The sequence below is a fragment of the Phacochoerus africanus genome, chromosome 6 (assembly GCF_016906955.1).
Source record: "Phacochoerus africanus isolate WHEZ1 chromosome 6, ROS_Pafr_v1, whole genome shotgun sequence".
Taxonomy (NCBI): Eukaryota; Metazoa; Chordata; class Mammalia; order Artiodactyla; family Suidae; genus Phacochoerus; species Phacochoerus africanus.
The window spans coordinates 94,943,199-95,046,052 of NC_062549.1; the positions used below are offsets into that span (position 1 = coordinate 94,943,199).

General features: G+C 57.1%; 6 protein-coding genes across 20 annotated transcripts; 1 reads left to right on the forward strand and 5 right to left on the reverse strand.

Moving 5' to 3' along the window:
• Positions 1 to 12,546: 12,546 nt before the first annotated feature.
• EFNA3 (ephrin A3) lies at positions 12,547 to 21,296 on the reverse strand. Of its 2 annotated transcripts, XM_047784410.1 has the most exons (5): positions 21,046 to 21,296; positions 14,693 to 15,006; positions 14,170 to 14,235; positions 13,903 to 13,980; positions 12,547 to 13,687 (listed from the first exon to the last, which is right to left on the reverse strand). In XM_047784410.1, exons 1-5 carry the CDS (start codon positions 21,171 to 21,173, stop codon positions 13,557 to 13,559), a joined length of 717 nt encoding a protein of 238 aa, XP_047640366.1. In that variant the 5' UTR covers positions 21,174 to 21,296; the 3' UTR covers positions 12,547 to 13,556. The 2 variants fall into 2 exon arrangements, with proteins under 2 accessions (XP_047640366.1, XP_047640367.1); XM_047784411.1 differs by lacking the exon at positions 13,903 to 13,980 and having other exon boundaries at positions 21,046 to 21,221.
• An 11,107-nt stretch (positions 21,297 to 32,403) lies between these two features.
• On the reverse strand, positions 32,404 to 37,202 carry EFNA4 (ephrin A4). 4 transcript variants are annotated; one of them, XM_047784413.1, is made up of 4 exons: positions 36,999 to 37,202; positions 34,247 to 34,542; positions 33,772 to 33,837; positions 32,404 to 32,692 (listed from the first exon to the last, which is right to left on the reverse strand). In XM_047784413.1, exons 1-4 carry the CDS (start codon positions 37,109 to 37,111, stop codon positions 32,496 to 32,498), a joined length of 672 nt encoding a protein of 223 aa, XP_047640369.1. In that variant the 5' UTR covers positions 37,112 to 37,202; the 3' UTR covers positions 32,404 to 32,495. The 4 variants fall into 4 exon arrangements, with proteins under 4 accessions (XP_047640369.1, XP_047640368.1, XP_047640370.1 ...); XM_047784412.1 differs by having other exon boundaries at positions 33,772 to 33,840; XM_047784414.1 differs by having other exon boundaries at positions 32,404 to 33,108; positions 33,772 to 33,840.
• A 1,052-nt stretch (positions 37,203 to 38,254) lies between these two features.
• Positions 38,255 to 49,691, reverse strand: ADAM15 (ADAM metallopeptidase domain 15). 7 transcript variants are annotated; one of them, XM_047784387.1, is made up of 23 exons: positions 49,518 to 49,683; positions 48,188 to 48,294; positions 47,473 to 47,549; positions 46,718 to 46,796; positions 46,483 to 46,559; positions 46,211 to 46,403; positions 45,068 to 45,133; positions 44,917 to 44,985; positions 44,670 to 44,839; positions 44,420 to 44,504; positions 43,525 to 43,673; positions 43,269 to 43,443; positions 42,904 to 42,996; positions 42,469 to 42,773; positions 42,180 to 42,381; positions 41,837 to 41,914; positions 41,038 to 41,110; positions 40,676 to 40,814; positions 40,264 to 40,333; positions 39,526 to 39,597; positions 39,060 to 39,131; positions 38,674 to 38,798; positions 38,255 to 38,580 (listed from the first exon to the last, which is right to left on the reverse strand). In XM_047784387.1, exons 1-23 carry the CDS (start codon positions 49,594 to 49,596, stop codon positions 38,538 to 38,540), a joined length of 2,598 nt encoding a protein of 865 aa, XP_047640343.1. In that variant the 5' UTR covers positions 49,597 to 49,683; the 3' UTR covers positions 38,255 to 38,537. The 7 variants fall into 7 exon arrangements, 6 of the variants coding, with proteins under 6 accessions (XP_047640343.1, XP_047640342.1, XP_047640345.1 ...); XM_047784386.1 differs by having other exon boundaries at positions 39,526 to 39,600; XM_047784389.1 differs by lacking the exon at positions 39,060 to 39,131.
• Positions 49,692 to 52,409: 2,718 nt separating this feature from the next.
• Positions 52,410 to 69,581, reverse strand: DCST1 (DC-STAMP domain containing 1). Its single transcript, XM_047783027.1, has 16 exons — positions 69,521 to 69,581; positions 69,083 to 69,208; positions 68,940 to 69,014; positions 62,877 to 63,005; positions 61,901 to 62,040; positions 60,906 to 61,125; positions 60,652 to 60,795; positions 59,145 to 59,266; positions 58,604 to 58,761; positions 55,818 to 55,917; positions 55,596 to 55,691; positions 55,331 to 55,457; positions 54,573 to 54,689; positions 53,724 to 53,866; positions 53,450 to 53,567; positions 52,410 to 52,492 (listed from the first exon to the last, which is right to left on the reverse strand). Exons 1-16 carry the CDS (start codon positions 69,579 to 69,581, stop codon positions 52,410 to 52,412), a joined length of 1,959 nt encoding a protein of 652 aa, XP_047638983.1.
• Positions 69,582 to 69,808: 227 nt separating this feature from the next.
• Positions 69,809 to 81,548, forward strand: DCST2 (DC-STAMP domain containing 2). Its single transcript, XM_047782894.1, has 15 exons — positions 69,809 to 70,166; positions 70,368 to 70,538; positions 70,811 to 70,912; positions 71,166 to 71,363; positions 71,690 to 71,755; positions 72,974 to 73,187; positions 73,346 to 73,503; positions 74,241 to 74,405; positions 75,224 to 75,391; positions 75,522 to 75,622; positions 77,001 to 77,131; positions 77,471 to 77,598; positions 77,941 to 78,034; positions 78,140 to 78,280; positions 81,503 to 81,548. The coding sequence occupies exons 1-15, from the start codon at positions 69,899 to 69,901 to the stop codon at positions 81,546 to 81,548; spliced, it is 2,151 nt and encodes a 716-aa protein (XP_047638850.1). The 5' UTR covers positions 69,809 to 69,898.
• Positions 81,549 to 82,987: 1,439 nt separating this feature from the next.
• On the reverse strand, positions 82,988 to 98,007 carry ZBTB7B (zinc finger and BTB domain containing 7B). Of its 5 annotated transcripts, none has more exons than XM_047784426.1 (4): positions 97,965 to 98,007; positions 97,690 to 97,790; positions 84,440 to 85,611; positions 82,988 to 84,066 (listed from the first exon to the last, which is right to left on the reverse strand). In XM_047784426.1, the coding sequence occupies exons 3-4, from the start codon at positions 85,603 to 85,605 to the stop codon at positions 83,601 to 83,603; spliced, it is 1,632 nt and encodes a 543-aa protein (XP_047640382.1). In that variant the 5' UTR covers positions 85,606 to 85,611; positions 97,690 to 97,790; positions 97,965 to 98,007; the 3' UTR covers positions 82,988 to 83,600. The 5 variants fall into 5 exon arrangements, with proteins under 5 accessions (XP_047640382.1, XP_047640381.1, XP_047640384.1 ...); XM_047784425.1 differs by having other exon boundaries at positions 97,948 to 97,999; XM_047784428.1 differs by lacking the exon at positions 97,690 to 97,790 and having other exon boundaries at positions 97,948 to 97,972.
• Positions 98,008 to 102,854: the final 4,847 nt, after the last annotated feature.

A 102,854-nucleotide genomic window follows, 5' to 3' on the forward strand; every position in this document is an offset into this window, starting at 1 on the left:
AATAAAGAAATGGGAGTTCCCTTCGTGGCGTAGTGGAAATGAATCTGACTAGAATCCATGAGGTGCGGGTTTGATCCCTGGCCTCGCTCAGTGGGTCGGGGATCCGGCATTGCCTTGAGCTGTGGTGTAGGTCGAAGATGGGGCTCAAATCCCACAGTTGCTGTGGCTGTGGTGTAGGCTCACAGCTGTAGCTCCGATTCGACCCCTAGCCTGGGAGCCTCTATATGCCACAGGTGCGACCCCCCAAAAAAAAGGATGGACTGGGTGAAAGAATGGTATTCAGACATTGTCAACAGGCAGAACAGGACAGCAGTCCCTGGGGGAGAGGAAGCAAATGAATGAAGCGCTCAGATTTCCCAAGATTCCTGCCTGAAGAGCATTTCCAGGCTGTGGTGTCGAGAGGGGCCCCCGGGCTGAGACTGGTGATCTCCCAGAGTCGAGGAGAGGGAGCTGGGTGTCTGGGGAGGCTCACGTGGGCAGTTCACAGGGCAGGGTACTGAAGAGGAGAGGACTGCACAGAGAGAGAATTCTGGAGATCGGCAGAGCGTTGCCTTCAAGTCTTCAAATGTGCTGAGCAGTGTGTGCTTGCAGGGGAAGAACAAGGAAAGGAAAAAAAAAAAAAAAGAGGCACCCCTCAGAGGTTAGACAATGGCAGGAATCCTTGGTGTTGCTGTTACTGAACCAAACTTGGGTGCGCTTGGCCGCGCAAGGCAAAGCCAATCCATGGACACGGAGCTGGAGGGCGCAGCACTTTCTGCGGGGAACAAGTGCGGCGTTGAGGCAGCTTGTGCTTAAAAGCCCTGAACTCCCAGATGGCTTTCAGAGGAAGATTTTTAAAGGCAGGGTGAGGGAGGGGGGTTGTAGGGGATCTCATCAGCTCATAGACATTTTTCTAATTGGCTGGGGACGAGGTAAACGGGAGTCAACATCAGTCTTCTGGTTCCAACAGGTTTAGGGTCTATATGCTTGTGGGTAGCACACGAGTAACGCTCCACCTGGTGGGTGTTTCAGCAAAACAGCTCAAAGGCTGTGGCTCAGCGTGTTGTCTACAGCCCTGGAGGAGGAATGGAAGGTCCTTGACGTTGTTTAATGGTTCAACTATTATTATTTTCTCTTGCTTGACTGCTTTCTTTTGTTTCTAGGTTTCCTCGTTTCTCTGATTAAATGTATCCTTTGGAACTCGGGGAAGGCCTAGGAGGCTAATGCTTTTCTACCAACAAGAGGCAGGTGGAGGACAGGGGGTGGGGAGGGTCTGGCCTGGGAAGGCCCCACATGGTCCTGCTCAGTTGTATTCCCACCAGTCAGAATGCAAAGAGCACCTGATAGTTATCCGTCGGTGCCTGTTATTCAGCTACTGTCTCTCAGCTCTAAGTTGATTCTTCATTGCCTGCTCTGTGAAAATGGAGGTGAGCCCTTTAAATAGTTTTTTGTGATTTCAAAATTATTTTTTTCTCCCAGCGTCATTGAGATATAATCGATACGGTATAAGTTTAAGGTGTACGGCGTAATGACTTGACTTATATACATTATAAAATGATTTCCATAATAAGTTTCGTGAACATCCACCATCGCATATCAATACAAACTAAATGAAAAAGGAAAGAATGTTTTTTCCTTATGAGAACTCTTAGGATTGACTCTCTTAACAACTTTCTTTCTTTCTTTTTTTTTTTTTTGGCTTTTTGCCATTTTTTGGGCCGCTCCCCCGGCATATGGAGGTTCCCAGGCTAGGGGTCGAATCAGAGCTGTGGCCGCTGGTCTACACCACAGCCCCAGCAACGTGGGATCCGAGCCACTTCTGCGACCTACACCACAGCTCATGGCAACGCCAGATCCTTAATCCACTGAGCAAGGCCAGGGATTGAACCCTCAACCTCATGGTTCCTAGTCGGATTCATTAACCACTGAGCCACGACGGGAACTCCCAACAATTTTCATCACTTATGATGGAGCATGATAATGTGAGAAAAAAGAATGTATACATGTATGTGTAACTGGGTCACCATGTTAGAAAATTGACAGAACACTGGGTCACAGTAGAAAATGGACAGAACACTGTAAACCAGCTATAGTGGAAAAAAAATACAAATCATTATAAAAAACAAAACAAAATCTACTTAGAGAAAAAAACAACAACAAAAAACACTTTCACACAAAGTGTTAATTAGATTCATCATGTTGTGCATAACATTCCCTAGTACTTCTGTCTCTTATAACTGGAAGTTTGTACGTTTTTTGTTTTGGTTTGTTTTTTTTTTTGCTTTTTAGGACCGCACCCATGGCATATGGAAGTTCCCAGGCTGGGGGCTGAATCAGAGCTACAGCTCCCAGCCTAAGCCACAGCCACAGCAATGCAGGATCCAAGCCACATCTGTGACCCACACCACAGCTCACAGCAATGCTGGATCCCCAACTCCCTGAGTGAGGCCAGGGATCGAACCCTCATCCTCATGGATGCTCGTTGGATTTGTTTCTGCTGCGCCACAACGGGAATTCCAGGAAGTTCGGAACGTTTGACAACCTTTTTCCAATCTCCATCCCCTCAGCCCTCTCTTTGGTAACCACAAATCTGACCTCTTTTTTCTACTAGTTTTTTATCTATTTATTTATTTATTTATTTATTTATTTTTGGTCTTTTTGCTATTTCTTTGGGCCGCTCCCACGGCATATGGAGGTTCCCATATTCGACCCTAGGGGTCGAATCGGAGCTGCAGCCACCGGCCTACGCCAGAGCCACAGCAACGCAGGATCCGAGCCGCGTCTGCAACCTACACCACAGCTCACGGCAACGCCGGATCGTTAACCCACTGAGCAGGGGCAGGGACCGAACCCGCAACCTCATGGTTCCTAGTCGGATTCGTTAACCACTGCGCCACAACGGGAACTCCTAGTTTGTTTTTGAAGTGTATTGACCTATAACATTATGTTAGCTCCTGGTGCACAACGTAACAGTTGGATCTTTTTAGTACAAAATGATCACCATTAAATATTTTTCCTTTGCCAGAGGGCATGATGTTAGGCTTTGTCAATGGAGGATGCTGGGGAGACATTGCAGGAGGAAGGCGTTTTCCTTCTGGATCCTGACATGCTCTCTCCATGGGTTACTGCCGCACCTGCAGCTTCGCTCTCTCTTTTTTTTTTTACCTGCAGCTTCTCAGAGGCAGCTGGAGGGCTTGTCTTTGGAGGCTCTATTTCAGCCCTAGATGTAGGGACTGCTCCTGTTATCTTCTGTTCCTATATGCCTTTAGAGTTCTGTTCATTTCTTACTAGCCAATCTCTTGTTATGGCTAATCATTTTTGTTGTTGTTGTTGCTGTTAAAGTCTTTTGTGTCTTTATTTTTTATTTTTTTGCTTTTTAGGGCTGAACCCATGGTATTTGGAGGTTCCCAGGCTAGGGGCCGAATCAGAGCTGTAGCTGCTGGCCTACACCACAGCCACAGCCACGCAGGATCCGAGCTACATCTGCAACCTACACAACAGCTCATGGCAACGCTAGATCCTTAACCTACTGAGCAAGGCCAGGGATTGAACCTGCAACCTCATGGTTCCTAGTCGGATTCATTAACCACTGTGCCACGACGGGAACTCCTAATAATCCTTTATATAGTACCTTCCCTGTTCAAATTACCATGTGCTTCCTGTCTTCTGACTGGGTACTGGCTGACACACGGGCATCAAGTAGAGTCCTCAGAAGAGTATACCTTAGTGGCCATAAAATTAGCCCTAAATGAAAGGCTGTTTTGGTCTTAAATGGCACTTAAAAACAAATCTTGGGGAGTTCCCATGGTGGCTCAGCGGTAACGAACCTGGCTAGTATCCATGAGGATGCGGGTGCAATCCCTGGCCTTGCTGTTTCGCTGTGGTGTAGGCCGCCAGCTGCAGCTCTGATTCAGCCCCTAGCCTGGGAATGTCCATATGTGCAGGTGCAGCCCTAAAAAGTCACACACACACACAAAAAAAGAAGAAAGCAGGCAAGCAGATCATAATCTGCTTTAATCACAGCAGAACATCAGGGATGAAGAGAAAATCTTTTTTTTTTGCCACACCTAAGGCATATGAAAGTTCCTGGGCCAAATCAAATCTAAGCCACAGCTGCTACCTATGCCACAGCTGTGGCCACACTGGCTCCTTAACCCACTGCACCAGGCCAGGGATCTAACCTGTGCCTCTGCATCGAGCCGAGCCACTGCAGTTGGATCCTTAATCCACTGCACTACAGCGAGAATTCCCAAAGAGAAAATCTTAAGAGCAACCAGGACAAAAAAGCATTAAATAAAGAAGAAAAAAAGAAGCAGACTTCTCGTCAGAAACAATATACGCCTGCAGACAGTGGTGTGATGTCTTTAATGTGCTAAGATAAAAGCTGTCAACCTAGAATTCAGTGGAGATGTCTTTCTAAACTGAAGATGAAATAGAGATGCTTTCAGACATTCAAAAGCTAAAGGAGGAGTTCCCTGGTGGCTTAGCAGGTTAAGGACCTGATGTTGTCACTGTTGTGGTGAGGTTCGATCCCTGGCCTGGGAACTTCCACATGCTGAGGGCATGGCCAAAAAAAAAAAAAAAAAAGCTGAAAGAAATCATGACCAGCATACCTGCATTATAGGAAAAAAATTGAGGTATTCCTGCTGTGGTAACAAACTGGACTAGTATCTGTGAGGATGCAGGTTTGTTCCCTGGCCTTTTTCAGTGGGTTAAGGATCCAGTGGTGCCATGAGCTGTGGTGTAGGTCAGAGTCATGGCTCGGATCCTGAATTGCTGTGGCTGCAGCTCCCATTGGACCCCTACCTGGGGAACTTACATATGCCAGAGATGCAGCCATATAAATGGAAAGAAAACATTGAAAGTTCTTCAAGCAGAAGAAAAATGATACCAGATGGAAATCTTCATCTACACAAAGCAACGAAGAGCATGAGCAATGGTAAATATGTGGGTAAATATAAAAGACTTTTCTTATTTTAAATTTCTCTTTAAATGAGTGTGTGGGATTTATGGGCTATGCAGGAATAAAACACAGGACAACAATAGCACAAAGGCTGGGAGGTGGGAAATAGACAAAGGAAGGTGCTTACATTGCAAGTAAAGTAGAATACTACTACTTGAAGAAGATAGTTTGTGATCAATTAAAGATACATTCTGTAATCCTAGAAGAACCAAAAAAAAAAAAAAATTTTAAAGTGTAGCTTATGGAGTTCCCGTAGTGGCTCAATGTGACTAGCATCTATGAGGACGCAGGTTCAATCCCTGGCCTCGCTCAATGGGTTAAGGATCCCAAATTGCTGTGGCTGTGGTGTAGGTTGTAGGTACGGCTCAGATTCTGTGTTGCTGTGGCTGTGGTGAAGCCTGGCAGCAACAGCTCTGATTCGACCCTTATCCTGAGAACCTCCATATGCCTCAGGTGTAGCCCTAAAACAAATAAATAAAGTGTAGCTTAATAAGATAATAAAGAAGATAGGAGTTCCTGTTGTGGCTCAGTGGTTAACGAACCCGACAAATATCCATAAGGACACAGGTTCGATCCCTCGCTTCGCTCAGTGGGTTAAGGATCTGGTGTTGCTGTAGATGTGGCGTAGGCTGGCGGCTACAGCTGCGATTAGACCCCTAGCCTGGGAACCTCCATATGCTGAGGGTGGACCCTAAAAAAGACAACAGCAACAACAACAACAACAACAACAACAACAATAATAACGATAAAGTAGAGTCAGGGTCACAGGCATCCCCAGGGGCCTGTCACCTGGCTGCCTGCACTTCGAACTGAGCCCTTGAGTTGGGTCCCCCAGGACAGAGTGGGTGGGAGGGAGTCCCACAGAGCCTCCAGGTGTTTGGGACACAATAAATACTGTCAGAAAAGAGCTTCCTCTCCTGCCACCTTCTGGCAGTCAATCCAGCCTATTTTTAACTCAGGTCTCTGCTTAAGAACTTTTAGCTAAAAGAACCTGCAGCTTCTGAGCTCCCGGGGCGGCCACAGTCTCCCTGGCTTCCCGCTGTCCCAGCCCCAGGAGGCTCGCGGGCTGCTCAGATGCTCCCACCTGCTTAGCCATCCAGGAGAAGAGGTTGGCTCCCTGCGGGGGTGACTGTGGGCACCCGAGATAGGCGGCCCCTCAGCCCGGGCGCAGATGCGCGAGAGGACCTCTAGGGGGCGCCAGGTTCAAGGGACCGTGGGAACGGCGCCCGCAGGCTTATCCCAGGAGGGAATGGGACTGCAAACTCGTGCAAGGAGGATGTGTGTGCATAAAGGCGCACTGTGTGGAAAGGGTGTGCGCTGCTGCGCGTGTGAATGTGTTTGTGACTGCTTATGCCACGAAACATAAACAACAGCCTCTGCCCTTTTGATCAGCCGCCCCCTCTGCCGGCCGTCTTTCCTCCTAGTCCGCCAGCCAACTCCCACACGCTAGCTGGCAATCGGCCACCCACACCTCAAGCCTCTCATTTCTCCAGAAGCCTTTCCTGCCCACAGGCCCAACCAAATGGCTCTTTCACTCTGGGCTGTATATGCAGGGCTTAGCGCGGGGCCTGGGGTGTACTTAGCCCTCAAGCAGCGCGTGAGGAAGCTCCCAAGGCCCCTGTGAATCCTTTCTAGGGGTCCATTTTTCCCACTATTAAACCAGGTTCTGTCAAGCCTGGAAGAGCACCCAAATGATAGGCCTCACGACACAGAGGGGTGCCAGGGTCACCCTCCCGGCCCAGGGCTGGGCCTAAGAGAGGGGTCAGTGCCCAGAGTGGGTAGTGCTGGTGCCCAGGAAAGTGGTGGTGAGGAGTTCCGGTCGTGGCTCGGTGGTTAATGAATCCAACTAGGAACCATGAGGTTGCGGGCTCGATCCCTGGCCTGGCTCAGTGGGTTAAGGATCCAGCGTTGCGGTGAGCTGTGGTGTAGGTTGCAGACATGGCTTGGATCCCGAGTTGCTGTGTCTCTGGCGTAGGCTGTCGGCTACAGCTCTGATTAGACCCCAGCCTGGAAACCTCCATATGCTGAGGGAGCGGCCCTAGGAAAGACAAAAAGACAAAAACAAAACAAAACAAACAAACAAAAAAAGTGGGTGTGGGACCATGGCCTCACACAGAGCAGGACTGGCTCTGGTGGTCTCTCCCTGGGTACTGCCCCATTCCAGCTCAGAGTCTGAGTGTGTATGTGTGAGAGAGAGAGAGAGAAAGAGAGAGAGAGAGAGAGAGAGGGAGAGCTTGTCTGAGGTGCAGAGAGGGAGGTCCCTTTCATTTGTCGTCTCCTCCTTGACCAGTGTATGGCGGGGGTGGGAGGTTTGCTGGGGGGGTGGGGTGGGAAGAATTGCAGTGGGCATCTGTGTCTAACGCCAGTGTGGACTTCCCTCTGTACGTGTGAATGTGGGTGAAGAGCCCCTACCTTGCCCTGTGTTTGCAGTGTGTCAAGGCACATCCCTGGAGCCCTGGGTCGTCTTAGTGTCCCTTGTGGCTGTTGATGTGATCTGCAGGTTCCAGAGAGTGCGCACGTGGCCCTGCTCTTCTCACCCCGCCCTCTCTCTCTCCCTCTCCCTCCCCTAGACTTTCCCGGACTCCAGACTTTGTCCTTTCGTTTGGCTGCTGCCCCTCCCTGCATAAAACCCTGTTTTGTTTTGTTTTGTTTTTTCTTTTTAGGGCCGCACCCGCAGCATATGGAAGTTCCCAGGCTAGGGGTCCAATTGGAGCTATAGCCACTGGCCTACGCCACAGCCACAGCCATGTGGGACTCAAGCCGAGTTTGTGACCTACACCACAGCTCACAGCAATGCCAGATCCTTAACCCAGTGAGCGAAGCCAGGCATCGAACCCGTGTCCTCATGGATCCTAGACGGCTTCCTTAACTGCCGAGCCACAAAGGGAACTCCACGAAACCCTGTTTAGTTGGGACGGTCAGCGTGGTCTGTGTTGGCTGCCAACCTTCAAGTGGGTCACCCTGTGTGACCCTGGATGTGAGTGTGACTCGGGTGCCTGTGACCCCCCTCCACCTGGGTGGGGGCTTGGGTCGGTTGAGTGTGTTAGACAGTGTGACCTTCCAGTGTGTGTGCCTCCCGCCTGTGAAGGTGGGAGGGTGGCTTTGAACGGTGTTGCACACACACGCCTGAATGTGTGTGGAAGCAGCAAGAAGGAGCATGTGTCCAGGGCCTGCCCAAGGGGTGGGGGTGGGGCGGGGCGGGGCCACTGGGGGGCTCGCTCTGCTCCCTCCTCCCAGGGAGGCCCCTTCCACTTCAGCTGTGTAAACAAAGGCCCTGCCTTCCTCTCTAAGGCCCCTTCAGCGTTGTCGTCCCCCCATCCCCCCTCTCGGAGCAGGGAGGTTGCCTGTGTGGGGTCGCAAGGTTGTGAGATTATATGAGCTGGTGTGAAATGAAGTGTGCAGGATTGTGTGTGAGCGTGAACCTGAGACCGGAGCATCCCTTGGCCAACACCAGGCTCCCAGGGGCAGGGTGGCGGACCCCAGGCCACTTGAGTTGAACTGGTCCCCAGGCCAGTTCTTCTACCCTTTTATAGCCATTCTTGGCGACACAGCCCTGTAATTACCCCGGGGCCAGATGCTGCCGTGAAAGCCAAGAGTGTGACGCCGGGACCCTCTAGAGGAGGGGCTGTATCTCCTGCCAGCACCCCCACCCCCATTCTAGCCAGAGGCCAGAGCTCCCTGGGCCTTCAGACCTCAGGCCATCATCACAGGTTCTGCCTGAAAACTGCTCTTCCCGCTCTGAGCCCAGAGTGCCCTGGGCTGGCCTGGCCCCAGCACATCTGGGCTTTTCCCTGTGTCAGCACCACCCTTGCCCGTCTCCTGTCCAGGGGCTGAGCTACCCAGCCTGTGTGTCCCCACCACTTCCTTCCTGTGTCCCACATGCTAGCCCTCCCTCCACCTAGTTCATAGCCTTCGTCCACACCCCCCCCATCCGAGTCCATGTCTGCTTGTCCTAGCTCATGCCCTTCCACTCCAAACCCTGTCCCCTCCCAGCCAATGTCACCACCACATCCAGCCCATGACCCATGTCCCCAAGCTCTGCCCATGCCCCCAGATTTGCCAAGTAGGCAGAAGAAGGAGGGCAAGGGAGAGAGTAGCTCCAAGCCGGACAGATGAGTCCTGGGCCCAAGTCCACTCCCAACCCCATAGCATCTGGAACTGAAGGGAGGAAGAGAAAGGGGTCCAAGAAATTCTGAAATGGAGAATGTTTCCACTCTGCCCCAAGCTCAAGAACAGGCCCAGCCACCCCCTCATCAAAAAAAAAAAAAAAAAAAAAAAGGGATTTCCCGTCGTGGCGCAGTGGTTAACGAATCCGACTAGGAACCATGAGGTTGCGGGTTCGGTCCCTGCCCTTGCTCAGTGGGTTAACGATCCGGCGAGCTGTGGTGTAGGTTGCAGACACGGCTCGGATGCTGCGTTGCTGTGGCTCTGGTGTAGGCCAGTGGCTACAGCTCCGATTCGACCCCTAGCCTAGGAACCTCCATATGCCGAGAGAGCGGCCCAAGAAAAATGGCAAAAAGACAAAAAAAAAAAAAAAAGGAGTTCCTGTCGTGGCTCAGCAGAAATGAAACGAATCTGACTATAATCCATGAGGACGCAGGTTCAATCCCTGGCCTCGCTCAGTGGGTTAAAGATCCGGAGGTGTCATGAGCTGTGGCATAGGTCACAGATGCTGCTCAGATTTGGCGTGGCTGTGGTTATGGCCTAGGCCAGAGGCAACAGCTCTGCTTTTACCCCTAGCCTGGAAACCTCCATAGGCCATGGGTATGGCCCTAAAGAGACAAAACAACAACAATGACAACAACAAAAACCCAAACAGATGTAGAGAAAGTGGCCAGCCCTGAACCTCACTCCTCCCGCCAAAATCTGTGCTGAGTTGTTTGTTGTGGCTTCTTTTTTTCACCCTGGGGAGGGCGGGGAGGGACCATGTGAGAGTCTGTCTGGCTGTGTCCTGGAGTGTCCCTGGGAGGACCCCCTGGGAATGCCAGCATGTGTTGATAGGACCCCTGCAGAGGCCCTTGCGGAAGCAGCCAGAGCGAGACAAGGAGGAGGAAGCTGATGGTGCTCAGGGTGGGCCAGCTGGCAGTTGGCTTTGCCAGTCTGGAGCCGGCCCAGCTCGCAGCCTTGAACTTCCCTGGCCTTAGGGCCCTGTCCTTTGGGGTGGGCGCAGCACACTAACTAGCAGGATGTCAGGCCCTGGGGCACCATCTGGCCGCCATCAGCAGATTCTAGGGGCACCCCAGGTACTGAGGTGTGGCAGCAGGAAGGAGGTGGCTTAGCCTGGCTTTCCCTCATCTTGCTATTATCCAATTGCCCTCTGCCCCCCTTCCCCCAATATCTTGGTCAGCCCCATGTCCAAAGCCACTCGGCATTGTTCTGTGCTCCCCTACCCCCGCGGTCTAGCCTATCCATCAGCAGGTATTGAGTCTGGACCTTCGTGTGCTCCTTCCGTCTCTCCCTGCCACCCCCGCCCTCATTCGCACCTCCAGCCCTTGCCCTCAGGCCACCACTGGCATCATCTTACCTCTCTCTTGGCCAGGACATCCTGAGCTGTGCAGACCTGTGCCACAAGGCAGAGGCCCCATGCCAGGCAGGGTCAGGGTCATGGTATCTGTGCATCTAAGGGCTGAGCCCTCATCCCCTCCCTCTTACAAAAGCTCTGGGAACTAAAGCCTTGCCTGAGCCGGATCCCAGCGTGACCCCAGAGCTTCCTGAAGCCGGAAATGAAAGAGATCTTGGATGAAGGGTGCTTCCTCCTGAACTCCTACCTGTGGGGGGTTAAGACGTTTCAAAGACCAGACTTCAATTCCTAGGAAGATACAGATCTTTCCTTCTAGGGGCATCTCAGGAAACTAGGGAAAAAAATGGGGGCTCAACTGAATTCCAGGCCTGGACAGCTAAGTGACTATGGGCAACTCACTTGCTCTCTGAGCCTCAATTTGCCCATCTGTAAAATGGGGTTCACATTGGTTGCCCCCTCCCCCATCCATTTTTTTCTTTTCAGGGCCACACTGTGGCATATGGAGGTTCCCAAGCTAGGGACCAAATCAGAGGTGTCGCTGCCGGCCTACACCACACCCACAGCATCGAGGGATTTGAGCCACGTCTGTGACCTATACCACAGCTCCTTAACCCACTCAGCAAGGCCAGGGATTAAACCCGTGTCCTCGTGGATGCTAGTCAGTTTCGAATTTGCTGAGCCACAGCGGGAACTCCCCTCCCCCCACCCCTCCCACCTCACCCCTATCCAGATCGAAGGTCCTTTGATGTCTTTCTCCAAAAACTCTTGAGTGACTTCGGTGGAGGGGGTGACAGGAGGCAATCAGGCTTTGTGGGAAAGGGTTCCAGGTGGTAGTGCAGGTTTCCATGACAGAGTCATGACAGTCAGACCCACTTTGAATGCCAGCCTCCCCAGACACACAGGCTCTCAGACCCTCAAGTTTTGCCTTCGGTGGTCTTGGGAGAGTAAGGCGTTCAAGGGCACGATGCTCACAGTGCCTAGCATACACGGGTGCTCAGTAAATGAGAACTGGCTTGGTTAGTTCCTGCCCCCCAATACCTGGCCCTTTTGCAGTCTTTCTGTTCCTGGATTTTTTTTTTTTTTTCCGCTTTTTAGGGCCACACCTGTGGCATATGGAAGTTCCCAGGCTAGGGGTCAAATCAGAGCTGCTGCTGCCAGCCTACACCACAGCCACAGCAACATGGGATCTGAGCCACGTCTCTGACCTATGCCACAGCTCAAGGCAACGCCAGATCCTTAACCCACTGAGCAAGGCCAGGGGTTGAACCCGCATCCTCGTGGATACTAGTTGGGTTCATTACTGCTGAGCGGCAACAGGAACTCCCATATATTTTAAATGAAAAAAATAAAATTACAAAGAATTATAAAGGAAACCAATTATATTGAAACACAGGTATCAAAACATTTACATTTTTTGCCATAGTAATATATATGCTTCTTTATTAACACATTAAAAACAAGAGCTAACAACTACAGTTATTTCAAAGTAGTGATGAGAGTAAATGATATTTTGAGATAGCTCCAAAAACTGTAACGCAGTCTGAATACAGATGAGTTCGGTTCGTTACAAAGTCACAGGCACTCTTAAAACTACTGTGGCTCGTTGCCCAAGTACATAAGAGAATGTTAAATTTCAGTTACAGGTGAGCGAAAATAAAAGGCATAATTTTTTTCCTATCTAGGTTGACAACCCCCCTGAAATCCATAGACCCCAGTCAAAAATCCTCCGATTACAGAAGGAAATGGAAAGAAAGGGAGAAAACCGTCATTGATTGAGCCTTATGCTCCCTCTGCCTTTTAATCTCTACACCAACCCCGCGAGAGATGTCTTCTAACCCAAATTTTCGGATGAGATACTTGAGGCTCAGAGAAGTTGAGTGAGCGAGTTACAAAGTCACCCAGACCCTGCTGCTCCCTCCACACAGAGCTGCCTTCTTAGGGGAGCTGAAGCACAGGACTAGGTGTTCATTTGACCCTTTGGCCCCAGAATCCCCTCCCCTCCCCGCACCCTCTGACCTGCAGGGTTTATTTAACCAGTGTACAGAAGGCTGATGATGGCCCCCTGGAAATCACACACACTCAGTTATTTTTATCTCCAGTTTATTTTTTTTTTAGACTAAGAGCAGAGTATGAAAGTCACAGCCAAAGCACTTGAAAAAGGCCCAGGAGGATGGGTGGGGACCACAGAGGATGGGCAGGGCAAGGGCCTGGGAACTGGGTCCCGGCTCAGGGCTAGAGGGGAAGGGGCGTTGTTGTCTCACGGTCTCCAAAAGTGTCTGTGCGTTGCATAGGTTCTGTCTTCACAGAAGACAAAAGAGGGGCCAGGGGGTCCCCCAGGTGGGGGGGGGCCTAGCCTGGTGGGGAAGGGGTCTAAAGCTGGAAGGGGAAGTCGAGGAAGGTCAGGGGGTTGAGGAGGGGGAGGGACTCTGTCCGTCTGTACATTATATATAGAGTTATAGAGTCTGTACATGCCTGCCTGGCACCCCAATGCCCACCCCTTGTCACCCTTGTCCACTACCGGCCCCCCCAGGGGTGTCTACTTGTAAACTTGGATTCAATCCAAACCGCAATCCTGGGAGTGGGAGTGGGGGGAGGAGGACGTGCTTATTGCTGTAAACAGGGGAAGGGGGCAGTGGGTGATGCCACCCCCTTGCCCATCTAGTCCCCTCCCCGTGTTCTGCCCCTGGAGGAGAGTGATGGGGGTGTCTTGCACACTTCAATTTGCTCTCTCTGGGGCACAATGACCTCTCTGGGGGGACAAAGGTGGAGGGCACCAGGGGTCAGAAAAAGGTACCAGGGGGCAGTGTCCTGAGCACTGCCCTTTATGGCCCCCTAGTTTGGTACCAAACATTACCAGAGCCACAAAACCACCAGGGACCCGTGGCTGTCCCTGCACCTGGTCTACTATAGTGCCCTGCGTTTGGGGGGGAGGGGGCAGAAGAGGCGGGCACAGATGTAAGGTGCAGACCCCAGTTCCAGCCATCGGAGGAGGGGGTCTAAGCCCCACGGCTAGGCTTCCCTTGGAGGGGCCAAAGGCTCCCATGCTCAGTCCCAGCCCGGCCCCATCTCTCCCCGCCAAGGGAGGGAGCAGAGCTAGGAGGCCAAGAGTGTCATAAGGAAGAAGGCGATGCCCACCGCCAGGGGCAGGTGTTCCCGCTTGGGGCTGGTCCCGCTGATGCTCTTCTCAAGCTTGGGCACCTGGGGGTTCTCTCCCTCAAAGTCTTCTGTGGATAGATAAATAGACAGACTGGTGAGAGACGGGCTGCGTGCTGGGGCGGGGGCACGAGGCAGCGGCAGCAGCAGTGGAGCGGGGAACGTGACCACCCACAGGGGTCAGAGGGATCTGTGCCCCGCGGGGAAAGACATGCAAGGTGAGCAGGCACCGGGGAGGGGGCTGCGGTTCCAGCAGTGGCCACCAGAGGGCGCTGCGCAGACTCACCCAGCACGTTGATCTTCACATTGGGGCCCATGGTGAACTGGGGGAGAGTGGGGACCGGCTTCTCCCCGGAGTGCGATGCTGCGGGGTGGGGTGCGGGTGGGGAGAGAGGAGGGGAGAGTCAGGGCCAGAATCCCCTCCCCCTGCTACAGCTGGGGAGCGAGTCCCCCTCGCCTGTGCCCTCCATGTCCCCCCACCCCAGGAAGCCAGGGGAGCCCCAAAGCAGGGGAGCTGAGGATGGGTTCGTAGCTGGCAGCTGATGATACTCACTGGAGGCGCAGCAGACGAACACCTTCATCCTCAGACACTTCCAGTGCAGGTTATGGGTGGGCGTGGCTGGGGAGGAGACTGGGCCTGAGTCGCTTTCTCCGGATTTACACCCGTGCCTTCCTCGCTCAGAAACTCCTCCCACTCTTTCCAAACTCCCTCTTGAGCAGTGGCCTTCAGCATCTCCTTTACCCTTTGGGCATTGGGCTTGGTGGCTCCACTGTCAGCCCTAGAAGCCCTTTGGGTCCCACTCCTCAAGAAACGATGACCCCTGAGGTGCCGCCCCCGGAATATCCCTCACGGAAACAGTGACTGCGTTCCAAACATCGGACTGTCACCCCGTTTCTTAGCCTCACGACTCTGAGCTCGAACCCCGAGGTCCCTAGCCCTCACGCCTCATCCCGGGCATCACTCACTCCCTGCGACCAAGACCTAGTGCCTGCAGCGTGGGCCCGCCCTCCGGCCCTCGGCCGTCGATCAGACACTCTTAGACCCCGCCCCGGCCCGCCGCCCGGCGGTCACTCACAGATGTAGTAGTACTCGTGGCCGGCGTGGAACTCGTAGCCCAGCGAGAAGGCGCTGTAGCGCTGGAACTTCTCCGAGAACTTGATGGGGCTATGAGGGGCATGCGGTCGGTTGCACTCCCAGCGCTTGAAGCCTTGGCTGGCGTTGCAGGTGCGGTAGCCCGCCCGGCTCACCATATACAGCACGTACTGCTCCGCCCCGCCTCCAGGCCCTGGCCCCGCCCCGGGGCCCACCCCTGAGCTGTTGTAGTGAGGGCAGTAAATATCCAGATAATCGTTCACATTCACCTGCACCGTGTAGCCCTCTCGCCGCAGGCTGTGGGGAAAGGAAGCGGGTCAGAGAGAAGAAGCCCAAAGCCAACCGGCTTTCCACCTCACCGCTCCGCAGACCTTCCCTGGGGTCCTCCGAGCCTCCCGGCTTTTCTTCCGAGCGGCCTCTTGTCTCAGTCCCTATCTCCATCCCCGGGGCCCTAGTGCCGCCAGTCCCCGCACTATCTTTCCAGGCCCGCTCCTTGTTCTGCTCTTCTCCCAGTGGCCACTAGAGGGGAGCAAAGGCGCATGGAAGCCCAGCCGGCCTCCAAAGGAAAAGAGGCAGGGGGGGAGATGGGTGGAGGGAAGAAGGGAACGTATGCTTTGGTTACCACAGAAACGGCGCAGGCCCCTGCGACTCCCAGACCCAGGCCCGGATTTCCTCCGTCCATCCCCCATAATTCACTAGTGGGGAGGAGGGATAGAAGGAATGGAAGGGAAGTGTGAAAGTGAGAGGAATCCCTTGGAGGGATGCACACCCTCCATCGCCTCTCCCAGCATGCTTTCCCGCTCCTGACAGTCCACCCCCAAGGCCAGTCCGACAGGACCTGCCCTCACACATGCATGCATCGAGGCTTCATGCATATACATGCATAAGTTCTATGGCACATGCACAAATATGTCCACCGCCCACTCACAGGCGGCATAGGCAGAAAAGCTAGGTGGTATGTGTGCTGGACCCACATGCCAGCATTGATTGACCCCAGCAGCCTCAAGCCCTCTCCCTGCTCTCCCCATACATACACACACACACACACACACACACACACACACACACACACACACACTGGCACTTGCTCTCTATGGTATGTCTGGCCTCTGTATCCTGAGTCCCACTGACCTCCACCCTGAGGCCACAGACAATTAGGTCCCCAATAACGTGACACCACAGATTAGGGAGCTAAGGAACTCCACACCAAAGCTCCATGTGGTGTCATGCCAACCAGTCAAAACTTCTGTCTCTATACACCTCCCTCCTCAACCTGGGCATCAGTGTCCCTTAATGATGATGGGCAGAGTTGTGGGCATCGTGCCCAGACAAGATGGCTGTGCCTCTTCCTCGCCTGATCCTTCTCTGGGCAAAGAAACAGATGCTGGGTCCCCTGTAATCCCCACCTGCCTTGCTAGTTTCCATCAAAGTGCTGGGCTTAATGCTCTCCATGGTGTACTGAGTGGTGTGGGATGGGAGGAACATGTGAACGAAGAAAGAAATTCAGAGAAGTAGGCAGGAGTTTCCCCTCATTTCCTTAGTGTAGGAGTGCACACATCTTGGCAGTGAGAGGGAGAGGTGGACACTGGAAGGCGTGGGGTACTTGGCAAAATGTTAAACCATTGGGGTCTCTCATTCCTGGGAACTCCCTGAGGGGAGAGACTGGCTCCCCATGTCGTGAGGCACCTCCCAGTTCACCCAACAGTAATTAGATCTATTAGGGAAGCGAGCCTAGAGGCCTCTGCATGGGTGGGGCCTTGAGGGTCCTTCCCCACCTTAGCCTACTCCCTTGGCCTTGCTTGTGCCCCCCTCCTCCCCAAATACTCTCTTCCAAGCTTAGCAGTAAGGCAGAGAGGTAAGAGATGGTGTTTGAGCACCTCAGTAAGAATGGGCACAGCCTCTTGAGTCATCAGGAATGCCACCAGCCCCACTCAGTTCCCATGGGAGTGATGGGTCACTCTGACTCCTCCCTGGCCCTGGCACTCAGGTGGGCAGGAGTCCTGGCCTGGGGCACTGGGAGCAGGAAAACGGGTTAGACCAGGCCTGGCTCCCAGCCGCCACCCCAGCTTTGCCTCTCTCTCTCCCTGAGCCCCAAGTCTACTGCTCCTCCTCCACAGGCTTTGAGGAGGGGACTCCCCGTGGTAAGGTGCCAGGCTTGGAGCAGCCACACAGCCACACTGGGGCCTCTGTCCTTGAGCTTCATCCAGGTTTCCAGCCCTACGGTGAAGGACATCTCCCTAGGGCACTGCCCAGTTCCCCCACAACACACCCTGCTCCAGCAGGGAGGAAGCCAAAGCCAGAGCCATTCCTGCAGGCATCCCCGTTTCCTCAACGCGGAGGGGACTAGCTTCACAGAAAGATTGCTGGGTGACCACAGTGAGGAGGAGCCACCTCTTACCTATCCCTGGCTAGGTGGTGGGAACAGCCCCTGAAATGCCTCCCCAAGCCGCGCATGTAGGAGAAACAACTGCTTGTGGAACTGACTGTGCCCAGTTGGTATCTGGTGGACAGGGGGCAGAAGGGTCGGGTGCCAGGAATCACCAGCCACAATTCCTGGGAGACCCGAGGTGTCTGCTTGGCTTGGGCACTTTAATTGAATCTGTCATCCTCCCAGCCTTGGCAGTGAAGAGGGAGGTGCCTCTAGGCCCGGGCTTAGCTCCCCTGCTAACCCCGCCTTCCCGGCCGCACCTCCCTAACCTAGAGCCGCACCTCCAGCTCCCGCCCTGCCGGAAGGGGAGGGCCGGCTGGGATCTGGGGACGGGGTCGTGCCTGCCCTTCAAAGAGTTCTCTATTCTTCCTGCATCCCTTCACTAGCCTCCCACCTCTCCCGCAGAAAGGCGAGTGTCAACACACCCACCTGGAGGGGATGCCCCCTCACCCCTTTATTTCGTCTTTCCTGGCTCTCGACGCCCCCGTTGCGCATTCGGACCCCTCTCTTTCACTCCTTCAGTGCCCCACCTGTTCCAGCCTGGTGGGGTAGGCGGCAGGGGGAGCGGGGAAGGAGCAAACCTCTCCCCTCGGGGCCATTAGGGCCAGGTAAACAGGGAGCCTAACAAGACCAGGGAGTAGGGAAAGGATCCCATGAGCTCCTGAACTTGTTAAATCCCTGCCCCCACCCCTAGACACCAGGATGCAGAGCTAAGGAAGTGGAGGAAGGATCAAGATATTGGACCCGAGTTCTCCTCGCTTCTAGCGCGCCCCCGAGGCCGCGCGCCGCTCGCTCCAGCAGGCGAGGCCGGACCACGTGTGCGCGGCGTGGGGTCCGCGCACCCAGGCTGGGGTGGGTGCGTGGCGGGAGCGCTCTTGGGGCGGCGCGTGCACGTCGACACCCCCGCACCCCTCCGGTGCCCTGGGCCTCTGCGCGCTGCTAGACTGAGTCTTGCCAGCCTGGGACTGGGCCTCGGGCTTCTGTGGCCGGCGTCGGGTGGGAGAAAATCAGCGCGCCCCACATCCCCGCCCCTCCTCCCTGCGACAGCGGCGGCGGCGAAGGTTTATTGATCTGCAGCGGCGGAGAAGCGCGAGAGACCCGCCGAAAGCGAGACACAGAAATGGAGTGAGAGGAAGACGCACATCGAGTGGGGAGATGAACGGAGACCGGATTCACTGAGAGGGGAAACGGAGTGAGACACAACGACAGAGAGGGATGCAGAAAGAGAGAGAGAGAGAGGGAGAGAGATGAGCCTGAGAAGAGAAAGAGACTTGGAGAAAGGGAGCGATAGAGGCGAGACTGATAGACGCAAAGGAGAACGCCGGGGACAGGGAAGGGGTTCAGGGAGACTCGTTGACACAGAGAAAAGAGAGAGAGAAAAGACCGTAGTAGACCCTCAATAAATATTTGTTGAATGAATGTGTGAATGAAAGAGAGATAAGCAACGGAAACATTTCAGAGATAAAGAGACAGGTAGGGAGACAGCTAGAGAAAGATGTTCCTGAGGCTTCTTGAGATAGGGGTGAATACCAACACCCTTGCTCACTTCTGCAAAGAAATGAAGCACAGGCCTGGGCGCATATATTTGGCCATCGGCCGGTCCGGCCCCTATTCAATTCCAGACTTAGGGGACCCTGCGACCTCATACTCTCATGCTTTCCTCCCGTATAGTTCCTCCATCTCTAGTTTCTGGGCCAGGTTGGGAACACAGCTCGCCTATTCCGGAGGACCAAACGGAGGGGCTGAGTTGGGGATAGGGGGCGAGAGCACAGCCGCTGTGCAGGGCACTGCCCCCAGGTCTGTCAAAGAGGCCACTGCACGTGTCCCACCAGCACCCTCCCACGTGACCCTAAAAGGCGGGGTCTCAAGACCCTCTCCACGTGACCCCCAAGGGGCAGAGACCCTCGGCACGTGATGGGGGGGTGGGAGCCAGGAGCCCAGCTCACGTGACGGGGGGGAGGGGGCACGGGAGCCTGTGGCTCGGCCCGGCCCCGCCCCCAGCTCCCTGGCCCTCTCCACTCCCGGCTCCGGAGCACGTCGCTCTCACGATTTATGGGGCCGCGGCTGCCGCAGTGAGGGAGCCGGGGAGCCCGGGCGCAGCGGCAACAAAGGCGGAGGAAGCGAGGCGGGGGCGGCGGCGGCCTCCGGGCCGGGTGCGCACCCCCTCCCATCTCTGCCGGTCCAGACCTGCGGGAGAGCGGGGAAGACAGAAAGGAGGCTCTCGGAACCCGGGCTCCCCCACCCCCTCCCAGGGCTTTCACCTGCGCCCAGGTGTATGCGGGGGAGGGGAACCTGATCAACATTCCCCCTTCCCCCCCACCCCTGCCATTCCTGCATCCCCCAGGCTCCGGCTTCTCCTAGGAATGTGGGGGTGCCCTGACGTTGGGGAACCCGGGGCCCCTCACCTGTGTGCTCTCCACTCCCTGCCAGACTCTAGCGGGGCGGGGGGCGGACGTGTGAGTCTGGGGGAGGGGGACGAGCTAGATAGAGCAGAGGAATCAGCCCCCAGCGCCCCCCAGAGTTCTCCGAGTCCCGCTCCGGGGGGGGAGGGGCCGTATCCCCACCCCCGAGGTTTCCATGGGAAGCGAGGGGGGCGTCGTTGGCTCATCCCCACCCCCAGTCTGACACTCCGGGCGCGAGGAGGGAGAGAGGGGGAGGCGCAGAGCCCCAAACAACAAAGAGCAGAGCGGGCGAGCGGCGGCCCCTCCCCCGGGAGGTTGGGGGTCGCGGCCGCCCGGCCCTCCCGGTCCCCTCCCGTGAGGCCTCACTGTTTGCTCCCGAGTCGCCCCTCGGAGTGAGGAGCCAGAGGCAGTGGCGCTGCTGCTGCCTGGGCAGATGTGACAGTGACCCCCATGTCCCCAGGGATCCCCCCCGAACACACAGACACTCGGAGGCGGCCAGGGTGATACACACGGCGCCTCGGCGGGGAGGAGAAGACAAGGGCAGCAAGGACTGAGCAGAATGAGGACCTGACCCCGCAGCCAGCACCCAGCCGCCGCGCCACACACCCCGGGAAACCACACGGCCGCCCTGACACCCGCCCAGACCGCGGCGGCGCCGACAGCCACCCCAGCCCAGACACGGCCGGCCACGCGGACAGCGACCGCAGCCCCCTCCCCGACCCGTCGCCCGCTCCCACCCCTAGACGATCGCCGACGCAGACACACAAATCACACACTCAGACATACACGCACACTGACAGCCGCGCACGCCCGCTCACACTTGGAGCCACACGCCGTCCCCAGCTCGGGCGTGTATGTGCGTGTGTGACACGCCAACATCTCTTTGCCTCCCTTCCTTTTGCCGGTACCCCACGTTCCTATCCTAACCAAACAGCACCTCCAGAGCCCCCCAACTTGGCGACCCAGCTCCAGCTCACCCCAGCCAGGCTTATCCATACAATAAGGGTAACCCATTCACCTTCGTTCCGAAGTGGTGCTTCGTCGGACTCCTTGCCTCAGCTCTGGACCCCACTTTTAAAAGCAAGAGTCCTAGAACCCCTCGAAACCCTCACGGCTGAAAACAGGTCATCTCTGGGGCCCCCAAGTGCGGCGGCCTATCCCCAGCACACTGGTTCTCCCAAACACCAGCCCAGCTGAAGGGGGTTAAGATGGGGGGACTCTCGGGTGGGGGTAAGCTATTCGGGTGTGGAGAGAAGCCAAGGTGGGGCGGGGTGTCCCTGAGCAGCCTCCTCCGCACGGCCCAAGCCCTGGTTACCATACCTTAACAGCCTCTTTCAGACACCCCCCGAGTTTCATAGGCGCCCACAGAGTGTGTCCCCCTCTCCTTCGCCTCCTAGCCCGCAGCTGTAGTCCCCCAGGACTCCCACCCCAGCTTCCCCCAGGACTTCCTGGGCCTCCCCTTCTCACTGACGCGGGACGCACGGGCTCCCTGGGCCCCCGACTCACTGCTGGTTGGAGCTGTTCCAGTACACCGCATGCCGGTTCCCCAGCGCCCCCCCGGGCCCCTGGGCCAGCAGCGGCAGCAGCGGCACGGGCACGAGCAGCAGCAGCAGCAGCAGCGGAGCCGCCGCCATCCCCGGAGCCGCCGCCGCCGCCGCCCCCCGACTGAGCCCCGCGCTCCCGGCTTCTTGCTTCCCAGCTCCCTGCAGCCGCCGCCGCCGCCGCCGCCGCCGCCGCCGGCCCCCGAGCCTTAGGCCACGCCCCCAACCCTTCCCTCCGCCTTCCCGGGCGCGCCCCCGAAGCCCCGCCCCTGGCGCGCTCCCGCCAGGCCCCGCCCCGCTCGGGCCCGGAGCGCGCGCGTGGGAGGTGAGGCTAGTGCTGCCCCCTCAGGAACGACTGGAGCGCCTCGGCTCTCTTTCTTAGGTGTAATTTGCTTCTGCTGGTCCTGGGTCTTTTGCTCCCCATTCTGGAGTTCCCAGGCGAAGGATTAGGGAGGCCAAAACAGGGATCTCCATCTCTCCTCGGGAACATTCATTTCTGGGATGGGGTGAAGGAAAATTGAAAAGAAGCGGGGGGTCTATCACCCCTTAACAAGAACTAGAACCCCCTCTTTTCTGAACAACGGGTCCTCTACTCTCTCCATGCCCCTCTTCCCAGGTGCATGAGGAGTCAGGTGGGTTCTAGAGGGTGGCAGAGAAGCCCCCTGCTGCCACCAAGGACCAGACAGCTGTTGACCTGAAGCCCCAGCTTCTTTTTCTCCGAGGTAGTGTAGAGGAGCCCAGCCCTCTAGAATGTCGATACTGGGGGCTGGAAGGGCCCTTGGCAGTCTAGGGCCCAAGGCAGAGGAGGGACCAAGGAGAGAGTCAGCCAGAGTGAAACAGGCTTTCATGGGACACCTACAAAGGATTCTTCACCCATACTCAACCAGGGCCCCCTCCCAGCGCAGCCAACAGTGTCCCCAGGCGTTCTCACTCCTCTCACAGACGCTGACCAGAGAGCAGAGGGCAGAGCGCCCTGTGTTCCAGCTCTCACCATAGTCATTGTCCTCACAGTGACGTCCAAGCACAGACATTACACACACACATTCAGGAGAAAAGGCACAGACACCAGAGGCAGAGAATGTAGAAACACAGGCATTTTGGAGTCCCCTGGAGGTGCAGCGGGGTAAGGATCTGGCGTCATCACTAAAGTGGCACAGGTTCGATCCCCGGCCATGAGGGTGCAGCCGAAAAACAAAAGCTAAAAGAAAAAGAAGAAAGAAAGAAAGAAGAGAAAGAAAGGAAGAAAAAAGAAGCACACAGGCGTTTGACACAGACATACAGACACACAGATAACCCGGTGCTGTCAGATGACTGGAGATCTGTAGAAACACAAGGATGAGGCACACAGAGACATAGGCGCACACACCCAGACACATGCACACACAGTGACTCACACACAAGCCCATGCACACCCTCTTACACACACGGGACTGTGTGCTCCCCCTTCTTTTCCTATGAAGTAGAAATTGAGGGAAAGGGTCTAGAATTCAGACCCGGGAGGCGTCCACACTTCATCCCCCTTTTTGGAGAGGCTCAGACCAAGAGCTACCAGGCAGACCGGATCTTGGACCAGACTCTCAGAACCCAATCCAACCACCGGTGCCCAGGGTGACAGGCATGATGCTCCCTTGTTCACACTGCAGGAGAGAGGACACACGGGCACCCTTTGTCTGCTCGTTGTTGGCAGGACAGCGGTCCTGACCAACAGTTGGTCTCAGGTGCTGGGTTTGGGGGAGGGGCAGTGCCGTCCAGAATAGGCCCCGTGCCTAGCTGCTGCCAGGCAAGAGCAGGCTCTGCCCTCCCTGGGCTTCTCTCCACCCCAGGAGATCTCCGTTCCCTTCTCAGGAGCCAGAAAATAAATTAGGCCCCTTGGGGTGGGAATGGGGGACATTGCAAACAGCTCTCCCTCCCCTCAGACTCTCCCAGGGAGATTTGTTTCGCCCAAATGATGCTGACCTGCCTACTCCAGATGCTGCAGATCCCAGCCTCCTCCCCGCCTACCCACATCTCTGCTCTGTAAAGGGAGGCTTCTCTCTGTAGGGCCCATCGCTGGCAGAGAGGCTGTCCATATTCACAGGAAGTGGGAGCCTACTGGTTTGATCTAGGACTTTAAATCCCATTTTAGAAACCCTGTTTATAGAATCTGGGTCCCACTTAAGGATTTGGGCCCTTTTCTGTAGGGCCCTGATACTCCTCTTTTTTTTTTTTTTTTTTTCCGCTGTTTAGGGCCACACTTGCAGCATATGGAGGTTCCCAGGCTAGCGGTCCAATCGGAGCTGTAGCTGCCAGCATCCACCACAGCCATGCAGGATCTGAGCTGCGTCTGTGACCTACACCACAGCTCACAGCAATGTTGGATCCTTAACCCCCTGAGCGAGGCCAGGGATCAAACCCGCACCTTTATGGTTCCTGGTTCCTAGTCGGATTCTTTTCCGCTGTGCCACGACGGGAACTCCGATATTCCTCTTTTGAATCTAGCCCTCCCATTTGCTCCCCATAGTAATAGCTGAGCCCTTCTGTCTAGAATCTGGAGCCCTCTCTCCAGGACTTAAGCAGCTCTCTGGGGTCTAAGCCTCTGGTTTTCAAGTTCCGAGGCAGCTCTCTGTAGGGCCGAGGCTTCTGTCCATGGGCTCGGGTGTTCTATCTGGGCCTCTATCCAAATCAGCTGCTGGCTGATTTGGGCTTTTGTGGGAATTAGAAAAACCAGCCCTCTCTGCAGACCCAGTCCCTAGGGTGCATCTCTTGGCAAGTGATGCCTTTGCAAAAAAAAAACAAAGGTGCTGCTTCCTTCAGTGAGAGGTGGCCCTTGGGTGTCCCCGTCTAGTGAGGGAGCTGGGGCTGATAGCCTGTCCTACTCTCTGGGTGGCTCCTTTGTGCCATGTACAAATAGCAACATGCCAACCAGATGTGGTAATTCTGATTAAAGGACATGTATTTCCAGCTATGTGCTTAGGCCTGTCAACAGGCCTCTATTCATGAGGTCTGGGCTTCTCTAGGGATTGGGTCTCTGTGTGTAAGATCTGGGCCACTGTCCACATGTTGGGACCTGATCTGAACTCTAGGCCTTTTTCTGTGGCATCTGGGTTGTGAAAGGACCTCCATCAATGAGGTCTAGGCCTCTGTTTATAACTGTAACTCACATCTTTCCACCATAAGATGTATATTTTGCATTTGTAATATAGTACACACGCATGCACGCACGAATGCACACACATTCAAATAACTGAGTTCCCATCGTGGCTCTGTGGTTAACGAACAGTGAGGATGTGGGTTCAATCCCTGGCTTCGCTCAGTGGGCTAAGGAGCTGGCGTTGCTGTGGCTGTGGTGCAGGCAGACAGCTGCAGCTCCAGTTGGACCCCTAGCCTAGGAACCTCCATATGCTGTGGGTGTGGCCCTAAAAAGACAAAAAAAAAAGTAACTGAAATAATGTTTCATTAAGCAATACTTACCCTTATTATAGAGGATGCACACTGGTATTTTTCCTCTGTTTCATTATTATTATTATTATTTTTATGGCCATGCCCATGGCATCTGGAAGTTCCCAGGCTAGGAGTCGAATTGGAGCTGCAGCTGCCGGCCTATGCCACAGCCACAGCCACAGCCACGCCAGATCCAAGCCGTGTCTGCAACCCACACCACAGCTCACCAACAATGCTGGAAATTTAACCCACTGAGGGAGGCCAGGGTTAGAATCTGCATCCCCATGGATACTAGTCAGGTTTGTTACCGCTGAGCCACAATAGGAACTCCTCCTCTGTTCTATTCTTTTCTTTTCTTTTGTTTAATTTTATTTTATGGTTTTAATTTTTTCCATTAGAGTTGGTTTACTTGTTGTCGATTCCTGCTCTACAGCAAAGTGACCCAGTCATACATATAGAAATACATTCTTTTTCTCACTTTATTCTCCATTATGTTTCATCACAAGTATAGTTCCCTGTGCTATAGGGAGTTCTGGTCTTAAATTTTGTTTTTCTTTTTACAGCTGTACCGGTGACATATGGAAATTCCCAGGCTAGGGGTTGAACTGGGAGCTGCGGATGCCGGCCTACACCACAGCCATGGCAACACTGGATCTGAGCTGCATCTGTGACCTACACCACAGCTTGTAGCAATACTATTCACTCAATTCACTGAGCAAGGCCATGGATCAAACCCGCATCCTCACGGAAAGTATGTCAGGTTCTTAACCCTCTGAGCCACCACAGGAACTCCTATTCTTAAACATAAAATTTTTAAGACCCAGAAAGTTGATTCCCTGCTTTCATTATCCCTAGTGGGTCACGGTCTTTCGTTTGAAACTAAGAGCTCTCACCAGCACCTCTCTATAGGGTGAGGGACTCTGTGGAGGCTGGAGTTCTCTCCAGGGGCGGCTCTTTTCTCTCTCTAGGGGCCCTTAGAGAGAGGATCAGCCCCTTTCTCCTCTCCTGCAGGCTCTGCCTACATGTCCCTCTGACCCTCAGGCTTGCCAGTACACTGCTGGCTGCCGTGTTCTCTCCAGGGGTACTGAGCGCAGGCCCCTGGGGTTCTCTGAACAAGTGCTTCGCTCCACCTCCTCCTTCCCCTGGGGTCCAGGAAGCAGGGAGCAGAACAGATCAGGGGCTGAGGGAGTACTCAGTCTATGTGGCCCAAAGCAGCTCCCGGGACATCCTGGTGGCAACCACAGAGCCAAGCTGCGTTCAATAAATCATGGAGGCTAGGGCCTGGGGGAGGGGGAGGCCAGGAGGGAAGAGGGGCCAGGGATAAATAATTCATTAAACAAATAAACAAGGAGCCTGTGAGAGGGAGGATCCGGCACACGTGTGAGCGGGAGAGGCAGCTGCCAGCACCAGACATGAAATATTCACAGGTTCCGCACCTTGCCCAGGGCCCGTGTGTGTGTCCCAGCAGAGGCACAGGAAACCAGGGTGCCAACAAGGAGGGCAGTGCACATGTCGTCTGACTGCCAAGTGTGATGTGTGTGTCAGCACGGCGGCATGGTGCTCTAATGTCCCTCGGTTAACGTGGAAGCATACACGTGACTGACAACAGTGCACTGATGTGGGGTCCAGGACACAGGATATTGGGATGCAGGGCTTGGTGGGTGGGCTTGGGGTGTAATAACGTCTGATTCTAGTCATGCCCTGATCCCTTGAATGAGTCTAGAAAGCTGAGAAGCCTGAAGTGAAGAGGCGCCCCTGTGGGGTGTTACACCAGAGATGTGTATGTCCGCATTCTCTGAATATGCGTCAAGAAAAGCTAAGAGGGGGAGTTCCTACTGTGGCTCACTGGTAGTGAACCTGACTAGTGTCCATGAGAACTTGGGTTTGATCCCTGGCCCTGCTCAGTGGGTTAAAAATCCAGTGTTGCCCTGAGCTGCGGTGTAGGTGGCAGACTCGGCTCCAGTCTGGCACTGCTGAGCCGTGGCAATCCCCTAGCCTGGGAACCTCCAGATGCTGTGGGTGCAACCCTAAGAAGCCAAAAAAAAAAAAAAATTAAAAAAGGAAAAGAAAAAAAAGAAAAACTAAGAGGGAGGCAGTAAGGCTTAGCAGGTAATAGGATGGGCTTGGATTCAAATTCCATTCCTACCATTCACTGGCTGTGCTAGTCACTTCACTTCTCTGAGAAGGCGTCCCCTCCCTCACAGAGCTGGTTGTTATGAGGATTAAGATCCATATCTGGGAAGCACTTAGCACAGAATTTAGGATCCGCAAGGTGCCTGATTGATGGAGACCTCATCCTCATTATTTCCTGAGGTCTGCCCACCTAGACTAGCTCTTTTCCATTTATTTCCCCCTCCATCTCCCAGCTTCTCTAATAGCTATCATCGTGGGAGAGGGGATCTTGGGCTTGGGAGTAGGGACAGGATAGGGAAAGATTAGATGGAGGGAGGGGGAGGGGAAGTTCCAGCCCCAAAGAAGTTCAATCCTTGGCAGTGTGAAAGGAGGGATCCTTGACCTTCTCCTCAGACCCCAGAACCATCCCTGAAATCCACACTCTCTTCTCTTTCTTGCCATTGGCTTTTTTTTTTTTTTTTTTTTTAGGGCTGCACCCGCAGCAAATGGAGGTTCGCAGGCTAGGGGTTGAATCGGAGCTACAGCTGCCGGACTACACCACAGCCACAGCAACGCCAGATGCCAGATCCCAGCCGTGTCTGCAACCTACACCACAGCTCATGGAAATGCCAGATCCTTAACCCACTGAGTGAGGCCAGGGATTGAACCCACAATCTTTTTTTTTTTTTTTTTGTCTTTTTGCCATTTCTTGAGCCACTCCCGTGGCATATGGAGGTCCCCAGGCTAGGGGTCTAATAGGAGCTGTAGCTGGCAGCCTACACCAGAGCGACAGCAACGCGGGATCCGAGCCGCATCTGTGACCTACACCACAGCTCACAGCAACGCCGGATCATTAACCTGTTGAGCAAGGGCAGGGATCGAACCCGCAACCTCATGGTTCCTAGTCGGATTCGTTAACCACTGCGCCACGACAGGAACTCCCCAAACCCACAATCTTATGGTTCCCTGTTGGATTCATTTCCACTGTGCCATGACAGGAACTCCTCTTTCTTGCCATTGGAATTTAGCCTTCCACCAAGTGGCTGCAAGGGGACAGAAGCAGTTGGGGTAGGAGTCTCTGAGCAGCACATGAGCTCCTTGCCCACCCCTCTCCACGCCAGTCTTCACTGCCAGAGCCCTAGCCCCTCACCTTTGCCAATTGGTTGAATGCTTCCCTGGCAAAAACGGTTATGTCTGGGCAAAGCCCAGAAAAGTGGCACCCTAGAGTGGGTGGGGAGAACCCGGGCTGGAGAGAGCTGCAGGAAGCCAGGGTGGAGTACCCGGGGCCTCCCAGTAAGGCCCCAGCATTCCCTGGCCCGCTTGTGTCCCCTGGAAGGGATCTGCTCCCAGTGGGAGAGAGCCAGCAGACAGGTCTGAGCTGGCCTGCTCCTCCACACACAGAAGCAGAACAGGCTGGGGGAGGGGGACTGAGATCTTGGTGGGGAGTGTTGGCTGTAACCCCCACGTCTCCTGTGAGGAGCTGGGGCAGAGGGGACTACGGCCTGGGAACACCCTACCGAAGCCCAGGGGCCTGGCTCTTGCCTTCCTTAGCTGGCCTGCTGCGACTTTGTGTGTCAAGGGTCTGGGCCCCCAGGTGTGGAGATGGTGCCTGCCCACCTCTTCCCAAAGAGCCAACATCAGTTCTCCGCTTCCCCTCCCCTGGGCTGGGCAGGTTCAGGCTAATCTGCACCAGAGCTTCACAGCAAACATTGATCTGTAATAAAACCACAATGTGTGCTCGGGAAAAGGGATTCCAGACACAGAAAAATCCAGACACACATATACACTCACACACATACGCGCAGATGCAAAACGTGCAGCTCTGGGAGGGCAGACAACAGAAGTCCTGAAAGCACAGCTAAACATGGACCCATACACTGGGTCACATGCACAAGCAGTATTGGTTTTACATGCCCCCTCTGCGCCAAAGAAGTCAACTTTGTCCTTCAAAACCCAAGGCTTTTCCGACAGGCCGTTTTCCCTGTGTTCCCACAGTGCTTTTGGCATAGCTCTTTAACTTTTACGTTTGGCATTTACACTTGGCACTGTAATTATTCATTGGCCAGTTTGTCTTCTCGAGTAATCTGAAGATTCCTTAAGGGAAGGGAGCCTGTCTCAGGCAAGCGCATGTCCTCAGCATCTAGTATGCAGCCTGGTGTTTAGTTGGTAGGAGTAGTTGAGGTGCTTAGTAAATAATTGTTGAGGGAGTACCCGTCATGGCGCAACGGGAAACGAATCCAACTAGTATCCATAAGGATGGGGGTTCGATCCCTGGCCCTGCTCAGTGGGTTGGGGATCTGTCATTGCGTGAGCTGTGGTGTAGGTCAAAGACGTGGCTTGGATCTGACATTACTGTGGCCGTGGCATAGGCCAGCAGCTACAGCTCCGATTTGACCCCCTAGCCTGGGAACTTTCATAGGCCAAGGGTGCACCCACAAAAAAAAAAAAAAAAATTGTTGAACTGATGACCAGAAGAACAAATGCATTCTGACAGTGAGACACCCATGCCTAGAATCTCTCAGAAACACAAGATGCATAACCAATGCATGCTGCTCCTGCCTCTGGCCCCGCCTTATTGTCCCCTGGTTCCCTGACCTTACTGCCTCTCAGCTTCTTCAAAGGCCCTCCTTTCTCCCTCTTTGCTCAGTGTGAGATCATGAATTTGAGTACCACCTGAGGGCTGGCAGGCAAGGTAAGGGTTAATGACACCTCATTAGTGCTTAATTGGAGGAAGGAAGCTGCCCTGGCACCAGACAGGTGGGCAGGCCTGCTCCTAGCTGGAAGTAAGCATCCCTAGTTCCAGCACCCTGCGGGGCATGTGGGTGATTTGGCCCTGGAGACCCTCAACCCAGCCTGAGGCACCTCCCCCCAACACTGGCTTTGCCAATTTAGTCTCTAGGCAGTAAAGACCGGCCCTCCCCATCTGTCACTAAACATCCAGAGGGGGAGGCAGACTTCTTATCCTGTCTCCTTGAGCTAGGCTCAGCCCCCTCCCATCCCAGGAGGCTGGGAGAGGAGGTGGACAACTGAGAGGCAGACTAGAGAGCCACTAAGGGATAGATTTGGGATACAGACAAGAGACGGAGCTGGGGATGTGGAGATGTCTGCCCAATTTGACCTTAAATGAAGAGAATGCAAATGAGATGCAGACGATATGCAAATGAACGGGAGGATCTCAGAATTAACATTCTGGGTGGTGTCAGCTCCACATCCAGGACCCCAATGCTGTTGCTAATACTTCCCTTCTAACCTTCCTGGGTTAAGTGGCACTGGCCATGACTTTGAATGGGAAAAAGGATCCGAAGAAAAAAAAAGCTAGAACTTGATTGGGTTAGGACAGCAAGACCTGGGAAGCAGAACTCCATTCCGCTTCCCCGCCCCCATCCCAAGCACCACTCGGGCTGCCATTGTAACCCAAGCAAAGACGACGCTCTAGGTTACGCTCGGACGCACCGTCGGTTGCTATGGGGACCTCCCTTCCCGTCCAGGCCTGAACCAATGGGCATCACCACTGATGACCTCATGCCCCAGGCCAGGGGGTTCTATTGGTTATTTGAAAGCTAGAGTCTCTTCAACAACTGCGTCACCACCCGGGATCCCCCGACGACCCCAGCTGGCGCGGCCCACTGAAAGAGGAACATGCTGGGAGCTTACAATTTGCTAATGAATGAATAAGGAAAGGAAGGAGGGAATTAATGAAAGGGGAGAAGAAAAAAGGGAGGGGTCACATAAAAAGAGCAAAACTTCAGGTTTTAGCTTCTAGGGAAAGAATTTGCATCCCCAGAAAGTGTGGAACAGGATCCCAGTCGGAGACCCGGGCTATCAGGTTCTCAGAGAAGCGAGACAGAGTGATGCAAAGATGAGGGGTTTTCGCTTCGTTTGGGAGAGACGAGGGCAGGCCCAGCAAATTGAGGACCCCACCCTCGGCCATCTAGCGCCGCTGACTTTAGAGGAGATCGGTGACGCCCCAAAACCTGCAGGTCTGCCCAGCCTCCTGGAACCGCGCCCCGGAACACGCCTCGAGGACTTCTCATGGGTAGGGCCCAGTTCCGGAAGATCGCCCGGTGCCTTTGGCTCGTCTAGGCCCCGTGAGCGGACTTGGCTCTCGCTTTCCTTGGGGACGCGCCCCGGGACTGAATACGTTGTCCGCATAGGGCCCAGGCTGTGAGCAAAGGGAGGGTAGGGAGCGGCTGGCTTGTCTTGAGGCCTGCGGCCCTGCCGGCCTGAGTGTGCTACCCACACCCGTCCGCCCGCCCAAGAGCGTGACTACCCAGGTGTCCACCCTCACACCTGCAGGGAGCTAGGCGGCTGGCGAGGGCAGGTGTCACTGTCAAGTGTGCGCGTTTGCCTGATAGTGAGGGCGTGTGAGTGCGGGGAAAGCCGACTGGGCCCCGCTTCTCTCGCACATGCGTTCTTATCAGCGGCGGATCCGCGCGCCGGCCACAGCTTCGGGAGCGAGCGTGCCCGGCTTGGTCCGCGAAGAGCGGGTGTCTGGGGCGGCTGGGAGCAGGGTGAGGCCCCTGACCGCCACAGTCTTCAGTTCAGGGCCGGGGCTCTAACCAGTCGTTCCCGGACTGCGCCGCCTCTGGTTTTACTGGAGAGGGACGGGGGTAGCAGGATAGTCGGTTTCCACGGTGACATTAGACACCCTCCTGGATGACAGTAGAGACGGAACTCGAACTTGGAACCAGAAGACCGAGCCCCTAGCTCATACACTGCTCTCTCCACACCCCTGCCCCTCGGCCGCGCTAAAGATCGGGTTTTGGGGTGGGGGCCCTGACACGGATACGCAGGCAGGGGCACCTACAGATGTGGCATTTTATGAAAGCGGCCCTGTCGGCTCCTCCCGCGGTGCTGTCCTCCACCCCAAGCCTCAGTCAGGGTAAAGGCACTAACCCGGAGGGACAGGGATCCGACCCAGGTGTGCAAAGACGTGGGGCAGGATTCACTGTCTCCAGGATTTCGGTCTGGTCTGTCAGTCTCCGGACTACCCCCGCCTCCCCGCGCGCGCATGTTCACACGCCGCCTCTTGCCGCCGCAGCCCCGCCGAGCTAATCAGCACAACATCCACCTATCGATCGCTGGCTGGGTGCCAGGCGGGCCGGCACTGTGCCAGTGGAGGCTGTGGGGCACCAGGGCGGGTAGAGCATAGCTGCGGGGGGAAGGGGCAACCCTTCCCTGGCTCCCTCCAGGACACCGTTCAGAAAGAGGGCCCCGCTTGGGTTTAGGGGGCATCGCAGCCTTGCCTCCCAGAGGTGGCAAGAGACCGTGTGGGGCCGAGAGCAAAGGGGGCCCTCCCTCCTCAGCCCCACCCCCTCCTCCTAATAAAAGCCAAGAACAAAGAGGCCGCTGGGGAAGGAGGCTTTGATCTGACCCCACCTTCCCAGTTCTAGGCCAGGCACACCCAGACTGCCCTTGGGGGGGTGGGGGAAAGGAAGCCCAGCTCTTAGGGACCCAGGCATTCTGAAAGCCAGGTGCTGTCTTTCTACTAGCCTGTGCTTTTGCCCCAATGCCCTGCTTGGTGCTACCACAGCTTGGGCAGTGCCCAAGTAGGTGGGCTGTCAGGAACACCTGCCCCCTTCTCAGCGCAGGAAGGCAGCTAGGGAGGAGGGGGAGGGTGTCAAGCTCCACAGCTGCTGCTGGCACCCACCCCACACTGCCCAGAGGGGTGCCCATGCAGGTCTGGCATGGATGGCCTGGGCACAGCTGGCAAGGAGGTCAGGCCAAGCCAAGCTGAGAGCAGAGGCCACAGGGAGTCCCCATGTCAGGGAAGGAGCCAGAGGGCAGTAGGTTGAGGAAAGCAACAAAAAGATGGGTGGTTTATTGAAGGTTTGGTTCAGAAAGATACTTAGAAAAATATAATACAGTGCCATGAATTCAACCTCATGGTAAGTCCGTCTTCACAGAAGACAAGTGAGTGACCCCCCACCTGGGGAGGAAAAGGTGCTGCCCCTGGGAAGAGGACCACTGGGCACAGATGGCAGGCTGGTCTTCTTCCTTGCCCTGGTCCAGCAATCCACATGTTTCCAGGTCTTCGGCCTTGGTCCCGAGCAGGCTCCATCCCACCAAATCCCAGGCTTCTGGGGGGATGGGATGAGAACATCAAAGCAGTTGACAGAGACCTTATGTTTGTCTCGCCTCTGCTCCAGGGAGCCCAGGGCTGTCTGCTGCTCCCCTGCAGCTCCTCTTTGGCCTAAGATGGGGAGGCCAACACCTGGAAGAAGGTCACCTCAGACCCTCTGACCTCTTCCATTTTGTCTGTCCTGCTTGGCACTCCCAGCTCAGGTAGGTGGCAGGGGCTCTCCTCCAGGGAGTCTTGGGAGGGTTCTGGGTCCTGGGGGTGGCAGGGTCCGCTTGGCTCAGAGAACTCTTAGGAGACGCAGAATTGGGAGCAGCAGCAGGAGCAAGAGACAAAGGGGGCTGGGAGTGGCCCCCCCTTGCCACCCTGACGTGCCACTCTCTCCAGGGCTCCCAACAGGATGGGCCGACTCAGGCTCTGTGAGGGGGAAGGGGCAGCAGAGATGGGTCCTCCTGGTTCAGCAGCCTCCTTCTCACTCTCTCCATCAGCTGTTCACTCCCCTCTCCTCTTTGGGGTCTCCTGAACTAGCCAATCTTTTCCCATCCTCTACCAACCCCATCTTCTCTAAGCCCCAACTTCCAAGTCTACCCCAAGTTGCCATTAGTGACCACCAGTTCAGTTAAGCCTTGGAGGGCCTTGCCCCTGGAGATGCCATTCCCTTGGCCCTACATACGGGGGTGCAGTGGAAGCTCCCACAGGCTAAATGGGGGAGAAGAGACCCCTCTTTTTTTTTTTTTTTTTTTTAGAGCCGCACCTGAGGCATATGGAAGTTTCCAGGCTAGGGATCGAATCAGCTGCAGCCACTGGCCTAGGCCACGGCCACAGCAATGCAGGATCCAAGCCACATCTGTGACCCGCACCACAGCTCACGACAACGCCAGACTCATAACCCAATGAGTGAGGCCAGGGATTTAACCCACATCCTCGTGGATACTAGTCAGGTTCTTAACCCACCGAGCCACAATGGGAACTCCCAAGAGGCCCCTCTCTGATGCTCCCAGATTCTTCCCATGCTTCCCCTCATTCCCGAGGGCCCCCTCACTAGCCAGAAGGGTTGCTCCCGTGCCCCAACCCACTCACTGTCCTCCTTGCAGCAGACAGACACCTGGAGCCTCAAGCACTGGCCAGGACTCTCCGGAGTTGGCACTGCTGGGTGGTGGAATTGGGAGGAAGAAGTTAGCACAGGCTAGTTGGCATGCCTCGGCCTCTGTTTCAAACCGTCCCAGCTTCTCGTCTCTCCAGTTCCCTGGAAAGCTTTTCCTTATTTTGGGGCCACATCTAGGTGCCAGGTCCCCTCTGTGACCCTGCTCATGTCCCCTTTCCTAGCTCTTCTTCTTTTCCCCTCCTCTCTATGGGCTCACTCGAGATGTCCCCCCCGACTTGGTCCTGGCCTCAGGCCCCCTGCCCGACCCCTCCCCACCAGGCCGGCCTTCATTCCCAGCCCTCTCCTTCCCCTGCTCCCCAGGCTCTCTGCCTTAACTGGGGGCAAAGGCAGGCAGCCCCATCCTTCTCCCCACCTGCCCCAGGGGGCGCTAGTGTGCCCATCCTCACTCACAGATGTAGTAGTAGGTCTCTCCAGGCAAGAACTCGAAGCCCAGGGAGAAGGGTGTGAAGCGCTGAATCTTCTCTGAGAATCGCACAGGGCCAAAGGGAGCAAAGGGGCGGGAGCACTCCCAGCGCTTGAAGGCACCTGGCCCCTCCGCCTGGCAGGCCTCATAGCCCGACCAGTCCACCATGTATAAGGCAAAGGTCTCCGGGCCCTCAGGGGGCCCTGGGCTCTCATAGTGTGGGCAGAAGATGTCTAGGTAATCCTTGAGGCCCAGCTCCACCACGGCGTCTCCTCGAAGCAGCCTGCAGGCAGAAGGCAGGTGAGGGCAGAGCGGCTCACGGCGCAGCGCATCTGGGCATGAGGATCAGAGGTACCCCCTTCCTAATGGTCCCCGCCGGCCAGTCCCCCACCCCATGGAGACAGCTTCAGAAGGCCTGAGTTCCCCAGACTGACAGCTCCTGAGAGACAGAGAGTGTGCGAGGAATGGATGAGGTAACTGATTCACAGATTCAGAGGGGTTCAGGGTCAGCGGTGCCTAGAACTACGTGGCTCAAATGTGAGAAGGCCACCCACCAAACCCTAGTTTTCACGTTGGAGCTGCCACCCATCTCTCTAGCCCTAGTGCCCAACATGGCCTGGCATAGCACCTGTGCTTGATAAATGCTAAGTGGATGGTTGCTAAGTGGATGGGGCCGAGACAAGGGGGACAGATCTGGGCCCATCATGCAGTCACAGACCAGAGAGGGTGACCGGAACAGTATCCTCAGTAACAGATGCAGAGAGAGGAAGGCTGCCTTTTAAGACCTCAGTTCAGGGGTTCCCGTCATCGTGGCACAGTTGTTAATGAATCCGACTGGGAACCATGTGGTTGCAGGTTCGATCCCTGGCCTTGCTCAGTGGGTTTAGGGATCCAGTGCTGCCTTGAGCTGTGGTGTAGGCCACAGACACGGCTCGGATCCCGCGTTGCTGTGGTTGTGGTGTAGGCCAGTGGCTACAGCTCCGATTCGACCCTTAGCCTGCGAACCTCCATGTGCCACGGGAGCGGCCCTAGAAAAGGCAAAAAGACAAAAAAAAAGACAAAAAAAAAGACCACAGTTCAATGCTAAAAAGAACGCCATAGTTAAAAAAGAAAGAGAGAGAGGGGAAGAAAGAAAAAGAAAGGCAAGGAAGGAAGAAAGGAAAAGAATGAGATCGGATGGTGGGAACCTCCTTTTTTTTTGCCAGGACAAGGAAGTGCCAGACATGGAGGGGAACTCCATCCACATATCCCCCAATCTTTGGCCTCCTCAGGACAAAAGATTTCCTCAGGACAAAGATTTCACCTCTTGGGAGACGCCCAGGGGGAGCCAGTACAGGTGCGAAGGTCTGGGGCAGGCTGCCCTGCCCCCCAGGATCAAATACTGTGCGAACCACTTTCCCTCCCTCCCCACCAGACACAGCCCAGCACGCCTTACCAAAGGCCCCAGCCCTCTCTCAATGGGTGGTCTTGGGACCACCTGCATCAGGAGTTCTGATTAGAAATGCAGATTCCTGGGCTCAGCTCAGACCTCCTAGAACACTAGCTGGGCCTTTGTATGTTTTGTTCCAAGGGATCCCCAGTGCCTGGAAAAGTGTCTAGCACAAGGACAGCACTCCATACATATTTGTGGATTGAATGAATGAGCCAGAAACCTCAGAGTTAAGGGCTAGGAACCTGAGTTTTTACTAAGTCCTCGAAGTGATTCAGAGGCAGTGGTCTGGAACAGAGAGAGGAATTCAGATTCGGAGGACAACAACAGATTTTATCACATGGTATTGGTGTTGTCCTGACCTGTCCTGAAGCTTGCTCACCCAGGGGTCCTTTGGGCTCCCAGAGGACAGAGCCTAGATCTTCTCTCTAATCCCCAGCACCCTAGCACGGGTCCTGGAACACAATACACTTTTAATAAATGTTAGTGAGCGAACAAACGGAGTCACAGATTGTCTCAAGTAGAAAATCAGAAAGGAAAACAGATGGAGGCATCAGAGCAGCAGGGAGAATTGGGGAGGAGGATTTAACAGGAAAAAATATCGAGGTTCAAAGGCAGACAGCTCAGGAAAGAGAAAGAAATAATAGTTTATATCTGTACAGCCTGCACCTCTTTCACACACATGATCTCAGTTGGTCCGCCTGATTTCCCAGGGTACTAGGCGTTATTAGCCCATTTTACAGATGAGATAACCGAGGTTAGGGAGGTCAAACGGCTTGCCCAAAGGTGATTCAGCTAGAAGGGCAGGGCCGAGACTGCACAGAAATAGAAGGACTAATAATGACCGAGATGAAAGCAGCACTGCCAGATGAAATCAGGAGAAAGAGCTAGCGCCAAGGGGGAGGCCAAGCGACCAGAAGAGTAACGCGCTTTCACAAAAGTAAAGCCCCCTCCCTCCCTCTCAAGTCAGCCCGCCCGGAGTGGAGTGGGAAGGAGGCTGGGGATCAGCGGGAGAGAAGTGAGGGGGGCGGGGCTCGGAGTGCCGGCCGAGGCCCCCAAGCTCCCGGTTCCGAGACCCTACCGACTGCTCTCTGGGCCGGGGTCCTCCGCTCGCCCCCCAAAGCGTGCAGGCGGGAGTGGGGGGCCCCGGGCACGCCTCGCCCCTCCCTCCTCCCCCGCCGGCTCAAACAAAGGAGCCCTAGCGCGCGGCCAAGCTCAAGCGGCGCCGCGCACAGAGCGAGTGTCGGGCGCGCGCTCGCGCCGGGCGCGCGCAGGCCCCGCTCGCCCTTCGCCGGGTTCGGCCCGGCTACCTGGGGTTACTGGAGTTCCAATAGACCTCGTGGCGGAGACCAGAGCTCCCTCTCAGAGGGGAGCTGAGGAGCGCGGCCCAGAGGACAGTCCGCAGCAGGGGCTGCAGCCGCATCGCCCCCGGGGTCTGGTTTAGTCTGGCCCGGCCTGTCCCGGCCCGCTTCGCAGTCGCGGCGAGAAAGGTACAAAGTGCAGAGGAGGGGGGTGTGGGGGGGCTTTGCGGGTAGGGGGGTGGGGTGCCGACACACAGGCCCGCCCTCCAGATAACTTTCCACCAATGGGGGCGCGTCTCCGCCTCTTCATTCAAAGCCAACTCTGATTAACCTTCTGTGCGCCGTGGTGCGCCGCCCGCTTACCAAACTCTCGCTAAGGCTGGACTGCATTTCGAGAGGGCGGCGTGGAGGGGCTTAGTTCACTGTCTAGGAGTTGTTTTAGGGAGGTCGTGTCTTTCATGTCTGTATTACTACTGAATAGAAAACCCTATTAAATCTTTGGAATATTTAAATATGTGCCCATGCTTTTTGCTCAAAAAGAGGCAAGTGAGACACGGGCAAGGATCCACCAAGCTTGTCCAGCCATCTTAGGCACCATTGCTCGTTTTTCTTTGCATACGTAGGGACAGCGCGAGGGGAAGGGACAAATCGCTTCCTGGGACATTCCCTCCACCCCCACAGAGCCTCAGGTGGCGAGCTTGATGCTCGTCTCGGAGTCGGCGCCTGTCCATTCCCGCTCCACACCTTCGTTCTCGGTGAAGGAAGTCCCCAGTCTCAAAGACGAAATAATGAGGTGGTTGCGGCCGGTACAAAGCACCTTTGTTCCCGAACCTTCAGGTGGGGGCGGGGGAGAGGGGAGGCAGGTGTGCGGCCTTGGGATCGTGGGAGCCGCCGCCCCGCCCCGCCCCAGCTCCGGGGCTCTGAGAGCACCAGCCAATTCCATTTTTCCCAGCCACTGGTCAGAGGGTGGGGACGGCGGATCCAACAGCTTGGCTGGTTTGTCGATGGCCGCCGCCAGAGGCCGCGCAGGGTTGGGGGCAAGGACGTAGCGACTGGGGGTGGCAGAGAGCGTACAACGCCCTTTGTGCTACTGAACTGTGCAGAGAGTCATCCCAGGCTGGGCATAAACGAGCCGCGAGCGGCCCGGGGACACTTGCGAACCCAGCCTGGGACTCTTGCCGGCCGGACTTCGTCTGGGGCGGCAGCGTCTCCTGGCGGCCAGACCTGGAATCGCGGCATGGGAGACCTTCCTTAAGCAGACAAACTTCAAGGCGCGCTCCTTACGTTTATTGCGGCTGAGCAGAGACAGGCTACGTGCACCTCCCTCAGCCCCGTCCAGCGCCCAGCCCCTCCCCAACCACCAGCTGCCACTGCATGGGTGGGTCCCCAGGGTGCTGCTCGACAGTGCAAGTAGGTGCCTGGTCTTAGGATGCCTGCTCCGTAGCGTCCAGGCTCCAGCTACTTCAGTCGTCGAGGGGGAGTTCGGCGGTCGGGTCCGCCTGTTGAAGTCCTAAGTCCAGGTTGGAGGCAGCAGAACCTCAGAAGAGGTCAGAGGTAGAGGGAGGACATTGCTGGGGGTGGCGGCGCAGGCCTGGGATGCGGGAAGCCGAGAAAAATGTCAGAGGTCCCCTTTCCCCAGACGACTCACCCCGCCGGCCCATCCTTACCTCCCCTCCTTCCTTACCTGGAGGGTACCACCGGGGGCGGGATTCCAGCTTCAGGGCCGGGCAGGTCACCTGAAGGGCGCCAGCCCTGGGGGTCAGCAGGCAGTGGCTTTCTCGGGGGTGGGGGCTTGGTAGGCCCCTGAGGCTGAGAGAGAGAAGGCAGGAGGCCAGCTTGGGAGGGGGTATGCTGCCCACCTCCAATGCATTGGTGCTGGGGAACCCCAGCTTGAGGGGTGACACTAGAAGTCACCTTTATCTCCAAACAAACCTGTCACCATTAAAGATGCCCCTGGGATCTGTGCCCTTAGGCACAGGGGGCATCTTGCCACGGGCACCACTGCCAAGGCTACCAGCACCACAGCCCTGGGTGAGGGAAGAGGCTGTGCCCTTCTCTCCCCCCAGTTACCTTCGGGCACCTCACCACCGGGTCAGCGGGCAGAGGGCGGGTGGGGGGATTGGGTCGGTCAGCCAGCGCAGCCTGAACAGAGAAAGGGGCAGTAGCTATGAGAGCACAGCCAGGGGCAGTGGGTATGCAGTGGGTCTCCCGAAGGGTTCAGGTCCACATGCAGATTCAGCCAGGGGCAGGACAGAATGAGAACATGCGCACAGGGCTTGAGTTCATGCCAGCAGATGTCTCAGGGGAGAAAAGTGTGGGTCACTGTGGTGTCCCTGGTCAGCTGCAGTCCCGCCACTGACCACCAGATGGTGGTAGAAACCAAGGCAGGAGGCTCACCCTTTGCTGCTTCTGGGGCTCAGAGTGTCTGTAGGCTGAGGGGCACCCTGGTCCCCTAATGAAGAGCGCCACTGGCAGGGAACAGGGATGAGAACGGCAGTTGGGCACCAAGCCTCCCACCTGCCCTGCCCAGATTTACCTGGAGTCTCTTGGGTACGGGGTCAGGAGGCAGCGGCCTGGAGGGAGGGGCCGGGAAGCCAAGAGCACTAGCCTGCTAAGAGAGCAGGAGAAGCAGACAGGCGGGGGGGGGGGGGGGGGGGGGGGGGGAGGTGGGTTGGGGGAGGGGGGAGGGGGAACAGAGAGACAGATGCAGGCAGAGAGGTGTTAGCACCCAGGGAGGGGCAGCCAGGACCCTAGGGGTAGTGGGGGCTGTGCATGCAGTTATTCAGTTGCATGCAGAGGGGGTGACACGTGGTGGCATGGACATGCAGACTACCTCCGCACACAGTCTTGTCATCAGATCCAGAGGGCTCAGAGCAGCGGCCCTCAACCAGCCCTTCTACACATGGTGACCAGGGCCTCATCAGGTCCTGTCACACTGCAGGTCACTCCGAGTACCACACCCTCATGCCCTCTGCTGCTGGGAGCACAGGTAGACCCACCTTTCAAAGCCACCGGCTTGGCCAGCTCAGAGAGCTCAACACTCCCTCTTCTAGGTGACTGCCCCTCCCCAGTCCAGGCTGGACTCTGCTTCTCAGCCTGCAGCCAGGGGAGGGGAGGGGAGGACTGGCCCTGACTCCTCTGATTGACTCTGGGGCAAGGCACGTCTTTCTCTGAGCCTTGAGCCTTCAATCCCTGACACCCCCTGTCCCTGCCCCAGGGCCCAAGCTGGATGCCCGGCCAGGGCGGGGCCCTCTCTCCTCTGGCACAGGCTTACCTTGGCACCTGGCATCAGAGGGGCCCTCTGTGGGGGTCCTGGGCGTTCCGGGGGACCCGACTGGGCTGCCCTGAGCATGGAGAAAGGCAAGGAGGGAGAGGGCTCAGACTCGGACCCTGTTCTCCACCCATATGCAGCCCTTGCGTGGGCTTAACTCTTTGTGGCCCCTTGGAGTGTGGTTTAGGCCAGATCAAAAGTGGGGAGGGGAAATTGATCAGCCTGAAGGAGCCCCCCCTCCCCTGGCCCCATCCTCAGGTCAGGTGAAGAGTTCCCTGGCGCATGTAGGAAAGGGAGGTGTGTGGGGTGTCAGGTGTGGTCTGAGGGGCTTGGGTTCAGAACCAGGCGTCGGAGACGTCCCAGGGTGGGGAGGGCTCAGAGCTGTTGAGAAAGTTGGTAGCAGGGAGGCTGGTACCTGTATTGGCAGCTGGGTCCCTTGAGCTGGCAGAGTCGCTGGCGCAGGCGGGCACGGTGCCAGTAGCTGACACCAAGCAGCACCAGGACTAGCAACAACAGCAGGCTGAGGGACAGTCCTGTGGTCAGGGAGCTGGTGGCTGTGGGGCGGAGCAAGGGCAGGTTTGAAGGTGGGCAGGGCTAAGAACTCTAGACCCAGGAAGAGGCGGTGTTGGGAGTAGGGTGGGCAGGGAGTGAGGTCAAGTGATCAGAGAAGGTGAAACGTCAGGGGTTACAGAGTCAGGGAACCAGTAGTGAAGGGGTCAGAAAAAGGGGGTGGTGAAGGATGCTCCCCATTTGCCCCCGCCCTGCACCCCCTGCTACCTCTGATGTGGGTGATGCAGTCCGGGGGTGCCCAGCCCTCCTCACAGTGGCACTGTCTGTTGCTGTCACAGACCTAGGAGGGACAGTTTGAACAGTGAGAGGCTTTGCACTTCGGGCCGTGTTTCCAGGTCCCCAGCTTTTCAAGATCTCAGGTATCCATGACTGGAAGGTGTGCTCAGGATGATGGGGTGGAGGGTGCCCGTGCTCTGGACAGAGGGACTCTCCATCTGTGCCAGAGGAAATTAGGTCACACTTGCCCTGTGAGCGCCTTCTATCTGCTGCTCCCTGTGCTAGAAACTTTCATACTCGTCTCAGGGGCCCCAGGAAGTGGGTGCTATTATGCTCACTAGTGAGATGAAGAAACAGAGCTCGGAGAGGTTAATAACCTGCCCCAGGTCACACAGTTAAGAAGTGGTAGGTGTTCCCGTTGTGGCTCAGTGGTTAATGAACCCAGCTAGTATCCCTGAGGACGAGAGTTTGATCCCTGGCCTCGCTCAGTGGGTTAAGGATCCGGCGTTGCCGTGAGCTGCGGTGTAGGTCACAGACGCGGCTCGGATCCCGCGTTGCTGTGGCTGTGGTGTAGGCCAGCGGCTACAGCTCCGATTAGTCCTGTAGCCTGGGAACCTCCATATGCCGCAGGTGCGGCCCTAAGAAAACAAAAGATTAAAAAAAAAGAAAGAAAGAGAAAAAGAAGTAGTAGAGCAAGGATTAGAACCCATGCGTGTCTATTCCAAAGCCCACCATTCCTTTCCTTCCCAGAGGCTCCCTCCTGCCCTTCCCATCCCCTGTACCCGCTCACCCCATGCCCATGGCATTTGCTTCGACATTCCTGGGCTCCTAGGATTTCCACGGGCTGGCATCGGTGGTCGAGGCACACCTGCCCCGTGGAGAGAGAAGGGCAAAGGTCACGTTCTCACTGGCCTTACTGTCACTGGGAGGCCAACACGGCCAGGGCCCACCCCACTTTTACAGTTGGGGAAACCAAGGCTCACAGGCTGGCAGAGCTTGGCTCCATCTGAAGTGAGGACCTGAACTCCCCTCAGTCTGTGCCATTTGCGCTGGCAGCTAGTGAGGCCCGGGCCATAAGCAGAGCCCCGTCCAGATACCCCTTCCCCCTGGTCCCGCCCCCTCAGGCTGCTCACCAGGCCAGGGCCACAGGCTGTACCAGGCAAACTCAGGAGGGGCTGGGCCACGTCGTTGCCCAGGTCCAGGTGTACCCGGCTGCAGTTCAACTTGAGCTGGGTCCCATTGGCTTCCAGCACCTCCCAGTGCAGATCCCAGGCTGAGCCCAGCAGAGGCTGGGCCCTCCCCACCTGGCACTGAAGCTGCCCGCACATGGCATCTCTGGGGTTAGGGAAGAGGCGCAGGGTCAGTGGGGGTGGAGCCAAGGCTCCCACCAGCCCAGGGGAGAGTCCAGCTTCCCTCACTTACTTAGTGGCACAGGACACGTAGCTGCCACCAGGACTTCGCCCGCAGTTCCCGAAGGCGTTCCCACGTGTATTGGCAGTAAGGACGCAAGGCGGCGGGGCAGGCTGGGCCCCAGGCCCCCAGAGAGCCTGGCACTGCTGGGCATACGAGGCGCAACGCCCGTGCACGCACACAGCCTCTCCACCAGCGCATGGCTCGCCGTCCCCCAGGCTGATGTCAGGGGGGCACTGGGAGCTGTCTCCTGGGCAGAACTCAGGCAAGTCACAGTCACCTCTGGGAGGGCGGCACTGCCAGCCAGCTGGGCGCAGCTGTGGAGGGTGGCCAAGCATCAGGGTGGGTGCTGGACAAACCAGGCCCTGGGGGTCAGAATGACCTTTCCCATCCTGGCCCCTGGCAGGTGGGCTCTGGGTGGGAGGGGCCAGTCCAGTCTGTGCCCACCTGGCAATTTTGACAACAGAGTCCGTCAGACGCGCACTGTGCCCCTGGCCTCAGCTGGCAGGTGAAGTAATCGCAGCAGGGATCAGTGCAGTCCTGCGGGCAAGGGCATGGGGTGGCGGGGGTGGGGTGGGGGGTGGGGGAGCCTCAGAGCAGGCTGGGCCTGAGCGCCCAACCCAGTCCCTCCTCCCAGAGCCTGAACCCAGAAGGATGCACACAGCAAGGAAACACTGGAGCCGGATGGAATAGGTGATCTGTCTCCCCAAGACAGGGAGGTGGGGAGAGGGGCTCAGGGAGATGGGAGAGGGCCAGGAGCTGGGGTGAGGGCGCAGAGGGAGTGAGGCGAGGCTCTGGAGGAGGGGGCTCACATCAGGGAAGCCACAGTCACACTGCTCTCCGGGCTCCACCAACATATTTCCGCAGACACTGGCCATAGAGGGCAGACCGGACAGCCGTTCAAAGAGGCAGCTGCCCATCCCGCCCAGGAGGGCTTTCTCCAGGGCCTGTCGACTGCAGTTGCTGAAGTTCAGGCCTGGCAGGAAGCTGGGGATGGCGGCAAGGAGGGTTGGGGCTGCGGATGGCCGCCCACCCCTGCCCGCTCCCCTCCCTCCTCCAGCTACTCACTCTGTGGAGGCCTCCATGATGCAGCTCTTGGCTGGGGCTGGACCTGGACAGGGGCAGCTGTTCCCAGGTGAGTCATGGCCCAGGCCCAGGCTGTGGCCCAACTCGTGGGCTATGGAGGAAGCGACTCCCAGGATGCTTGTGGAGTGGTCCTGTCATTGGGGAGGGGATACCCCAGGTCCAGCACCAGCCTGACGGCTCCTGTTCTCTCCTCATCTGATCTCTTGGGCATTCAGCAGGCACCGCCTCCCTCTTTAAGTGCTTCTAAAGTAGAAGGAGAGCCCAGGCCTGGGTGGCAGGAAACCTGGGTGCTGGCTCAGCTCTTTTCCCCCTCTCTCACTATGTGGCCCTGGCAGAGCACCTCTGCTCTGCCTTCTTCTTCTTTTTTTTTTTTTTTTGCTTTTTCTTAGGGCTGCACCAGCAGCATATGGAGGTTCCCAGGCTAGGGGTCAAATCGGAGCTACAGCTGCCGGCCTATACCACAGCCACAATAACATGGGACACCAGCCATGTCTGCGACCTACATCACAGCTCATGGCAATGCCAGATCCTTAACCCACGGAGTGAGGCCAGGGATTGAACCTGCAACCTCATGGTTCCTAGTCAGATTCGTTTCTGCTGCACCACGATGGGAACTCCAGAGCACCTCTGTTTTTTGGGGGCTCAGCTGCTCCCTCCTCCCCCAAGAAGTGGGAAGGGCTCCCAGGTAATAAAGACTGTGTACACTAACGAGCCAGACACAGGTCAGGGGACCCCAGGCAGCAGAGTCCACATCATGTACCCCCCCTTCCATACACTCGGCTTTGGGGTTAGTAATGTAGGGGGTTCAGTGACTAAATGGTACCCCTGTTGGGAGGAACTGCCTTGGGGATGAGGAGGAGACACGGAAATAGCTCACCATGTTCACGCCTCCTGAGAAGTCAGGAGAACAGATGGAGTTCTGAATGGCCATGCCCACCATGGGCCCAGAGAATGACGTAGCACTGTGGGATGGAGAGGTCAAAGGTTAGGGCCAAAAGCCAAGGTGGCCAGAGCTTCAAGGCCTCAGGTAGGGGAGTCGGGGTGTGAAATTGGCCAGGCTGGGGCAGAGCCAGGCCCTGCTCGCTGAGCCTGGGGAGACGAGGGGGGCGGGGGGGTGTGTGTCTTACGTCACCAGCTGGGCACTGTCGTGGGGCAACCGAGGCAGCAAGTCTGTCTGGCGCCAGTGGAGGAAGCTGTCTAGTGTGAGACCTGGGTCCTGACTTATCTCTATCAGGTCGTGCTGGGTCCAGGCCTCCAGGCCCACTAGGGCCACCCGGACATTCAGAGGCCGGAAGAACTGCAAGAGAACTGGGGCTCAGGAGAGGGGTTCCTGTGCTCAGGGGCCATAAGGATGCTGCGGGGCCCAACACTCACTGTGTCCAAGAGGAGGGCCACTTCCAAGGTGCGGTTCAGCAGGTGCTGGAAGTCCCGGTACCTCCGGACCTGGGGGTCAAGAGAGGTGACCATGAAAGGCGGTCGGGCAGGCAGAGATCAGGGGAGGACATGCAGGGGCCAGCAGGCTCACCTCGGAGTGATCAGCCACGATCACCAGCTCAACAACCTTGGTCTCTGTCACCACGTCCCGCCTCCACTGCGGACAAGAGGAAGGAGCGTCAGGCACAGCCACCACTCACCACCGGCGGCCACGCAGGGCTAACCAGGCTGTGTCCACGCCCACTCTGTGTGGTCACACAGTGAAGAGCCTGTTTTACAGAGAACCAAGGAGAGCCTGAGAGGCCAGGGATGTGCCCAAAATGGACTAAGAATAGGCTATGAAGCTGAGGGTAGAGCCCTGCTATTCTTGTTTCAAATTCAGTGCTTTTTCCAAATTAAAAAAAAAAAAAAAAAAAAAGCCAACACCATCAGATATTTAACTATGCCAGGCAGCGTTCTAAGCACCGTCAAATACTTAACATACACCAGACAGAGTTCTAAGAATTTACATATATGTGATCTTCACAGTAAGCTTATAAGGTAAGTAATTTTGCTCTCCACACTGAATAAATTAGGGAATTGGGTTCTTACTGCTTTATGATAGGTCACTATGTATTGGCTACATCCAAGTGAGAGATACATATGGATGAGGAGTTTTTTGTTTGTTTGTTTGTTTGTTTTTTGTCTTTTTGCCATTTCTTGGGCTGTTCCCGCAGCATATGGAGGTTCCCAGGCTAGGGGTCAAATCAGAGCTGTAGCTGCAGGCCTATGCCACAGCCACAGCAATGCGGGATCTGAGCTTTTTCTTTGACCTACAGCACAGCTCACGGCAATGCCGGATCCTTAACCCACTGAGCAAGGCCAGGGATCGAACCCGCAACCTCATCATTCCTAGTTGGATTCGTTAACCACTGAACCACGACGGGAACTCCTGGATGAGGAGTTTGAGTCAAGTACTTGCATCCAAATCCTGGATATACCATTTATTAGTTGAGGGGCCTTAGGCAAGTCACTTAACTGCTCTGAGCTACTTTTATCACAAAAAATAGAGCTATAGACAGTACCTACCTCCCAGGGTTGCTGGGAAGCCAAAGAAGAGTGTTCACAAAGAACCTGGTACTGGGAAATCGCTCCATTAGCAGGAGCTCTTGTTACCGTGAACAAACAGCTCTGAGGGCCCGGGGACCAGCCCTGGGGACACCAGAAGCCCAACCCCCCTGCTCTTCATCCTCACCCTGCGAATGTGATGCTGTCCCATGGGGTGCTCTGGTGGTGCCTGAATGGGCACAGGGGCAGGCCAGCTCAGGGCACAAGTGTGGCCTGGCAGGAGGAGGTCTTGGATCCGGGAGATCACAGGAGGACCCTGAAGATCCCCGGGCCTCTGCTCCAGGGCGTAGCTTCTCTCTGGGGACAGAATCACCAAGCCCCTATGGAAAGACACAGGTCAGAACACTTTCTAGCGCCATGCCTTGTGTCCCCTCATTCTGTCCATCTTGGCTCTTGTACCTGAGCCCGGAGCAGGTGCAGACAGAGACCCAGGAATCGGTGTGGCCTTGCACTCTTCCCTGGTAGCAGCAATTCTCCTACAACAGAGGCACAAATGCCAGCTTGAAGGCCAGGCCAGGGCATGAGCCCAGGAGACTAGCCCGTTGGTGCGGACACACGATGTCCTCCCGCCCTCCGGTCGTCCCCTCCCTTCCTCCCTGGCACTAGAAACGAGGTATAAGATAGCCAGACTCACCAGAGTGTGTCCCTCACTGACCACCCGGGTGCCATCAGGCTGGTACCACACCAGGGTCGGGCGGCCTGAGACAAGTTCCCTGCAGAATGAAGAAAAAGGAAGGCAGTGTCAGCTGTCTCCCAAGGTGGTGCAGTGACAGCCTGAGGCCTGGAGGTGGTAGATGGGTGGCTGGGGGGCAGGTAATCTCCTCCACCCTCCTGCTTCCCCTGGAGGCAGCAGAGTAGGGTGGCTGGGCCTCAAACTCTGCTCGGCTACCTGGGTTCCATTCTAGTTTTCACCACACACTAGCTGTGGGACCTTGGGCAAGTTATTTAACCTCTCTGTGCCTTGACTTCATATACGAGGCCCATAATAACACATAATAGTGGGAGATCCTGTCATGGCTCAGCGGAAACAAATCTGACTAGCATCCATTAGGACGCAGGTTTGATCCCTGGCCTGGCACAGTGGGTTAAGGATCCAGCGTTGTCGTGAGCTATGGTGTAGGTTCACAGACATGGCTTGGATCTGGCATGGCTGTGGCTGTGGCGTAGGCCGGCGGCTACAGCTCCAATTAGACCCCTAGCCTGGGGACCTCCATATGCCGCAGGTGCGGCTCTAAAAAGACAAAAAAGAAAAAAAAAATACACAATAGTATCTACCTTATGGGGTTGTTAGGAGGATTAAATGAGTTCAAGCTCTTAGCACGTGGCACGTGGCGATGCTCTATAGGTTGTTAACCATGTCGTTGTTAATGTTACCACTGTCAGTATTACCTAGTCTGTAGCAGCTCCAGGATATGACTCTCACCATCCAATTCCAACTTGATCCGCAAAGCCTCAGGCAGACCGGTCTGTGGGCACCAGAGGGTATGTCACCTCCCTGGCCCTGCCCCAAACTCCTATCTTCTCTAACCAGAAAACCTCAGGCCCTTAGGAGAGCACCAACGATTAGATCATTGGTGGGGGGATCCCAAGGGAGGGACCAGGAAGCCCTGCCTGGCCTGGGGCATTGTTCTGGGGGGTCGTGCGGGGAGGTCAAGGAAGGTATCCTAGCCCCCCCTTCTCGGCTTCCTGCCCAGAGAGGAAGCACGGTGGAGCACCCGGTGTGGGCCCCAGCCCTTCCTCTGACTCAGCTTTAGAATTGGGAAGGGAGGGTATTTGGTGAGGCCCTGACCCTCTCCAAGGCCCCCCACTGAGAAAACTGACAACAGGGGACCCAGAGAGCAAGTCTGGCCTCAGAATTTCTCCGTGGAGATGGATGGGTTGGGCGGGGCCGAGGCAGACAGATGTGTGCATAGAGGGGAGAGGGAGCTAAGTGAAGCCAGGTGCCGGCTGTGCGGAGGGAGAGGCAGCCAGACTTGGGATGGCCATGCTGCAGTGAGGTCCACTTGGTTGCTGCTCCACCAGGCTTTGCCTCGAGACACCTGTTTATTCAGGATGGTGCCCGGTGGGGGTGTGTTTCTTTATTTGGGGGGCGAGGGAGGCTCACCGGAAGCACCTCTGCTAGGCTGAGGGTGAGGTTGTCCTGAAGGATCTGGGGCTCCAAAGGCCCATTCAGGGCCTCCTCTGGCCTCATCTGCTCCTCCTCAGTGCCACCTGCAGAGACCCCGGGACACCCTGAGAGAGTGCTGAGAGAATCAGCACCAGGACTGGGGGGGTGGGGTGCTGATATCCTCTGAACCACCTGGCTCCCAGCATAGCCAGGCCCTTCTCTGCTTGAAGGACTCCTGCATTGCATGCTGGCACTTAAAGGAGACTACTAAACGGGGCAGGGGGTGGGGTGGGGCGTGCCTCTCTCCAATTTTTCCCTTCCATCCCACCAACCCATCCACAAGTCCCTAGAAAGAAGTTCAGTTTGTCCAGCCTGTGGCCCCTCCCTGTCCCCCCTCAGGCCAATCCCAGGTTCTCACAGGGACCCTCCCCCAGTTCCCATTCCCTTCCAAAGACCACCCCCCCCAGCCCCAGGAACGCCCCCACTCAGGACTGGGCGAAGCCTTGTGGCCCGGTGCCCACTCACCCTCCCTTTCCTCACATCAGAGATGCCGGCAACGCCCATTTCTGGGTGAGCAGTGCAAACACCCCCCTCCCTAAACACCCCTCATGCCCAACGAGGCACACCCGCTCCCCACAGCCTCCGCTTCCTCCCGGAGTCCGCCCCCTGCCCTCCACAATGGTCCTCTCTCCTCCGGACACTCCACCCGCGCCTGCCCTCTCGGCCCCCGGCCCAAGACAGCAGCGGGAAGTGAAAGTTCCAAGGAGGAGTTGGTGTCCCAGTCTCTTTCCTGGCCAATTCTCCCCACTCCCGACTCCTCCCGGACCCCCTCCCGCCCAGCAAGGCTTCTGGTGGCATCAGCACCAGGGTGAGCGGTGTCTGGCCGCTCAGGCCTGGGATGAGGGACCAGGAAGAATTCTCTTCGCCAAACCCTAGGAGTCGTGCCTACTCGGCGCCCTGGCACCGGGTGGAACGGGCAGCTAGGCCCCAGAGGAGCGAAGACGTCAGTCCTGGGGAGCAGCGACCCTCTACTGCGATCCCGAGGAGGCGCTGGTCCAGGCCCCCGGTGCCTGATGCCGGAGCCTAAAAGTGTCCGTAGGGACGGAGCAGGGGAAAACCGGGCAGCGAGCGCCGGCATCCCCCCTCCTTCCTTCTCCATTCCATCTCCGAGTCGCCGAGCCCTCGGCCCAGGACAGCAGACCAGGGCGGGCTGCGCCCCGGTTGGGGTCTCCCAGGGTCTCCAGCCGACCCCAGGACCCCAGTGCCTCCCGACTTACCCCTGCATCCTCCCAGTCCGCCCCCGGCCCGCTCCTGGCTGAACACTCACCTATATCTGGGAGCGGCCGGGAGGGCAGAGGGCTGCCCGCGCCCAGAAGCCCCAGAGCCCAGAGCAGCGCCAGCCGCATGGCAGCGGGGCCCGGGGCTGGGCGAGGGCAGCAGGTGCTGGGCCGCTCGCCGAGGAGCAGCGGCGGCCGGGTCTGCTTCGCGCACCTCCCGGCGCAGAGCGGTCACCAGGCTCCGCCCGGCCCCCTCCCACCGGGCCCAGGGCCAGGCTCCGCCCCCGGGAAGGCCCCGCCTCCGCCGAGCGCCCAGTCCCAAAGAGGCGGGGACTCGGCCAACGACTTCGACTCCCTGCGCTGCCCTAGCTGGTTTGTCCCGCCACTTTCTGGCTACTGTGCAGGGTGGGAGCGGAGGCCTGGTTCGACCGGCTTGGGAGTCGCGCCTACACCTGGCCCTGGGTCTGGACCCGTTCCTGCCAGCCGCGTGTCCTGAAGCCCGGGTCTGCCCGGATCAGGCGGATCAATTCTCTTGATTGCCCGTCATGCAGAGCGGGGCTCGCCCTCCCTTACCGGACCCCTGCGAAGCGCGGGCAACAGGAGTGTACTAAGCATTTATTAAACAGGAAGGAGCATGTGGGAGAGCGAGCAGGAACCCCCTTCACTCTGCATAGGTAGCGTCATCGTTGCTGTCGCTGTAGGCGGAGGAGGAGAGCTCCTCGCGGGGTGTGCAGACCGGGCACCGCTGCCGCATATCGTTCCAGCAGGATCGGCAGTACACCGCCTCACAGTCAGGCGTAGGGCACACGTAGGACTCGGGCGTCTCGGATGCCTGGCACACCACGCATCGCCGGCGGAGCCAGGGGCGCAAGAGAGGGCAGCGGCGGTGCAGGATGTCCGCCAGGCGGCGGCGCTGTTGGCAGACAAGGCAGGTTTAGAGCTCTTTGAGGAGCAGGGAGAGAAGGAGTTATTGGACAGCACTTCTTGTCTGAAGGACTGACTATGCCTACATGTTGGGGGAAGCCAGCTTGGGCACAGAAGACCCTGGAAGACAAGGTTGCTAAGAAGTGGATCCTAGAGAGCATCCTTCACTCCTTGAGCCTCCCTCCGTGATGAAGTGGGAGGATGCAGCCTTGGGAGGAACCAACCAGTAACAGCAACAATCATCATCATTTACACTTTCCCATAATTTGTCTTTTTCTTTTTTTTCTTTTTCGGGCCGCACCCGCAGCATACAGAGGTTCCCAGGCTAGGGGTCGAATTGAAGCTACAGCTGCCGACCTACACCACAGCTACAGCCACGCAGGATCTGAGCCTTGTCTGCGACCCACACCACAGCTCACGGCAACACTGTATCCTTAATCCACTGGGCGAGGCCAAGGATCAAACCGCAACCTCATGGTTACTAGTCAGATTTGTTTCCACTGTGCCTCATGGGGAACTCCTCCCCAAATGTGTCTTAATTTGATTCTTACCTTGGGGCTGAGAAGTGAGTAGGGCAGGTAAGACCATTACTACTGTGTTCCCCCACCTTATATGTAAGAAAGATGAATCTCATAAATGTTAGGTGATTTTTCCAAAGGCAGACAGCCAGGAAATAACCAAACCTGGTTGGACCTAGGTACCTTGATTCCAAATCATAAGCCTGGCTCATTATGCTCCCTCCCCCTCACCCCACCTTCTCTCCACACAATTGCCAGGAATTCTCAGGCTACTTTATCATGTCACTCTTTGCTCAAGAGACTCCAGGGGTCCCACTTCCTGCCAGAAAAATGCAGAACTCTTCGGCTTGGCCTTCTTTTTTTTTTTTTTTTTTGTCTTTTTTCCATTTCTTGGGCCGCTCCCGAAGCATATGGAGGTTCCCAGGCTAGGGGTCCAGTCGGAGCTGTAGCCGCCGGCCTATGCCAGAGCCACAGCAATGCAGCAACCGAACTACATCTGCGACCTACACCACAGGTCACAGCAATGCTGGATCCTTAACCCACTGAGCAAGGCCAGGGATCGAACCTGCAACCTCATGGTTCCTAGTCGGATACATTAACCACTGAGCCACGACGGGAACTCCAGTATGTTCATTTTGAGTGGGTTTCTTAAGAGGCCACATCAAGATGGTAGAATAGGAGGACATGACACTCACCCGCTCGCATGGTATGCTAATTTTTTTAATCAGACATTCATTCAGCCCCTATTGTGCATCGTGGGAGTTGGGGATTCTAGGCACTGAAGGAAAAAGTCAAGCAAACACAGTCTCTCACTTTTCGGAGCTTTCTTAGGGCTGATTGAATAAGAATGGCTGCCACACTTTTTTAAGTAATGTGGGTCCTGTACCAAGAAACTGTAAGTAAATTGACTCAATTCAAACAATAACCATGGAAGGCAGATATTGTTATTATCATCATCTCTTTTTCAGGCAAGAAAACTGATGCTTGGAGAGGTGGTCACTTGCCTAGGATCACACAATGAATTATGTGCCTGCATCATGACAGTGAAACTCATTTAATCCTTACTACAGGAGTTCCTGTTGTGGCTCAGTGGTTAACGAATCCAACTAGGAACCATGAGGTTGTGGGCTTGATCCCTGGTCTTGCTCAGTGGGTTAAGGATCCGGCGTTGCTGTGAGCTGTGGTGTAGATTGCGGACGCGGCTCGGATCTGGCGTGGCTGTGGTGTAGGCTGGCAGTTACAGCTCTGATTAGACCACTAGCCTGGGAATCTCCGTATCCTGTGGAAGCGGCCCTAGAAATGGTACAAAAGCAAAAAAAAAAAAAAAAAAAAAATCCTTACTACAACTAGATGGGGGAGTTAACTCCATTTTACAGAAGGTAAAAACCAATGAAGGCTCAGCATTTAAGTAAGTCATAGTAAGAAGGGGAGGAGCCAAGATTCAAACCCAGGCCCTCTGGTACCAGAGCCCCACATCTGACCACCATTCTATTACTGATTCTAGCGAGCAGGCCACACAGATCTGTCCAACCTCCCATTCTTCAGAGGGAAAAACTGCAGTTCAGGGAAGACCATGGCCAAGGCTACACAGCTTAATGAGGGAGTGTGGATTAGAACCTGATTCTTCTGACTGTGTGCTCTGTTATACCACATACCTTTTCATGAGGCCTCACTGATCCCAGCCCACTGCCTACCCACCCTCCCTCCCAGGATCTGCACCGCATCCCTCTCAGAAGAACCTGTGGCCTTGCCCTAGGCCCCTTCTTTCTTCCCCCGCCCCCACCCCAATGGCTGCACCTGCAGCATATAGAAATTCTGGGCTGGGGTTGAAACGGAGCTGCAGCTGCTGGCCTACACCACAGCCACAGCAACACTGGATCTGAGCCAGCTATAGCTTGCAGCAACACCAGATCCTTTTAATGCACTGAGTGAAGCCAGGGATAAAACCCACATCCTCCCGGACACTATGTCAGATCCTTTTGGAGGGGTGGGGCACACCCACGGCATATGGAAGTTTCCAGGCTAGGGAAAGAAGAAGGGCTGCAGCTGCCAGCCTACCCACAGCAAGGCCATATCCGAGGCCTATCTGTGACCTGCACTTCAGCTCATGGCAATGCTTAATCCTTAACCCACTGAGCAGGGCCAGGGATTCAACCTGTGTCCTCATGGATACTAGTTGGGTTTGTTACCTTTGAGGCACGACAGGAATTCCTATGTCGAGTTCTTAACCTGCTAAGCCGTGGGGCCCCTTGTTTCTGCTGAACCTCTCTTGCTTTCCTCTGACCCAACTGTATCAAATCTGATTCCCCTTTACTGCCTGCTTCCCAGGCTGGGCTGAATCCTGGGGTCCAGAGATGTACATCGCTTTGCCCTCCAGGAGCTGGGTGACGCTTAGCATGCATCTCACCAGAACTCACTGTGCATCAGTAGGCCTGGGACCTTGGTGGAGGCTGGGTGGACTGAAGGGAGAGGCCCCTCCCCCTCAGTCTCAGACCCAGTCGCGGCGGCGGGGGTGGGGGCACAAAAGTGCAAGCCTGGACTTACTGGAGCCCTCTGCTGTCTCGCCCGCCTCACGATGGTGGCCCTCCTCAGTTGGGTGAAGGCCACTCTCTTCCTCAGGAGATCATTGTAGAGGAAGAGGATCCGCTTCTTCTCTCGCTGGGGCCAGAGAGACAGTACAGAGGAAGAAGGCGTCCCCCAAAGTTGGGGCTGGTGGGGGGCTGGGCGCAGGCTGGTGTGTGTGTGTATGTGTGTATATGTGTGTGTGTGTGTGTGTGTGCACGCTAGGGGTGTCGAGGTCGGGACAGGGCACACCTTGGGGAAGTAGAAGGCTGCGATGACTCTCCGGAGCCGGTAGCCGAAAGCCTGGAGCAGGCAGAGACACACCAGCAGGCCGCTTGGTAGCGCAGCCCTCACATAGGCGCTGGGACTCAGGGGCACGGGCTGGGGCAGGCAGGCTGCAGGAGGGGACGGGGCCCGTCAGCAGGTCTGCCCGCTGCTCCGCTCCGGGTTGACCTCCCCATGCCAGTGGGGGCGTGGCTTAGATCTCTGATTTTCCAGCTCTCCCCCTGGCGGCTCCTCATCCTGCAGGGCTGTGTCATCAATACTGCAGCCACCAGGCCCATGAAGCTCTTTGCTCAACATGGCACAGATGTAGAAATGTTCCATCACTGCAGAAAGTTCTGCTGAACAGCATTGCTCCAAAGGGCCGGGCCCCTCTGGTCCCAAGGCCCCAGCCCTCAGCCCCTCTGACCCAAGCCTGTCAGTTTCCAACTCTTCGAACCTGACCTGATGTTTCCTGTTCTGATTTCTCTAACACAAGCACGCTGACCCCCTCTCGCTGCCAAGGCCCAGTCAGTCCCCTACCTCTTTTTTTTATTCTTTTTAGGGCTGTACCTTCAGCATATGGAAGTTCCCGGGCTAGGGGTTGAATTGGAGCTGCAGTTGCCAGCCTATACCACAGTCACAAGCCACACTGGATCTGAGCCGCATCTGCAACCTCCACCTCAGCTCCCGGCAACTCCGGGACCTTAACCCACCGAGCGAGGCGGGGGATTGAACACTCATCCTCATGGATACTAGTCAGGTTCTTAACCCATTGACACACAATGGGAACTCCCCCCAACTCTTTATCTTGGAAAGAAAACTTTCAGCATCACTCACGCATGTTGTTCGATTCCACCACTGTCTCCGAGGAGGTGTTCAGAGCCCCAATAGTTTTCCGAAGAAGCCGGGCCAGCATGGAGTCTCCCCCGACTTTCACCTCCAGTTTATGACTGCCTGAGGCCAGGACAGGGGCCATAGTGTGTGGGGGGAGTATTGGAGGAAAGAATTGGAGATAAGGGGATGGGGCAGACAGGGATTGGATGTATAGGAGAGGTCAAGGCATAGACATACATCTCGGCAGAGTTCCCGTTGTGGCACAGAACCAGACTAGTAACCTTGAGGATGTGGGTTCAATCTCTGGCCTCACTCAGTAGGTTAAGGATCCGGCATTGCCATCAGCTGTGGTGTAGATCACATGCATGGCTTGGATCTGGCATTGCTGTGGCTGTGGCCAGCAGCAACTGCAGTTCCAATTCGACCCCTAGCCTGGGAACCTCCATGTGCCGCAGGTACGGCCCTAAAAAGAAAAAGAAAACCTCTCAGCTGCACCCAACCTGCCATCCCTTCCCTGCACACGAACCCCTCCCTTTGGAAGATACAAAGGAAGGTTGGAAACTGAGAACCCCAGTGACAGCTGTCAGGTTTCAGGGCTGGTATTCCACCCCCGGGGTTGGGGAGGACGGGGAGGGGCTGAGATGCAGAAGGAGGTGACAAAATGGGAAGAATTGGGGTGGGGTGGCCACACAGGGGTGGGTGCTCTTCAGGGGGTGTCTCCTGGGCTGGGAGCCTCCCCGCCCCTCCCCGAGCTCGCTCACTGCGGAAGGAGTACTGCAGGAAGGAGTGGTGGCGGATGGTGTCGAAGATGGAGTAGAGGGCCCCGTCCAGGCCACACAGCACCCCCAGCAGCAGCAGCACAGGCAGGGTCTCCAAGAGCTCCCGTATCTGCCCAGCGAGCAGGAGGGGCAGAGCTGGGCAGCGCCACCTGCCCTGGCGCAGAGCCCGCTCTGCCGCCTTTGCCCTCCACCCCTCAGACCCCTGCCTCTAGTAGGATCTGGCGGCCTGCCCTCCCACCAGCCTCACCACATTTTTCATTTCTGAGGCCTGGATCATGGGATCCCTGGGGAAGATGACAGTTTTCTTCTCAGCTTTGCGGAGTGGCAGCAGAGTCCGCTTGCCCTGGGAACAAGGTCCACACAGGGAGAAACCCGGTGTGCCCCCTCCCCTTCCGCTCTGCCCTCCTGGAGCGGGAAGCCACACAGGGCACAGAGCAGGGCCCCCTTGGGCCGGGCTGTGCCCACTCACCAGCTTCTTCCTGCGATCATCGATCTGGCAGAAGTAGGTGCTGATATAGATGTTGTCGAAGCGGATGTCCCCGTTATAATTGTCCACGTAGGAGAAGCACCTGTGGGTGAGGGTGCCTTGGTCGCCTCCAGGGTCACCCACCCCCAGCCATGGGCTTCTTTGATGGACAGTCATTGGCCAGCCTCTCAGCGTGCACTGAGCACCATCTGTGTCCTAGAAGAAGACGGAGCTCCCTCCTGCCCCCCAGCCCCCCCCCAGTCCAGTGAAAGACATACATACTGATGAGACATAACAGAGGGGAGGAGGGATGGGTCATGTTAGAGCATGTGTGTGGCTGGGAGCTAGGGAAGGGTTTCCCAGGCATGGAACCTTCAGGAAGTATATCAAGCAGAGGAAAGAGCAGGAACAAAGGCACGGAGACGGGAAACCGGCAAGGTTGCAGACATCACCTGACCCACTGACTCCCGCATTCACCTCTCAAGTCCCTGCCTCTCAGGCGAGCCTTCCAAACATCTTCTGGAGGTCACTTCAAGCAAAACTCATTCCAAAACTATTTCCCTTCTCGTCTGACACTCCCTTGAGTACAGCAGGGCTGGCTGTGTGTGAGTGTGAGTGTGAGTGTGTGCCTGCACCGATGGAGCTCTCTTCTGTGTCTCTCCCAAGTCCCCCATAATGCTTCCGTTTCCTGAGGGAAAAAATGTTAATTGTTGGAAATGTGTTTAAAACTGTAAAAGTACATGAAATAAGCTCTGTAAACTGTGAAACATAAGTTCCAATGCTATGGGTTCTGAGACCCTGTAAAAATCTACATCTTTGCCTTTAAGATAGAAATAACTGTACGTGCAAAGAAAGACTGTGAGCGCCCCCTTGTGGAGAGACCTACGGCGGCTGGGCCCGCTGGGGCCTCCTGAGTCTGGGCCCCACCCCCGCGCCAGCTCTGCCCCCTCAGGGAGGGACCTCACCCAGGCTGAAAGCCTGCAAGTGGCTTTTGATTCCGTGCCTTCTTCCTTCCCTCCCCAAACTGGCTCTGAGACCTGTGACACCTTCACTCTTCCTCCCTCCATCTCAGAGCAACTTCCTGCCACACCCCACTCCAGCCAGGCTCCCTACCTAACCTCTGACCTCCCATAGCCTCCCTCCCTGCAGGCTTCTCCAGTCCACTCTGCAACCCTGCAATGGGTGGGGAGTGGGGGTGGGGGCAGTTCAGGGCCCTCTTGGAGGGATTTCCAGACTGTTCTGGCCATGGCCACGGCCACTTCAGCCCAGTCCTCAACCCCAGCCTCTGCCTTGCACATCTCACATGTGCTGGAATCCTGGCCAAGAGAATAACTTTCTTTCTTTCTTTCTTTTTTTCTTTTTCTTTTTTTTTTTTTTTTTGCTTTTTAGGGCCACACTAACAGCATGTGGAGGTTCCCAGGCTAGGGGTCGAATTGGAGCTGTAGCTGCTGGCCACAGCCACAGCCACAGCTACGTGGGATCGGAGTCTGCAACCTACACCATAGCTCATCACAACGCTGGATCTTTAACCCATTGAGTGAGGCAAGGGATCGAACCCACAACCTTGATTGCGGGTCCCTAGTCGGATTCGTTTCCGCTGTGCCACAACGGGAACTCCCCTTTCCTCTTCTTGACCATGACTTCCTATCTGCAGCCTTTTGAAGCCCAGTTATGGCCCTTGCAGGAGCACCTCCTCAGCTCCCATACCTGGCCCCACAACCAGTTCATAGTATAGCCCTTGAACCATCGCCGGTTTTTTGTTTATTTCTTTTTTCTTTTTAGAGCACACCCACAGCATACAGAAGTTCCCAGGCTAGGGGTCAAATCGGAACTGTAGCGGCTGGCCTACTCCATGGCCACAGCAATGCTAGATCCGAGCCATATCTGCAACCTGCACCACAGCTCACAGCAACGCCCACGGATCCTTAACCCACTGAGGCCAGGGATCAAACCCATGTCCTCAAGGATACTAGTCGGGTTCATTATCACTGAGCCACAACGAGAACTCTGAACCATCTCTGTTTTGTGGCTGCCTCTCTTGCATCCCCTAGATCATGAGCCTCTTGAGGGCAAGAATATGGCTCCTTCATCTTTGTCCTCCCACAGGGCCCTGGGCATCCACACAACCACTCATTTGCAGTTGCTCTAGCCCCACAAACAGGGGCAGACAAATCAGGAACCCCTGTGCCCAGCCCCTGCCCAGCCCCTGCTCCTCCCAGGCATTCGGGGGTGGAGACAGGAAGTACAGGGTCCAGAGGTCAGCAGGGGAGCAGAGTGAGGCCCAGGACAGCCCAGCTGGACGCCAGGCTGGGTGGGGTTGAGGACTTTGGTCCAAATGGAGGGAAAGTAGCTGCCAACGCAGCAGGCGGGAGAAAATGAAAGCAGAATTGGACGATAAAAACGGCACAAAGTCAGAGCCAAGGGGAATATGAAGGGCAAGAAAAAAAATCAAAAGTCAAAGCTAAAGTTAAAAAAAAAAAAAAACTCAGCGTCAGGATAAAGGCCTGAAGGAGGTAGATAAAGACGGGTCGCCCTTTCAGGAGGTGGGAACACGGTAATGTTTCTTCTGACAAAATGTCCACATTTCCTTTAACTTTGTGTAAACAAGGAACCCAACTTTAGAAAAAGGCCGCGTTAAAGGCACAAGAACAGTCACATTCAGAGCCTGAGGTGGGTCTGCAGCTCGGTCTAGGACTCAGGGGTGGGAGTTGGAGGAGGGGTTGGGGAGGGGGAGGGGCTTGGGTGGTGGGAGGGGCTTGGAGTGGGGTGGGCGGGGCTTCAAGACTTACGCTCGGAAGACCAGCAGGAAGGTGCAGGAGAGCAGCACCCGCAGCAGCCCCAGGGCCCACTCCAGCTGTGCCTCCTGACGTCTCACATAGTCTCGCACCTCGGTGCTCACGTGTTCCCAGCTTGTGTTGAGGCCCAGCATCCCGGCCCGCTTCTCTTCCTGGGAGAGGACCTGGGTACAGACTCAGAGGCCCAGGCCCAGCCGCCCAGCCTCTCCGTGGTGTCTTTCTCCTAATGCCCCACTCTTGGGTCCGGCTCTTCCCGGGACTTTAAGAGTGGCCGATGCCCTTCTTGACACGGTCTTGCTCCCCTGCCCTTGTATGAGCTGCCACCCTCTCACACCTGGCTGACCATTAGGCCCCAGGGTCAGGGCCCTGCGGGCCAGCCACAGGCTTGGCACCCTACCTGTCCCCTGACACCAACATCGTTCCCCCTCCCTCACAGCCTGCCCCCTCCCTCCTGCGCCCTCTCCCTCAGGCCCTGGTCCCTGTGCCCTCCTCCCACTCCCTGTCTCCCCCCACCCTCACCTGACGCCCCTCCTACCTTGAGGTTAATAGTGGCTGAAAATTCCCCCTCCAGGCCATGAATAGACTGGTTGAGGGAGTCATAGGTTTGCCCAAAGTTGCCTTCCACTGGGATGCGACTGCGGCACCAAACTTCCATCACTGGTGGGCAGTGGGGCCAGGTCAGGGGCTTCCCTGAGCCCCGGCCTCCAGTCCTCCCTTCCCAAGAGCCTCTTCATCCTGCCTACTTTTCTGTCTCTCTGCCGGTGACTTCCTTTTTTTTTTTCTGGCTGCCATGGCTTATGGAGTTACCAGGCCAGGGATCAGAGAATCAGATCCAAGCTGAAACTGCAATCTGTGCCACTGCTGGATCCTTAACCCACTGTGCTCCGCCGGGTTGGTGGGTTGGCTTGTTTATTTATTTGTTTATTTTTTAGGGCTGCACCCTCGGCTTATGGAAGTTCCCAGACTAGGGGTCTAATCAGAGCTGCAGCTGCTGGCCTGTGCCATAGCCACAGCAACACCAGATCCAAGCCACATCTGCAACCTTTGCCACAGCTTGTGGCAATGCTGGATCCTTACCCACGGAGCAATGCCAGGGATCAAACCTGCCTCCTCATGGATACTAGTTGGGTTCTTAACCTGCTGAGCCGCAATGGGAACTCCTTGGCTGGGAATTGAACCTATGTCTCAGCGCTCCAGAGACACTGCCAAACCCATCGCACCACAGTGGGAACTTTCGCAGTGATCTTTAGGGCTGCACCCTTGGCATATGAAAGTTCCCAGGCTAGCGGAGTTACTGCTGCTGGTCTGCACCACAGCCACAGCAACACAGGATCCGAGCGGCATCTGTAACCTACACCACAGCTCACAGCAACACCGGATCCTTAACCCACTGAGCAAGACCAGGGATCGAACCTGCATCCTCATGGATAATAGTAGGGTTTGTTACCACTGAGCCACGATGGGAACTCCTGCCGGTGACTTTCTACCACCCTGAGCCCTTCCTCTCTTCACTCTCCTCTTTTCCCCAGAACCAGGGCCGGATTTTTTCCCCCCATTTCTTCACCTGCCTATAACTATACCAAATATTAATAATGATAGCCAACATTTTGGGGGGTACGCCCATGGCATATGGCATTCCCAAACCAGGGATCTGCCCCACAGCACTGACAATGCCATATCCTTAAACCACTGAGCCACCCGGGAAGTCCATGATAGCCAATATTTAATGCAGCAATTCCTCTGTGTGCCGGCTCTGTTACCAGCTTTACATGTCTTATCCACTGAAATCATCAGAAACCCCTAATGGGATAAGCACTATCTTTATGCGCATCTTTCAGATGGAGGGACAAAGCTGAGAGCCTTGCTATAAACTTACCTGGGTCACAAGCCCAGTCAGTGGAGGGGCTGGACTCTGAGGGCGCCGTGTCCTCAAAGCTGAAACACCCTCCCCCGTTGCCCTCCTACCCCACATCTACCCAGTGGTCGCCAAGGACTCGGATCCCCAGCCCTGGTGCGCCCCACCCCCGTGCTGCTGTGCTAACCCTTGGCAATGCCACAGAAGAATTTGAACTTCATGGGCAGGCAGAGCAGGTGCTTGAGGAGCGGGACCCAGATGTGTCGCATGCAGTGTTGGTGCTTTTGGTCAAACCAGCGGCGGCAGGTGAGCATGGCCTTGTTCACCACGTCTGTAGGAAGGGGTAACAGGCGTCTGAGGTCCCCACCCCCTGAACTGGAGCCCCAGCCCTGCGCCGCACCCTCCCCCCGCCCCCCCCCCCCCCCCCCCCCCCCGCCTCACGGGAGCAACGCAGCTTTGTCTTCATCTCGTATATCTTCTGTGTGGAGAGGCGGTGTCTGAAGGCTGACATGTGGAGCGGCTCTCCACCCTGGGCTGTCTGCTCTGAGCCCTCAGTGTCGTCCTCAGGTGTGTATCCACTCTCACTGTTCACCTGGGCATCCAGCTCCTCAAAGGAGCTGGTGATGTTCCGAGTCTCGGCTTTCAGTGACTCTTTGCTGCTCTGGGGTCGGAGGGAGGGGAGGGGTCAGCCATGTGAACTTAGCGCTTCTGCTGCCCCTACAGCCTTTTTGTCTCGCATTAGCCAAGTTTGGGCTCTTACCTCAAGCCTATAGGGAGCCTAGGCCCCGAGACAGCCTCTCAACTGGAATTCTCCCCACTTCATGGTCCTTGGGAGCCCTCGCCCCTCCCCAGCTGCCTCTGTTCTGCTCACCTCCCAGGCTCCCAGCTCGTCCTAAGGCCTCCCATCCAGATCCTTGCTGGTCAAGGGAGGGTCCCCTTGGACTTCACGCCTCAGCACTAATGTCTCAGACTACTGTGCCATCTCAATGTCCCTGACTCCCAAGCCCCTCAGCCCTTATCTCCCCAACTCCTCAGCTCTCCAGTTCTTCCAGACCCCCCCCCCCCGCCCCCCGCCGGGCTTCCAGGACCCAATTCCCTAGTCCCCTATTCCCCTGGTCCTCGAAGCTCCCAAACTCCTCAAGGCCAGGCCCATTTCCTGACATTCTAGCTCAGCCGTCCAGAGTACCACCTACTCAGGTGTTTGGAAAGGTGCGGGGGGCGGGGGGTGTCCCAATAGATGGGGGTGGGGACACTCCTGGCGTTTCATGCCCAGGGACCCAGGGTACATCTTGCAATGTTTGGGGACAGTTCTGCCAAAAATGCTGGCACCACCCACATTGAGAAACTGTTAGTCCAGGGTCCCAGCTCCCAGCTCAGGTCATCGAGGCCCTGTGGGGAGAGGAACCCCTAGGCCCTGGCCCTTGCAGGGTCCTGACCAGCAGGTCCTTGAACACTGCCCGCAGGGGGGCTGTGGAGACGCGCCAGGCCGCGCGGGTGTTGTTGATCTGCAGCTCCACGGTGCAGCCCAGCGATGCTATCACCTCATTGAGGTTGTGCCGCAGGTTGGCCACTGGTCCTGGGGGAAGATGCCCTGGTGGATTATCTCCCTCTAGAGCCATTTAACTTTCTTCAGCCCATCCCAAGCTCCTGCTCTGCCTGCAGTGACCACTTTCTAGAAGTGTACCCTGATGGGGCCCAGAAGCTTGTGAGAGGTCATCTCACGCAACCTCTGGCTTTTTTCCTAAGGAGGCCCAGAGATGTAGAGGCACTCTCTCGGGGACACACAGCAAGTTGCAACAGCTGGGATGAGATCCCACACTCTTTTTTTTTTTTTTTCTTTCATTCTTTTTTAAAAAAAAATTCTTTTCTTTTTATTTTTAGGGCTGCATATGGAAGTTCCCAGGCGAGGGGTCCATTCAGAGCTGCAGCTGCTGGCCTATGCCATAGCCACAGCCACAGCAACGCTAGATCCAAGCCATATCGGCAACCTATTCTACAGCTCACAGCAAGGCTAGATAAATACACACTGAGCAAGACTAGGGATTGAATCCACATCCTCATGGATACTAGTCAGGTTTGTTACCGCTAAGCCACAGTGGGAACTCCTCTTTCTTCTTTTTTTTCCCCCCTTTTTTGGCTGCCCCATGGCATATGGAATTCCTGGGTCAGGGATCAGATCCGAGCTGCAGCTGCAACCTATGCCAAAGCTGTGGCAATGCCGGATCCTTAACCAACTCTGCCCAGCCAGGGCTCGGACCTGTGTCCCAGTGCTCCAGAGAAGCAGCCAGTCCCATTGCACAAGAGCGGGAACTCCTAGAGATTCCCTCCACTCTTTCTCCTTCCCCAGACTCTGGCTCTCACCAGAGTCATTGCTTCAGTGTCAGTAGCAGGTACCCAGGGACACACACTCACCCTCATAGATGGCGGCCAAGGCATATCCCAGCACAAAGAGCCTGCCCTCTTTGCCCAGCATCTTGGGTACTAGCAGGAGGCTGGCACAGCGGATGTGAGGGGAGGTCCCCCAGCCTAAGGCCCCCAAACCTGTCAGGAGAGTCCAGGAGGTGATGAGGCAGAGTAAGGAAGCTGCTTCCCCCACCAGGTTTTGCAGAGCACCCGCCCCTCACAAACTCCCTTCTAGAACCATCACCATACTGCCTTGGTCTCGTTTACAGATTCTGATAGGCCTTCTAGGCCACTCATTCATTCACTTATTGAAAGGTCATTTTGCGAGTTCAATTGTGTGGTGGTCTCTGGAAGGGCTTGGAGAGATGATTTTGAGATTGAAAAGCCATGGTTGGGGATTGACTTGGTGTGTGCATATGTGTGTGTGAGAGAGTGTGTTTGGGAAGGGAGCCAACATTTCCCCTTTCCAGACTGAATTCACACTTACCCTCGGTGCTCAGGGAGCAGAGAAAGCAAGAGAAAAATTCTGGAAACTGATGCTTGGAACAATGAGAAGAGAGGTCACCTCCATATGCCCCGGGCTCGGACACCTACAGCGCTCTTCATCTCTGCCCCTAATTTTAGCCCTTGATCGGGCACCTCCTGCTATGTTTTAGCAGTTTCACATGTGTCTCCCTGTGGTCTCTGCAAGGAGACAGTGAGCTCCTTGAAGCTCGTAATCCAGGGAGACAGACAGACGGGTAAACAAATGACTACAGCATGAAGTGCTAAGTGCACAGGGCGGTGCTTATAATGAGCTGTGGGAGCCGAGGAGGGAGTGGGTATTTCTGCTGGGAGGGGTGGGGCTGGGAAGGCTGGACAAAGGAGCTGATGTGTCAGCTGGGTCTGGAAGATGAGTAAGTGTCGTTAGGCATTCCAGGCCAAAGAAACAGCATAAACTGGTCAGGGAACCTAGAAGATTCCTGTGCTGATAGAATGTTCTCCCAAAGCAAGTCCCAAGTCCTTTCTCTTCGTTCCGTCTCCACAGCCCTCATGGAGTCCCTGGCATCCCACATGGGGACTAACTCGTCTCCACTTCCCCTCTCACTCGCCTAAACTTCAGTTTTCACAAGGCCGCCAGATCCTGTAAAAACGTGAATCAGACCATGTCCCTTCTCTGCTTGAAGCCACGTGAAGACCCTCCATCTCCCTTGGAATCACACAATTCCCCTAACACGGTCTCCAGACTCTGGTGGTCTGGCCCCTGCCGCCCTTCTGGAGTGATCTCGTGCTCTCCAGCCCTTCGCCCACCATGTCCGCCCACACGGGCCTTGTTGCTGTTCCTGGAACATTCCTCCTCTCCGGTCCTTGCCCTGGCTCTTCCCGATGCCAGGAGCACCCCTCCCCCCGTCTTCACCAGGCTGGCTCCACCTTGTCATACAGGTTTGCCGAAAACCCTGTCAGGTGCCACCCCACAGTCTGTTCTGCCTTTTTCCTTACTAACACGACTTGGGTCTTGTTCAAGGGCAATGGCCTGCCCCTCCCCTGGCCCCTGGGGGTAAATCTGGATCGGTCTAACCCAAGCACAGTGTAACAGGACAATGAAAGGGCTGGTTCTGTGGTCTTGGCCTTTTGGCTAAAGATTCAAGCTGAGGACACGGGTTGCCAAAGAGCTGCTCTGCGTTCTCAGGATAACTGTTGACCAAGAGTTGCTCTACATTCTACGGAGAGCCCCAAAGGAGTTCCCTGGTGGCTCAGAGGGTTAAGGACCCAATGTTGTCACTGCAGCAACTTGGGTCACTGGTGTGGCACAGGTTTTATCCCTGGCCTGGGAACTTCCACAAATAAAAATGGAGAACCCTATGGAGATTGCTGACCCCTGTCTGGAATTTACCAAAAGAGCAAAACTAGTCTCCCACTCCTCTACGCCAACCGGTCTACATAAAACAAGACCAGAAATCTGGAAGTAGAGAGAAGTGGTGAGAGTAGGCAGACAGAGGAGAGTCTGTGGAGGGGATGGGTGTTCACTTCCTCATGTCAGGTGACAGACTCCATGAGGACTCTTCAGAGGCTGGTGCTGCAAGAAGGGGAACCCTGCTCATCCCTCCAGGCTGGAGCCGCAGAGCCTGGCGGGGCCACCCCAGGACCACCACCAGAACAAGGAGAGGGAGGGGATTTGGTGGGCCTGCTCCGCAGGGGCTCCCAGGAGGGTGGGGGGACGGTGAACGTGGAGGGTGGTACAGGCTCCTCATAACACAGGGGAGGGGGGAGGGCAGCTGCAATGGGCCCTGCTTTCCCAGTTTGGTGGGGCAAGGCTGTGTGCCTTTCCTCTGGGACAAGTGGACACATGGAGAGAGGGCAGCAGGACTTGAGGGTCCTGTGAGGGTCCCCAGCCCAGAGGGCAGCCTGCTTGGGAGAGGCATCCAAAAGTAAGAGGCCATGGGAGTTCCCGTTGCAGCTCAGTGGCTTAAGAACTTGATTAGTATCCATGAGGATGCAGGTTCAGTCCCTGGCCTCGCTCAGTGGGTTAAGGGTCCGGCGTTGCCATGAGCAGTGGCATAGGTCGCTGATGAGGCTTGGATCTGGCATGGCTGTGGCTGTGGCATAGACCAGTGGCTCCAGCTCTGATTCCACCCCCAGCCTGGGAACTTTCATGGACCAAGGGTGCTGCCCTTTAAAAAAAAAAAAAAAAGTAAAAGACTGTGGTTGGCCTGTAGGGGCTACAGGGAGCTTCATTTGAGGTCAGCAGGAAACTGGGCACTGAGCAGCCCACATGGAGCCTCCAGCGAGACCAGGAATGGGGCCCCTGAGACAGCTGGGGTGTGAGCGGTCACCCGAGCAGGGGCGGTGGAATTATAACTGTATGGATGACTTCAGACTTTTGTCCCTTTTCCTCTAATTCTTCTAAACCCCTTTCTGACATCAGAAGAATCAGAAAGGGAAGGAAGTGGAGAAAAAAGTGAGCACGCAGGCCATGCCCCCTTCTTCACCACAGGACCCCATGCCAGGCTTCAGGCCCAAGCTGCAGGCAAGGGGGCGGTAAGGAGGGAAGAGATGTTTGACGACGGCCGGCCGTGAGATTGAAATCTTGATGTAGACCGAATGGGACCTTTTAAATCCTAAAAATAGTCATAATTACTGAAGCGGGACAAGGTCTTGCAGATTTAAATCGCTGCAAAGCTAAGGGTCTGTGTGAGAGGTCATCAGTGGGAGAAAGCTTAGAAGACAGTGGTGGGAGAAAGCGGCGTTCCCCGTTGGTATGCCATGGAGGTAGGTCATTCCGTGAGCAGGTGACAATGCCACCTCTGCGCCCCTTGCCTGGGAGAGGTTTAGGAAAGGGCACAGGCTGCCGTTCTGACCACAGAGGTGTGTGTGGGGGGAGTTGTCTTTGTTCTTATGAGAGACCTGAGGAAGGAATGCTCTGGTCTTTTGATGTTGTAGGGGGATGTGATGCCTGGATTCGCTGCGGCCTTTTCATGATCTGAAGAGGAAGGATCTACAGGCCAAAGATGGCAGAGAAAAAAGTCAAAAGGAAGCTGGGTCCTTGGTGGGTTTACTGTGCTGCTGAATTATCCAAACTCTAAAACCACTCTACCTTGAAACTTGTGATATGCGATGACAGACTTCCTCTATGGTTAAACCACTTTTAGGTGGGTTTTCTGTTCTTGCGGTCCAACACCTCCTGACGTAACGTCTTCATTGAAATGTCACCTTCGCTGAGAAGCCCTCCCTGACTGCTCAAGCTCGCTCCCAGCCCATTTCTATCACATCCCCTTGGTTTACTTGTTCCATAGCACTTGTCACCACCAGAAATGCTCTGGTTTATTTCTTGTTCATTTACTGTCTAACTCTCCCCCCTGGAATATAAACTTGAAAGAGAATGTAAATTATGAAAGAGCTGAGTGTCGGGGCTGGAGGTGGTGGGGACTGGAGAAATAGATGAAGGGAATTAAGGGGTAGAAACCTCCAATTATATAACAAATAAGTCACAGGGATGAATATATATATATAGCATAAAGAATTTGGTCACTAGAGAATATGGTCAATAGTTTATAATAACTTTAAATGGAGTATAATCTATAAAACTATTGAATCAATATGTTGTATGCCTGAAACTGATATAATATTGAAAATTAACTATACTTCAATTTTAAAAAAGAACACGATCAATGATATTGTAATAACTTTGTTCAGGGACAAACGGTTCCTAGATTGATCACGGTGAGCATTTTGTAATGTATGCAAAAGTCAAATCACATGTGTTACACCTGAAACTAACATAATATTGTACATGAACTGTATCTCAAAAAAAGTAATCATTATAGATTTATAGCAGTCACTGGAATATATATATATATATATATATATATATATATATATATATACACACACACATATGTATGCATTATAGATTACAATGTATGTATGTGTATGTCATATGTATCATATATATTGTTATCTCAAGGAGTCTAAAATTTGAAAGAAAATGGGAGTTCCGGTTGTGGCTCAGCAGGTTAGGAATCCAACTAGTAACCATAAGGATGTGGGTTTGATCTCTGACCTCGTTCAGTGGGTTAAAGAATCTGGCGACAGAGTTCCCATTGTGGCCCAGTGGTTAACGAATCTGACTAGGAACCATAAGGTTGCAGGTTCAATCCCTGCCCTTGCTCAGTGAGTTAAAGATCCAGCATTGCCGTGAGCTGTGGTGTAGGTTGCAGATGCGGCTCGGATCCCGCGTTGCTGTGGCTCTGGTGTAGGCTGGCGGCTGCAGCTCCAATTCGACCCCTAGCCTGGGAACCTCCATATGCCGCAGGAGCGGCCCTAGAAAAGGCAAAAAGGCAAAAAGGCAAAAAAAAAAAAAAGGAATCTGGCGTTGTTGCCAGCTGCGGTATAGGTTGCAGATGGTGTTTCTGTGGCTGTGGCGTAGGCTGGCAACTGCAGCTTCAGTTGGACTCCTAGCCTGGGAACCTCTACATGCCACAGGTGCAGCCCTAGAAAAGGCAAAAAGACGAAAAAAAGAAAAAGAATCCAACTGCAGCGGCTCTGGGTCGCTTTGGAGGTACAGGTTTGATCCCTTGCCAAGCACAGTGGATAAAGGGATCCGGTGTTGCCACAGCTTCGTTGTGGGTTGAAGCTGTGGCTTTGATTTGATCCCTAGCCCAGGAACCTCCATATGCCATAGGTGTGACCATAACATTAAAAAAAGAAAAGAAGTAATGAGATCCTGCTGTGTAAGATCCTGCTGTGTAGCACTGGGAACCATGTCTAGTCACTTATGATGGAGCATGATAATATGAGAAAAAAGAATGTATACATGTATGTGTAACTGGGTCACCATGCTGTACAGTAGAAAATTAACAGAACACTGTAAACCAGGTATAATGGAAAAAAATAAAAATCATTATTTAAAAAAAAAAAAAAGAACAGAGTTCCCGTCATGGCGTAGCAGAAATGAATCTGACTAGGAACCATGAGGTTGTGGCTTTGATCCCTGGTCTCGCTCAGTGGGTTAAGGATCTGGCGTTGCCATGAGCTGTGGTGCAGGTCACAGACTTGGCTCGGATCCTGCCTGCGATACTGTAGCTGTGGTGTAGGCTGGCAGCTGTAGCTCTGATTCCACCCCTAGCCTGGGAACCTACATATACCGCAGGTGCGGCCCTAAAAAGCAAAAATAAAAAAATTAAAAAAAAAAAAAAGAAAAAAGAGCTGGTGTTTGTCAACCTTTTTCCTTGCTGAATCCTTAGCAGATGCTCAGTTAATACTGAATGAATGAATTTTATCAAGAGCAGCAGGAAATAAGGCCAGAGAGGTCAGGAGAGTTGGGGATTATGAAGGGTCATGGAGTCTAGACTATTTCATGGGGGTAACAGGGAGTCCCTGAGATTGGGGATACTCTAGAAGGCACAGACTGTGTCTTCTTCTGTACACGGGGGGCCTCTTCTCTCTGGATCTCCCCCTTAAAGATGGGGCTGAGGCCACAGAGGACACTTGGGAACAGAAGAAACAGGCTCAGCCTCCTTTCTGGGCACCCAGGGCTGGACCATGTTCCACAGGCCTCTTGAGTGTCACTGTCATTAGCCTAACGACACTCACCCACCAGGCTGTACAACGTCACTATCTTCTGATCCTCATAGATGTTCATAGGGTTCACGAGGAGCTGAAAGAGACCTAAGGAGACAGAGTCAAGCCAAAGGTAAAAAGATGGGCCCCACCCCTGACCCCTGCTCTCTACTCACCTATGGCCAGGAGCCCCCCGGTGCCTGCCCCCAGCAGGAACGCACTGATGGGAAACTCGCCCTGATGGCGCCACAGGAATCGGCTACAGGAGACGGGCAGTCCCCAGCTCAGGAAGCTCTGCACCGCTGAGGGGGTCACACAGTTTAGCCTAGCAGGGCCATATCTTCTGGCTGGGATGTGGTTCAGGATCAGGGGCTTGCAGGGGTAGAGGCTAGGGGAGCCTGCATGAGGGTGGCAGGAACTAGGGGGCTCCTGCCCTGAGGAAGTGGAGCCGACAGGAGGGAGAGAAGAAAAGGCTGGGCTGGAGGAGGGCCCTGGGTGAGAGGGGTTGAGGCTAGGGGACTGAAGAGTGGGGAGAGGGACTGGGGTCCTGGAGGAGAGACGGGGAGAGAGCGGTAGGGGCCAGGAAGAGGCGGGGTCTCTGGTGACTGACTCACTGGTGTGGGCTAGTTTCCTTCTTTGCCCTTTTGCTCTGTGCTGATCTGGTCTGACACCCATAAGTCTGCCCTGGGGAGCTCTCTCTCATCCCAGAAGTCTTCTCCTCCAGGATATCCTTGGATGAGAGGTTCTGCTTCTGTCTCCTCTGCCTCACCCACAGCCTGTCTGAGGCCTGTGTCTTTTAATCCCTCTGCTCTGAAACGTGGAGGAGATTAGGGATTTACCTATCCTTTTGCAACTGGATAGGGAATTCCAAGATCAACGCAGTAAAAGCCCCCTGGAACTTTAGAATATGGCGAGAAATTCTAGGGCCTTTAAGAGCCATAGAACCTGGCGGGCATCTCCTGGAGACAGGCAAGTGTTTGGTTTCCGCAGTCATGCCCCAAATCACGAAGGATGCTGCGCACCCATTGGGGGCAGAGGAGCCGAGCATGGCGCGGGCTGTGGTCCGCAGTATGGGGGGTTTTACCCTGGGCTTGTCCTTGGCCACGGCCTATGGGCTCTTAGAGCTGCTGGTGGAAGGGCACAGCCCCTGGGGCTGCCTGGTGGGCACGCTCACTTTGGCTGCCTTCCTTGGTCTGGGCATGGGATTCTCCCGCCAGGTCCGAGTCACTGTCCTTCTGCTGCTGCCCCAGGCCTTCTCCAGTGAGCATGGCACCCGGTGGAGGGCATGGGCCCTGGGGCAGGGGCTGGGGCAGGAGGGATCTTGGGGGGAGAGGATCTTTCGGTCAATCATGGACGGCGTGGTTGAGGGAAAGACCCCGAAGGCTTCTGTAAGACATGTGTATTGCCTATGCTGCCACGTGCAAGGCTGGGGGCCTGGTTCCAATGGCTTTCTCTCCCCAGAGCAGGGCCGGACACTGCTTTTGGTGGCTGCCTTTGGGTTGGTGTTACAAGGGCCTTGTGCCAACACCCTGCGCAACTTCACCCGGGCCAGCGAGGCTGTGGCCTGTGGGGCAGAACTGGCTCTGAACCAGACCACTGAAATTCTGGAGAGGGCCAAGCAGCCCCTCGTCAGTAAGGCCGCCCATCTCCACAGGTCCCCACGTTCCCCTCATCCTTGTCCTATAGTCCTCCAGCCTCATTATTCTCCACTGGTTCTGGGCCCTAACCTCAGAGCACCAGTTAGACCCTCTGACCCTTGCTCTCTGGCCTGTTTCACAGCCAGATGAACTGTCTGCCAGACCCAAGCATCCAGCCTTCCCACTTCCCGAACAGCAGCCCTCTCCACTGGTAAGAACCAGCACCTAGAGGAGGAGACCCCACAGTGCCCATGCCTTGTCTCTCAGGTGCCCTGAACAAGATCAAAGCCATTGCCCAGAAGGCCAAGGAGGTGGCTGATCGGATTCGCAAATTTTTTCGGTCAATCATGGATGGCGTGAAGCACATAGGTCAGCACATGAGCATGTCTATTTGTTGCGGGGGGGGTGTGTGTGTCAAAATTCTCCCAGTCTCCTCACCCTCACCCCCAGCCAGGCCATGACTTTTTGGGCCCCTCCTGGGTGCTGATTGATCCCCACTGGCTATAGAACTGCCAAGCCCTTGACCACCGCCCTTTCCAGTTCTGGGTGCTGTCCCGGTGTCCCCAACCCCCTGAACAGATGCTGCAGGATTCCTGGGTACCAGCCCCACAGCTGTCCCCAGCCAGGGCCCTGCGGAACGTGTGGTATTGGCTCCTGCACATCGGGGACGTGTGCAACTCAGAGCTGGGCAACCCTTACCTGAAGTGTGCTCGGGTCTTCGATGATGCCAAGGACAGCTGCATGAAGGTCATACCACAAGCCTACCACCTGTGTTATGTGCTCATGCCCTTCAAGCTGATGCTCTGTGGTCTTGCCAGCGGTGAGAGCGCCTGGAGCTTGCCAGCAGGACTGGGGGCCAGCAAATGTAGGGGTCAGTTGGGAGGGTGGCTCCAAGGGACTGGTGAGGGGCAATAAATAGGGGACCAGTAAGGATGCTGGGCCCCACGAGGGATGGGGGGTGGGGCCAATACAGACGAGCCAATATGAGAGGGTGGGATAATAAGGAGAAGCCAAGAGGTTCTGAGCCAATGGGGAGGCTAATAGGAAACGTGAAAAGTCAGGGGGCCCCATGAGAGCAAGTTCCCTGGAGGTGGGAGAGGCAGGATGCGTCTTTCTGCCCTCCTGACACTCAGTCTTGGCTCTCAGTGGCCCAGGTGTTCTGCATCTTCCCTGGGTACATCCAGACCTTCCTTCGCAAGACCATCAGCACCCGTGAGTGGTCCCCTCCCTGCCCTGCTGTGTGCAGCGCTCCTGGGTGGCTTCCCTCCCTCATCCTGGGATGTGCCAGCCAAGCCAGCTGAGAATGCAAGAGCAGGCAAGGACCTCAAGAGGTTCCCCCAGGCCAATGTCCTTGCTGTACTGATTAGGAAATGGGGGCCCAGGAAGTTTCCCTTGTGGCTCAGTGGGTTAAGGATCTGACTAGTGAGTTCCCTTTGTGGCTCAGCGGTTAACGAACCCGGCTAGGATCCGTGGGGATGCAGGTTCAATCCCTGGCCTCGCTCAGTGGGTTAAGGATCCAGAGTTGCCGTGAGCTGTGGTGTAGGTCACAGACACGGCTCGGATCCCGAGTGGCTGTGGCTGTGGTATAGGCTGGCAGCTGCAGCTCCGATTTGACCCTTATCCTGGGAACCTCCATATGCCATGCGTGTGGCCCTAAAAAGAAAAAAAAAAAAATTTCACAGCAAAAGAAAACTAGAGGAGTTGCTGTCGTGGCTCAGCAGAAATGAATGTGACCAGCATCCTTGAAGTTCAATCCCTGGCCTTGATCACTGGGTTAAGGATCCAGCATTACCATGGGCTGTGGTGTAGGTTGCAGACATGGCTAGGATCCCTCATTGCTGTGGGAACCTCCATATACCACGGGTGCGGCCCTAAAAAAAAAGGACAAAAAAAGAAAAGAAAGAAAGGAAACTAGAGACAAAAAATAAAAATAAATAATCTGACTAGTATCCATGAGGATGCAGGTTCGATCCCTGGCCTCGCTCAGCGGGTTGAGGATCTGGTGTTTCGGTGAGCTGTGGTATAGGTCACGCACAGCTCGGATCTCCGGTTGCTGTGGCTGTGGTGTAGGCCTACAGCTGCAGCTCTATTCGACCCCCTAGCCTGGGAACTTCCAAAAATAGGGGCTCAGGAAAGAGGAGGTGCCTCATCAAAGCCTGACCTGTGTGTGAGTGGGGAGCCCCGTGGCAGGGCACTGGCACGTCCGTTGAGGAGGCGCAGGGCTGGTGCTAAGCACACAGCGGCAATGGCATAGCCGGTGGAGGTTTTCTCCCCTCCTCAGTCCATTGTGGGTCCCAGCCCCGATGGCGATGAGGGATCCCCTCTGGCCTGTGAGCCTTGCAACCCCCAGAGTGGCCAGGCTCCTCCCCGGGTGCCCCCCCCTCCACAAACTCTCCTTCCTGGCATCTCCCCTGGCCCCGCCGGTCCCAGCCATAAGGAAGCTGATTAACCGGGTGCGTCAAGAGTTTGAGTTCAACGTGACAGCCACCCACCACTTCTCCGTGGATCTCAATGCCTCTCGGAGCCTGTCTCAGGTGGCTGTGGACCTCCACGAAGCTGTCAGCACGAAGCTCTACAGCATCCGCGAGGCCTTGGCTCTGATGGGCTACACCACGCCCCTGCTGTTCCTGCTTCTCTACGTCCAGTGAGGGGCTGGCGAGCCGGTGGGGGTTGGGGGCTGGGGCTGCTCGCAAGGCATTCTGGGAGGCCGGAATGTGGAGGGGGGGGCGGCAGAAAGGGGTGCCCTGGGGCAGTAGGTAGGTGGGTCAGGGGTGCTGAGGAGCCTCCCGTGTGCTCCCCCAGAGCCCTGTTTTACCGGTACTGTTACCTGAACTGGGATGACTTCGACAACATCTACATCACCGGTCGATTCCTGCGCATGGAGGCCGTCCGCTCCATGGCGGGACTGCCCACGGTGCTGCCACTCAGTGCCCGCGAGGCCAGACTCTACATCCAGCCAGGTGAGGGCCCTAAGGACCGGGACACAGGGACCCTGAAGAGGCCAGCTGCCCCCAGCCCCGCCGCCCTGCCCAGAAGCCCCATGCACAGCTTGGGCTCCGGGGCAGGCTCAGAGGTAGGGGAGACAAGCCAGAGCTGAAGGACATCTCAGGCTAGAGGAAGACACGGCCCTATCCTCGGGGAGCCGTACTTCCTGAGAGGGGAAATCCGGTTCCTGAGAGCCTGCAGGCAGAGAGAGAAAGCACATCGATGCTTCTGGGAGCACCCAGGATGTCAGGACAGAGGGAAGGGTGGGTAGTGAGTGGATACGGAGCAAGGGAAATGAAGTTGGGGAGGCTTTCGGGATGGAGAGCCGGAAGTGCGCATGTGCTGACAGGGAGGAGATGCAGCCTGGGGGGCCGTGGAGGTGGGGTGGTGCTGTTTGTAAGGTGGGGGCCGGGTGAGGGTATCAGGGATGCCTCAGGAGGGAGGGTTCCTGGAGATGGGAAATAGGCCCCCAGGCCCAGGTGGAAATGCGAGGCCTGCTGCTCTAGCCATGGAGCCCTGCTGGCGAAGAGGGCTTCCTATGCTTGCCCAGCGGTCCTCATTGCTTCTGCATCTTCCAGAGGAGCAGACAGGCCCCTGCTTGTTCAGGGGCAGGAGAAGCCTCCAGGAGGGAGATCTCTCTAGGAGCTGGGGTCTGGTGAGTGGGAGAATTGGGGCACATCCTCCTGACCAGCACCCCCCCACACACCCCCAGGCTCCATCTTCTTGTCCCGGTGGGAGAAGATTTTTTACATCCTGGCTATTTTCCACCTTATCCGGCACCTCCTTCTGGTGCTGCTCCTGGTCTTCCTGGACTATGCCGTCTTCTGGGTGCTTGACCTGGCACGGTACCAGCTGCAGGGGGAGATCGTGGCCCGCAGTGAGTGCCTGAACCTCATATCTTCCTCAATCCTGGGGGCTTGCCTGAATGTCCCCATGTCACTGTCATTTACCAGCCCCTGACGCTGCCCCTCTTCCAACTCTATCTTCTGCTTGGTAACCCCTGTGCCCAGGTCAAGATTATACCATAACAGAGTAGATCAAAACACAAGCTCTAAAGTCAGATTGGCCTGGGTTTGAATCTCAGTTCGGCCCATTACCCTATGGTGATTTATGCAAGTTGCTTAACCTCCCAGACTTTCGGTTTCCTTGTCTGAACAACAGCACAATAATGGTAACAACCTCTCTGGGTGACTCTAAGGGGTAAATGAGACCACGTGTGGTGAGTGTCTGGTGGACCTTTGAGAGTGAGCCACAAACCACAGAATAGAATTAATCTCATCCTGTGTACTGGGGAGCCCTACAGAAAAGGTTTAAAAAAAATACCCCAAACAATCAATAAAGCACTTTGCTCAGTACCAGCTACACACATGCTTTAAAATCAACGCTTCTGGAGGATATGGAATCAGGGGATGAACTCACTGACCATTAAGGCCATTTCAGATCTTGTGGTCTGGGCAGGCAGACCAGGCACCAGTGCCACCCAGCTCTGGACCCTGGAGCCAGTCCCAGGCGCCAGGGACTGAGGTTTGGTGCCAAGGTACCATGAGGGTTCCTGGAGCATCCAAGGTCCCTGGCTGAGGGTCTGGTGGCCATCTCTGTGCCCTCTACCTCCACCCTCCAGAAGGCATGGCCTTTCCTGCCTGGTGAAGTGGGCAGCTGCCAAGGGCATCCCCTCACATAGTGTCTTGGTGCCAGGCCCCGTGGTAATATCCATCACCGTGGAAGGCAATGGCTCGACCGGGAAGATTTACCGTGACCTGGTGTCGGCCTTCGATGTCCTGCAGGAAGGCAACGTCACCATCTTGTCCCACCGCTGCCTCCTGCGTCCCTCGGAGCCTGACCCCACTAGTTACATAGCCATCGGTATCCACACCCCTGAGGGCACCGGGGGAAGAGACCCCATCCAGGGCATGAGGGGCACAGACCCCTGAGGGTGTGCGTGGCTGGCACCTTGTGCCCACTGGCGGTGGCTCACTGTGTGCTGTGCCCTCAGGCGTCATGTATGGTGTATGCTTCTTCGTCACTTTGTTTGGCAACTATGTCAGCAGGCTGCGGCGGGTCATCTGTGCCTCCTACTACCCATCCCGGGAGCAGGTGAGGGGTCCACAGCCTGTTCCTGCCTTCCCCCCACCCCCGCTCCCAGGGTGTTAGCTTGTGGCTGGCTGACTTGGTTAGGAGGAGCTTAGAGTCCTTCAGCGCCCCCAGCTCTCTCTCCTCTGGCTGAACCCCAAAGCAAATGGCCTGGACTGCAGATGGGGCTGGGAGAAATGCTACCTCTTGGGGCAGGGCTTTTTTTTTTTTTTTTTGGAGGTGCCCACGGCATGTGGAAGTTCCTAGGTCAGGAGAGGCTGATCCCAGGCCACAGCAGTGACAGCGCTGGATCCTTAACCTACTGAGCCACAAGGGAGCTCCTAGAGTTCCCTCCTGAAAGCCTTTGTTTTGGAAACTTTCTCTCTCTTTCTTTTTTTTTTTTTTTTTTTGCTTTATACGGCTGCACCCATGGCATATGGAAGTTCCCAGGCTAGGGGTCATATCGGAGCTACAGCTGTTGGCCAATGCCACAGCCACAGCAACTGGGATCCGAGCCACATCTGTGACCTATGCCACAGCTCACGGCAATGCCAGATCCTTAACCCACTGAGCAGGACCAAGGATCAAACCCTTATCCTCATGGATACGAGTTAGGTTCTGTACCGCTGAGCCACCATGGGAACTCCTGGGCGGGGCTTTCTGAGACAGGCTGGCCTTGAAAGTCTTGTGAAGGGCCCGGTTGTGGGGTGGGGCGGGAGCCATGTGGGCATGTTGACGAGTGAATTTATTTACTCATTTACAACTTGCTTACTGAGCATCTCCTCCACGCAGGCCTCAAGGAGGCTGAGACAACTAGACACAGCCTCGAGGCAGGCCAGACAGGCTTTTAACAAAACATCACAATGAAAGAAGTGGGTTTTTTTTTTTTGTCTTTTTGCCTTTTCTAGGGCCGCTCCCGCGGCATATGGAATTTCCCAGGCTAGGGGTCTAATCAGAGCTGTAGCCACTGGTCTATGCCAGAGCCACAGCAACGCAGGATCCAAGCCGTGTCTGCGACCTACAGCACAGCTCACGCCAACGCTGGATCCTTAACCTGCTGAGCAAGGCCAGGGATCAAACCCGCAGCCTCATGGTTCCCAGTCAGATTTGTTAACCACTGCACCACGACGGGAACTCTGAAAAAAGTGTTTTTATGAAGGAATGAATAATGTGCTCTGGACACCCAGAGGAGAGAATGGGTAGTTTACCTAGGGAAGTCTTGAAGTCCTCCCCCAGGAAGGGACATTTGAGCCAAGCCTAGAGGGATTCACAGGAGTTGCGCAGAAGGCAAAGGTTGAGAGTAGGGGCCACCACAGTGGGCACAAGGAGGTGGGTACAGAGGGCGCTCCAGGCAGATGAAACAGGATCAAGGGGACCCCATCCCTGCCCTCCTCTCCACCAGGAGAGGATCTCTTACCTCTACAACGTACTTCTGAGCCGCCGAACCAAGCTGTTGGGGGCCCTGCATCGTTCAGTGAGGAGACGGGCCGCTGACCAGGGCCACATGAGTGTCCTCCAGGTGCTGGCTAAGCGGTGAGCCCACTGTCCTTCCTTATTGGAAGTGGGGCCAGAGGGAGCAGAAAAAGAGCCAGAGGTCAGAATGGACCCCGTCTTTCCTAAGTGTTCTGAGGTTTGGTTGAAGGGGGTGCTCATTCCATGGCACTCGTGCATGAATGAAGGGATAAGAATGCTTAGGGGCGGGGATACAAGGAGGAGGAGGACAAGAAGCAGAGAAGTTGTTGCTACAGTCGGTGGGATGGAGATCAGACTGCAGGAAGTCTGCCCTTGGTCTGGAGGGTGGTGCCAGAGTGGATGAGGGCTCCTTAGGCTGGCTGGGCTGGCCTGTTTAGTGTCTGGGATGCTTCTCCTCAGGTGCTCCTGCCTGGCTCCGTTTATCAGCCACTTTAGGCAGCCCGAGACCTACTGCCTGGGCTGCGGGCAGCCCCCAGATGAGGGGGACGCAGAGAACTCAGTGTCCTGCAGCACCCCTGGCTGCCGAGGTGAGACTCCTGGAGAGCAACCTCTCCCTGCTGTGACTCACAGCATTTTCATATGACAATCAGCTGTGGTCCTTCTTTTATGGACTTCTCTGGTAGCTCACCTTTGTACCCCTCCCCTCATTACTATGCATGTTCTCATTTACATAGAAGTGTCAGGTAGCTCATTTTCTCGGTATCCTTTAATTGTCTCAAATGACCAGACTTAATATGCAAGTGGTATCGTAGCAATTCCCTGCAGCGGCGGGGGCGGGGGGGGGTGGCTGGGGAGGAAGGGTCTGGGAGCCAGGAGCACGGTGGGTGGGGAGGCATGAGCTCCCCTCCTTCCCTCCCGGCCCCCTCCAGGTGTCTTCTGTCTCACCTGCTTCCGCCTCCTGGACAACACCTGCTCCGTGTGTGCCTCTCCCCTCTCCTACCAGGGGGAACTGGACCTGGAGCTGTGAGTCTCCAGCAACACGGGGTGGCTAGCGTCTGTGGGGGCAGGGGGAGCAACCACCCCTCCCCCAGGACCTCTGTGGGCTACTGAGATGGGAGGCTTCTCCAGGGACTCCAGTGACGAGGAGGGCCCCCGCCTGTGGCTGGCTGCAGCTCGCAGAAAGGGTCCTGAGCAGGAGGGGTTGCTTCGGCAACAGCTCCAAGAAGTGCTGGGCAGGAGCCCCCTGTCGGAGTCCAGCTCCGAGTCCAGGTGAACGGAACGCTGAGGGACTTGGGGCCTGGGAAGCCTAAACATGTTCCATCACATTTGCCAAGGGCTTCTTGGGAGCCTGGCCCCCTGCTAGAGCTGGAGACAGAGATCAAGCGAGGGGAGGGAATGGAGGTTTGGCCAGTGCCTGCTGTGTCAGCATCCCAGCCCTGGAGGAGCCCACCAAATGGTGGGGGAGAGTGACATCAAATAGATAAGGGACAAAGGTGGAGAGTGCCTTGATACAGGAGTGGTGCAAGCCCCAGTCAGCACAGAAGAAGGAACACCCAGTTTGGGATGAGCGTGTGGTCTTTTTTTTTTTTTTTTGTCTTTTTGCCTTTTCTAGGGCTGCTCCCGCATCATATGGAGGTTCCCAGGCTAGGGGTCCAATTGGAGCCATAGCCACCGGCCTACGCCACAGCCACAGCAACACGGGATCCGAGCTGCGTCTGCGGCCTACACCACAGCTCACCGTAACACTGGATCCTTAACCCACTGAGCAAGGCCAGGGATCGAACCTGCATCCTCATGGATCCTAGTTGGATTTGTTAACCCCTGCGCCACGACGGGAACTCCCAAGGGATGGGGGTGTGTTAATGAAGGCTTCTTTAAAGAAGTGGGTTTGGGGGCAACCTGGGGGTTTGTTAGGCTGAGGAGTGGAGAAGGGCATTCCAAGGGGCGGTCTGTGTGAGTTTGGAGAAGGTGACACCTGCGGGGCGGGTATGTGTGTCTGGGTGGAGGTTGCAAAGCACGCTGGGAAATGAGGCTGGCCGACAAGACAGGGAGCGGTGGGAGAGGGCCTTACTCCACTGTCTGAAGAGCCTCAATCAGAAAGTGATATGTTTGGGCATTCCTGTTGTGGGTTCCATCCCTGGCCTTGCTCAGGGGGTTAAGGATCTGGCATTGCAGTGAGCTGTGGTGTAGATCGCAGATGCGGCTCAGATCTGGCATTGCTGTGGCTCTGGCGTTAGGCTGGCAGCTGTAGCTTCAATTAGACCCTTAGCCTGGGAACCTCCATAAACTGCAGGTGCAGCCCTCAAAAGAAAAAAAAAAAAAAGAAAAAGAAAAGAAAAGAAAAGAAAGTGCTATGTTCCTATGTGTCCCTGAGGACAATAAGCTAAGAAGGCAGCGTGAAGGCTGGGCGGGCGCAGAGACCAGAACGGAGGCTGTCTGAGTTCAGGAAAAGTGGGTGGTGACCTCAGGATGGAGGTGCTGAGAATGACAGGGAGTGTATGCTTGGGCCTGGGCGGTGTAGGGCAAGAGGAGGAACAGGTTCTGCAGAGAGAGGAATGGCCCTGTGCGAGACCTCTGAGGTATCTGTAGGGAATCCAGCGGGAGATGCCCAGAGGACAGTTAGAAAAGGGCAGGGCTCTAGGCCAGAGGTGTATTTGGGGGGGGTTGTTGACTGAAACTGCAAGAGCGAGGGTCATGCCGGTGGAGGACACAGCTTGACAGGAGGGGACAGGGACAGAACCCTGAGGGGCTCCGTCACAAACCAAGGAGGGGAAAGGCTTGTGAACAGAGAGCCAAGCCTATCAAATGCTGTGAGATAATCAAGCAGGATAAAGCCTGAGACCTGGCCATTGAATTTGGCGGTTGCGAGATCCTTGGTGTGGCCTGTGGGGACAGTTCTTATGGCGTGAGGGAGGCCAAAACCACTCCTTATGGGTTGAGGGGAGTGACTGGCGGAGAAGACTCAGAAGCAGAAACAGGGTATGTGACTCCATGTCACTATTGCGAGAAGTTCGATAGTTCTTTTTTTTTTTGTCTTTTCTCTTTTTAGGGCCACATCGCGGCATATGGAGGTGCCCAGGCTAGGGGTCCAATCGGAGCTACAGCTGCCAGCCTATGTCACAGCCACAGCAACGCCAGATCCGAGCCACGTCTGGGACCTACACCACAGCGCACGGCAATGCTGGATCCTTAACCCACTGAGCAAGGCCAGGGATCGAACCCACAACCTCATGGTTCCTGGTCAGATTCATTTCTGCTGAGCCACGACGGGAACTCCTTTTTTTTTTTTTTAAACATAACTGCTATAGTGAAATAAGTAAGCTTGATGGTGAAGAGGAGGGAGTCAGCTTCATAGAGCAAGAGAGTAGCTTGAAGGGAGCCCAACAATAAAGGATTTTTCTGTATCCAACCAGAGGGAGATGTGAGCATTTCAGAGGTGAAAAAAGCGCTGAAGTGAGAAGGATGCCGGGGAGATGGGATCTAAGGCCAGGTGGACAGGGTGGCCTCAAACAGGAGCGGGCTTGCCTGAGGCAGGAGGGGAGAGGGTATGTTCCTCCAAGCAGAGCAGAACCCGCTCCAGTCTGGTGGCCTTGCTTTTCTTGGGGGTAAGTCGGAGGGTAGGAGGCAGGCCGCCTGTTGAGACAGCAGAGAAGGGGGCTGGGAGTGGAACAAAGGTTTCAAGGTGTGGGTGGTGGAGGTTGAAATATCTGCCTTGGGGAGTGTGCAAAGGAGCCAACTGGGGAGGGTGAGATTTCCAGGTAGTGTTACAGGCCTGGATGATGTTGAAAACCATTAACGTGTGATGACCGATTGCAGTGTCCTTGGTTACGTAGGTTTCTCGAGCAAATGTGGTAGATATGAACAGGATTCAGGGGTGGAAGGTTTTTTCTGGGCGGCTCAGGGAAGGATAAAATGCGGAGAGAACTGGGGGGCTCTGAGTGTCTGAGATGACTGACCTCAGGGAAGAGGAGAGGCTCAGGCCCCCGGGGGCAGTCCCAGGTCTGTGTCTCTATAGAGTGTTAGAACAGAGGCCAGCAGGGACGTCTCAGAAAGACGAGCAGCCTCCACTTGGAAGGCCTGCAGAGAAGACTGTCCAGTGGGCACTGGGTCCTGGGAATAGGAATGAGTTGAGAGGTTGAAGGGGCAGCAGAGTTTTATTTTTAGAGGTTCCAGAGGGCTCAGTGAAGTTAAAAGCTGGGTCGCCACAAGGGAGAGCTTGAGCCTTGAGCGGGTATTATCCCTGAGGTCACTACTGGTTCTGCCCTCAGAGCCATGTGACCTTGGGCAAATCATTGCCCACTCATCTCTCAGTCTAAAATCAGAGAAGCTAGCTACAGCCATGAGCTGGTGTGCCTCGGGGGCCTGGGAGAGCAGCAGTGGCTGGTAAATAACAGGAGCCAAATCTGAACAGATGGGGCAGGGGCAGGAGGCAGGAATGCACCTGCGAAAAACAATGTTGGTGACGGGGCCATCCCCTCCTCTCCTCACTAGTGACCTGGATGAGGAGAAAGGGCCTCTGAAGAGGAGGCACAGGTAGCAGCCCCCCCCCCCCACCCCCCCGAGGCCCAGTCTGTCAGCATTCCCATGCCCCCTCCCTCCCACTGACCACCTCCCAGATCCTCTACCCAGAAGCAGCCCCTCTTCCACTTCCAAGCCCCAGTCCCTGTCTCTCAGCTCTGTCTCCTCCTGGTCCCTCCCACCTCCGCCCCAAATAAAGGAACCAAGGTTGGACACGAGTGTGAATCTTAAATTATTATTATTTCTTCCTGTCGCTTACACCCGAGGTGGGGGGCAGGGCAAGGGGAAGGGAACAGGAGAGGGGGGATTGCCTCCCCCCCTAAGGCACTGAGTGGAGAAGCCGCAAGGGGGGAGGGGGGAGGCCACATTGTCCTCACTCCCTGGGGCTAGGCCCCAGGTCTCCTCAGCCCCAGGCTCCCCCATCACCTGAAATGCTAAGATGAGGCCCAGGGCAACCTGACCTCCCCCTACCCCAATATATTACATCATCACTTTTTAAATAGATACGAGGACTGGTCCCGCTACCCCCTCCCTGCGACCCCCCCCAACTAATGGGGGTGCCTGGGCAGCTGTGCAAATGGGCATGGGGGTGCAACGGGAGGGAGGGAGAGCACCGGGCCCCTGAACCTGCCCCTTTTAAGGAGGGGGAGGGGCCGCCAGGCCAGGGAGGGGAAATAGTGCAAGGCAGAGCCCAGGCCGAACGGGGTCCAGCACCCAGCGAGGAAGCGGGGGGGGGGGGGAAATACCCCCACCCCCAGCAGAATTGGGTAGTTAAAAATCTGAAACTAGATTTCAACAAGACCAACAGAAAAGGCTATGTACAGAACGGGGGTGGATTCAATCCTAAGGGGGATTATTTTCCCCAACCCAACCGGAAGCCTGGCCGGCCAGGGTCTGGGGAAAGGATCCCTTTCCCACAGGTCCGGAGCCCACTTTCCCTGCGGCCGAGCAAGAAGTTATTTGCCCATGGCCTTGGCAAGGGGGCGCCGCTCACCAGCTGGGGATGGCGGAGGTGAGCGAAGACGGTTCGCTGGTAGTGGCCGCCGGGGGCGCTCGCCCGCGCCGGGCACTACCGCCAGATGGCGCCGGCTCGCCCGTTCTCCGCAAGGCTCCCCCCAACCCCTCACCCGGTCCCACACCCTGCACCGCGCCAGCCCGGGGGCGGCGTGAGTCAGGGGCGGCAGCGGTGGTGGTGGCGCGGCGGCTCCGGCTTGCACCTGGGCGGGGAGGAGGTGGGGAGGAGGAGACGAGGGTAGGACACCGCCCGGCCCGCCCTGCCCTCTGGCCCCGGGGAGGGAGCGGCGGGAACAAGACATTCCCTGCCCGGGGACGCGGGAGGGGAGGGCAGGGGAGGAGAACCAGCGAGCGGCTCCCCTAGCTGGGCGGGCCCCTCCCGCTGCCCCCAGGGGCGGGCGAGCCAATCAGGCCACCCCGCCCCCTTCTCCAGGACCCCATGACTCAGCGCCGGGAGCAGGGCGGAGGGGGACTAGGATGGCTCCTTCCTTACAGGCCCAGTCCCCCAGTCTTTCAAGCTTCTACCTTGCTTTCCCCCCACTTACCCTTCCTTTGCCGCCCCCCTTTGCATAATTCACTGCCAGGAAAAGGGAACAGAAACCAGGAAGGAGGGGTCTTGAAAGGGAGGGGCAGTCCTTCAGCCCCTTACACAGCCAAAACCCCAAGGGGCGTGGGGGCGGGGCGAGGCTTTGGTCCCAAGCCCCCCACCCCCTAGAAACCCGCATAGCCGAAGAGGGACCCCACAAATCAGAAATACATTATTGCTTCTACTCCCCAGGAGCAGCTGGGGACAGGGACCCCACCTTTACAATAGAGCTGTAAATATATACATGTCATATGTTTCACTCCTTGGGAGAGCACCCCAATCTGGGGAGTCTCTGCCCCCACACCTTCTCAGCTTGGAACTGGAATGAGGGTTCTGGGGCAAGGGGCCTATTTCCAATGCCAGGGAGGCTCAATGCCCCGGTCCCCCAGCACCTTCTGTGCTACACACTCCCACTGCTTGGCATGGGCGTCCCCGGCCCGGTGCTGCTCCAGCTCAGCCACTGGTCCCTCTTTAAGAGGACTCCATGGCACCTTCGGCCTGAGGTGTGGCGGGTGCCCCTTCCTCCTCATCGTCATCAGGGGGCCCTGGGGTGGAGACCGGGGGCCCGGTAGGGGCTGACTGCTCCCAGAATCGAGCCAGAGAGAGGCGGAAGTTGTCCAGGTGGCCATTGGAGAGATCGAGGCCAGCAGGGGACGGGGTGGCCGCAGAGGGTGGGGGGTAGTGAGGGGGCGCATCGTCCTTGCGGCGCCGCCGGGTGCGCACCTCCAGGCAGTTCTGGCCCTTGAGGTGGCGCTGCAGGTGGTCCTCCTTGGCGAAAGCCTTGTGGCACAGGTGGCACTCATAGGGCCGGTCCCCTGTGTGCAGGTGCATGTGGTTCTTGAGGTCGTAGCTGTGCAGGAAGCGGGCTGGGCAGTGCGGGCAGGAGTAGGGGCGCTCTCCTGTGTGCTTCCGCATGTGGATCTTCAGCTTGTCATTCCTGGCACAGGCAGGGGGGAGGGGCAAGGGGGACGTTCAGGACAGGATCCTTGGGTCACCCGGGCCAGGTTCCCGGGCCCTGTCTCACTCCTGTCCTCTACCGTATGTTCCCTTTGCTGCCTTGCCCCCAGCTTCACAGGGCCCAACCACCACCGGCTCTGCTTCCAGCCCAGCCACCGCTTTCATGCCTCAGCCCCACCCCCCCGGGCCTGGTATCTCCGGGGTCTCTCTCCTCACGCTGGTGACCCCCTCCCCCACCCCGGCCCCCAAATCCCTGCAGGATCACCTACTTCCACACCTCAGATCTCATGATCCCTTTCTCCCTTGCCCCCCTGACGTGGTGCCTGCTGGGCCCCTTCCCCGTGGGTGCTCACCGGGTGAAACGGACGCCGCACACTTCACAGGCAAAGGGCTTCTCACCCGTATGGGTCCTCATGTGGCGTGGCAGCTTGCCCGCCCCGTGGATGATCTTGTGGCAGACCGGGCACTCCTGGGGCATCTGGGAGCGGCGTTTGCGCACTAGCTTGTCCTGGCCGTCCAGGCCTGGCGCCAGGGCGTCCTGGTGCAGGGAACTCAGGTAGGCCATCAGGTCAGGATCGATGGCGTCCTCATCTGAGCCCAGCTCCTCTGGAGACAGCGGGGGTCCGCCGCCCTGCGTCAGCCCATAGGCCTGGGGGTAGACCAGCTCCTCCTCTTCTTCCTCACCCTCATAGGCCTCATAGTTCAGGGGCCCCTCAGGGGGAGAGGCAGTCCCTGTGGGAGGGCTGTAGCTGTCCCCTAGCCCGCTGCCCCCACTGCTGCCCATGCGGCCCGCCGCCTCTTCCTCCTCCTCGTAGGTCAAGGGATGGGCGGGCACCATGGGCACGTCGGGCACGAGGTGGTTCGCCCGGGCTCCCTTGGTCTGCAGGAAAGCTTTCCGGGGCTTGCGGCTGCGGCGGGCAACAGGCCGAGCCGGCGGTGGTGGTGGTGGCGGGGGCACCTGCAGGGGGCTCTCTTCTCCGTTGGGAACTCCTGCGGCCGAGGCGGAGGCTGTGGCTGTTGCGAAGGCCTCCAGGTACTGACGAGCTCGCTCACAGTCGTCCTCGTCGGGGCTGGGAGCTTCCAGTCCGCTGCCCTGCAGGATCTCCATGCAGGCAGCGATGACACAGGGGATCTCCAGCAGCCGGGCGGCCTGGAGCACGGCCGGCATGTTGGCGCTGCTGGTGGTCAGTGTGGCTGTGTAGGCAAACTCGAGCAGGGCACCCAGTGCCTCTGGCCCCACAAAGTCCAGCTCACACACGCCGCCCCCTGCTCCCCCAGGGGCTGTCCCGCCGCCCCCAGAACCCATGACAGCCCCCCCACCGCCCTCGGTGAAGAGCTTCTTGAAGTAGTGGCTGCAGGCAGCCAGCACAGCCCGGTGGGTGCGGTATTCAAGGCCCTGCGTCCGGATTGTGAGGTCACATAGGTGGCCCAGCTGGCGCTGCTCATTGAGGCAGCTCAGGAGCTCGCTGCTGTGGTCTGGGAATGGAATCCCGATCAGGTCGTCCTCAGGACTCCCCATCTTCTCCTGCGGAGTCAAGTAAAGGGGGAGGTTAGGAGTGCTCAGCCCTGTGAGGGGGTCCAGGGAAGGAGTAGCAACACTGGCCAGGGGACTGCAGGCCAGATGGCCCAAGTACACCCATTCCGTCTTCCACAACCTTCTAAAGTAATGACTGTGATGGACTTAGAGATCCCCATACTACGGCAAGTAAGTCGGAAAGAGAAAGACAAATACCATATGATATCACTTATATGCGGACTCTAAAATACGACACAGGTCAATATATCTACGAAACAAAAGCAGACTCACAGACACGGAGACAGACTTGTGGTTGCCAAGGGAAGGTTTGGGAGTTTGGGATTAGCAGAAGCAAACTAACACACATAGGATGGATACACAACAAAGTCCTACTGTATGGCACAGGGAACTGGATTCCGTATCCTGTGATAAAGCATGATGGAAAAGAACATGAAAAAGAATATGCCCACGTGAGTCACTCTGCTGGACAGCAGAAGTTAACACAACATTGCAAATCAACTACACTACAAAAAAAAAAAAAAAAAGTAACGGCTGCCATCCATTCCACAGATCAGAAACCCGACATGCAGACGGTTGAAGTGACTTTCCAAGTTAAGAGCAGAACGGGTTCAAAGCTCGGCTGTGGGCCCAGAGTCTGTGTTCCTGACCACTGTGCACTCTTCTGCCTCTGCCTTTCTGGCCTTTCCTAAAGACCCGTCTGCTTCACCTGTCCCATTCCCCATCCCTCTGGGAGGAGCACTGGACTGGGAGAAAGGATGCTTAAGTCCTAATTCAGGCTTCGTGACGAATTGGCTAAAGGACTCTGGGCGGCTCTGGCAGCCAGCCTCGGTCATCCAAAAAGTGAGGTACCAGCCTCTGGGATGGAACCCCTTCTCAGCCCAGAGAGAGGCCAATGTGAGAATTCAGATTCACACTGGACCAAGGTCTGTTCGAGGCAAGGTCAGGTGCTTTCACTCACGTTATCTCCCTAAAGCATTTGGTGCACTGTAAAACACGACGCAAACCTGAGGCAGCTTCCCCGCACCCTCCCCCTCCTCCTGCCCCGCCTCCACCCACCAAAAGTTCATCTCCCCTGCTAGATCCCCCACTTCTAGAGGCCAAAAGGGAAACACAGCTCCCGGCATCCCTCCCCCCACATCCTCCCCTCCCCCATGGGGGCCAAGGAGCAGCCACCCTTTGCTGGGGTGTCGCTGGCGCGGGTGCTTCCTGCCCCGCACCGATAAGCATCGTCCCCGCCCCCTCCCCCACTGCCAATAGGCCAAGTTCCAGTCCCACTCCTCCCCCACTGGGCTACCACCACCACCACCACCTCTCCCTCCCTATCCCTGGCCAGAGCGCCCCCTCTCCGGAGGACCATCTTCCCCGTCTATGCTTTCCCCTCCAAGGCATGGCCACAGAGACCCAGAGCTGCCAGCAATCCTGAGGCTGAGGCTGGCAGAGGGGGCAGAAGGGTGGTAGAGTGAGTGTGGCCTGGAAGTGGGGAGGTCTTCGGGTCCTGGTCCTGCCGCTATCTTGCTGAATGACCTTGGGCAAGTCAGTTCTCTCTGCCCTCTCATTTCCTCTCTGTACAAGGAGGGAGTGGGAATGGAAGCCCTAAGGGTTCAGCGCTTCTGGTGGGTCTAGAACAATGGGAGACAGAGTTGGGGCCTGGAAAGAGTTGAGCTCGAGAGTCATCCAGGCCTGAGTCTGAATCCACACTCCACAGCTGATTAGCTCTGTGACTTTAAACAAGTGATTTAATCTCTGAACCCCCTTTCCCGTCTCTGGCATGGGATAATTCCACCTGACTTCGCGGGCTGTGGCGAAGGTCACATGAGACCAAGGGTGGCACAATGCCTGACACACAGTAGGGGCTCAATAAATGTTCTGGCCTTGGGAAGGAGAAACAAGGCCTCACCTGGAGGCAGATTCCACCATAGCGATGGCCCCTGCTGGGGACAGGTCTTTCTCCTGCCCTCAGATCACCCCAGGGAGTCAGGTTACTTCTGGCTACATGACCTTGGACAAGTCACTTCCTTTCCTAAGGTGGCCTGTTTCCTCATCTATAAAATTAAAGGCTGACCCAGAGGATCCCTCGGGCAAGTCCCACTGATATTTTGTCAGTGTCTTCTCTGCCACGCCCAACAGCTGCTCAGTCTTGGCTGTTGATGAGGAAAGGTTTTTTAGGGGGTTGGAGGAGTCAAGGGCTACAGGTTTCCTCTTGAGGACACAAGAACGGCATTGTTTCTGCTGTCTGTCACCTTCATTGCAGTGCGCCAGGGCGCCTGCGCGGAAACCCTGCGTGAGCAGCACCCATGGGCTGGCTTGTAAGCCACACCGAGACACCCTTAGATAGCCGACCCCCCTCCACCTTAAGTCCCCAAATCACTTCCCTCCCCGGAGGCCCAGCAGCCCAGGAGCACTCCCCATTCCCTTTGCTTCTCCCACCTGCGCTGTACAAATAGTAAAATGGCAAATGGCCCCAGGACTTAGGAACAAACAAGACCGGGTGGGCAGTAGCAGTGGCCATTTAGGCAGCAGTGGGCACCCTCCTACGCCCAAGTGGATCCTGTCCCTCCTGAGGGGGATGGGTGGGGTTGCCCTCGCTGTCCATTGGCCCAGCGCTGGGCACCCACAGGCACGTGGCTCACCCATCCCTCTCCCTCCTTCCCTCCCCACCCCACCCATTCCCGCTGCTAAGCCCGCCTCCCTTCTCCCACCCCAGGGCTGTCTCCGTGGCAACTTGGTGTGGCGGGGGCACTGATTGGTTGACCCTGCTGTCAGGTCACAGGCTCAGGCCGGTTCACCAGGCAACTCACTCAGGGCTTGGGTGAGGGTGAGTGTTTAACCCCTTAGGCCTAACTCCAGTGCCCATGGCCATCAGGTGGCAATGAAGGAGGGGAGAGGCAGAGGACACACGTGGGAAGGAGAGGTGTTTATACGGTACTCAAGCTTCTGGGAAACTCCCCTAGCCCTTACCTGGGGCTCTGGCACTCATGCCAACTTCGGTGCCACCTGGAACCAGGTTGGTGCCAACCAGGCAAAGGGGGCACTCCTAGCCCCATCATCTGGGAGGGGCCAGTGGGAGTGGAGGCCTCCCCCTTCTTTCTGCCAGAGTGGGGCACTGGTGCCAGGATGCCCACCCCACCTCGGGCACCCTTCCCACCTCGGCATCCCAGAGGGCCCAGCCCCCCGACGCCCCATGAGGGCGGCCCATCCCCACCCAGCCTGGCATGCCCCCTCTTGCTAAGACCTTGTGGGCATGGGTGTGTGTGGTGGTTGGGGGGGCAGCTGTGCCAGGGAGCCAGGCAAGGTCTGTTTGGTCTGTTTGCCTGGTAGGGGGAAGAACTGGGGGCCCCGCCCCATCTCTTGCCCCTTTCCCGCCACCCCCCCAGGCTCCCCTCACTGTCGGGCCTGCTAGACCGGCCAAGCCGGTGGGCAGCTCTCTTGAAACTGGGCCCTGAGTCAAGCTTGCCCCATCTTTGGTGGGGGGAAGACTTTGGGATTAGGAAGGTGGGAGGGGGGGCAAAGGTGGGAGCCCCTATCACCTACCCTTCCATGCCCAAGGGCACCTGCCAGGGTGTGTCCACCACCAAGAAACCAAGAGGTAGAGGGCACTGGCCCTGGCATGGGAAGGAAAAGGAGGCTGGAACTCTATCCAGGTGCTGACCTCAGGCAGTGTCCAGCACAGGGCCGGGGGCACCAGGGCCAACACTGCCAGCCTGAGCCAGCTGAAGAGCAGAGATACGAGGCCCTGAACGGGGCAGCTGAGTAAAGCTGGCCCCCCTTCCCCACGCCCTAGGGATTAGGGGAGTGAGGCTTAGTGTGGGGGGCAGCAGGCGGAAACAGGATTAGCGGCGGAGAAAATAGATATGGGCCTGAGACACAGGCACACAGAGCCCCCCCCCTCACCCCCAGGCTCGGAGGCCCCCACCTCCAGGCTCTGCCAGAGAGCCCGAAGAGAGGGGCCTGGCCAGGCTTCCTTCTCCAGGTGCGGCAGCTTAGGGCGAGGGAGGATGAGGACTAGGCTGTGACATCTCCTGCCAGGGTGATGGAGAGGCCTCAGGCTCTTCCCACCTTGGCCGGCCACCCTTCCCCCTTACTTCTTTCTCCTTTCCACCCCCCAACCCCCACCCCAACTCCAGCCTCAGGTTCTCTTCCTGTTTTTTTGGAGCTAAGTTTGCACGAAGCCAGGGCTTTGGCCTGTGGCTGGACCAGGGGGGTGGGGAAATAGGACAGCCAGTCCAAAGTCCTCAGGGACCCAGGAATCCCAGTTCCCCAGCTTCTCCCACCCCTTCTTAGGGCCTCTGGGGCCCAAGGGCTGAAGCCGGCTAGACTGCCCAGTGGGGAAGGCAGGCTGAGGGGTGGAGGTGGATCTCCTGGAGGACTGGAAGGGCTTCAGAGGAGAAGCCCTCGGCCCAGGGATGCCCTAGGCCTTTAGGGAGCCCTTCCCTCCCCACCCCAGCCCCTCCAAGCTAGTGCATGCCTTCCCCATCCCCCAGTGCCGCTTCCCCCTCCTAACCTCACCACCCCCAGCACTCACACTTCCTGGGGGCCTAGGCGGGGAAGAGAGACCGCAAGCCACGAAGGGGGAAGGAGGCAAGGGGAGCTGGCTGCTTCCCGGTGCTGTGGGGGTTAAGCCTCTCCTCCCTCAAAATCCCCAATTCCTGGTGCTTCGACTCCTGACAGGAGGGAGACTTCAGTGCTCCCCGCCTTTTCTTTCGGTGACACCCGCCCCAGTCCACAGCCTCTGGGCTGGGGCACCAGGGGAATCTGATGGGAGGGAGATAAAAGATGGCGGAGGAAGGAATTGGGGGCCACTCCCTTGTCCCTGGCCTTCCCTCTTTTCCTTGGGGGACCCCTGCCCTCAGCCCGTCTCCACTCTTGGCCCCTTTCCTTGGCCTCCTCCTCCTGTCCCCTTGCCGCCTTCTGGACCTTTGTCCCCCTTCTCCACGCCGCATCCTTCGCTTTCCTTCCTCTCGCCAGGCTCCTGCCTCCCCTCTAGCCACATCCATGCCCCTGGGCCTCCGAGGCGCCATCCCTACCTCTCCTGCTTTCTTTTCCCCTTCCATTCTCTCACTCCAGCCTCTCCTGCTTCCTCCCTTTCGCCCTGCTCCGAGGAGCATCCCTTCTCTCCTCCCAGGGCAGGCGGGCGGGCGGGCGGGGTGGCGTAGAGAGTGGCAGAGGAATTAAATCAAGAAGCCAGGGCTGCCCTCCGAGGCCTGGTCTTGCCATGAGATGGTCACGCTTAAGGCGCTCGCACATGCCCGCCTTCTGGATGAAGCATGGGACCAAAAGTTGGGGGACAGTTGGGGAAGATGGGTGGGGGGGTGCAGTGAGAGCGGATGTGGGGTGCGGTCGGGGGGACAGCCTAGGCCTCTCTGCCCGTCAAAGTTTCCAGCCCTGGAGCTGCTGGACTTTCCCCAGAGACAGCCCACCCTGGGCCAGGCCAACTGTGCACCTTGACAGACCCTGGCCCTTGGAGTTCCCAGTGGAGGTGTACCCAGGCAGTGCTATCTCCCCTGAGGGCCCGAGGAGACCGCACAAGGTGCCAGGGTCTGCCCTGTGCCCACCCCCTCCCCCCAGCCTAGCGTCTCCGGCTGGGTAACCGAGCAGGCTGGTAACCCCACACCCGCCAAGCCGCCGGCAGAAACCTGAGCCCCCCAGCCCCAGAGGACACCCCAGCCCGATCCCCGGGAGCCCGGCTCCCTGCCAGCCTGTCCAACCTCCTGTCCTGGCCCAGCAATCCCTCAGCTCCCGTAGGCCCCCTTCTTCTGCTTTCCTGTCCTCCCGGGTCCCCCAGACACAGAAACCCCTATGATCCTACCCCTCAGACAATCTGCTCCCTAAACCGCCCCCTGTGAAGTCTGAACACCTTCTTCCTGGCCTGTTTTTTCAGTCCCTCTCTGACCCTTGGCCAATTCTCGGCCTCCAAGCCTCCCCTGAGGCCTGATCTCCCAAAGCCAGAGCAGGGCCTACTCACCTGAACGCCGCCGAGGGGCCTTGCCGGCAACTCTTCTTGGCCCCTGGGGGGGAGCAGGTTGGGAGGGTGGGGGAGGGCCGGGCTGGGGGGGAGGTAGGGTGGCTGTTCCCCGCTCCAGCTCCCTCCTTCAAAGGGGCCGCCCACGACTTGGCCCAGCCCCTCCCCCTACAGCCTTAACCCTCCGGGTGCTGTCCCCCCTCCCCCCAGATGGAGGGAGGGGTTACCAGAGGGTTGGCAGCGTGGGAGAGGGCCCAAAGTCTCCGTCTGAGGTGCCCGAAGCCCCAGCTCTACCCACCCCCGCTGCCCTTACTCAGGCCCTAAAGGGGAAAAAGGTGAGCGGTAGGAAAGGTAGGAGCTGGGACAGTCCAGGAGGACAGAGGTGAGGAGGAGCAATGGGAGAGGCTGCTGGAGGTGGGACCAGGAGAAGGAAGAAGGGAGGGGAGGGGACAGGAGGCGGCAGTGGCCAGAAGAGGGAGGAGGGGAACCCTGGACAGTCAGTGCCAGGGGTGACAGGTGCCCAGGTCCCAGCCCCTCGGGGCATGTGGTATAACAGGGGACCACATGGAGGCCCCTCCAGACCCCAGGTAGGTCCCTCAGCACCCCTGGGAGCTGGCCGAATTCTCCCCAGCCTGTGCTGGGCTGGGGCCCTCAGGGGCTGGGCAAGGCAGCACCCCGCCCTCCCCATGCCTCACCCCAAACCCACTCACATACCACAGTTCCTTGCCCGGGCGCCAGCCCCTGCCAACCAGGCCAGGGGGCAGCACTTGTGCCAGCCCCCAGTGGCCAGGGGGATCAGGGGGACAGAGCTGGCCTGAGGGGGGGTGGACAGATGGGGGGAGCTGTGGGCACCGAAAGAGGAAGGAGAAGGGAGGGGGCATCTGCTGGGAAGCGCCTAGCCCCACCCCTTGCGTAAGCTGCTGCCACCCTGGCCGGTTGGGTGGGACCCGCCTGGGCCTGAGGGGCAACTCAGGAGGGCTCTGAGCCCAGAGATGGGTGGGCCACAAGGTTCCACTTAGACAACTTCTGGGGTCTCTTCTTCCTGGAACGAGGGGTGCCCTGGGTTCCCCAGACACTAGGCCATCCCAAGTCCTGCTGGGCTGGGAGGGAGGATCACAGAAATGCCCCCTAAAATATCCCCTCCCCTTTCCCCCCAACAGCTGCTGGCTCAATGCTGCTGGCCTGCTGCCCCTCACCAGCTCCCGGCCCGGTTGGCACCTACCCACCAGGATGCTGGCAGTCCTGCCCTCCTCTCCCTCCTACCCCCCTGGCTCCAGCGCCCTATGCCAACTGTGGGCCTGGGGTGGGGGAGGGTCACCCTTCTGCCTTGGTGCCAGCTAGGCAGGCCCAGGCCCCTAGGTCCTACAGATAGGGCCCAAGACCCTGTTCTCAAGCTATCTCCTCAAGAGGCAGTGCATGGGTTAGGGTCCACACACAGAGAGCCCAGGGTGCTGTGGACAGCTCGATGAGCGGTTATGGAAGCCTCCATTCCCCAAGGTAGGGGCCAGTGTCTCTCCCTGCCACCAGGTGCCAGCCTCCCAGCATTCCCCCTGCCCAAGCATTTGCTTGGGCACCAAAGTCCCTGCAACTCCTGAGAGCTCTAGTGCCCGCAGCCTGCAGGGAGTGGGGTGGGGCTGTTCTATGCCCTTTGATCCCCATAAAGGGAGGGAACCAGCCTAGAGGGCAGGGGGCAGGGGGCAGGGAGAGAGTTCATGGGGCCCCTCCATTTCACCCTTGCCAGGGGCAACAGGACAGGGTGTGGGCATCTCTTGGGTGGGGTCCTAAGGTGAGAATGGGTAGCCTGTCTCAGCTGGGGGATGGATGTCACTTATGGGTACATGGTGTCAGGTGGGAACAAGACAGTGAGGATAAGGTGCGGGGAATGCAGAGAGCACCCACATTCCACTTCATCCCAGCCTACTTTTACTTCCATCCAGAAAAATTTCCAGACTGAACCAAATTGAGAGATCAAGGACTACAACTCCCAGTATGCACCACAGTTAGTTTGCATGTACTTTGGGAGTTGTAGTTCCCTTGAGAAGACCTGGGCTCTCCTCTTCCCCAGAGCCGGGCTGATGGAGTGGGGAGGGCAGAGCAAAGGACTTGGTCATGAATCTCCAAGGGGACTGTGTTTAGAAGAGGTAAAAGGCAGGAGGTCCATGGTGGGAGGAGAGGACCCCCTACTCCCGGGCAAAGGGGGAGGAAAGGAGGAAGGAAGGAGGAGAGGATGTCTGTTGAAAGGGGCATATGGGTGGGGAGGAGTGGGGGGGGGCGGTGGAAACAGGAAGGAAACTGAAGCCAGAGACATGAGGTCGAAAGCAAGGGCCTGGTGGAGCCCCACTCCGAGGCCCAGCAGGGGCTGGGACGGCCTTTCCCCCTGCCATTCTGGTGGCCTGGGAGCCATAAGAGGAATTAGGGATGTCAAGTAATAGTAAATTGCTGTGTTTGTGGGGGTCACTGGCTCCGTTTACCTGCCACCAGCCTTCTTTTGTCTGGGGCACCCTCCACCCCTGCATCTGGCACAGGTATTTTTTGGCTGGAGAGCTCTGAAGGCTGACTCGGTTCTGGGAAGCAAGAAGGTAGAGGAAGGGGTTGGGAGAGATCAGGGCCAAGCCTGACGGGTAGGAGAGCAGAGGGAGATGTGTGTGGGGTTAGGCCCAGGCGTGGGGTCAAGGCACTGTGCTGGCAAATGACGACGCCATCCTTTGGGGCCAAGGCCACGATAGCTGGGGGGCCTCAGTGAGGAGAGGGCTGAGAAGCCAAGGAAGGCCACCAGCCTCCCACCCATTCCAGGCTGCGGGACAGAATAAAGAGGGCATACCGGTCTGGTCTCTCTGTGGAATTTGCTAAAGGTAGCTTTCCCCTTGTGCCAGGCAGCCTGTGAACATTGAAGGTGGCAAGTCAGGGGACCAGATGGCAGTTGGGTGCCTTTCCTTAGTAGGGGTGGAAGTCAGAAGTGGGCAGAGCCTCTGTTTCCAGGCCACTTTCCCTGGGCTCCCCGAGGCTCTGGGACAGATGCTTCCAGGCCCCAGCCAAGACTCTTGCCAAGACCTGGGTCTGGCTGGGTGGGGGTGGGGGTGGGGGTCATTCTTGCCTCTCTAAGGCCCTCGATGGTGGATGACAGTAGCCCTAACCCCTTCCCCCCAGTCCCCCAGGCCCGCCTTGGCGCCTGGCCGCCTGTGTGTTGGCAGGACTGGGGGTGGGGGGGCGGCGAGGCAACTTCAAACTGTCCGGGCAAAACGTCAAGTTTACTCACGAGTTTACTCAGCAGAAGGAGGGGGAAGAGGCCAGGGCGGGCACACCCCATGCCAGGGTCCTATCCCTCTGCCTGTCCCCACCTTCCTCCCCCACCCTCCTCTTCAGCCTTAGGCCAAAACAGGCATAGGCCCCAAGGCCTGGTGGCAGGGCGGTCTTCACTCAGAAGGTCAGGGAGCTGAGCCGGCTGGAGGCAGGAAGCCCTGAAGCAGGCCCAGAGGCTTCTATCAGAGGGCAGTGCCCGGCCTGGAGCCCATCTACTACCTGTCTTAGGACCTCGGCTTTGGGCCAGAACTGGGTTTCTCAGCCACCAAGAAGGGGGCAGTACCAGGGCAACACTCCTCCATCTGAGCAGGCCCCTGGGCAGTGACTTCTGACCCCAAATGCCCAGTACTAGGCAGTGCCTCAGGCAGCATGATGCCATCTGGGCAGCCATAGGATCAGGGGCTGGTTCTCTCGGCCTTGGCTTGGAATGGGGGACCAGCACCCTATCTGACCTACTTCCCTTTCCTCCCCACCTGCTTTCATTCTCTGCTTCTCTCCCCCAGCCTTCACTGTCCCCACCCCAGAGGCGCTCCGCCCCCCATGCCCGCTGGGCCCCCTCCCCCACCCTTCCCCAGGGTGCCAAGTGCAAGCACACAAAGGGCCCGATGGTGCATTGTTAGCCCAGCCCCCGCTGCCCGCCGCGCCCTCCCAGGGCGGGCACTGGGCCAAGGAGGAGCTGGGGGCCCTGGGTGCCAGGGGGCACCATGGGGAAGGGGGACGAGGTCAGCACCTGTCTCCCAGTCACTGGGGTCCATGTCAGCCAGAGCTGAGCAGTGATGAGAGGGCTCCATTAGAGCGGGCCTCTCTCCTTGACACCTGAGCCTAGTGGGCACTGCCTTCTTTCTTCCCTTGAGCCCCTTTTGGGTGGTATTAACCCCTTCTTGACCCCTGTGCTAAGATTGGGGGTGGTGTGGTACCCAAGGGAAGGGACAGTGTCTAGGAGGGGCCAAGCAGGCTGCGTCGTGCCCACAGCAACCATGTAACAGAGGCACGCTGGGGGAGCCAGGGTCCCGGGGGCCTGGGACAGGAGGCACTGACAGAGATTTCTTCTTATTTCATCAGCTGCTCCAGGGGGAGCCCCCTACCCTTCTCCCCAGTCACCGCGAAGGAGGAACACTAACTGCTACCCAAGCTCAGTCACAAATATGTCCTTCTCCAGCCCAGCACAACACTCCATATGCCTACTCTCCCCTCCCAACCTGATGCCCACTCCATGCCAGCTCTCCCAGCAGTGCCAGGCGGGTACAGGGGTGACCAAACCAGTTGGTGTGTGGGGGGGAGCAGGAGACAACCCCATAATCCTCCAGGCCTCACCCCCCTACACATATACACCCTCAGGGAACAGAGAGTTCCCATCTTGTTTAACCCCTCGCTGCCCAATCTGGAGCCCCCTGCTCCTGACAGTGTCCCCTCCTCCAGGAATAAGTTGGGGGAAGGGGGAAATAGCTCCGCTGACTCATGCCCGGCCTCAGCTGCAGCTAGGGGTCTCTGAGGCATTCAGGTGGGGGTCAATTCAAGAACACCCTCCACCTGGCCCGGAAGCCAGGACAGCCTGCTGGTCTCCCCCACTCCCCAGCACCCACTTCCGGTGTCCCAAACTAGGTCAGCAGCGCTCGTTTCCTGTGGGTCAGCTAGCACCCGCGCCTCTGCCCCTCCCCTGCTCCGGACCCGGGCTCCCTGCCCCCCCCCCGGGGCGCCCCGAGGTCTCACCACGTCTCAGCCGCCCTTTGATACGTGGGGGTTGTGAGGGGCGGGGGGCAGGGGACCCGCCCTCTCTCCAAACACCAGCAGGGCCGGGGCGCCCGGGCAGGCACGTGTCCGGGCACAACCCGCTGCCCACGCCGCCCCCCCACACCCAGGCCCCCCCTTCGCTCTGGCCGGGACACGTCGCTCTCTTACTTGGTGTGGGGTGGGAGGGGAGAGAGAAAGCTGGAAATTGAAAGCAGCGCCCCCCACCCCTTTGAATGGCAGCCCTCTGCCCGCGGCGCTCAGACTAGGTTCTACAACAACACAGTAGCGACCCCCACCCGGGGTAGGGGCAGGTGCGCCGGCGCCGGTGGGGGAGACGGGTGGTAGAGAGAATTCTTCCCAGTCGCCCACCCTGGCTCCTAGGTTCTAGGGGCAGGAGCTAGCTTTGAAAAGGTGGCGGCGGTACTGGAGCCTGAACGAAGAGAGTGAGATAGAGGGGCGGCGAAGAGAGGGGTCTTTCTAAGTCGTTCGGAGGTTGTCGCTGAGCCCCACTATCGGCAAGAGAGCGCAGCTCTGGAAGCGCAAGAAACCGAATAGTCCAGCCGGTAACTTTCCCCCAAGCCGCGGCTCCTCCAGTGCTCCCCCCACCCCCCATGCAACTGGCCCGGGTCCAACCCACCGCGCCAGGGGGCGCGGTGGGGGGGGGGGAGCGTTGTCCTAGTTAGAGTCCGTCAGCATTTCCATTCCCTCAACTCGGTCGGGTCGGGGGTCTCCCCCTAAAGTCACGAAGGAGACTGGGGGAGCGCTCAGCGCCGCCTCACCCTCTCTCCATCCCGGAGCCGCCAGTCTGTCTGATTCCAGAAGTGCAGAGAAAGTTTCTGCGGGACCCTCGGCCTTGGGTTGGGGGGGCGGCCGTAGTTCCATCTCTACCTTTCCTCCCAGTTAAAATCAATTCCAAAGACCCGGAGTGTTGGGAAGGCACCGGGAAGGGGAGTGGTGGGAATCTGGTCTGCATGCGTGTGTGGGGGGGGTCCCACTTTCAGGACGGACGAAGGACACTGCAGTAGTCTCAAGCCTGGGGGACCCTGAGGCAGGAGACAAAAATGGGGTACACTCACCTCTCCGCCTTTGGGTCCGCTGGCTGGAGCTGCTGAGGCTCAGGGTGTGGGGAGAAACGCGTCCCCGGCCAGGCCCGGGGGCTTGGGGCCCTGCTCCGGTCCTGGTCAGAAGGCCGCGGTCAGTGGCTCGCCGCTCTCTGCTGGGGGGCTCCTCCTCCGCAGCCCTCTGCCTCCTCCTGCCGCCCGCCCCCCCCTCGGCCGCTGAGAACCGTACATTCACCTGGCTCCCACCCGCCCCCCCCTCAGGGCCCGCCTCACCTGTCCTGCTGTCTCACCTGTCCTCCTGCTTGCTTTCCCCCCATCCCTCCCCTCCCTCCCCCCGCCCCCTGCCACCCCCCAAACTCCCCCCCCACCCTTAGCAACACCCTCTGTCACTTCCTGGTTTTTCACCCGCCCCCCCAGGCCCCCCTCCCTCCGCCCAATAAGGACATAAACTTCAACCCCTTGGTCCAGCCAGTCTCTGCAGGGCGCAAATGGATCTCTCCCTCCTTTTTCGCTCTCTTCTTCCAAGCTCTTACTTTGCTCTCCGAGCCTTTCCCACCCTCCTCTTTTCCCTCCTTCCTTCCTTCTCTCTTTCTCCCTTCACCTGCCGCGGTCCTTCTCCCCCCCTCCCTCTCCCTCTCTCTCTCCTGTAGCCCCTATCTCTCCCAGTCCACCTTAACTCTAGCTCCGCCCTCGACCCCCTTCCAGCCCTCCGCCGCAGCTCCGCCCTGCCCCCTGCACTCCACCGCCCTGTCCACCCATTGGCCTGAACACCTGCCCATCTCAAGTGGGTCCCGCCTTGCGTTCTTCCAGGGAGGGGGCGGAGCCGAGGGGCTGGCCCGAAACCTGGAGGAGGGGAAGAGGAGGGGGCAGTGTCCGCAGCGGCCAGGGAACCGAGCACCCCCATCAAGGGCTCCCACTCCTCCCACAGGGGCTTCTGTAGGGTCGGCGCCTCGGGAGGGAAGGGTATGAGGAGGTTAAAGATAGCCTAGGTGGGGGCGAGGCGGGGATTTAGGGGATTGAAGGAGGGGGTCCCGTGAGGGGCTAGAATCAGGTCAGGGCCCCAAGAGGTAGGGGGAGGGGAACCACCCGGCCATCAACTCCAGCTCCTACGCCCCAGCCCCCCCACCCCTTAGAGGGAGCGGGGGAGTTGAGGCTGCAGGCACCCTGCGTCCCTCCCCACGCGTGACAGCGCCCCGCAGGGAGGGAACGGCGCCCTGGGCAAGCAGCCTCTGAGCTCCAGCCGGTGCCCGCTGCGGCCTTGGCATTGTCAGAGGGGAGGGGCCAAGTCCATGAAGGGGGAGGGGGAGGCAAGCACACACTCCTGCTCCCCGCCTCCATCTGTCGTCCCCTAAGTGGAGAAACTGAGTCTCCGTGAAGGAGGGACCTCTGGACTTGAATTCGCTCCGAGACCCAAGTGGCAAGGGGGGGGCCTGAGTCTTTTAGAATGGGTTTGCGGGGGGACCAGGATATGTACTTCAGTGCCCCCAACTGAGGAAGGTAGCGCGTGTGGGACGTTTCCAACTGGGCCTGCGGTGCTACGTACCCCAAAGAGCCCCTCCCACTAGTGTAAAACGGATTCAAATCCGACTACCGCGGGCCAGGTTCCGCTCCCCGCGGCCGGCCGGGCCGAACCGGGTCGGACTTGCTTTCTCCAACGCCAGCCCCCTCCGCAGGGGGCCTCCCTCCCTTTTCAGCAGGTGGCTCCGCGGGACACCAGCTCAACCTGTTGGACCACAATGGGCGGCGCCAGGGGGGCCCTGGCCCTCACCCGGGCTGACCCGGGATCCCCGCTCGGGGGGGAGGGGCGGAGTCCCTTTCCCTCCCTCCCTCTCCCTCCGGCCGTGACTCAGCCTCGGGGCCGCTGCCCTGCTCCCCAGCCAGGGGCGGAAAGTGTGAGGCGCCCCTGAGGGCCCAGGCCAAACCAAACAGCCCCCCACCCCAGACATTATCTCACTGGAGAATTAGGGGGGCTCTAGGAAGGAGGGGTAGCAGCAGCAGGCATAGGGCGCTCTCACTCGGGTGATCCGCTCCAGGTTTTCCTATCGTCCCTGTCCCCCTTGGGTCCCGAGGCTGGTCACTGCTCCGGGTTTTCTTCTCGCCCCGCCGGACAGATACCGGTTCTTGAGGGCTGGGAGCCGATGGTGTCCAGGCCAGGGTTTTCCCCTCCCTTCTCCAGCCGTCGGGGTCGCGCTAGCGTGGGGAAGGGCCGTGCCAGGGGAAAGACGGCTGTGCCAGAAGCACAAGTGAAAAGGACAGGAGCTGCTTCAGGGTTGAGAGGGCATGGCCCGAGGAAATGGGGGGCGGGAAAATGGCTCAGTGAGGGCAGAACCAGGGCCGCCAGAGGGAATAGAAAGGAGGGCGCCTTGGTATCAGCCTTTATTATAGAGAAGCGAAGGGGCCCTGTCCCCCATCTCAGGGGGTCCCACCAGGCGTCTTGTTGGACCCAGCTTGGATATTTAGGCGCCTGGAATGCTGTTCCCCGCTTGAGTCTCGACAGTCTTGGAATCTTCTGTTAGTTCTTCAGTGACCCCCTCCCACGTTTCTCTTCTGGTCCACCCCCCCTTCTCACTCAGAAGTCAGAGAGGGGAACCCCGACTTGAAATTCCCGCCTACTCCCCCAACTCAGGGCCCTTACCGCGCCAAACCACCGAGAGAGCGGCGGCCAAGAAACGCTGACTGGGGGCCCCGCCCCCTCCCACGAAACCCCGGCTGGGCCCCTGGGGCCTGCCGCCACCCCTGCCCCGCCATCAGCCCCGGACTGGAACTGGGAACTGAGGGGCAGGTGTGGGATCTCTAGGGGCCTTCTGGGGATCGGGGAGCGTCCCAGATCCCTATGTTCGTGCTTAAATATTCGGGCGACCAATTAGACCATAGTTTTGGGGGGAAATTAGCGGGAGGTGGGTAAATACCGGGAGAGTGAAGTGGCTGACCAAAGAGAAAGATGAACGCCCAGGCTGGGAGTTAACCCCTTTTAGGAAGGACTGCACACCTGGGGCTGGAGACAGCGATTGGGGTGACGGCCAGATGCCGTCGGCGGGCCACGTGCGCCGAGGAGCAGCTGCAGAAGAGCGGGATACTTGCAGAGCTTGGAGGAGAGCTTCTGGCGGGAAGAAAGACAAGGCTCTACCTGGGCGGGATCCTGAGTGAGTGGGTCTAGGGGCCTATTTTGGAATGTGGGGGGCTGAGCTGGAAGGAGAGCTTCAGACTGCCCCTGGCGGCGCCCACCTCTTCCCGCTCCCCGCCTTCCCCCGGCTGCCTCCGCTTCCCTCGAAAAACCCGCCGCCCAGGAAACCGCTGGGGGCGCTCAGACCGCAGCCCGGTCGCCCCCACCGCGACCGCCCAACCCACCTGAAGGGGCCGTGGCTGCCAGGGTTGCCCCCCTCCTGCCGACTCCCCCCACACCTGCGGGCTGCACTATTTATAACCCGGCGCCTATTTCGGGCCTCCGGGCGGGAGCCCGCTGCAGTGCAGAGCTAATCGTCGCCGGGATCTCTGCGCCCCCCAGGGCCGGGGGAGATAAATTTAGCCTCAGGAAGCTCGGGGAAACATTTTCCAAAACTCCACGTCCCAGAGAAGGCGAAACAGAACCCCTCTGCCCTCAGCCTTCCTCCGGCTAGCCACTAGGCGGCGCAGGTCTACCGGCTTCTCGAACCCTGCGCAGAGTCGGGCCGCTGCTTTGAACCTAGGGTAGTTAAAGGGCTGAGCGTGAACGATGTGAGGGAACCGAGGGGCAGGCTTTAGAGGGGTCAGAGAATGGCCAGAAGAATGGGTATTCCTCCAAGGCTGGCAAAGGATAGACAGTCTTGGCTGGGAGTAACTGAGATAGGACTTCTGCCTTTTGAAGGGGAAATAACTTACATGTAAACGAGATGCAAATAAGAACGCAAATAAGATCCTGTGCCCTTGAGGTTCAGCGCTCTGGCGCTAGTGAAGCAACCGCCACACTCCCCCTTTCTGCACGCCTCTCAGTGCTGCTGGGAAAACGTGGGACCCTCGCAAGAGCTTTACTATAACATCCAGTTTGGAAGTTCAGTGGTGCAGCGAGTTGAAGATTCGGCGTTGTCGCCGCAGTGGCTCAGGTCGCTGCTGTGGCTTGGGTTCGATCTTTGGCTCGGGAACTTCCACATGCCTTGGTCGCAACTAAAGGGGGGAAAAAAAGGGAAGAAAAAAATAAATCCAGCTTATTGTGCAAGTGGTCTTCAGACCACTTCTCATGACCCTTCTTTACCTGCCTTCTGCACACCTTTGAGGGTCTTCTAGCTGATGTAATCAGCTGGGAATCCAGGCTATCAGGCAGCTTCTCTTCCACATGCTGTCGTACTTAGGGGTCACTTCCAGCTCTGCCTGTCTCCTTCCCCATTTTACCCCACCCATTCCCCTACTCCTTGTGGCCACTAGAGGGCCCTGGGGCGCCAAAGGGTAGATGAGATCATACCCATCTCTCCCTGTCTTGGCGCTGGGCTCCCTTTGTTGCTCCTCTCACCGCCCCAACTCCAGTGAGTTCCTGAGAGAGTAGTTTGGACACGCAAAACCTGAGCTTACTCTAGTTGGGAAGAGAACATTGCAAGGAAGCTGCCACATTTCACTCTCTGTTTTCGAGGAGCGGGAAGGTATGGTCCTCCGGACTATCTCCCGGCTTCCTGGCTTATGTGAACAGGGCAGAGCTGGGCCTCCCGAGTGAGTGGGGAACATCAGGAACGGGCGCTAAGAGTTGAGGTGAAGTGGCAGAAAGCATGGAGTGGATGCAGAGTGCGGGCAGTAGTCCCTTCTACACTTTTGCTTGCCTGGCCCTGCCTCCTCCCCCACCCCACACAGGTAACCCCCATCCCAAGCATCCCAAGCTTCAAAAGAGGAAGGAAGGCCAATTGAGAGAAGCCCTGAATTGGAGATAAGAAAATCTGGGTTCGCTAAATGACTACTCTCCTGCAGTGTGCTATGCTGTGTGACTTGGGAGGGGTCACTTCACCTCTCTGGGCTTGTTCCTTTATGTTAAGATGCGATGATGACCCTCATCCTGCCTGCCTCTGAAGTGAACTTCTGTAAGGCTCAGAGCGCTCGGTAGCTGAAAAGTGGTCTCAGAACTGTATATGTGGGTGTTGCTATCCTCCCCGTCCCTCCCCTCGGGGCTTCCACTTCCAGGGCTCTCTTTCCACCTCTGACAGTCTCCTTGGGAGTCTTAC

Excerpts from the sequence above, each read along its gene's own strand:
- ADAM15 (XM_047784386.1), bottom strand. The coding sequence starts at position 49,596 with ATGCGGCTGGCGCTGCTCTGGGCTCTGGGGCTTCTGGGCGCGGGCAGC. Across the intron at positions 42,774-42,903 it reads TCTGTTGTCAAAATTGCCAG|CTGCGCCCAGCTGGCTGGCA; the intron begins GTGGGCACAGAC and ends CACCCTCCACAG. Across the intron at positions 40,334-40,675 it reads GGACCCAGCTGCCAATACAG|GGCAGCCCAGTCGGGTCCCC; the intron begins GTACCAGCCTCC and ends CTCCATGCTCAG.
- ZBTB7B (XM_047784426.1), bottom strand. The coding sequence starts at position 85,605 with ATGGGGAGTCCTGAGGACGACCTGATCGGGATTCCATTCCCAGACCAC. Across the intron at positions 84,067-84,439 it reads TGCGGCGTCCGTTTCACCCG|GAATGACAAGCTGAAGATCC; the intron begins GTGAGCACCCAC and ends TGCCTGTGCCAG.
- EFNA3 (XM_047784410.1), bottom strand. The coding sequence starts at position 21,173 with ATGGCGGCGGCTCCGCTGCTGCTGCTGCTGCTGCTCGTGCCCGTGCCG. Across the intron at positions 15,007-21,045 it reads TGGAACAGCTCCAACCAGCA|CCTGCGGCGAGAGGGCTACA; the intron begins GTGAGTCGGGGG and ends CTTTCCCCACAG. Across the intron at positions 13,981-14,169 it reads GTTCGTCTGCTGCGCCTCCA|CATCGCACTCCGGGGAGAAG; the intron begins GTGAGTATCATC and ends CCCACCCCGCAG.
- DCST1 (XM_047783027.1), bottom strand. The coding sequence starts at position 69,581 with ATGGGTGTCAGACCAGATCAGCACAGAGCAAAAGGGCAAAGAAGGAAA. Across the intron at positions 69,209-69,520 it reads AAGGAAACTAGCCCACACCA|CGGTGCAGAGCTTCCTGAGC; the intron begins GTGAGTCAGTCA and ends TGACCCCCTCAG. Across the intron at positions 55,918-58,603 it reads TTCCTGCTGGTCTTCCGAGC|GTGCTTCTCCTACGTGGACA; the intron begins GTAAGTCTTGAA and ends CCTCACCCACAG.
- DCST2 (XM_047782894.1), top strand. The coding sequence starts at position 69,899 with ATGCCCCAAATCACGAAGGATGCTGCGCACCCATTGGGGGCAGAGGAG. Across the intron at positions 77,132-77,470 it reads CTCCAGGTGCTGGCTAAGCG|GTGCTCCTGCCTGGCTCCGT; the intron begins GTGAGCCCACTG and ends GCTTCTCCTCAG. Across the intron at positions 78,035-78,139 it reads GGGGAACTGGACCTGGAGCT|GGACTCCAGTGACGAGGAGG; the intron begins GTGAGTCTCCAG and ends AGGCTTCTCCAG.
- EFNA4 (XM_047784412.1), bottom strand. The coding sequence starts at position 37,111 with ATGCGGCTGCAGCCCCTGCTGCGGACTGTCCTCTGGGCCGCGCTCCTC. Across the intron at positions 34,543-36,998 it reads TGGAACTCCAGTAACCCCAG|GCTGCTTCGAGGAGACGCCG; the intron begins GTAGCCGGGCCG and ends TTCTGCCTGCAG. Across the intron at positions 32,693-33,771 it reads TGTCTGCTGCAAGGAGGACA|AAGCCTGGGATTTGGTGGGA; the intron begins GTGAGTGGGTTG and ends CCATCCCCCCAG.